General features: G+C 42.9%; 2 protein-coding genes across 6 annotated transcripts; both read right to left on the bottom strand.

Annotated features, from left to right (window-relative positions):
- Window positions 1–25,274: 25,274 nt before the first annotated feature.
- LOC147884692 (uncharacterized) lies at window positions 25,275–91,993 on the bottom strand. Of its 5 annotated transcripts, none has more exons than XR_015543560.1 (13): window positions 91,658–91,993; window positions 91,504–91,575; window positions 90,662–90,734; window positions 81,682–81,803; window positions 54,133–54,181; window positions 53,775–53,836; window positions 40,473–40,596; window positions 29,526–29,593; window positions 26,663–26,706; window positions 26,460–26,523; window positions 26,260–26,322; window positions 25,581–26,090; window positions 25,275–25,407 (listed from the first exon to the last, which is right to left on the bottom strand). XR_015543560.1 is itself a non-coding variant. In XM_087397607.1 (13 exons), the coding sequence occupies exons 1-12, from the start codon at window positions 91,925–91,927 to the stop codon at window positions 25,878–25,880; spliced, it is 1,224 nt and encodes a 407-aa protein (XP_087253733.1). In that variant the 5' UTR covers window positions 91,928–91,993; the 3' UTR covers window positions 25,501–25,750; window positions 25,853–25,877. The 5 variants fall into 5 exon arrangements, 4 of the variants coding, with proteins under 4 accessions (XP_087253733.1, XP_087253734.1, XP_087253736.1 ...); XM_087397607.1 differs by lacking the exon at window positions 25,275–25,407 and having other exon boundaries at window positions 25,501–25,750; window positions 25,853–26,090; XM_087397606.1 differs by lacking the exon at window positions 25,275–25,407 and having other exon boundaries at window positions 25,502–26,090.
- A 27,476-nt stretch (window positions 91,994–119,469) lies between these two features.
- Window positions 119,470–123,719, bottom strand: LOC147884691 (pentatricopeptide repeat-containing protein At2g33680-like). Its single transcript, XM_087397203.1, has 2 exons — window positions 122,905–123,719; window positions 119,470–122,797 (listed from the first exon to the last, which is right to left on the bottom strand). The coding sequence occupies exon 2, from the start codon at window positions 122,455–122,457 to the stop codon at window positions 119,470–119,472; it is 2,988 nt and encodes a 995-aa protein (XP_087253329.1). The 5' UTR covers window positions 122,458–122,797; window positions 122,905–123,719.
- Between the last annotated feature and the right edge of the window lie 20,460 nt (window positions 123,720–144,179).

The following is a 144,179-nucleotide window of genomic DNA, read 5'->3' as shown; positions in this document are numbered from 1 at the left end:
CGGATATGCTTTGCATTGTCGATCAAACATAAAACACCGTTTTTGCCTTAGTGTCATGCCTTATTGTGCCGCAGCCGCCAGGACGCCAGGGAGGGGAGGGAGGGGAGGGGTGGGGGGGGTCAAGGGAGGGAGGGGGGGATGGAGGGGGGGGAGGGGAGGGAGGGGCGGGGGGTGGGGTCCAGGGAGGGAGGGAGGGGGGTTCTGGCGGCCATGGCTGCCAGGACCCTAGGGAGGGGAGGGAGGGGCGGGGGGGGGGGGTCGAGGGAGGGAGGGGATGGAGGGGGGCAGGGGGGGTCGAGGGAGGGAGGGGATGGAGGGGGTGGGGGAATTCTAGTGGCCGCGGCCGCCAGGGAGGGGATGGAGGGGGGGATGGAGGGAGCGAGGGGATGGAGGGGGAGGGGATGGAGGGAGCAGGGGATGAAGGGGGTGGGGGGGTTCTGGCAGCCGTGGCTGCCAGGGAGGGGAGGGAGGGGAGGGGCGGGGGGGGGGTCGAGGGAGGGAGGGGAGGGGGGGGAGTCCTAGCAGCCGCGGCCGCCAGGGAGGGGATGGAGGGGGGGGGGGATGGAGAGAGCGAGGGGATGAGGGAGGGGGGGGGAGGGTCGAGGGAGGGAGGGGGGGGGGAGTCCTGGCGGCCGCGGTCGCCAGGACGCCAGGGAGGGGAGGCAGGGGAGGGAAGGGGAGGGAGGGAGGGGCGGGGGGGGTCGAGGGAGGGAGGGGATGGAGGGGGGGAGTCCTAGCGGCTGCGGCCGCCACGGAGGGGATGGAGGGGGGAGGATGGAGGGAGCGAGGGGATGGAGGGGGGAGGGGATGGAGGGAGCGAGGGAGGGAGAGCATGGAGGGGGGCGAGGGGGGTCCTGGCAGCCGCAGCGGCCAGGATGCCAGGGAGGGGAGGGAGGGGAGGGGAGGGAGAGGAGGGGCGGGGGGGGGGTTGAGGGAGGGAGGGGATGGAGGAGGGGGGGAGGGGGAGTCCTGGCGACCATGGCCACCAGGGAGAGGATGGAGGGGGGGGGATGGAGGGAGTGAGGGGATGGAGGGGGGGAGGGGGAGTCCTGGTGGCCACGGTCGCCAGGGAGGGGATGGAGGGGGGGGGATGGAGGGAGCGAGGGGATGAGGGAAGGGGTGGGGGGGTAGAGGGAGGGAGGGGATGGGGGGGGTCCTGGCGGCCATGACCGCCAGGACGGGAGGGAGGAGAGGGAGGGGATGGAGGGGGGGGATGGAGGGAGGGAGGGGATGGAGAGGGGGGGGGCATCCTGGCGATCGCGGCCGCCAGGACGGGAGGGAGGGGAGGCGAGGCAGAGAGAGAGGGGAGGGGAGGGAGAGAGAAAGGGAGAGGAGGGAGGGGAGAGGAGGGAGCGGAAGGAGAGAGAGGGGAGAGGAGAGAGGGGAGGGAGAGAGAGAGAGAGGGAGGGGAGAGGAGGGAGCAGAAGGAGAGAGAGAGGAGAGGAAGGAGGGGCGGGAGAGAGAGAGTGAGGGGAGGGAGAGAGAAAGCGAGAGAGAGAGTGAGGGGGGGAAGGTATGGGAGCAAGAGAGAGAGTGAGGGAGAGAGAAAGCGAGGGAGTAGAGGAAGAGAGGTCGAATTCTTACAAGAGCGACAAATAAGATTTGACTTAGGATAAGAATGAAAGGGACTTACGAGAAGAAAGTATCAAGAAGAATGTTGAACACAAATTTGAATTCTTACAACTAAGAGTAGAATTATCATTCAACACAAATTTGAATTCTTACAACTAAAAGTAGAACTATCACAAGCAAGAGCAACAAATAAGATTCTTGCTCAAATAAGATTTGACTTACTATCACGAGCAAGAGCGACAAATAAGATTTGACTTACTATCATGAGCAAGAGCGACAAATAAGATTTGACTTATGAGAAGAATGAAAGGGACTTACGAGAAGAAAGTATCAAGAAGAATGTTGAACACAAATTTGAATTCAAAAGGAACGTACGAGAAGAAAGTATAAGAAGAATGTTGAACACAAATTTGTATTCAAATTTATAATGAATTCAAATTTCCCCCTCTTTTTTAAAAATTCAAATTTATGCGTGGGAGGAGTGGGCTAGTTTTTCTTATATATACTCTTCTTTCCATTCATTCATTCTCATTCTCTCCTCATTTCATTGAAGCAACCAAGAGCGGAAGAGAAAGGATAAGCGGAGCCTTACTTTTTTCACTTTTTCCAGGTACTTGCATTCTTTTTCATTCATCTTGTAATTCTTTTTCTTTACTTACAATTCTTTTTCAATTAGTTTCTTGTTAAAGTTTTTGAGTTCTATTTCTTAAAATTCATCTTGTAATTCTTTTTCTTTACTTATAATTCTTTTTCAATTAGTTTATTGTTAAAGTTTTTGAGTTCTATTTGAATTAATTTCTTATTGAAATTTGTGTTCTAAATTTGAAAAGAGAGATAGAGAGAAAGAGAGAGCTAGAGAGAGAGAGGAGAGAGAGAGTGTGTGTGAGAGATAGCACTAGATTAAGAGAGAAAAGAAAGGACAGAAAGAAAGTAGGAGAGAGAGAGAGAGAAAGAGAGAGAGAGAGAGAGAGAGAGAGAGAGAGAGAGAGAAAGAGAGAAAGAGAGAGAGAGATTAAGAGAGAGAAGAGGGACGGAGGGAGAGAGAGAAAACTCTTGGCGGCCGTGGCAGCTAGAGGAGGGGGGTTTTTCAGAAGGCATTACAATTCTTTTTAAATTAGTTTCTTATTTGAGTTTTTGAGTTCTATTTTAATTAGTTTCTTATTTATATTTGAGTTTGTAAATTTGAGAAATGAGAGAGAATAGGGAGGGAGAGAAAGAGAGAGGAGAGAGGGAAAGAGAGAAATTAAGAGAGAGAAGAGGGGCTCTTGGCGGCCGTGGTCGCCAAAGAGAGAGAGAGAATAGAAATGAGAGAGAGAATGAGAAATGAGAGAGGAGTAGGGAGGGAGAGAAAGAGAGAGAGGAGAGAGAGAGAGAGATTCAGAGAGAGAAGAGGGGCTCCTTAAATGAGAGAGAAGAGTAGGGAGGGAAAGAAAAAGAGAGGAGAGAGGGGGAGAGAGATTAAGAGAGAGAAGAGGGTCTCCTGGCGGCCATGGCTGCTAGAGGGAGGGAGAGAGTAGGGAGAGAGAGGGAGAGAGAGAGAAAGAGAGAGAGGGAGAGAGAGAGAAAGAGAGAGAGGGAGAGAGAGGGAGAGAGAGAGAAAGAGAGAGAGGGAGAGAGAGGGAGAGAGAGCGAAGTTGAAGAGAATGAAACGTGACGAGAGGAGGGAGGGAAAGAGAGAAATTAAGAGAGAGAAGAGGGGCTCTTCGCGGCCGTGGCCACGAAGAGCCAGAGAGAGAATGAGAAATGAGAGAGAAGAGTAGGGAGGGAGAGAAAGAGAGAGAGGGAGAGAGATAAGAGATTAAGAGAGAGAAGAGGGGCTCCTTAAATGAGAGAGAAGAGTAGGGAGGGAAAGAAAGAGAGAGCTGAGAGAGGGAGAGAGAGATTAAGAGAGAGAAGAGAGTCTCCTGGCGGCCGTGGCTACTAGAGGGAGGGAGAGAGTAGGGAGGGAGAGGGAGAGAGAGAGAAGAGAGAAGGGAGACTTAGGGAGAGAGAAAGAGAGAGAGGGAGAGAGAGAGAGAGAGAGAGAGAGAGAGAGAGAGAGAGGGAGAGAGAGAGGGAATGAAACTTTTGTGCTAGAGGGAGGGAGAGTATAGGGAGGGAGAGGGAGAGAGAGAGAGAGAAGAGAGGAGGGAGACTTAGGGAGAGAGAAAGAGAGAGAGGGAGAGAGAGAGAGAGAGAGAGAGAGAGAGAGAGAGAGAGAGAGAGAGAGAGAGAGAAAGAGAGAGAGAGAGAGATGAGAGAGAAGAGAGGAGGGAGACTTAGGGAGAGAGAGATAAAGAGAGAGGGAGAGAGGATAAAACTTCTAGCGGCCGTGGCCACCAAGAGAGGCAGGTAGAGAGAGAGAGAGAGAGAGAGAGAGAGAGAGAGAGTTCTCGCGGCCATGGCCGCCAAGGGAGGGAGGGAGGGAGAGAGAGAGAGAATGAGAAATGAGAGAGAAGAGGGGAGGGAGAGAAAGAGAGATTAAGAGTGAGAAGAGGGACAGAGGAGAGAGAGAAAGGGAGAGAGGGAGGGAGGGAGGGAGGGAGGAAGGCTGAGAGAGATTAAGAGAGAGAATTCAGAGAGAGAGAGAGAGAGACATAGAGAGGGAAAGAATGACAAATCCTAGCGGCCAAGAGGATAGAGGTAGGGAGGTAGAGAGGCTAAGAGAGAGAGAGAGAGAGAGGGAGAGAGAGAGAAGAGGAGAGAGAGAGAGAGAGGAGAGAGATGGAGAGAGAGAGAGAAATAATTACAAATCCTAGGGAGAGAGAGAGAGAGATAAAGAGAGAGAATGATAAATCTTAGCCGCCATGGGAGGGAGAGAAAGAAAGACTTGAGATAAACTAAGAGAGAGAATTAGTGGGATGAGGACAGAGGGGGAAACACATAAGAGTTATCAGAGAGAGAGAGAGAGAGATTAAGAGAGAGAATGAGGTGTCTTGACTATGGCTACAGAGAGAATTAGGAGTCGAGAGAGAGAGAGAGAGAAAGTAAAGAGAGAGTTTTATATATTTACATGTTTTATATTATACTTTTAAAAAATTATAAAAGAGTGAATTTATGGTTTGTTTTGAAGGTGAGATAATATTTTTATATATATTCATCTTTTAAATTGAAAAATGTTAACTTTTCTTTAGATACTTGTTCTTCATTTGTCTCACATGCAGGTTTAGCCTCTACATCAAAACCCCTTCTTTTGCATATTTAAGCCTCTTAAACCCCAACACATTAAAATGAACACAGAAAAAGAAATTATTTATTGCTTTTCTTCGCTTCGATGGTTGGTTTAGCATAGTTTAGCATAGATTAGATTGCCTTAGAGGAGAGACAATTCTCCAAGTTGCCAATCGAAGCCATGCTCAAATTTTTCTAACTAGTTCCTAATCGTTGTCAGTCCCTTCGCTCACATGCGATTTAACACTCATAACATGCTATTAAATAAGACCTTTTACCATTTACCAAGAAGTTTATCAATGGGCAGATTGCATGAGCAGATATCAGTGGACAGATTACATGTCATGGGACATATTGCAGCTTGATGATTATTGGTTATTTTTATTACATTTGTATAAATATTTAAGCTCATTTATTGTCATAAAAAACCTTGTAAAGCCTTCTATGCTATTTTTTACATTTATTGTCATATGAAGCGCCTTGTAATAAACCCGACCATCCCGACCATTCACTATTTAACGAGTATCAGTGGGCTGCATAAGTGGATATCATGTGGGCTGCATAAGTGGATATCAATGGAACAATTTTTAGTGGGTAGATTGCATCAGTTGGGTATCAATGCACAGATATTAATGGATGGACAGATTACATGTCATCACAAAGATTGAAGCTTTATGACTAGAGGGCAAATCAATGGATGGACAGATTACATGTCTTCACGAAGATTGAAGCTTTGTCACTAGAGGACATTTTATTTCATTGTAAAGCTTTATTGGCTAATTTTTTTACATTTGTACAAATGTTTAAGCCTTGTAAAGCCTTCTAGGCTATTTCCCACATTTATTGCCATATGAAGCCTTGTAAAGCCTTTTGGGCTATTTCCCACATTTATTGTATCAAGCATTGTATATTGTACTTTACTTGTATGTATCTAAATTCTTCATTATCTTTTCTTGTAGTATTATGGAGCAATCAACTAATGTGGGGGCTATCCTAAATGACTTTGAGATCAGAGCATGGGTCTCTGATGTCACTTTGAATTTGAAAGGAAAGGAATATAGCCCCAATGGCTTTAGTAGGTGGACTCGATATCACATGGGTAGAAGAGCTTGGTTTCTTCATCAAAAGGAAAAGAGACTCTTTCTACTTATGTCAAAAAGGGAGTTCAATGATGTTGAAGATCCATGGGATGCTACTTTCTTAAAAAAAGATATGACTTCAAGCCTTGTAGTAGGCATAATGATAGAGCCAAAAGAGACTTTTATGGATATTTTTACAAAGAGTTTAGATCCTAAAGTTGGCAATCTTCATTTTGTTATGTCAAGGAGAGACTCAAAGACCTTTGTGATGCCTCCTCCTCAACCATCAAAGTTTCCAGAGCTGCAAAGTGCATTGGAGCTCTTGCATATACTTGGGAGCAATTTCCTAGTGTGGTGGCAAAAAGGATGCATGCAAAGATAATGTTTGAGTACTTTTAGGATGCACAATATGCTCCTCATATTCAAGGATCTTCACATGAAGGAGATAAAAAAGCTCAGACTTCGAGATGCAGGGACAAGAAGAACACGCACACTATCATAAACATGTAGAACATGAGCGCAAACTTCTAGAGCAAGAAATGGTGGATGTAACTAAGGATGATGAAACACAAGCCTTGAGTGCATGGGAATTAATAAAAATAAAGAAGATCAAGGTCGATCCACTGTAGTTATGCTAGAAGCTCTTACTAGCAAACCACGACGTGAAATGCAAAAGGCTAGTATTGCAAAAGAGCCACAGTTCCAAGCAGTAAAAAAAAGGCATCGTCCCACTGTAGAGAGAGATAATGTGGATGAAAAATGGTTAAAAGAAGAGAAAGATGAAGAAGACTCAGAACTCGATGCTGAAGATGATCAGGATGAACTCACATCAATCAAAAATCTTAATCTGTGTCTTAATGAAGCAGTCACAGATGATGATGTGGGATATATCTAGGGTCAAAGGATGTGGTTTGTGAATGCCAAAGATGTGGAAGCTATAGCTATCTTTACTAATAGCCGAAGCCTTGATATATCCTATGCACTACAAATATACAAGGCTTTGAGAGATGGTAAGAAACTTGTGGCAAGCAATGTGGTCCTACGCCCAATAATGTTTTGTCCAATCAAAAATAGTTTTCTGGATCAAATAACATTTACAGGGCCTAAAAATTTCGAGGAAACCTTCAGTTGATTCTTTAAAGACACTCTTAAAAATATTCCACATGAATAAGGCGAAGAGGCACAAGGTGAGAATATGCTAAAGGAAGCAAAGAAGGAATTCCTCCATTGCAGATTCCAGCCCATTGATGGTCAACATTGGGCTTATGCTTGTAATCAGATCTCAAAGGAAGCAAAGGAGGTCAAAAGACTCACTTCAGAACAATTTGCAAAGATAAGTTCATTCCATTATTATCCTGCAACAATCTGTATATTCAAGCATGAGATCAAGTATTTGATTGAGTCCAAAAGACTTAATCATTATGTCCATGGAAAGCATAAGATATCCTCAACATTAGAGGTCTTACAGAAGGCAAGGGTTATATGGACAACATTTGGTTCTCCAAATCTTGATTTGAAGCGAAAGGTCACAAAAGCAGATGCTGACACACTCACGAATTTCTATACTTCTTTGAGTGTAGTTGTGCCTAGGAGAACTCAAGAGCGAGAAGAAAATATGAAAAGCCTCAAGGTGGTGAGGGACAGATATGCCGACTACACTTCTATCATAGTTCGTCCTGTTGAAGTGTTCAATGAGATGCTTGAAACGTGCATTGCTTGTGAGCGTGGACAGTTGACCTATGAAGCTCCTTTGTTTATCTCCGAAAAGTCAAAGGTAATGGATAAGAAGGAGTTGACGGCAAGGATGTGGAGGCCTATAGAGTACTTACCTGACAAGTATGCATCCATGGTAGCACAAAAAATTTTAAACAAAGAATGGTTTTTTGGAAAAAAAGACAAAGACCACTGCATGGAAGAATGCATCAATGTACAGGTGAGGCGTGATGCAGTGCATAGTGCCATTAAGTATTTGCTGTCAGAGAAACAAATTCCACTTACTCATTGTAACATTGACTATAATGTGGTCAAGCATATAGCTTCTTTGTCAACACCCAAGGTAAAGCTATGGGCAAACATGTGGATTAAAAAGGATGAAGATGGGTCAGAAATAGTAACCTCTTACATGAGAAAAGAAATCCCACAACACGTGGTTGCATATGTGGAAAGATTAATCAGCGAGATAAGGATGCTGACAGATATGCACCAAAGCTTTCAATTCAATGTAGAGGTTACAGCAGAGTCTGGAAATCTTGTGAACTTCAGGGGAGTCTCAGAAGATGACTTCATCAAGAATGAGTCAGCATGGGATAAGCCACAACTATTCTTTATCAATGAAGTTTCTATCGATGATATCCATAACTTCATTGATAGAATAGTATATACCACCATTAGCAAAGTGGAAATTTGCAACATTGTCATTTTTGTTGATAAAAAAGACAAAGAAGCCATGCAGGTTACTCTAGAGCGAGCATATTCATCAGATTTGAAGATCTATAGTGGTGTTTATGCAGCAAAGAGAGGCAAGAGAGAATGTGGCATAGCGATTCAATCTCTTGAATCATTCTTTTTGTGTATGCAGAGTCCCAACCCTGATCACTCCTTACAAAAGAACATAAGAGGGAATTCAAATAATTTGGGATTGATGCTAGAAGAGCAAGATATTCCCAGGTCCATACATTATCAAAAAAACGAATATGGAAGTCCTGCAAGAAGTGGGAGTCTCTTGCTTACCATGATGGAGAATTTGCTACCGGCAGGTTGGGAGGTCACCTTGTCAGGATGGGATATTTATTTGAGGATCTCCTCAGAAAAGGCAACTCCACAAATATTATTGAAAACAAGCATTTCATGGCTTATTTTCAGCTTCAAGCAGATCTAACCACAGGCTATGAAAAAGAGATAGACCACAAGGACACTAATGACATGGATGATTACCTTGAAGATCATAATGTCCCAGTTGATGATGATGAAAAGATGGACTCACATGACCCATTCAGAGAGAGATTGGTGGATGAAGACAAACATGATGATGCCTTCTTTGATAATTATGGCTCGCAGGGTTATGAAAAAAGGCCACTACGACAATACTTAGCAGTATGAACTCTCTATTTCTCAACTAAATACAATTTTTTAAATAAAATTTAAATTTAAAGATAATGAATCTAATCTCTCATATTTGTTTATAGGCAATAGAGGGAGAAGAAATGGATGAAGTCAATATGGAGGCACTCCCTTCGACTTCAGCAATGCAACCACCTCTAAATTTGATTGAAGAATCCCATGAGCACAAGAGCTTTAAAGACACCATGGAAAAGCAGAATGACCACAAACATAGAATACAAGCTATGACAGAGACCCATTTTGCAAATTTAACTGCATTGGATAAAATGGAGAGCTCATTTGAAGTTAGGATCGTTTTGAAACGAGAACCTCAGTATTTGAGCTTTGGTAGAGAGGAGGTTTCAATCCTCTCCAATCCTTTAAAAGAGGTTAATGAAAATGTTATCCTAGCCATTCTCAGGTAACGTTTGTTTATTTGTTGCTACTGCAATGAGCTAACATTTGTTTATTTGTTTATAGTGTAGTTATATATCAGTTTCCTAGTGCAGAATGCAAATCAATTCTATGAGCTAACGTTTGTTTATTTCTTGGTGCAGTGTAGTTATTTCTCAGCTTCCTAGTGCAGTGCAGCATCGTGTCTACATGCTCGATGCTCTCCTTTCTTCTATTCTTAGCTCTCCTCAAAAGACTATAGAAGATGTTTGTACCTAGTTAAGCCCTTTGAATTTAGATGGGGTGCGAGTCATCTTTATGCCTTATCATGAGGAGTAAGTATAAACTCTAACCTTATTTTTACTGTTTCTTTGGCAAGTTTGTGTAAAACAATAATCATTTTTATTCTGGTCGTGTAGCTCACATTAGAGTCTGATCGCCTGGGACCTTGAACTCAACCGTTTGTGGTTTGTGAATTCAATAGAAGGCTATCATGCCAACTCACCAAGGTAATTATTCTCTTAATATTTTTGTTTCTTATTTTGTATCTTATGATCACGACATATTAATATATTTAATATGTCATGATGGACAGTGCTGCATATCGGCTAGTATCTACTGTCAGAACAACCACGGAGCAACAAGACTAAGTAGAATTCAAAAGACGTCTACCAGTGGAGCAAAAAGATGGGCACAGCTATGGGTGGAGAGTTTCCTACAACTGCATGTTGTTTCTTAGAGAGATTTTTGATTTGGAGTTACCAGTCAAAATGGAATCATATATAGAAGCCGATCTGCTAGCATTTCGAGCTGAGAGTATTCAGCGTCTAATTGCTACCATTGGAAAACAACATGAAAATATGACTACATTGTAGCATGTATAAAACCTTATCTTTATACTTGTATGCTTGTTCAAGCCTTTAATTGGGATGTGTAAATCTCATAACTTTTTTATATTTTCCTCCAAGAGGAGAAGAGACTGAGTCTAATGAAAGCATGCTATCTTTATACTTCTATGATTATTTAAACCTTTATTTTTATTTGGGATGTGTAAATCTCATAACTTTTTAATCCTCTAAGAGGAGAAGAGACTCACTCTAAAGAAAGCATGTATGAAACCTTACTTTTTAAATTTTTGCTCCAAGAGGAGGAGAGACTCGCTCTAATGAAAGCATGTATGAAACCTTATCTGCTTGTTTAAGCCTTTATTTGGGATGTGTACATCGCATAACTTTTTTATATTTTTTTAGCAGAAGGAGGATGTAGAAGACATAGCAAGTGAAGAAGAATACGATGTCGACTACTCTCTCAATAAGATGAGTCATGAAAATATGAATCTATTGGAGCAGATTGGAAGTTCATTCACCACTATGTTGTTAATTTGACAACAACCTCATTTTTTTGAATTTGGTGAAGAAGAGATTGCATATGCCTCACACCCAAATATACACAAATGAGAGTAAGAGGGCTTCTTGCCACTCCATGCCTCTTTAGGAATACCACCATCCAAACTCTTACTAGGTGATCTATTGATCACATGCACTGCAATCTTCATTGCCTCAGCCCAAAAACCACCAGAAAGACTTGCATTGGAAAGCATGCATTGCAACCTTTCTTGAATGGTATGGTTTATCTTTTCTGCAACTGGATTTTGCTTTGGAGTACGAGGGGATGTGAGCTCCCTCTTAATCCCACGTGTATCATAGAAATGCTGAAAGTCATGAGAGAGATACTCTCCACCATTGTCAGTCCGTAGGCATTTAAGCATTCTACCTGACTGATTCTCAACCAAGGCCAGCCATTTCTGAAATACCTGAAACACATCACTCTTCCGAGCTATAGCATAAGCCCACACTTTCCTAGTTGCATCATCAATGAATGTCACATAGTATTCAGCCCCACCTAATGACCGTGTGGGCATGGGACCACATACGTCTGAATGCACCAAATCAAGCTTTTCAAACTCTTTCTTTCCCCTTCTTTTATGGGCTAATTTAGTCTGCTTCCCATAGAGACAGTGCTCACAAAATTCAAAATCAGAGAAACTCAAATGCGGTACATAACCCAAACGGCATAATAGTTTCATTCCATTCTAGCTCATGTGCCCCAACTTGCAATGCCACAAATAAGTGCTTGGCTGCTCGATTATTGCAACAACATGATCAAATACCCCTGATACATGTAAGGGATACAAAGTCCCACACTTGGCACCCCTAGCCAAAAGCATAGAGCCCTTCTGAATTTTCTAACTCTGAAAGCCAAAAGTGGTGTGAAAACTAGCGTCATCTAGCTAACCCATTGAAATAAGACTCTTGGTCAACTTAGGCACATGTCTCACATGTTTCAAAATAAATGTAGACCCATTTGCAAAAGAAAACTTTATCACCTACTCCCACTATGTCACATGCATAGTCATTTCCAAGATGGACACAACCTGTCTTTCCACTGTCATAAGTGGAGAACCATTCCCTATGGGGAGTAACATGGAATGAAGCACCAGAATCCAAAATTCAATCCTGGAAATATGCATCATCTAAAGTGGTAAGCAACTCTGTAGATAAACTAGACATGAAGAGAACATCATTGTCACTATCATGTGTGACTGCATTGATCTCCTTGATCTTCACTTTTCCTTTGTCCTCCCTTGGACTCTCTTCCTTTTGATTTGCACCCCAATTTGCATTCTTTTTCTTATCCTTTTGCTCTCTTTTCAGCTTGTAGCAATCCTTTTTCATATGGCCCTTCTTGCCACACTAGTAACACTCAATGTTCTGTGCCTTGGATTTGCTACAAGACTTCCCTCTTTCTTGGGACTTCCCCCTGAACTGTGATCTGCCCCTTTGCACATTTAAGGCTGCATCCTGCTTGTTGCCATCCATAGACTTCCATCTAATATCCTTAGCCAACAAGCTACCCACAACATCATCAAATTTCAGTACTCCAGTAGGTGCAGAGTTACTGACAGCTACACGGAAGGTATTCCATGAGGATGGCAATGAACATAAGAGAAATATTGCCTTAGTCTCCGCATCAAAATTCATCTTTTGAGCCTGAAGCTGGCTGAAAATAATATTGAATTCATTCAAGTGAGAAGCAATGGAGACCCCTTCCTTCATCTGCAGCTCAAACAACCTCTTCATGAGGTAAACTTTATTAGAGGCAGTTTCCTTTTCATAAGTGGCATACCATTTCTTCCACAAATCTTCCGTAGTCTGCTTCTTTTGAATAAGCACATCCCTTATTTGTTCTTTCCACAAAGAAAAGTTTGTCCCATCAAACTTTTTAATGCTAAAAAACTCCTTTTCAGACATGGAAGAGGATGCCATGATGTAAATGAAGCAAAAATCTCAAATGCTAGTGCCTACAAGAGAGAATCACACCAAATACCAGGTGCACCCAAATGTGTATGCCACAATAGAGTGAAATATCACCAAAACTCATGTCTCAAAGCATCTGACTCATGTGCATATACTATGCATCCATATGAGCAAATCTAGCCCAAAAGAAAATGCCAACTTCTATGGCAATCCAAAATGCCAATAAGTGCCAAATGACTCAAGCATAAACACTGTCCACTGGCATATGCATTAATAATATCTCATCCAAGAGAGCATAGCACTATCAGTGCATCACCTACAATGTGTCAAAGCTGTCCCTCAGCATAAAATAGCATCCATGTGTAAAGCGTCCATAAAAATAGCATCCCACAAGGTAATTTGGGCCTATCAGTGCATCTAATAAGGACTGCAATGCATCCAAATGGCCTATAAATCATCCACTGCAACCCAATGCACACCACGAATGAAGCGCACACTGCTCAAACTACAATCAGAGTGATCTGCATAAGGTATGCTCAAGAAATCATAGTCCCACGGTAATGACCGCTACTTAAAATAGAACCTGAGATGCCTCAAAACATGGGTGCCATTGCATAATCGGACTTAGCAAAAAAATCTGCAAATATCTCTCTTCTACCGGAACTCCAAAATCCCAACCGATGAGTGAGAAATGGGAGTCAACACTTATCCACTGCCATGTTGCATAAATCTAAGGTTTCAAAACCTTAGAATGAAAAATGCATAACAGAGAGACGAAATCGAATACACAGAGATCTATAACTCTGAAAATCCTTCACCGAATCACGTAAGAACTGATAGATAGGGGTTTTTGGGCATCCAAAACGCAGTGGGACAGACGGCGGTTTTGGAAACCATGGTCTCAATCATTGGGTCCAACACATGGACTGAAAAACGTTTTTGGAAACAGAGGTGTTTGTAAACTCCATCGGAGTGCGAATGATGAGCAACATAGAAGTTTTAGGACCTCCTGAGTCCACCGAAACTGACAGATCTGCAAATGGTTGCTCCAAACTTGAGTTCCAACACCCAGGTAGAAAAACGTAGAAACTGACACAGTGAGTCAAAAATCCAATGAAATGGTCCCAGATTCAAGAATGAAGATGTTTCCAAGCTCCTGAAGTGAAGTGGACACCAAAAGCAAGCAATAGTTGCCTCTACAAGTCAATACGGAGTCTCTGTCATTGAACGGAACAGGGAAAAGCTCAAGAAATGACTTTTTCTTTGAAAACACTTAACAGGCTCTCAAAACCACTTCGCAAAACCAAAGTGACTTTTCCAAAGGTTCCTCCAAGGTCTCTACACACTCGGATGCAAGTAAATTCACCCACAAAGCTTCCCACAAAGCTTCTCCTTCCTCCCACAGAGCTACTGAGCTTCAAGCATTCATGCATGCTCAGCTAGATCACCCGAGCTCTGATACCAGTTGAGAGTGCTCTCAACGGAAGCAAGAATGGAAGAGAGAGAGAGAGAGAGATAGAGAGCCACACAAGTTTTGGTGGGTGCAGAACCACCCTAATCTTCTTTTTCATTCATTTATATATGTGTTTGAGTATTGTACATAACCGGGGTAAAGGCACAGTGACCTTTAACCCCCACAGATGATACTTGATGAACATCCAAGAGATTACTCTTCACATCTCTACTCATTGACTCGAAAAGTCAAATACACAACTAAGGTCAGTTGTTGTAATCTAAGCAAGAGGAATTTTACGGAATTGTATTTCCAATATTTCTTGCTATGGAAATTATTTTATTTTAGTCAAGTGTGACTATGGCAAAGTATTCCATAGGATCGCATTGGACACGGTGGTGGTCCTAGTGGATGCTTTGTGGGGTTAAGTTGGGGATGCCTAACTACTTGTGTTTTGCTAGGCTAGATGGTTAGTATTATGGGTGATTCCTTGTTAATACTATTGTCGCTAGTGTTACTGGTGCTATTGCAATTGGTCACAAGGTGTGTATTTTGATGTCTGTATATCAAGCGTACAACTGTGTTGGGATTAGTTGGTATGATGATTCATCAATTGATTATAACAACTAACATAATTGGCCGCTTGAGTACAGATGATGAGTTGGATAATGAGGAATAGAGATGGTGAAGGTGACTTGGATTGGTCAAAGTATCTAATGGCTATCAAAGGCCATGGGCCATATTGTAAAGTAATGAATTTTAAGCTTTGGACTAATTTATTTTATTAATTGTGGATGAGGGCATATTAAGCCTTATGATATTTTAAGCTCGTGGAGCTATGTTGAGCAATCCCTCTAATTGTGGATAAGGGATGCTTTTGGATGTACTATTATTGGCTCTTTGCTTTTTGGAATAACAATTATAAATACTCTAGATGGGAAGCAAGAGCCACCATCTAGGGAGGGGTAGATTGGACCCCATGCAGTGTCACTCTCTCTTTCTCTTCTCTTCCCCACTTGTTTCCTTGTTCTTGGTTTCTATGGTTTTGGTAAATCTTGAATTTGTAAGCATGCCTAAGTTCAGTTCTCGTAACACTTTCTTTGTTTGGATAGCCACAAATTTAAAGAAAGTGTCTCCTAGGATGCTGTGATATCTTGGTCTCGTGGAAGACACTATTTGTTCCTTTTTTGGTGTACGTGAGGCTCAACTTTTCATAGATTTGAACCTAGTATTAGGTGCAAGATGATGTTACACATGCCCTATGAAAGTGAAAAATTGAGCAAAGGGGCTTCTTGGAGGCTGCGATATTACAATCTCCAAGGAGCCCCCCCCCCTTCCCTCATATTTTTTGCCCCTTCAAAAAGCATTTATATGGGGCTAAAGAGGCATGGGAATTGGTATGGTCCTTCATTTGCTTTGTCCCTACAAAGGGAATGTGTGTAGGTATTCCCTCCGAATCCATGATTCTATTCCAGGTCAGATTGAAGGAATTATGTAGGATTTAGATAATCCCTTGGGAGGGGGAGGGAGCATGAGAAGTATAAGTGACATCGCCGTCTCTACGAGTCATTGGACTCCTGCCGCGGGTTTTGGTTCGAATACCAATATCTTGGAGACAAATCCGTGTGCATGAAGTAAATCAACGTATAGGCACTTGTAGCATGACAATAGGATTGATGCTCATGATGGATAATGGGATTTTCCTCTCTTTAGGCAGCTTTTGAAGGGCAAAAAAATTCTTGGAGAGGACTCCATGGAGGCTACAATATCGGGGGCTTCGTGAAGCCCCCTCTACTTATTTTCTTGATGGAATAAAATATATAAAATGCAACAAACTTAGGGTCTCTAATCTAGATGAGAAGAACTCAAAAATATCGAGTTGGGACAAGTATGATAAGCCCTCAGCAATCTGAGGCAAGAGATAGGAATTGGCAACCACTAGACCCTTTACAGATGTGTATGCAACTTGCGAACTGGCCATGGAAGAAGTCATGCACACACATCATCTATTGAGCTCCTCTATTGTCTTTTGAACTCCTCTCTTATGAGATCATGAGGATTACCAAAATTCAAGCAACTGCGTTCGAGCGAGGCGGTGGTTCAAGCAAGGACTTTTGTAAATTTTGGCATTCTAGTATAATGGTTTATGTTTAAAAGTAGCATGCACTGCTTACTTTTATGGGGTTGCCATACCCATGATGTTGTGAGTAATTGGTTATCTTACATTCAAACAACAATTTCAAAGAGTAAGGTTTGGCAATGCTTTTCCAAGACTCAAGGAAGGAGGAGTGGAAGAAAGGGCTCAAGGTATGTGCAAGACAAAATCTGACAAAATTTTCTTCTGCCCTTGCCATTTTCAAGGCAAAAAATATTAGGAGGAGGAGTCTCCTCGGAGGCTACAATAACACGGTGAGAGGCTCCTCCTACCAATCTTATTTTGGCCATAACTTGGGAGATAGGACTCGAATATGGTCATGTTTGTAGTCAAAGCGATTGGAATGATATGAATGGAGACATTTCTCATGTTGGAGTGTCAAATTTCTATAGCTTTTAGAAACTTTTGTACTTATATTTGTTTCATCAAAGCTAGATCTTATCAAACTCTATATTTTCTTATGACCATGGATTTTTCTTAGATAGAGTTTGTGGGTCCTTGGTTTCCTCCCTCTAGCCTAGAGGTGTATGGTCATATGAAGGTGATCCATAATTAGTTAGCATCATGGTCATAAGGTGATCAATAAGTAAAATTGATTCCTACTCGTTGTACAGTAGAACATCTAAATTCTTGCTACATCCCTTATAGGTATAGGGTCATTGCCCACTATTTGTTAAAGATAGGTTGACGTAATAGTAGTTTGTAGATACTACTATAAAAAGAAACCTCACAAAATAGGATAGGATAGTGTTTAGGACTCTTACACTCAAGAAAGATGACTCTCTCTCTCTCTCTCTCTCTCTCTCTCTCTCTCTCTCTCTCTCTCTGTGAGAGTAGGCAGAATAGGATAGGAGACTTGTAAAACAATATCTCTCATAAACAAAGGAGAATGCCAAAAGCAATACTTGAGAAACTCACTCAGAATGCTCACAAAGGAACGCTCACTCTCTCAAGAAGAACGCTCACACCCAAGAACACTCAATCAAAACTCTCATGATGAACTCATGAACTCTCTCACACTCCCAACAAGCATGTTGCCTCAGTGGAAGACACAAACAAGCTCAAATATCATGAACAAATATGAAGAGGCATAGGAAAGAGTGGAGATCATGAGAGAGTACATAGCTAAGGAGCACACCACCAATGACTAATTGCACACTATATTAGACTACAAGATTGAATACATACATACCCCTTTAGGGTTAGGGTTATGATTTCCAGACCTTATGCCTTTTTAGCACTCTTTTGTGTTAGTGCATAGCACAATATAAATATGAGGTTCCTCAACAGACCTACCTTGTCTTACCTTATGATAAGGCTACTTTGACACCAACTGTAAATTGCTGCTCATCTTATCTTGCAATAGGGATCCTTTGATGCCACTGTAAAATCCCCCTGTAGATCTTTCCCTAATACAATCAAACTTATACCTTCTTCCACTTCGAGACCAATTCTACCAATAGGTCAAACAAGGAGAAACTACATAATGGAAAATGTAGCCTCCAAAGTTTATTAACCTTATCATAGCATGATGATACCACTCAACTCAAGTCTATTAAACAAGAATTCACAACAACAGTGAATACTAAGCTCAACAAGTGTGATGCCTATGAGGAGGCAAAAGAGCAAGAAACTAGGGTTGGGAATACCTGGATTATATGCATAGGTGGACTACTCGCGAATCGGACTCTACAATGTGGAAGTATGACAACAAATCTGAACATCTCAAGAAGACAATTCCCTAGACGGCCGGGATCCAGAAGATATAAATTTTGCCCACCAAAAGGGAGCATAAGCAAGAATAATCTTTCAAGACAAGATAGCAAGGAACAAAGTCCTCAGATAACAAACCAAATAAGCTAAGAGGTACTAAAATATGGATTTCAGAGGAGCTCACACATTCAGAACCTAGTTGGAGCCAAGAGAGCTTCCAATGAAGCTCAGCTTCTATAGAGATCATTGCCTTCGCATCTCTGAGGAGGGCCTCATTGTCCCCCCAGAGTGCACTCGAATTCATTTACCACACATCACCAATCTCTATCAGGCGGTTTCGAGTATCACCACACGGACTCCGTATTGAGAGTGGACAAGCTAACGGGATACCCGGGGACATCTGCCTATGTACACTATGCAATCGACAGGAGGTTGAGTCAGAGGAGAACTTTGCAGTCAGATGCCTCATGTACTATGAGATCCGTGTTCAATATCATTGTCTCTTGAGAGATGGCTTTGGGCCCCTCTTTAGACTCCTTTCATACCCAGACCAGGGATGCCTCCTACTTTCATTCAGGAGGCAGTTCAACATAGAGAGCACTTACTCAGGATACAGAGATAGGGCTTAGATATACCACTCGGCTCTTCTCAGAGCAGGATCACGGAGCTCTTCTAGTCAGATCGTATGAAGCATACAGTCACAGTAGGGATCTGGAGCCTAAGGCATGACATACTCACAGTAGCGGACGTACATGCACATCACACTGGGTGACCTCCCATCCTTGTTTTGCCGACCTGGGACAAGACCCATGAGTGTTCAGTAGCCTTTGCTAAAAGTGGAGCCGTTGCCAAGAGATCGAGACGGACAATGCCCACATATAGTCATCAGCGCTCCATCATTGGCTATGCTTCAACATGGCCCCATCCCCTCACAAGCTCCCCTTAAGATTGACACCATATAAGGCTTCATTGTACTAGATAGGGCATGCTCTAGTGATGTGGATTGATCGAGGTGACAATGAGGATTGTGATTATGAGATGATGATGATGATGATGATGATGAGGTGATGATGATGCCACTATTGAAGATATGACTATGTACTACTTAGGACTTAGCATTCAGCATGGGTGATGATGCTCGTTTACTATGATGATGCCACTATTGATGATATGACTATGTAGTACTTAGGACTAGCATTCAGCATGGGTGATGACACTCATTTAGTAGCTCCACCCTTTCTACTTGTTGTATTAGGTTTTCTACCAGTCTCAAAGACCCATTGGTCTTCCTAGACTATAACAAACTTTCGTTCTTTCTTTCTTCAATCCGAATCAACTAGAATATGGAAGAAATTCCTCAAACAAACCAACAATCTCAGAGCTACTGGAATAGGGATTTCGAGTACCTCACCTCTCGGCTTAACTCGAGGCAAGAAATGTAGAATAATCCATCTCTCTCTCTCTCTCTCTCTCTCTCTCTCTCTCTCTCTCTCTCTCTCTCTCTCTCTCTCGTTTGATTTGGAAAAACGAGCTGGAATAGCACCTCATCCTCTCTACGAGACCTGTTTCCTCCATCACTTCTAAGAGGGTAAGGTATTCCTCACCCTCAATAGTGATTGGATCAATTGATGCAAGGTGTGGCTTGGTTGCTACCTCATCAAGACTATAAGTGGAGGATGGGTATGCACGATTCGGATAGGCTAATAGGATGACTTAGCTCTCAACTTGGTCTTTGGCCAGGTCTTTCACATGCTCCTCAAATTCTATGTCTAGGCTCTTACATCTCCATTCTTTGAGGACATATGGACAGATCAACATTCAATCAGTCAGATGAAGCCTTTCTTGCATTCCACCATCTACCAATTGATCAATGATCTACTCAAGAAAGTAATACAATGCAAGAATTATGAGAAGGTTCTCTTTTAGCCTCCCCCCCTGTTATAGCTATTTTCCACTGGCAAATGTTAAGGCAATCAAGGAGCATGACGGGAGTAGCATACAAAAGCCAAACTAAGGGCATTAGTACTACAAGAAGACAATTTGAAAATCGAAAACATCAAAAAACATGTAATGAAGTGGCAAGGTATTTTCGCCCAAAGACAACAAGTTTGGAAATTGCCCCCATGAAGGACATATTTAATTGCTACTTCTTCAGCCAGCAATGATAGCTTTGCAAGATAAGAAGGAAAACATTGAAACTTTTGTGAAGGAAGAAATCATTTCTCAAGGACAAAGAAATATCGGTTTGGTGAAGCAACCTAAGTGATCCGATGCGTTGTTTCTCAAAAGGTCCAGCATCATGGTGTCAATGAATGATGCAAATGGTAAGACTCTCGACCTCAACATTGTTGTAGCCTCTAAGATGTTAAACATTCACAAGAGAAATTTCTATGTTGTGAAAACAAGGCTCTCAAGTGCCAAAGATGGGTTGTTGCCCCTATCAACATGCCACCATAAGGCACACGACAGTCTAATTATAGGTGAAGTCAACGAATTAGTTTGTGTATTTTGGACTTATCGAACTAGAGTCTCTCCAAACAAAAAGGATGTTTGCAGAAAGCGGATATTTAGGAAATCAGATGTTCATTTTGGAAAGCTTATCCAAAAATGGCTGCTTTGTTGGGAATAAGCCTTGTGTCACTAAGGAGTCTGGTCTATGGCAATCTATGTGGAAGGGGTAGGAGAAGGTTAGACCCTTCTTAAGGTGGAAGTGCTTCTCAATAAAAATAGGTACTTTTACTTCCAAGGATTCAATATGGTTTTCAAGAGGGAGGTCTCTCTTCTGCAACTCACTTCGCTCACAAACAATCCAAGCATTGATCAAGCAGAGCCTTGTATACATGAGCCCTAGCTTTGGTTTTCTAATTCATTACTACTATCATTTCATGGTGGATAATATGGATTTGACACACCATGTTCCCAAATCTCAATTTTGCTCTATTTTCAAGCCCTCCCCAAGGAGCATTGTGTCACATTTCCTTCTGTCAGAGCATGTTTGGCATTGTGTTCCGTCCCCCATCCTAGAAACTTCCACACTCATTGACCATGGAGCTTTGAGGGTACACCTTATCGTGGATGACTATGAGACACGACCTCAAGGTGATGTTAGCTACTCTAACTGGAGGAATATTTTGCTAGAGAGAAGAGATCTCAGGCTTACCTCACTAGTGCCTACAAGGCAAGGACATGGGTCGAATCGCCAGCGGCTTGCTCGCAATTGAAAAGGAGACATCCCAAGGGAAATGGTGGTGGAGATCATCCCCTTTTTCCACCAAGAGGAAAGACCACATCCTTTAGCGAATGACTATCTTGAAACGCGCAGCTCGACTAAAGATCCTCCCCATCCTAATTGTCACCCTAGTAGAAGCAACATAGAGGCCCACAATGACTCTAGTAGATGGGGATGGGATCAAAGTGGGGTTAAATTGACATGGCGAGTATGCCACAAATGGAGTTTGGGGGCATTGCAAATATAGGAATCCATGGATCAACAAACACTCAAATATTGGTTATCAAAACTAATGGTTAAGAAAACTAGGAGCATGACGTTACTAGATAAGGAATTCGTTAAATCCTTTCCATTAAAGGTCTGGTGTAGGAGTCAACCCTTGCCTCTTAGGAGACCACTTTCATTGCCATTATGCCATAGCATATACATAAATGGAGTGAGCCACAACCTGAGTTCAAAACACCTACCCCCAAAATGCTCCTTCCATATCCCTTAACGATCCTCCTACAATCATCACCTTACCACCCATCTTGCAACCTCCCTGCCCCCTTACACCCTCCCTCACCCCTCTACCTTGCCTTCCCCCTTCTAGCCCCTCACTCGCTTTGAGGCTTGGCCCTACAAGGACTCCCTCATCAAATCCTGATGCCTTCTTTCACTTGCCACGTCGAAAACCCTCCTTAGAACAACAACTTCTTGAGGGTTTTGGCACGTGGGGCCTTGGAACTACACAAAGGTGCAAGCGATGGATTTCCTTGCCCTTCAGGTATGAATCCTAATTCTTTAGCTGCTTAAATGTAGCTACATAGGAGCCTTTGGGAGATCAACACACCCTAGCTACAAGTGAGCAGTAGGACCCCAGACCTCTTGACCTTCTTATGAAGGCATAGATGATGTAGATGCTATCAAATTGGTTGGGTGAGTAGGGCCAGCTTTATATATTAAGCATGGCCAAAGGAAAACCTATCAAGTTGCCTTTTGATAAACATACATAGATTTAGATGCTTAGTGTAATGTTCTGACTAGAGGTGTATTTCAATGCCAAGGTGGGTCCTATCATGCCCTTGTCACATCATCACCACACAAATTTGGATTACTCTCCCTCCACAACCCTACCTAGTTATATAGACTTTTTGTTAGTGAAAAGCCTATTTATTACTCAACAGTGATCTTTGTAAGCTTGATTGTAGTGAGCCAGAACATCACGACCTTCACAACCATACTAGGCAACAACTGCAATGCCTGATTCTTCACCAAGAGTTGCAAAGATCCTTCATTAAGGGTTTTATGGATATTCTCATGCTTCAAGAGTGTATGTACTCTCTAAAATAGTTGGAAGTGTGAGAACCTTCTCAGAGGCTCAAGTACATGGCCCTTGGCTATGGGATGGAGTGGCGCGATTTGCACCTCACTTAGCCCAACCTAGCACCAAACATATATTTGACCACGCTGAGTTGATTGTTATTAATCTATTTGGTTGGGACTAATGGTTGGGAATCTCAAGATTGAGATCCTAAATGTGTGCTACAACTTGTTAATAGCAAAGAGCTTTTATTGGGAGCAACTGACCAATTGCTTGCTGGATGTGGACTAGTGGGAGGAGATTTCAACAACCTATAGTTCGTGGAGGACAAGCTAGGCATGCTTCTTTCTCAAAGACCACATCAGCAAAGAAAGACACTTGGGAGAAGTCCAAACTTCCGAAGTATACCCGCAATATTCCTTTGCTACATGATGGTTTGTAAGAGAGGCTGGACCATTTCTACATAGACTCGCCATGCATAGAGGGTGTTATCGACATTTTGGCATCCATGTATGTCTGACCACTCTTCTTCATGCATTTGGAGTAGCCATGGAAGGGAATTCTTCATAAGGGGGTGAATATCCCGAATGGCCTTTACAATACAATCCTAAAGAAAAGAATATCTATGCGAATACATGTGCAAGTAGTACATGTGTATTAGTCGATACTATCAAAGTGCCAGTGTTTGTACTAGTTTGTATAAGAGAAGGCAAGGTGATTCTCTACTGCTTTGCTTGTGGATTCATGTTTCATTGGACCAATCGATCAACTTTCTCATAAGCACAAAGAACGCTCTTACATGGTAGGAACCTAGGGCAGAGATTGCAAGATACCTTAGGTGCCAACAACAATTGAAGCTCCACCAAACTTTCCCTTGCAAGGAGAGCTTTGCTAGTCAACCAAGTCCTCCTGGCCGTAGCTTGGTATATATTGTCGTATGGATGCTTTTATAGAGCTTGTTTGAGACACCTTAGGCAATTTGTGCACAACTTCTTGTGGACAACATTGGATGGTAGGCATGAACCCCAGGTAGAAGTTGCTTGTGAATATTTATCTCACCACATGTGAAAGGTGATCTAGGGATCATCGACCCAAAATTGAAGTGGAGACCCCCTGGGCAAGCGCATCATTCAAGGCCTCACTCCAAGCTCAAAGACTTGGAAGCTCCAATTTCAACATGGGCTTCTCAAGAACACCCCACGGACAAGTAGGCAGTGAGATACCCCACCGCATATGTGCACCTTGATAGATACACCCTTAGCTGAGAGGGGTTCTTCCTTAATGAGGAGCGTGACGAGGAAGTCTACACACTCATTGACAAGTCTAATTTGTGCCAACACCTAGTGCAATGAGGAGATAAAGCATCAATCCCTTATTTGGCAACTTGATAGATGCACCCTTAGCTGGGAGGGGTTCTTCCTTGAGGAGGAGCGTGCTAAGAAAGTCTCTACACTTATTGAAGTCTAATTTGCGCCCACCCCAAGTGCAATGAGGAGATAAAGCATCAATCCCTTATTTGGGAACCAAAAGGCATGTGACCAAGAAGGCTCTATTGCTTAGACATAGGACGCATATCAATGGGTAATATTGAACCCGCTAGATCTATGGGTTCACGGCACTATCTTCCACATCAACAAGAGGGGCAACTTACTAGCATTGGCATAAGAGAGACAAGACAGAAGATTGTAAAGGAGATTGGTATAGCCAACCTAGAGGCCTAGCAAGAGGGGGTGAGGGGACCTTATAGATGCCACAAAGACCTAGTGGTTAGTTCATCTCTCCGAAACATAAGTCTCTTTCATGACGTCTCACTTGAGGTTATGCAAGGATGTCATCTTTTGGAGTATGTCTTCTTTGGTATACTTCAACGTAGATGTGCGAGGGATTCTGTATTTTGAGTCAAAGGTTATTGACAATGATCCTACGAATGACAAGGTGCTAGCCTTTGTATCATGGCAAAGGATCAAGTCATGAGACGACGTGGAAAGAAATGGGCCATCGATCCACGATCAAACAAGGAATGGCTCTAGGAGGGTCACCTCTTCAAAGAACTATAGTGGAATCCAATAGAGTAGTTTTGACTATCATACGTCACGAGGACAATCAGAGACGATTGCGTGTATCTTCCTTCTACACCACCCACACTAGTCAATGATGTGCAACAAGCTGCCTCCCCCTTGAGCCCCTCGCATTAGTAACATTGGTTGGAGCAACAAGTGCGACACTAGTCCTTACCAATTTTTGGTCAATGATGATCACATATGGACCTCCAACCAAGGAAGGCTCATGAAGTCTTCCCATTGGTCCCTTATTGGAGCAAATGAGGTTTAGAGATGGTACATGCCATTGTTGTGTGGCAGGGGACCTAGGGACACTTGCCCATTGCCTATGGGCCTACTCGGGGCATAAAGGATTTGGCAGTATTCCTTCAAGACTGTAGCCAGGGCACGCCAAGTCTAAGGGTGGTTTTCACGTGGAGCATGGTACAAATAGGAGGCATGTCTTTCCATAAAGATAACCCCATGCTAGAAAAACAAAGATTCGATGCCTCACTCTTGACGGTGTCCGGAGAGCTCTGGGCGGAGAGCAACATTTGGGAAAGCATCACCGCCTGAAACATTTGGGTGGCACATTGTATCCTTGTCATGGGAGGGCAGCAGGTTCATCTGGCTGCTACCCTCATCAATATTGGCTTCATGTCATCTACAACTTGGGTGCCATTGAGCTAGGTACAAATGGTTCCAAGAAATCACTGAAAGGCGGTAGCATCTTTGCGAGGTGCGACCTCCAGGCATCCTTTACATTTTCATGTATCAAGGAATCCATTGGTTATATAATTCACCGCACTAGTTGGCAGCTGCTTCTAGGGTGCCCTATGTAGAGACCTGGGACCCTCTGAAGCAGGCTCTTTGGTTTGTCACAATTTAGTGGAAGGCACTTTTCTCTGAAAAAAGAAAAAATAGAGCTCAAATATGTACTTCATATGACTGAAATATCATTAGCTGAAATAGATTGCCTGCACCAGAATCTAAGACATCTTTTTCTATACCACTACAATGGCCAGAAACAGCGACATTTCATAGCCAAAAGAAAATGATGTAGGGGTTCCATTCTTACAATAATAGTTGCACAGCATGCTCAATTGAGGCTTTCTGAAGCGGCTGAGACCCCAAACAAATTTCAAAATTTCTGAAATTTGCATGCCGACAGTAAATGTGTCGCCATTGCTATGGTGAATAACATTTAATAGATGCAGGTAGACAACACATGTCTCTGTGCAGGATTTCCTGTCAAGAAGGCAAGCACAAGGTAATTTACTGCCTGTGTTACACACAAACATGGCCCGTGTTGTCAAATGTCAGAAACTACTACACAAATGATCTGATTACATGATTTTCAGGTATGGAATGCTTGCTAATCAGCAATTGGATTCAACGGCATGACTGCTTCTAACCAGCTTCTCCTTTTGGTCATCACAGTTCCAGAACCTGAAATAAGTACTCTGCAACTGTGATGTCCCATCCTCTGTCTCATTTGCATGTCTAGATCCCCAGCATACAAGGCGGGGAGTCCATAAGATTTTTTTGAGGGATCTTCAACGAGTTTCCCATTCCCAGTATGCTCCACCTACAACACCACCACCCCAAAAAGTACAAAAACGAGAACAAAACCAAACAGAAAGGGGGGGGGAAGAGTATTAGTATAGTTGAACGTGGCCACATGTGTTCTGCATAGTAAACTGTTTACAAAATGAACAAAAGTGATGTCATGAATTGAGATTTCAAAACCACTTTACATTTACGTTCTCCTGCGATGAGAGGTACAGAGTGACATCTCCTGCACCTGCATCAATCTTGACCTGAAGTATTGAACACACATGTCGATGCATAAATTTTCAGATATTTTTCATTCAGCAGGTGCACTTCCCTTTTGTTCACTCCAAGCCAAAATATGTTTCCAAATATTATGTCAATCCCGATTTAAGGGACATACAACCTCTTTAGCGTTTGTCAGCAATTGCAGCTGCATATTGCCTCCACCTGTAAAAATCTCCGCATTCCTAGATCAGAAACTCAATCAGCAGCTTAAAGAGTTGTTGAACAAAACCTTTGCTTATTTATATTACCACAAACCCTTCACATATAGAAAAGAATATGGGAAGCTCACTTTAAATTTCGAAAACAACGAAGGAGACTCACCCATCCAGCCCGTCAATTTTTACTGCCCCACCATCTGTTGAAACCTGATTCAGAAGCAAACACAGACCAAAGTTCAAGAATTTTATATACAGGAGGAGGGTATATGGATAATTAACCCAGTCATCTGCAAGCTCACAATTCAATAAAGTCGTAAAAGAACCTGGACAATTGCAACATAAAAGAGGTGTCCATTTTCATTGTTCTTTACCATGGCATGTAGTACAAGCATCCTTCAATGTAAAAAGACATTTTGCATTTTTTAGGATTTATCAACCTACACTTTGATTCAGGATACAAGTAAATTGCCACTTGGACATGCATTCCCTTGATCTAATGGTGCACTTTCATGTTTCATTATTTTACGAATCGTTTAGAATAAAGCTCATTCAAAACTTTATAGCATTTGAGCCAAACCAGGTAGGAGCCTGTAATCTATTTCTGTACTTTGTGAGGTTACCCATGACAGAATACGGAAGAATATGAATTTGGTAGAAGGGAGGAGTGAAACCAAGGGTTGTAATTAGCCCAAAAATCAAACATGCCATTTACTTATATGTGAACCTCTCATTGAAGGTGACTCGTGCGCATGCCAAACATAAGAAACTCACATGGAGAGGTATCCTGTGTCAGGGCAATACAAACATTTAGCAAGTTGGCCACTCTATGAGGCCCTAGACTACCCATGCCTCTGAATTGCCCACTTAATTTCTTCTACGCTAACATTCATATTTAATTCCATTTTATCAATGTGTTCATGAAAAAACAGGCCATTTTCCACTGGCTGTCCCATACACAACATATGTGCAGCATGGTTCCCATCAATTTCCCCTTCCATCAGGAGGTAAAGAAAATAACAGAACCTTGTAATTGAATGAGAAAATAGAGCTTACAAGGGACGCCAGCCGAGGGGATGCGAGAGGCTTCCAAGGAGGGGCAACTTATGAACCCCCAACAACCCATGTGCCACCAACTTTTGTCAACTATGGGGCTCCACAGGTTCCACCCTATCGCCCATTGCATGGAACCACCGTGCCCATGCCCCATGACCCACCCCCTCTTGGAGTATGACCGTTTCCATCCATACCTATTGCTCCAATGAATGCAGGCCTTAGCACATCCATTCCAATGCCGGTACCAGCAACTACATGGATACCACCACCAGGACCAGGCTTAAGGCCACCCCTGCATCTCGTTAGGCCCACAACGGCACTGCCCCCAGCAGCTACCCAAATAGTGTTAATTGACGAGGCAATGCGCATCTTGGTGAATGCCCTAAGAAGGGGGGCCACACCACCTCCATCTGCCCGAGTGTTTCCCTCAAGGATTCATAATCCCTGAAGGAGCTGACCCATAGCCATCTCCAAGTTAATGACCAAATTCCTTTGGGAAGGAGACCCGATCTCCCACGTGGAGCGATTTGAGAAAATTTGTGAAGCCTATGGGGCTCCCGGGGACCTAGAAATGGCCAATGCGTTTGGTTTTAGCATGGATGGCAAAGGAGGCCAATGGTATAGGGTTCTCACCCTGAAAGAGAAAGTCAACTGAGAGACACTGAGAAAGACCTTCATTGTGGGGTTCTCGCCCCCAGTGGACATAAATGGAGCCCAATTAACTAGTTGTATGAGATAAAGTAGAACGACAAGGAATCCCTTCGGGACTACATAGCCAGAATCAAGCCCCTCAATGCCCACTATGAACCATATGAGCAAATGAGCGATAAATGACTATTGCCCCACTTTCTCATTGGATTGGTAAACCCAAAGCTGCATGACCACTTAATGGTGATGAATCCTACCTCCTTCGATTCATGCAACAAGGTAGCTATCCGCATAAGTGACAATATGATGGACAAGGGTCATGCAGATAAAACCCCGATTCCATCAGAAGTAGCTCCATCAATGAGGTCTTCCAGTGTGGAAACGATCAAGAAGGAGACCAACGTGCCCAAGGGTGTGGACATGAGTGACCTGGCCTCCGATTAGCTAAATCAGCTAGGCCAATAGTGGAGGTCAGGAAACTCCAAGGAAGTGCCAAGCAACCCTCACTTGTTTCCATGGAGAGACAACGTCTTGTGTGGGGTATGCAATGGCAACCATCCCTCCAATGAGTGTCTGCGCATGAGGGCAAGGCCAGCACTTCACCTCTTGGGGCACATTGCCCTGCCTTCACTGCACGAGTTTTGGCTTACAGGGCTTACACAAACCAAGGAAGGAAAAGCCTATTGCCTGGGAATCAACAACTGTGAAACACAGCAACCAAAAGGCAGAAAGTTTCAGCAAGAGAATAACCAGGTAGGGGGTGAAAACATCCCATGCAGGCCTCCTAGCATCATGCAGCCTGCTTCGAAATCGGCCACTGACAAGCTCAACCATTCCCTAAGCTTCCCAATGGAGAAGTACCAACCTAGAACGTGGATCTATATCCACCTCTCACAATCCGGGTCAACAACAAAAAGAGGCAACCAGGTCCCTCCCCCTGCTCAGCCTACGAATTCTGCTTAAACCCTTTCACTCTTGGGATCCATTGGCAGTAAGCTAGATCATCAAGGAGAGCCCTCTTGTGCTAGAAATATTCATATTGATTAAGGTGGTGGTGGATGGTTTTGGCCTTAGAAGAGGCTTCAATGTCAGTCCAACCAAAGAGGTTCTTATGGGACCACCTCAATCCCACCATCTTTAGAGTATCGCTCTTCCCCAAGACAAATAACAGACACATATGCACTCTTTACAACTCCATACAAATGTTACAAAAATGAGCAGCTAAAGTGGCTACAAGAGCTAAAAACTTACAAAATCGTGGGAAGACACCAATTACAAAGATGGAAGAAACACCACATCCATTCTCTCACACAGTAAAGACTTACATAAGCCATTTGTTGTGCTTGAAGATGCTTGATTTCCACGTGACCTCCACCAGATAGGAGTCTGACATCTACAACAATACAAAATGTTACTCAACCACTTCTTTTAAGCATTCAGTCCTGGAGAAAGAAACTGATCACCTGTCACTCTGCAATTTTTCAAACACAAGCTTAAGGGATGCATTTGAGTGGAATGCCATACAAAAAATGTTGGAATGTTGCAATTGATCTACAAGCATGAGACACTTAACAGTTGGTCAAGCACTCCAATTGTGCAAGAGGCAACCCTATGACTTCCCGGATTTTAAAAATGAAAATGTTTTAAAAGAAAACCAAAGTGGTGCTGTTGGTAAGATTGGGAGACCAGCTGCAGCAAAAAAAATATTCATCAATGTAGTTGGACCAATGGATATAGTGTAGCCCTGCTATTTTACCATAGTTAAAGGCCGTCCATGCCTCAAGTGATCCTGATTTTAGATATGTGTGCTGTGAGTTTGTGTTGTTCTGCCCTATTCTGATACATTCTACTTTAATATCATGCTCTGCATCAAAACGCCCCGGTGCCTTGAGATTCCTTGCTTAAAGGTTCAAATTGCTTCAAAAGGTCTATTTAATGGAGCATAGTGCTCTTTTACAAAAGTGCACAAACTTTCTCCCAACTGATTTGTATGTTTTCCTTTTAAGGAAACCCTACAAGTCCCAGAAGATGCGCTCCAAGCAAATCTTTACAAGAAGGCCTACCATAGTCAAAGATTTGTTAAGACTTCGCCATTGCTTCTGTTGCATCCAAGGCGATTGGTGCACAGAACTAATAGTGTCTTTCTTTGCTTTCCCATACTTTGTTTTCATGAAATTTGCACACAACATGGATATTATTCCTAAATGCACTTGTTACATACACCCATTGTCCCTCCACAACCTCTTTGAAGATGGGGAAAATATAAACAAAGCCTGTCAAAACATGCCAGAACCCCATTGCTGGGGTAATCTGAGGTCATACATTTTGGCACCCTGCCCTACAAAGGCGCCTAGCCCCATGCCAGCATCTAACTGAGAATTCCCCAATGTGTAGTATTCCCAAACACATGCATCACTAGGCACCTTAGATTACTAAATCAGCCCAAGAGTGAACCAATGAACCACTCATTTTTCCAACACATGCTGTATGAGACTGAGATGCTTCACACATGCATAGGGTTTCTATATCCACTTGGTTTTTACACCCATGAGTTGATTTTCTAACACCTTCATACATGACCTTGGGAGTGATCCTTGGTATATTAGGCATGATGTTTTGGTTTAACGAGGTAAGAATGAAATTACTCAGTGTAAACCCATAAGGCCGGCATAATCTTCGAAAACAAATATCGTAAATGCTTCTCCAAGAATCTAAAGTACCACCCAGATCTAAAGTACTACATCAATCACTCACATAGCTCCGAGATAGAAACTTCAAAATCCACTCTTAATCAAAAGTTGAACAAATTTCGATTTTTCTAGCTTAAATTGTGAGCTTAGCAAGCATAGGCTAGTTTATGTGTTATAGGCCTAACGTATGACTAATTGTATGCATGGGTAGAGAAACCAAGGAGCAAAATTTTAAAGAGCTAATTAAATACAATCAGTTAATATTATTTTTATTTATAAATCCTATTTAGGTTAGGTTGACTACTTTATTATAAATATTAAGTTAATCAAATAATCCCTAATTAATAAATGAATTTCATATAATAAAAGCAATTTTAAAGCTTTTCACTTTCTTATTCTTTAAACTTCTCCTTTAGTCTAATTCTCCTCTTCATTTCATCATCGATTGGAGCTTCCTAGAGCCATCTTCTTGCTATCACTTTCTTCCACCTCACAAGCTCCCCTCAAGGTGGTGTTGTGTCAAGCTTCCTTCAACCTGAATTTCAAAATCAGCCGTAACTCTTTGTCCAAATGCCATCTCTTTCATTGTTTGCTATTAGCTTGACTATCAACTATCATCCTATATAAAAATTGCTACTTGTTTTCACCCTCCAAGATGAAATTTGAGGTCTTCTACTTGCTATTATGAGCAGATTCCGTCATCTGGACTCCGTTTCTGGATCCGTGTGAGCCAAAGTGTTCCTCATCAGTTTCGTCCAATTTCCCAAAATCACCCTGTTTTGCAGGTTTCCTGTTCATCTTTGCTAGTTCCACACCATAGCTTGCACCTCGCCATCACTAGAAAATAGATCTTGCTTTGGTTTGGCTTCCATACAAACCCACACATGATGATTTCTACAAACGATTTGCAGATTCCAAGCTCCAAGACACCTGTTAGGCCGACAATTTGCACCAGGATCATTCCTAGATCATAGATGGTTTGATCTAGACACTTATTCCAGAATTATCATTTGTTTCTTGAACTATTTTGGGTTGGATCTTGCTGCGTTTGGGGTTCCGCAGCATTTCTTGCTGATATTTATCCAGTTTCCTTAGTGTGGTGATTGATTTTGCTTCTACAACTGGTTTAAATTGATTCAAAGTAAACTTTATATAGCAACTTACTGGATACTAATGCTACTCACAAAGAGGTGCATGTGATAGACTCTACATGGAAGGATTTTTTGGAATTTTACTAGACTTCACCGAGGTTTTATTGGAGATTTGCCGTGACATTTTGTTATTGGACTCTTGATTTAAGGAGGAAAACACTGTAAACATTCATCTGTTATATGTTTAGGGCTTCTAGGTTTCTGTATTGTACAAAATTCTGACAATAACATTGTATTTACAACCGGAATAAAGAAATATACCAGAGTTTACCTCTAGTAGGCATTGTCCTCGTTCACACCCAATGTGGTATAATTATTTTGCTTTTTTCTAAACCATATTCCTTTGGTGTCACTAATTCTTTATGTCTTCTAAACCATATTCCTTTGGTGTCACTAATTCTTAATTTCTTCTAAACCCTATTCTTTATTTCACCCAATGGTCCTCGTTCACACCCAATGTGGTATATTATTATTTTGCTGTCTTATAAACCGTATTCCTTTGGTGTCACTTATTCTTTATTTCTTCTAAACCCTATTCCTTTATGTGAAAAGTTTGAACATATTGCCTTTAAAGTTTAAGTTATAATTCAGTTTGTGGCTGTTTAATTTTCTAAGCATTTCTTTGGAGTGTAATTTAAGTGAATCACTCGAACTGGTCAGAGGTTCAGTTAGTTGGTCTAACCAAGTCAGACTGGTTAGACAAACCAGGTTTGGCCAACTAACCTTGGCTGTAGTTAACCAGACCATAGTTGGTTAACTAGATTACAGTGGGTTGAATTCAGTTGGGAGCCAACTAACCAGACCAGAACCAGTCAGTCTAGTTAGAGTAACCAGCCAGTTACCCATCTGGTTACTGTTCACCCCAAAAAAAAAAAAAGACAGTTGCAGAGACTGTTTCTGCTAGCAGATTTCACCTGCCTGTCAGACTTTTGCTGTCAGAAAAGCAGCAGAAAAGCAGAGAAAACAGAGATTTGCAGAAAAAGAGTATGCATGCCTTTGAGCAGTGAAAAGAGGGAAAAACATATGCTTTTCGAAGCCATCTGCAGCAGCCAGAAAAGGGGCAATATAGTTGTTGATGCTTTGGCAACTATGTGGGTATATGCCTTGAATTGACAGCCAGTACTGGCATAGATTGTGAATGCAAGACACCTCTTGTTGAGGTAAATTTTCTCTTTGAAAAGCGAAGGCAGCGTGCATCAGTTGCATACACAATGTGTGTGAGAAATTTGCAGATCTCGGACGAGTTGTGAGAAAATGGCTCAATCACCTATCCAGTGGGATTCACAAGATAGGGATGCGCATCCAAATCAGAGAAGTGTGCAACAAACTCAGCAAGAATTTGAGCACATGGTACGCACTCATATACAAGAGATGGAAAATCTCAGAAAGGATCCAAGGGCTCAGCATTTGTTTCAAGCAGAAGCTATGCCTAATGCATTATATGACGTGCCAATGCCAGAGGCACACTCTCGTGTATAGCCAGAGAAAGAGAGATCTCATAGGGGACGGTCTCATAGCAGGAAGAGATCGAGGCATCATCACCGATCTCCTAGTCAATCACCGTCTACCTCGAGTTCGACTTCTGTATCTTCTTCTTCATCAGATAAACCATCAAGGAAAAGAAGGAAACATAAGAAGTCTAGGACGAGAAAGTCTTCCAAAGAGACCAAGGAATTTAAAGAGGGAGGTAATCCATCTACAGTACTATCCTTGCATGCAGGACGTGCTGAAAGAAAGAAAACTGATTTTTCAAAATCAGAAAAGAAAGAGTACCCCAAGGTTGAAAAGAAAGGGTTTCAGCCTCAGAAGCCGAGGGGTACTCCATAGATGGGAAATGCTTCAAGTGCGGCAAAGAGGGGCATGTGGCTGCCCAGTGCCCAGAAAAGCCTTCAACTTCGAAGGGAAAAGAGGCAGAGAAGCCACGAGGACCGCAAAAGCCAATGGCAGGAGGAATTCCTGACATACTCGGTCATGTTTCAAACCCAGAAGAATGAGAATTGCTGCTATCATGGGGCAAAGTCAGAGACCAGCAAGCGCTAATTTTATTTGATCCAGGGGCTACTGATAATTTCATATCAAAGGACTTAGCCCTGAGGCTGGAAATAAAGACGGAGGAGTTGGGCAGGGCTTTGGATGCCGATCACATGTTCTGTGGGAATCCTTTGCCAGTCACTCCCTTGATAGGGAAGCTCCGTCTTCATGTATAGAGTTATGTGGATCAGGAAGACTTCTTCATTTCTCCATTAAAACATCATGATGTAGTCTTGGGAATGCCTTGGTTTCATCGCAAGGCAGTGAAGTTGACTCTTTCTGAAAAAGTGCTGGAGTTTGTGGATAGGGGGAAAAATCAGCGTTTAGTTGCCAAGAATAGAGGGGAGACTATCCCCATTGTATCTGATGTTACATGTGGTAAAGCAATAAAGTCTGCAATTTCCGCGTACATGGTTTTTGTAAAAGAAAAAGAGAATGATATGCATGCAGAAATGAATGATGCAGACAAAGATAAGTTTCAGTTTCTTGTAAACTTTAAAGATTGCTTTTCCGATGCTTTGCCAGGGGAGTTACCCCCAGAGAGACCAGAAGATCATCAGAAAGAGTTAATGCCTGGTAGCGAGCCACCCAATAGGCCCCCATACACAGTTAGTGCAACTTAGAGAGAGGAGATTATGGCTCAGGTACAGGACTTGCTGTCCAAAGGGTTGATTCAGCCCAGCTCATCTCCTTTTTGTTCCTCTGTACTGCTAGTACAGAAGAAAGATGGTTCATTCCGTATGTGCGTCGATTATCGCGCACTGAACAAAATGACCATCAAGAATAGAATCCCTATTCCGCGCATTGATGATGTGCTGGATCAGTTAAATGGAGCTTCAGTTTTCAGCAAGATAGACTTAAAGAGTGGCTATCACCAAGTGAGGATACAGCCTCAGGATGTGCACAAGACAGCGTTCCGCACTACATTCGGTTGTATGAATACTTAGTGATGCCTTTTGGGTTGACAAATGCTCCAGCCACATTCAATAGAATGATGGATCGCATCTTCCGAAAATACAGGCATTTCATGGATACTTTCTTTGATGATATCCTAGTCTTTTCAAAGACAGAAGAAGAGCACAAGGAACATCTTGCTATAGTGTTTCAAGAGCTGAGAAATTATCAGCTCTATGCAAACAGCAAGAAAAGTGAATTCTTCTTGGAAGAAATCCATTATCTGGGGCATATAATATCCAAGAATGGGATACAGATGGATCCAGTAAAGATCCGTGCCATTCAAGAATGGCCAAAGCTGAAAATTGTGCATGAAGTTCGAAGTTTCCTAGGCCTGTGTTCTTACTACAGAAGGTTTATCAGGCATTTTGCTGATATCGCAGCTCCAAGAAAAATGCAGCCTTCACATGGGGAATATCACAGAAGAACGCATTCAATACACTCAAGGAGAAGTCGACTACAGAGCCTATTCTTGTAGTCCCGGGTCTTTATCAACCTTTTGAAGTTGATTGCGATGCTTGTGGAGAGTGTGTTGGGGCTGCATTACATCAGAATGGACATGTAGTAGCCTACAAGAGCCGAAGATTGCGTGATGCAAAATCTGAGATACTTTTTGACTCAGACCAAACTTTCCGAGAAGCATATGAAATGGGCAAACATGCTGTCAATGTATCATTTTCAGATTGTCCATACCCCAGGAATTCGGAACAGAGTGGCAGATGCCTTGTCCCGAAGACCCCAGGTCAATAATGTGACTATTGTTTATCATCAGGACCTAGAAGGCATGAGAGAGCAATATGCTAGTGATGCAGATTTTGGTAAGATTTTACAGCAAATGCAAGAGGGGCAATCCACCAATCACTATTCCCTGAAAGATGGGTATCTAATGAAAGATGATTGCCTATGCATCACCCAGGAGATGAGGAAAAAGATTTTGGAGGAATGCCATGCACCTCCCTATGCTGGACATAGAGGAATTACAGCAACAACTCTAGCACTAGAGAGGTATTTCTTTTGGCCAGGGATGCGGAAAGATATACATCAGTTTGTTACTAAATGCCTTACGTGTCAGAAAGTGAAGTATGATAGACGGAAGGCACCTGGCCTACTTATGCCTCTTCCCGTGCCTCAGGCACCATGGGAAAGTATTACAATGGACTTTATTTTTTATTTGCCAAGATCAAAGTCAGGGAATGATGGGATTTGGACTATCATTGATAGATTCAGCAAGCAAGCTCATTTCATTCCGGTTCACAAAACCATAAAGGCAGATCATATGGCTAAGCTTTTCATGGCACAGATCTTTAAGCATCATGGTATGCCTAAGTTCATTGTTAGTGATCGAGATCCCAGAATGACCAGTCTATTCTAGAGAGCTTTATTTGATAACATGGGGACGAATCTGAATTTTTCTTCTTCTTTCCATCCCCAGACAGATGGTCAAAGTGAAGTAGCAAATTCTACAGCATTAGATATGCTGAAATGCTACGTAGGTGACCAAGGTTCAGACTGGGAAAAGTACCTACCATTAGAGTTTGCTTACAATAATACAGTGCACAGCTCTACAGGGAAAGCCCCCTTTGAGGTCATTTATGGGAAGGTGATTTTGCCACCTATATTGAGGACCAAAGATGAAATATTTGCAGCTGATCAGTTTGTGAGAGACCTCCAGACAGCTTATAGCCAAGTCCGGACAGCAATCGAAAGGTCTCAAGAGAAACATAAAAGAGCTGCAGATAAGCATAGGAGACAGTTAGATCTCAAGGAAGGGGATTGGGTACTTTTGAAGTTTGAAAAAGCTAGGCTCCGCAAGTTTAGAGGGCAAACACAAAGTGTATGCAAAGTTATCTCCCAGATACTATGGCCCTTTCAAGGTTACAAAAAGAACAAATGAGGTCGCATACAGGTTAGCATTGCCAGAGCATTGGAGGATTCACAATGCATTCCATGTGAGTCTTCTAAAGAAATTCCAAGGACCAGAGCCTACAGAACCAGTATCAGAGGATCCACCAGAAGTGGATGAGCTGGAGGAGGTCTTCAACCAGAGCAACTTGTGTACCATACTGTACGCAAAGGCCCTCAGGGCAAGAAGTTTTACAGGTATCTTGTAAAATTCAAGAATTATATGGCATTAGATGCCAAGTGGATGGACGAAAACATGTTATCCGACCATCCACAGATTTTGGATGTTTACAAGGAAGCTTTTCAGTTGAGGTCAACCGAATAGAAGCCGAGGGGATGTCACCACGATGTAAATATCCTAAGTCAAAGTACAGTTGACCATTTATTTGATCATAATTAAAGAGTTTTATATGTGTTAATTATGGTCAAAGAGTTCTTTTAATGGTCAAAGGATTGACTACGGTCAAAGATACTTGACTCTAGTCAAGTAAACCTGACTTCGGACAGGGAGACTTGGTTTATTACCAAGAGGGTTAACTGCGGTTAATTAAAGAACTACAGAGCTGACTACGGTCAGAGAGTGTTGACTTCGGCCAACGAGACTTGGCATGCGCCAAGAGGGTTAACCACGGTTAACCAAGATGTGCCAACTTCGGTTGGAGAGTTGTGCCAACTTCGGTTGGAGAGACTTGGCTATAATTAAGGCGCCTCGACCCTTGGTCAAAGCTCCTTAATTATGATCAAGAGTGTTGACTCCGATCAACCAGAAAATAAATATATATTTTTATATTTGTTTAGGTGTGCACATGTATTTAGTGGGGACGCCCACCGTGACTAGAATTAGTCCACAGTGTGTTATTTGCATGCAAAGCGCTAACAATTAATGGGTGCCATGGTGGTGTGCTTTAATTAATTGTTGCAGGTACTAGGAAGAGTTATTTTTCCTAAGCGTTATGGGAGCCTAACAAGCATCTAGGAGGCGGTTCGCGTGACCAAGTGCTTTGAAGACTCTAGAATGGCCCTTAGTGGCATGTAATAGGACTTAGAAATAAAATACCTTCGGGGGGGTCCAGCCCGACATGTTGTCCTGGGCCCTAGCAGTGTGGAGAGAGAGAGAGAGAGAGAGAGAGAGAGAGAGAGAGAGAGAGAGAGAGCTCTTATGAGTATTTCTGTAGTAAATTCTGAGAGTGAGGATCTGTAGAGAGAGAGCTAGCGATTGCAAGCAACACCATTGGAGTTAAACATGGACGCACTCTATGCCTACTGTTTTTGGGCTTTCCAACTAGCCTCTTTTTGTTGTGGATCACAACTGGTAAAGATTTCATCCCCGTCTTGCTCCAAGCAAATGCCGTCGTTTTGATTTTAGAAACACCTATGAGACTACATATGGACTTGGTAGTTCTACAAGCCTTTTGTAAGAGCCTATACATAAAGGTCAACCTTGGCAAAACCAAGGACATGATCTTTAATACCAATGAGGCTGAACTTTAGCGCGAGCCATTCACTCTAGAAGGCGATCCACTTGAGATATCTAGGTCCTATGTATACTTAGTTGTGCATTTTCGTGGGTCCCTAGTCCACCATGAAAGTGGCAACGAGGGAGGGATAACAATGTTTCTAGGCACACTTTCAACACATTGACATGAAGCCTATAACCCTTTCTGTAGAAGGCTTTTTTGGACTCTCTCATCAAACTTGCAACTCTTTCTATAGGAGGCTTTTTTGGACAACAAACCTCAAAAAGGATGAATTGGGGGCTTCAAGACGTTACAAGTCATGATACTTTGATGCAAGATTTTGAGGAAGCGGTACACTCCACACAGCAGTATACTTCCAGAGTTCGCAATGAGACTTCCACATATATGCATCCTTTCAGATCATCACATACCTCAACCAAGCCAAACAATATGGCTTTATTGAGTGGGGCAAACAAAGGTCACAATGGAGGGACCTTTTATCAACCATGAAACCCATGGTTGAGGAAGATGAGCCGTATACCTCAACCAAGCCAAACAATATGGCTTTATTGAGTGGGGCAAACAAAGGTCACAATGGAGGGACCTTTTATCAACCATGAAACCCATGGTTGAGGAAGATGAGCCGTGTTGGAACGCATGTGTGACTAGACAATTTCACTCACATGGCATGCTTCCAAACGAGCTCCTTAGATACTCCTTTCTTGCACTTGACATCAAAACATCAAAGACAACCTATGGCAGCTTTACATTCAGCAAACATTGGTATACCCACCATAACCACATTCCACCAAAAAGACCCTCTAGAGAACCCTTCCTCTACCTAAGCGAGGGTAGTTTACACTGTGATGGCTATGAATCCACATCTCCCAAGAGGTACGGTTACCATAAGTCAAATTTCTCCACATGACTGAGAATGGCCTCATTCATGCACCAAGATAGCTATGAATCCACCTCTCCCAAGTAATCCGGATCACCATAGATCAACTTCAAAACCCATCTCATATGTTAAGATATGCTTTTTTTCCTAGTATTTGGACATGAACCAGGTCATTAACTACCCTAACCAAACATGCACTCTAGCATCACCAGACGCTCACAAGGCCTGATGCTGGACGTGAAACTCAATAATAATTGATCGTAGACTCCCTCGCGGGAGAACACGCTACATTGATTGAAGGTCACCATGCTTGAGATCCCAAGCCTAGCCTCTAGAGACAAGAGCCCCATGAGTTGTGATCCTATTTGTGGCACCCCTGTTGTCACATCAAGCAGCGTCACATTGGCCATGGGTGAAACCCCACAAGGAGTAGGGGATAACAAGAGTAAAACTCAAACATGTTTCAAGGCACCATGAATTCGATTGCTCATTTTAGGATTTCCGTTTTGAAGAAACTTCTTCCAAGTGAGGTGGTCCTAGTTTGAAAGCTCACACTACCAAGTCCTACAAGCGATAGATTGTTGGAATGACGTCAAAACATCGTCTCTTCAATGTCCTTTTACAGTATGCTAGTGTGCACATTGTTGTCATCTCTTCCTATCAAGCCATCGGATGCCCCTTAGAACTTTAGTGAGAATAACTATTTAGAGCTCAACCATTTCCAAGTGTTTGTATTGAGCTTGAGAATCAAAGGCATCCTAGGAGGGGATGCTATTAGCTCTGTTCACTAAGTGTTTTCCCTTTACAAGTGTGTCTCTTTGGTTTTTTCTCACAAATAATCAAGGGGTTATGACACTCAACAAATGTCATCGACAAACATAGACTATCACTAGCACACAAACTTCCATTAGCAATGCCTCGAGCATGATCATTGGTGGTTTCCCTTGTCATTTCATCATAAGACATCAACCAATCATTTGTGCAATACTTTCATTGAGATCTATGTAAGAGCTAGTATTCAATTCTTTGCTAGTTAGTCACTGGACTACAATCACATTTCCCTCTTAAACATCGAGAAAAAAATCCACTACTCCAAGTAGCTTTGCATCATGCAGCAATGAAATGTAAGGAGCCCCTACACAAAATTTCTTATGGCCAAAAGATAGTTGTGACTATGAAGTCATCTTACCTTCTCCATAGGCAAAACCAATATCCACATCACCTCCACCACTATCCATATGCATTGTCGTTCCTAAAGCTTTTTTCATTGAGAGGCCACCACCACCAGTTTTCACTGTAAGAATGGCTGACACCTATTTTAACAAAGAAAGGAGGAAAACTTCATGGATATACAGTAAGCGATTTAGCAATAATGTATACATTGTGAATTCATGTGTGGCCACAAGAAAAAGATCCTTTTTGCTATATATTCAATAAACTTAGCTTAAAAGTATCCAAGTACAAAATTCTTCTAGCATCTCTTAAAGACAATCTGATCCTATACAACTTACATTCCTCAGCTCTTACTAATAAGCTAACTCCATTAAAGTATTAGGAAGACAGTACACATACTACTTAGCTTGAAAAAGGGAGAAAATACTATATCCATAATTTAATAGAAATACATAATTTAGAGAGAACAAAGTAACTTTGTTGAAATAAACCTACACAAACACAATAAATGAAAGGGCAGGCTGATTTTTGAAGATATGAAATTCGCGTTGACTCATGCCCTTGCGTTGGTATGCCCTGATTTTTCATGGTCGTTTATTGTGGAGGCGGATGCCAATAGCAAACGATTGGGGGATTTTTTTAGGAAAAAGCATGGTGTGTAGGAATATAAAAGCAAGAGCTAGAAACTAGAAAACTAGAAGTAAAATAAGAACAAGATTGAAAGACAAAGAAGTACCTTGAGAGAATGAGTGTAGACAAGACACAAGCTAGATAGATTGCAATGATGTGACCCATGAATATATGGGCCAAAGTACAAGACATAGAGCAAGAGTGCTTATGGGATAATTGTAGAGGTGCCACATGGCACACACTCAAGACACAAAGACTAAACTGAGACTAGACAAATCTAGACTAGGGAAATAGTACACCTAGTGTGCACTTATCTCCAACACCCTCCTTAAGTGGACACTAGGAGGAAGACAGAAAGACAAGACTAGAAGATAGACATAAAGACCGATAGACTGAGAGACAAGATAGAAGACATGACAGACAAAAATCCTGAGACACCCCTCCTCAAGTGATATCCTCATATGGGTCCACAAGGGTAGGGACAAGATGGATCTAAAACAAAACACAGTCAGATTGATAGACAAATAGACAGACAGACAAGACTAGATAGACAGCAGACTGACTGTAGACAAACAGATAGACCTTGGAGACATTCCCTCCTCAGGTCCAAAAGCAGAATGAGTAAGACACTAGAACCCGTTGACCTACATCATCGGTGGTCAAAGTGGTAGACAAGAAATATGAAGTAATCAGAAAGCCCACTTCTCATCATATGAGGAAGGAACAGCAAGATCTGCTGATGGAGATGTTGCAGCAACATGGGCTGAGGTAGATGCAGGGGTTGATGTAGAGGGTTTGGAGTAGCAGTCCTTCTCCCAGTGATTATCACGGCCACAAATGGTGCATGGATGAGCCTTGAAACAGTCCTTCTCCATATGATTAGTTTTGCCACAATGGGTGCAAGGCTTTCTTACCTTAGAACTTCCTTTCTTTGCTAAAAATGCAGTGTCAGTTACCTTTCATTGTTGAGTTCTTTCTTCTTCTTGGAGAGCATTGATGATCACTTCAAGAGTAGGACTATTGTGATACTTGAAGGTAGTGACAAGAGTAGCATAGGTGTCACGTAAGCTTTTGAGAAGCACAGCAATAGCAATATCTTCGGAGATGGGGGACTTCACTGATGCAAGCTGAACCATAAGACTGCGAAGATAATTGACATGAGAGGCTATAGTAGCTCCTTCCTGCATATGTAGATCAAAGAATGAGATCATAAGTGCAATCTTAGAGTTTTTAGATCGGGGTCCAAAAAGGGTATCCAAAGTGATCCATGCTTGAGAAGCAGACTGTATGTCAGAGATGTGATGAATGTAATCATCTCCAAGACCGAGCAAGATGATAGCATAGGCTTTGTCGTTCTTCGTAGTGACAACTTGCTCAATGTTGGAATCTTCGGGAGCAGCACGGTGAACAACCTCCCAAAGACCTTCTTTCATAAGATGGCACTTGATTTTGATTTGCCAAGTATGAAAGTTGGACCCATTGAATTTGTCGATAGACATGAGAGAATGAGTAGAAGAGGCCATGTGGGAAGGTCTTACCTCTTGCTAAGATGCAAGGGCAGTGTCTATTCCCTTACAATACTGTAGAAATAAATGAAAGAAGAGATCCAAGAAGCCGGCTCGCTCACCACTTGTAGACTCTTCAGCTCCAAAGCAATGCCGTAGGGAAGACGTGGGCAGCTCTTCAGCATAAACAGGGACGGCAGCTCACAGGCGATCTCTGTGGTTCGCAGCAGCAAGACTTTGAGTTTGAGCATCAAGGGAGAAGATGGCGCAGATCACGAACAACAGCTGGAGAGGTGCGGCTTGTTGAAAGAGGTGAGCGTGCAGATCTGGCAGAGAGCGGAACTGCGCAGCAATGGCGCGCAGATCTGGCAGAGATGGCGCGCTGAGCGCAGCAATGGCGCGCAGATCTGGCAGAGAGATGGTGGGGCAGAAAGAAGCGGTGGCGCCAAGAGTGGCAGGGCAGACAGGAGCAGCCCGTTTCGGAGATGATGGCGACCAGCTGAGCGGGGCAGAAATCTGAGAAGAGGCGGCTCCTTCAGCTCACAAGATCGGGGTAGAAGCAGAGGATAGCTGGGAGAGGTGCAGCTATGGCTACAGCAGACTGAGGGGAGAGAAGAGGGATCTACATGGCTCTGATACCATGTAGGAATATAAAAGCAAGAGCCAGAAACTAGAAAACTAGAAGTAAAATAAGAACAAGATTGAAAGACAAAGAAGTACCTTGAGAGAATTAGTGTAGACAAGACACAAGCTAGATAGATTGCAATGATGTGACCCATGAATATATGGGCCAAAGTACAAGACATAGAGCAAGAGTGCTTATGGGATAATTGTAGAGGTGCCACATGGCACACACTCAAGACACAAAGACTAAACTGAGACTAGACAAATGTAGACTAGGGAAATAGTACACCTAGTGTGCACTTATCTCCAACATGGTGTGACTGCTTTTGAAAGCAAAAAGTTCGATGACAAAGAGCTCTATTACCATGTTTATGACCAAGAGATGCTGGCTATCCTACATGCTTTTAAAAAGTGGCATCACTACTTGGATGGTGGGAAGATCAAAGTCAAGACCGTCACATAAGACTTGAATACTTTCTTATGCATCCCAGCTGTCAGCAAGCAAAAGAGCTTGTTGTCTTCAATGCAGTCATATGACTTTGACACTGAATACAAGAAAGGAAAAGAAAATGTGGTTGCAAATGCCTTGTGTCCGTTGTCTCCACTATTTTACCAAGACTGGATACATGGCATTGAAGAGGAGAATATGCAGAATTCAAGGGCAGCAACCATATTTTAAGAATTGCAAGACCCCTCATGTCAAGATCATCCTGAATTTAAATTGCACAAATGGCTTTTTGTGGTTTTGGGACAGAACTTATTTGGTTCCAAAATTGCACTATCAAATGTCAATGTTGAGGGAGATTGTCTGAGGGGGGGGGGGGTGGTCTTACCACTTCTGGAAGTGTTACCGGAGGCCTAAGGCCACTAGTGCGAGGAACAAGTAGGATGTGTCAATGAAAGCATGGAACGAGACGATGGTGCGAGTGCTGGACGATGGCATTCAAGAGGAGAATATGCAGAATTCAAGGGCAGCAACTACATTTTCAGACTTGCAAGACCCTCATGTCAAGATCATCCTGATTTAAATTGCACAAATGGTTTGTTGTGGTTTTGGGACAGAACTTATTTGGTTCCAAAATCGCACTATCAAATGTCAGTGTTGAGGGAGATTGTCTAAGAGGGAGGAAGAGGGGGGGGGGGGGAGGGGGGGCAACCACTTCCGGAAGTGTTACCGGAGCCCTAAGGCCACTGGTGCGAGGAGCAAGTAGGATGTGTCAATGAAAGCATGGAACGAGCAAAGGACGATGGTGTCGCCGCTGATGGTGCGAGTGTTGGACGATGGTGTCACCAAAGGAACAAGCAGGGTTGATGGTGCGAGCGCGATACGAGTGCAAGAATGATGTGAAAGAGGAAGATGCTAAGCAGAGCGTAATCACAAGAGCCAACCTTCAACATGAATATAACAGAACTCAAGGACCTAGCATTGCAACCATAGATGGAAGGAAGCATAAAGCATAAGAGCTGAACAAAGAAAAATACACCAACAGGACACCACAATGATACACCAGGAGAGCTCGTGACTCAAGCCTTCCTCCCCCTCCCCTCTCAAACCCCATAAAATGAATGAATGAAAATTGCCCCCCATCATCCTCATCTCCCCTCTTCACCCTTGCCTTCCCCTCGCTAGAAATCTCTCTCCTCTCTCCTATTGGAGTACCTCTCTCCTCCTTAGCCATCCCCCCGCTCCATCTCTTCATGTCTTTTGCAACAGCCCGCTTCTGCCAAGTTGGTGTACTACAACTACTCCATGTGCACCACCTCTGTCTCTGACAAGGAGCTTGACCAGTGGCGGTCGCATGTGTTCTCTGATAACTCTTGCATGTGGAGGATAGTACGCATGTGCATACTGTGTGCAAATTCTCCATCTTGGCCATGGGAACCATGGTGGGTCGGGACTATCATGTACCACACCAAGTCCTAGTCATGTACCACACCAAATCCTAGTCACATACCACACCAAGTCCCAATCATGTAACATACCAAGTCCCGGTCATGTACCACACCAAGACCTAGTCATGTACCACACCAAGACCCAGTCAACAGAGATGTATATGTCCCCTATGGCAAGACATACAAGCATCACAAAGACCTATGAAGGATAAAGCACAATTTCTTTTTGGAGGGTCTGGTCTTTGGAGAGATGTTGTGCAATATGTTTTTAATTGTTTCCTATGGCAACAAAATAATGTGGTCAGCAAACTTCCAACTGGGTTATTGCAGCCATTACCTATTCAAATGTTTTTATTTCTTATTTTTGGTTAGATTTTATGTTTTGTTTCTTTTTATGAGTTGCACATCAATGCTTTTGCATCAACTTTGTTTATGCCACCTTAAACCTATACTTCATTTATGAGCAGACGTTTCGATTGTGGTTGTTGTAGGCAAATCTTAAAACCGTTTCATTTTTGCCATTTGAAAGACCGTTTCTCTGCCAAACTATAACCCTTCCAAGTAATATTGTTCGAGAAGAAGCTTGGCATATTTTAGATGCAATCTTAGACCTCAATCAAAAACTTAATCCAAAACGATGAAACAGAAATCATAGGTCTTAATAATAAGAGGTGAGATCTCTTGAAGAGGTCAACTCTCCAAAAGTTTGAGCACATAGAACCATTTGTCCCACCAGTGTTGTAATGACAAATTTTGAGAGCAAACTCCAAGTTTTGAAACAACAACAGCCCAAGAGGTACTACACACCCAATACATGTTGGAGAGCCAAGTTCAACTTCATAGATCTTGGAGCTCCATGTCATAACCCTACAAAGACTTTTCTTTGTTATTGCAATTAAAAGATGATCTTGAAAACTGAACCGCATTTTGAAGAGATCAAAAAGATATCTTAATTAAGGGGTAGGTTGCTTGAAGAAGGGACCTGTCAATGGTAAGTTGGGAAGGTAGAACAATTAGATGGATGCTTAATAGCTTGGCACCTAGACCTTCATAAAGAGTTCCTATTGGCAGCCTACTCAATCAAATAATGAGAAACAGTTCATGTGGGATTACCCATACAAAGGTGTATTGTGAGGTATTATGCCTGTATTGGTGCGGCGAGCAGGTCTCATCTGTCTAGACTTGGGTGATGAAGGTGGCCAATGTTGTTTCCGTCCTGACAGCGAGAGAAACACTGCAATCGAAGAGCGGATAGAAAAGAGCTGTAGGAATCCAATTCAGATGTCCTCGTGGGTAGTGCAAGTAGCACATGGTGCTCATCCTCAATTGACCCAGAGTCACAGCATGTGCAAGTGTCGATGGTTGAAGGAGGGCATCGTATGGTTTGCCAATGTCTTGCCACACTGCTGCATAAACTATGGGATCCAGTGCGAATGGAAGCAACTGTCCATCGAGTTGATTGAGGTATTGATTCTAGGAGGTAGGGTTGTGTACGATTTCTCCTAGCCACAATTAGAAGTGCAAGCAAAACTGATGGGTGTAGTGGAGAAATTTGGTGCATTGCTTTTCTTGCTCCCATGTATTGAAACGAACCTATTCTATATCTCTCTCCTTGGCTTCATCAATCACGGGCGATGGCATCACGTATGTCCACCCAGCCTTATTTTCGTGGATCGCATATTTCATCAGATACGTAATTTTTGTCTCTCATGCCTATCCACAAACCCACATCTCCCTAGATGGTTCCCTCTGCCACATGTCCTCATTTTAGATCTTTTTACTTGGTACACCAATTACCCCTCTCTTGGGGCACAATTTAGAACATTTGCCCCTTGGCATTATTACACATTTAGGTGCACCTAGGCCTTAGCACTCAGAACCACATAGTCAATGCCATTACACCCTCACCTAGGACCTTGGCAGTTACTTCTCTTGACCATTTTATTTACGCACATTAAATATTACAGAAGTCAGTCATCTAAGAGAAAATGCCCACCGATCTTTCCGAGGTCATGCTATCTCGGCTAGAGCATAACATTCCTTCCCTCTTCAAGCATCAGCGTCCTCGATGATGAAATCTGGGAATACTCTCCGCAACTGGTATACGGATTCCCAAGTAGCTTCGGATAGAGGCTGACCATGCCATGCAACCAACACCGTGGGTATCTTCCGATTTCGTATTTGCATTGTTCCTCGGTCTAGGATTCTTGTTGGTTTGCGCCTCGCATTATCCTCTATCTCCTGAAACAAAACCACACCTTCGATTAGTAAGTCACCAGTATACAAAAATTTCTTTAAACGAGAAACATGAAACACTGAGTGCACCTTACACCCCGGTGGTAATTCTAATTTATAGGCTACCTTGCCTATTCTTTTTAGAATTAGCCACGGCCCACAGTATCGAGGTGATAACTTAGCACACTCTCCTGAAGTCAACGACTTCGAGTGCAACGGAACTCTGAGAAAAACTTTTTCTCCTTCCTTAAATACTCTTATAGACCGGTTTTCATCCGCATACACCTTGGCTATCCATAGCCTAGCGGATATTAGCTCTCACAAGTGCTAGCATCTCCCGCATCTGAAACACAAAGTTCGCGGCACTAGGCACTTTCTGAGGTATTCCAACTATAGTTGGATTCGCTAGTCTATAACCATAGTTCAGCTCAAACGGACTGAACCCTGTAGAGGAATGTTTTCTATCATTGTAGGCAAACTCCAACAATGGCAACCACTTGTCCCATGTATGTTGCCTCAATGACACATATGCCCTCAGCATATCCTCTAAAGTCTGGTTGACTCTCTCCGTCTGACCATCCGTCTCAGGATGATCCCCACTACTCATTCCCAACTCAGTCCTTAGTGTCTCAAAAACCGCGATCCAAAAATGACCGGTAAATCTGGCATCTCTGTCTGACACTATGGATCTAGGCAATCCATGCAGACGAAATATACGTCTAATAAACAAATCCGCCACTTGCGGGGCACTAACAGACTCTCTAGTCAGAATGAAGTGAGCCATCTTGGTTAGACGATCAACCACCACAAGGATAGAATCATACCCTCCTTGTGTTGTAGGCAGCCCTACAATAAAGTCCATGGAAATGCTCTCCCACTTACTTAGTGGTATCTCCAAGGGCTGTAAAAGTCCGGGTGGCTTCACCTGCTCGGCCTTACTTACCTGACACGAGAAACACCGTGTCACATATTCATGAATATGCTTTTTCATCTTTGGCCAAAAGAAATCTCGCTTCACGAGATCATATGTCTTCTCGACCCCTGGATGTCCCGCACATGGGCTATCATGGCACTGTCGAATGACTCTCTGCCTGAGATCATTCTGACTAGGTACTACAACCTTGCCATTTCTTTTTAGCATACCATCCCTTATGGTATATCTTGCATAAGTTAGGCCTTTTCTGGATGCCAGGTCATCCTTTTCATTTTCCCCGGGTTTTAACACATGAGCCTTAGGCCATAAGCTCTGGACAAACTCGTCCACCTTTTGAGTTTCTCTGATCTCGATCATTAGAGCACTCTCTAATACCGTGAAACTCAGGTTGTGCATAATGTGAGACAACGCATCAGCAACTTTATTATCTTTTCCTTTTCGGTACCGAATCGTTAAATTAAACTCCTGCATGAGCTCTGCACACCTAGCTTGGCGGCCCCTCAAGTCAGGCTGTTTAGAAAAATGTTTCAGAGTATCATGATCCACATCCACATAAAACTCTGAACCATACAAATAATGCCTCCATGTTTTCAAAGCATGGATAACAGCATACAACTCCAATTCATGAGTTAGCGAATTCCTTTGAGAGGGAGAAAGCTTCTTGCTTTCAAAGGCTACTCGCCTTCCCTCTTGAAGGAGAACTGCTCCTACCGCAATGCCACTTGCATCGGTTTCCAAGAACAACGGTTTCTGGGGATCAACTATTTTTAACACCGGTCCTATGACCACAGCTTGTTTTATGGTGTTAAAACTTTCTTGTTGATTCTGTCCCCAAATAAAAGGTACTTTATCTGAGGTCAGATCAGTCAATGGCGATACTATTTCGGAATATCCTTTGATATGCCTTCTATAAAATTGGACAAATCCCAAGAATGATCGCAACGCGATCATACTCTGAGGGATTGGCCAGGTTAGTATCGCAGCCACTTTCTTCGGATCCATTTCTACCCCCTGTGGAGTAATTATGAATCCTAAATATTCAAGCCTAACCATACACAGTATAGTTTTCTTTTTATTTACATAAAGACTGGCTTTCCTCAAAGTACTGAACACTATTCTCAAGTGTTCACGATGCTCAGTAATACTTTTACTGAACACTAGAATATCGTCAATAAAATGTACTACAAACTTTCCGATATATGGACGTAGTAAATCGTTCATAAGCATGACGAATGTCGCTGGAGCATTGGTAAGTCCGAAGGGCATTACCAAAAACTCATAATGACCAAACCTGCTTCTGAAAGCGGTTTTATGCACATCCTCGGCTCTAATCCAGATCTGATGGTAGCCACACTTAAGATCTATCTTGCTGAAAATCACGGCTCCATGTAATGCATCTAGCAAATCATCAATCCGAGCCATCGGATACCTGTGCTTAACAGTGATATTATTCAATGCTCTGTAATCTATACAGAGGCGAAACGAATCATCCTTTTTCTTCTTTAATATCACTGGCGAAGCAAAAGGTGAGAAACTTGGTTGAATCTGCCTCGACTTGAGGTATTCTTCCAGTTGTCTACGCACCTCTGCCTCTTCAGTAAAGCTCATTCTATAGGGAGGTCTATTTACAGGTTCTGCCCCCGGGATCAGTTCAATCTTATGTTGAACTTTCCGCTCTGGAGGTAACCCATAAGGTAGTTCATCCCTAAAACATTCAGAGAACTTCCATGATATCTCTTTAGCCAACTCGGCCATTTTACCATCTCGGGTAGCCTCAGTGCTAGTCGATGCATCATCAATCGACTCTACCGATGCTATACACAGACACAGAAACTCTTTTGGAGTCTTCCGAATTTCCATGGCTGAAATCAATGGTCCTCGAGGTAAATCCCTTTCACCTCGCAAAACATATTCTACCCCGTTCATCTTGAACTGGTAAATATGCTTTTTCCAATCAATGGCTGGATTTTTCCAAAAATGCCAAGCCATGCTTAGGGCTATATCTGCGTGAGCAAGTCTAGTCAATTCAAAGTCCAGCTTCTCAACATAGTCCTGAATTCGAAGTTCCAACTGGGTAACCCTTTGGTCTCATACTTCAGTTGAACTTCCATCCGCCAACCTGACCGTATAAGCATAGTCAGACGGACTAGTTTTCAACTTGAGCCTCTTAATAAGCTTCGAGTTGATTACATTGTGTGTTGACGCTGAGTCAAACAACACAATCACATCATGACTGGCTACTTGCCCTTTCATTTTAATCAACTCGGGCTCATCGAAAACCGTATACCCCGTTGCTGCGGGCTTTGAAAGGATGTTATCAGGTGCACCGCTTACTAACTTAGTAACAGACACACTTAACAACACAGGAACTAACCTCTGAGAAGGTCCCGCCAATCGCATCTGCATATGTTCCGCATTGGGACTCTCCTACATTTCCGCGTCGCATTCAGATATTATCATATTGGCCGTGCGACGGTCTTTATTCAGTGGATAATCTTTCCACTGATGTCGCTAAAGGCAGCCGAAGCACAATCCTTCTTTTCTAGCTTTCTCTTTTTGTTCAAGGGTCAACGAGGACTTTGACCAAGCCCAGGCTGCCATTGGAGTTATTTTCCTTTTCACCCCAACGGTGGTACTTGTTTTTGCTGGTCCCTCAACCAGCTTCACCTGCTTGGTTTGGCCACTTGGCTCGGAGACACTTGTCTTTGAAGTCCATTTCCTCTGAAATCCCCCTTTTCTCGGGTACTCATACTGAAACCCTGCCTGCACAAATCCACTAGATTTGCCTCTGGCATCCTCATAGTTCAGGGCTACTGCAATAGATTCATCTAATGTAGTCACATATTTAGCCCGAACTTCCATTTTAATCTTGTCGTTCAGTCCATAGATAGTCTTTCAACTAAACCGACATAGGGAGAGGGTCTGTTATCTTCATAACACATTCCCTGAACTTGTCAGTGTACTCTGCCACCGACAGATTCCTCTGACAAAGGTTTCTATAAGCATCCCAAGCTCGAGACTCTTCGTCAGGTGGAAGAAAGTGTTTCTTAAATTCAGCTTTAAACCCTTCCCAGGTGGTAGGGGCAACCTGATCTTTCTGTTGCTTTATCCACCATCTATTCGCTGCCTCAATAAACACGTGAGTGGCCTCACGGATTTTCTTTAGATCAGATCTGATTTCACAAATGGCGAAGGCTTCTTCCCACTTGTGTAACCAAACCTCGATCACATCAGAACTGCGCTCGGTCATCCGACCAGCATACTCTCCGGTTTATAGTTGGCAATATTAGGCACCTTGACCTTCGCACGCTCTAATAAGTGTATACTGGGCTCTGGCTCTGCTGGATCTTTGCCCTTATCAATTCTAGATGGCCTAGCCGACAAGGCTTGCACCATCTCCCTAATCTCATTCTGACCAGCGTTCACTTGAAGCTGCTGGTTCATGATTTGCTGTAAAGCATCTTCTAATACCGAAATCCTACCCACCAGAGTAGGTGTTGTGTGATGGGACATTTGTTGTGTAGACCGTGCTCTAGATTCACTAGGATTCACCCTGGAATCTTGTCCTTTTGCCTCCATAGTTTCAAAAGGGAAAATAAATTTATTTTTTTTTCCAGATTCCCCTTTTGTTATACAGGAATAATAAACGGCAACCTCTGCTGTACAGGAATAAATCGCCTGCAACTAGAAACTAAAATCTAATATGGAAGAAAAGAAATTTTGCTCCCTGAAGTAATTCGTCGAAGACGGCGCTGAGACCCCGAAATCACTCGTCCTGTTGAACCTTGCTACGCTGGTTTCGGACCACAGGTACAAGTCACGGTGCTTCGAGGTCTTCCTACCTGTGTAAAACGGGAATGTCTATTTTTTATCTCGTCTGTTGTTACGCAGGTTATCATCCCGCTCCACTCCACACGGGCACACATCACCGCTCAGCATACCCGCACATTGTCGGGCCACCAGCTCGTTCACTTGGAGAATACCGTCAGCTTGCCCCGCTATTTCCCCCTCGTCAAACCTGCACTCCAAGCCTGTCGTCGCATATGACGTTAGCAGCTCCTCTGCATAATAGCATAAGCCAAACAAGGTGCATGCGTGCGTGTGTGTGTGTGTGTGCTCAGCCTTTTCTGCCGGTGCCAGCACTTGAGCTTCAGGATAGGCTTCAACATTGGACTCTTCACTCTCCAAGTTCATCAGTGTGTCCCTTGAGGCTATCCCACATTACGGTACCTTCCTTATATAAAATTTTGCAGCCCCCACCTTGGGTTTCTGATAAGGCAAATCAGCTTTGGCACATGATTCGTCCGGCAAAGTGGTGGCGTAACAAATTGCAGCAGCTTTGGAGTTCCAAAGTTCCTCTCTGACAGCAGGTTTTTTGTGGTGGGTGATGCTGGGGGTTCTTCTGTCTGGGCAGCTCTTGGCACAAAAACGTATTGCTCCAGCTGACTGTCACAGGTGTTTGGCTCACGGGAATCTGTGCCTCATCTCCTTTGGCATTGTCCACACACCCATGTTTTAGAGCTAGATTTCCTAATGCTACTTTTGGGAAGCATTTCTAGCTTTTTGGGATTCACCCACGTAGACAGGGCTGTGAATTGTTTTCTTTTGGGTTTGTTACTGAGCACTCTGGACTCTATGGAAGGATAGAAATCATAGATTCCTTGCTGATCCAACTTTGTCCAATTTCCCTTTTTCCCGACGCTCTCTGCAGCAATCTTTCTTTGATTTTCTGCAAACGCATTACATAGACTACAATGTATACTTGTCATATACTGAGATCCTGCTTATGTACTCTTGAGCTCCCCATTCGGGGGAAGCTATTGTGTAATACAAAGCATCAAAAATTTTCACCCAAAAAAAAAAAAGTGTGGAGAGAGAGAGGGGGGGGGGAGGGGGACACAAGGGGAGGCAGCCCTGATATGCTGCGCCCTATTCAATCGCTACCTCTACTCCAACATAACCCCCAAACATAATTTCATCCTCCAAAAGGATGTTATGTGCAGCCATCACCGTGTAATTCCTCTACCATTCTTGAGGAGCGGCCCAATGAATACTGCCGAATCAAGATATTGAAGATTCGAAAGATGGCACAGAAAGCTTGAGAGAAGGAGCAGAGAAACCTGAGAATAACTTTGGACATTGCATGCCCTTGACGAAGACCTATGCTTCGATCGTTGATTCTCAAGTTCTGGTTCATATACCTTGCAAATCGTTCAGACGTGTGTTGTGCTACCCCCACAATCCACCCAAAGATTAATTTGACCCTCCAATCTTAAATTCAGTCCATCCATAGACTCCCAAGGATTCTCAGCATTGAAATGCATAGAGTGTAACTATTACAAGGATGCTCATAATACCTCCCAAAACTCAGCTTTAATCTTTTGAAAGTGAATATGTAACAAAAGGAAATTACATTTCCTAAAAAAATACCAATCCGCGAATTGAATTTTGAATTGCATAATATGACATCAATTAACAGTTATGTAGAGCTCTTTACCAATCCAGCAGTGAAGCAGCCTCCATTAGAGTCAATGAAGGCCTCATTTCCCCGCAACTCGCCTAGAAAACAAAGCTCCTTTACATAGCCCTCCACAGTTTTCATTTCAGAACATTTGGTATGAAAATAAACCATGCTAGTGATACATTACGATATTCAAAAGATACAAGATCAATATTGAAAGCATGCATTGGTTTTGACTGTAACATCTGCACAATAGTGATAAATTAAAAGAGAAAGGCATACAACACTATCTTCATCACTTATCTCCAAAGTATTATTTGTTGCAAAGCTATTCAAAAAAAACACATTTCAGACTCAGAGCCAAGGTCTTGCATATATTCAAGTAAATGCTCACCAAGTTTCACATCGCCACCATTGGTCTTAACTGTAAGATTTGCTTCTCTCTGCCAAATGTGACCCCATCCCCCCCAAAAAAAAATCATAGTACACTATAAGTCACAGGACATGCTCAAACTCATCATGTTATAACAAAACATAAAGTGCAGTTTTAAATGCTGTAAGTCGCAATGTTGCAAAACCATCAACTCCAACATCAACAAGAACTAGCTACCATGACAATTGCAGTGATACGTCAATACAGATAAAGGATCTTTGTCATAGGAAAGGGCAGCCCATCCCAGTTAAGAACCATCAAAATAAAAACTTTTTTATTCACAAACAAATTATCAATGACCCGGCTGTCAAGTTTCTCTATTTTATCCTCTCCTCAATATGAAATGATTTATTCCACCCCACAAAAAACTTCCCTTGCTTCCTTGCCTAACTTGCATCCTCCTTACAGTTGAATAGGTTCTTTTGTGACTAGACATGCAAGGAATTATCTCCACCTCATGATCAAGGTGAGTGCTTGTTTCGTCTTACATGCAAAAGAGAAAAAGGAACGTTTTTCTCCTTCAAACATCATGGGAAGATGGACATAGAAACTGTTGTAGCTGTAGTAGCTCTGGCTTACATAAAATTGTGCCCATTTCCTTTTGGTAGTCATAAGTCTATTCTAGGATAGGGTTGCCTAATGTTTGAAAATTGCCGGCTGAGTACCTTGGCTGCAATATTCAATGAAAAATCCATCAAGATCTTGGACAATGTCTTAACTTTATTTACCAAAAAAAGTTAAGACATTTCATCGCATTTCGAAGCTTTTCAGCGTGAGCTATCGATTTTCATGTATGCTAAGTATTGAAAGCCATGTATATATATGTGTTAGGAAAATTATATTTATGCTATCAAAGTTACAGTGTTTCAAGTTGCATTTCTTGGTCTATGTTCATCCCACAGGTATACAGCTTGGTGGGCCTTACCAGTCTCTCTCCCTGGTCCCCCTAGCCTTGTTGCACCTTCTCTAGCTTACCCACTTCAGTTCTTCCCCTGCTCTCAGCAATTTTTGCATGTTCCTCAACTCCTCACGCAGCATTCAGCCTACTTCTCAGCCTGCACACTCACCTCGTGCCTCACCCACCTGCTCATCATCTTGCACTCAGACATATCACTCAGTATCTATCAGGCTACCTGCCTGTCACCTTGGCACTCGACCTGGTCATCGTTCTGTGTCTAACAAGAGCTACTGTGACCCCCGTCGGACGGGACCCGACTCCAAACAAGGAGGGGATGTCCCCAAGTGTGATATGTGTGTCAACACTCTGTCTGAGTTGTCGGGTCACGATCATGTCGAGGCCTCCTCCCGTGGGTGTCCATGTGATCTGGCTGGAAAAACTCCGTGATAGAGCTCGTGACAGAGCTTTGAGAGGGATCAACCAAGGAAAAAGTCTACTCCTGTCTCCGTGCTCGAAGTATCCTCTCGTGGTGTCTGAGTGCCTCATGAATGAAACCTGTCAAACATCGATGGTCTGGGTAGGAGATGAATCCGGCCAAAATCCCATAGCTGTCTCTAAAGAGGTAGTAGAAACGTCCGCGGATCTCATAGTAAACAGGACACCTGAAGATGAAGTGCTCCTCTATCTCAACCTCCTGCATGTCACACAAAGTGCATATGCACCTCTCCCTGGGTAGTCGCTCTGCTCTGCCGCTCTCGATACGAAGTCTATGTGAAGAGACCCGGAACTCTGCCCAAGAGAGATCCTCAGTTAGTGGGGTAAGTAAATCTGCATGTACCCTAGTGGATCAATGAAACCCTCCGCTGTGATATTTAAGAAGTGATCTCTGTAGAAGCCCAGCTTCACTGAAAGATCACTTGGGTCCAAGCAGGTCCGGAATGTGTGTAGCTGTAATAGATCCTCACGGATAACTTGGTTAACCTTGTGTGATAGGAGGGGAGAAAACGGAGCATCCATGCTATACTGGAAGGGAGGTAGTCCATCCATATGGAGCCCCAGTCCCTCAAACCATCTCTCTATGCGTGCATACCAACACCTCTGGTCCCCTCCAACTGCAAGTGCCATAGAAGAGGACAGTGCTAGCCATGGTAGCCTGCTACACCCAGAGGTGTAATCCCATACTCCTTGACTTGGTACAAATACGTGATGACCTGAAATGCAGCATCTAGCTATAATGGGGGTGACCCAAACTCCGCCTGAATGATCTGGTGAGGAACAGATGGCTTACCACGGATCATCCGTGATAACATGAGAACCTGTAGCCGCTCCATCTTGGCCCACTCTGTATCCAACAAGTCAGACCCCCACCATGGACTGCCATACATCCCCGCTAGACGGACCAGAGAGTCAAAAAGCAACCCTTTGGTCCGTGGATCCTGAAAGTGAGGGCGGAAGCACTACCTCTCTAGTCTGGCCAATAAAGCACATCTTCTACTCAAGCGTGCCTGCATCGCGGGTCTCATAGTGAAGATGGGTCCGAAAAAGACAACCCGAAGATAAGTGTATGATGAAACTACCTCAATAGATAACCCATCAAATGCGAACTACTCCTGGCATATGACGGCTCGAGATGTATTGAAGATCATAACCTTGGTTTTACCTAGGTTGACCTTCAAATCATGAGTCTCACAAAAGGACTGTAGTACGTCAAGGTGTCTCTGAAGTCCCTCTGCTAAGGAAGACAAGAGAGCCATGTCATCTGCATAAAGCAATATCCGGATCAGCGTGCCTATGCACGACCATGCGACATTGACTTTGAGGAGACCTTTGCTCTCGCTTCGCGCATTATGACCATTCGGTTTATCATTGCCATCGCATTACATAGGCATTGGGAGGTTCATCGGCTTGACATAAAGATAGCTTTCCTTCATGGTAATTTACTTCAGAGGTTATGTCAGCCAACCTCCTTGTAGGTTCTGAAAATAAGGTCTGTCCGCTCAACGAGGCCCTCTATGGATTGAAGCACAAACCCCAAGCATGGTATGCCAAAATACATTCACATTTGTTATGCCTTGGATTTCAAAACAGCCTCACAAAGGCCAATCTTTAGCTCTAGAAGAGTGAATGAGATTTTCTGATTGTAATTCTATATGTGGATGACATGCTTATTGTTGGAATGGTCACCTCCCCATTACATTGGTGCTTAACCATCGGAATAAGGCCCATGTGTAGTAGTGTTAGAATGTGCATTTTCCCTATTGGACAACACTTATTTACAGCTCACAGAGCATATATCACAACCATTAACCATTGCATGATCACCATTTGGCATTTACCCATTTGTTCACAAACAAAACCACTAAAAAAGGGATGGAGGCTAGATTGCCCCTGCTCAACAAACATAGACAAGTGCACCCGATTGGCCCCAAACACCGTGGCGCCCCTTTCGGTATTTCTTTATATTTCACAGTGAAATGATTACAAGTTGCATCTAGGAGACATTCCCTGCAACTGAGCACGTAGCCCCAATTCACTAAGCCTTCGCAAGGCTTTCAAGCATAGAACACCATTACATAAGTGCACTTAACCCATAGGCTCAATCCAAAGGCATTCTCTTTTCCGAGTGCAATTCCATTGGCTGTCCAGATGCAATCACATTGCACCCCAGCTACACTCTCTTTGAGTGGTTTCCAGATGGCATTCACAAAGCTTTTCAAAGCTCCAAAATAAAATCAGCAAAGTACCCCTCCAAAGAATGACTCATGTAGCACTGCTTGGGCACCTGTGAACCAAGAAAGAGGCGGCACACGAGGCCAACCAATAGCTTATGGCAAAAAGAAATCGCAACAGCAAAATCACAACTCACCAAGCCCTGAAAACTCGAACCAAGTCCTCAATCGCCAAGAGGACATAGTAGGCAATGCCCAATTGCATTCTCAGCCAAAGAGGAGTGTAAAGGCATGAAGAAAGAGCATTTACAAGAGCCGATCAGCAAGAATTCCATTGAGAAATGCGAAAAGAAACACTTTTGTCGCAAGGAAGTGGGAGTTCTTGGGCTCAAAAGAAGCGTGCTTCAGAGAGGAATGCATTGAGAAGGTTTTGGAGAAGTTTCATCGCCGGAAAGTCCTCCAAAACTGAGAAAAACCAGTCAACCAACGCATGGGACCACTCGAAATTCAACAGAAAGCTGTAGCTTTGCACGAGGAGAGGCCCAAGAGGCTGTAGAAGCACAGGTCCTGAAAAAGCCACTTTTGCAAACTCGACCAGCAAAAGAAGTACTCAGCTCTGCCCGTTCTACCAAACGCACGGAGAGAGAAGCATATCACTGCGAAAGGGAGGCAGAGGGGAAGCCATCGGGCCACAGCAAAAGAAGTGCTCAGCTCTACCCATTCTACTAAATGCACGGAGGGAAAATCATATCACTGTGAAGGGGAGGCAAAGAGGAAGCCATCGGGCCAAACGGAAGTCGAGGAATCTGAACGAGTGAGAAGTTATGAAGAAAAACGGAATTCAGCTGAAGGAGGCTGAAAAACTAGTCCAAAATCTCAACAAAGGGAGAAGATGAGAGAGAAAACCACACATATGAAGTTTAGAAGGCCCAGGAAGGTCCAGGAATGGCAAAGGAGCATGTAGAAGGCACTAGAGCCACTTGGAACTCTAGGGGGAGCCATTGAAGGTACATGGCCCTCTAGGAGGCCCATTAAAAATGCCACGTCATCATTTCCTAACAACCACTCTTTTAATTCCTTGGAATGCCTTTGGGCCTAGCGAATAATTACTCTTATATGCTAGGCACCATGCCACGTTTAATTACACATTATTAAGCCCACGCTTGGACTTTTAAAACCAAAGTTGTCACAGTCTTGTAGTACATTAAAGTACTTAGAATTTCACGCCCCCGTGACATACCCCTCTCTTGAAACAGCAAACCACAGTTTGCTGCCCCAAAACACAGGAGCGAGCATGAAATATACCATGAAAGAGTATACAAGAAAGCCGTAGCTATAGTATACAGAGACAGTGAAAATATGGCTAGGAGAGGCATGCATCCATCCATATACACTCCTCAAAATCTATGTGATCCTCGGCGATCAATAGTCAAGATGCATCAATATCATGAAGTCTCACAACAGAAATACTGTCAACTCAGTATCTCGGATGAAACATACGGTGTCATCAAGCGACCTCATGAAATCACGATAAGCCCGTCTGTACGGAGGGAGTGGAGGTGCTACCCCCCTCTCGAACACTAGGTAATGCTCTAGACACTCGCTCTGCTGAACTATCTGTAAGAGCTGCAGTTGACTCTAACTAAAAAGCATCAAGGTAAAGCTGTAATATCCCAGGTGAATCTGCCAGTTCACCTTCCTCCATACATTTCGAATCGAGTGATGGGTAATTTTGAAATTTTACCAAGTAGCAACGGATAACTTTACCCTTGAGCTCTGTGTGCCAGAATCTGCTCTGGGACCAGAAGTTCATCCTGTTCTTCCACTTCAGGCTGTACCTCATCAGGTAAATCCTCAGGAACATCTCCATGATATTGCTTTAACAAGCTCACATGAAAGGCATTATGTATCTTCCAATGCGGAGGCAACTTCAGCCTGTAAGCTACCTCGTTTATCTTTTCAGAAACCTGGAAAGGACCATAGTAACGCATGTTCAACTTTGTGTACAACCTTTTCTTGCCTTTCTTATTTTTCAGCCTTGCCTTCTGAAAACGCAGCAAAACCTAATCACCTTCTGTGAATATTATTCCCTGCGGTGCTTATCTGCTGCACTTTTCTACCTGTCTTGACTTCTTTGCAAGGCATATTTGATCTTCTTATAAGCCTCTTCAAGGCTTTCCACAGAACGATCAACTTCGAAGATTTTCTCTTTTGTATGCAAAATGGGAGGTATCTTCCTGACACCTTCCACTATTTCAAAAGGTGCTTACCTGTGGATGTGTGCACCATATTATTGTAAGCATATTCCAGCAAAGGCAAATAATGCTCCCATTTGCTTTTGTGGTCTGAAACATAGCATTTAAACATATCCAGGATGGTAGAGTTTCCCTCCTCCGATTGTCCATCAAACTGAGGGTGAAAAGATGACAAAAAATTCAGCATAGTGCCCATATTTTCAAACAGCCCTCTCCAAAAGAGGCTGGTCATCCTCGGATCTCTATCACTAATTATGGATTCAGGCATCCCATGATACTTGAAGACATGCTACAAAAACAATTTGGCCATTTGATCTGCTGTAATTTTCTTTCTTATTGGCACAAATGTAATTTTCTTTCTTATTGGCACAAAGTGGGCTTGTTTGCTAAACCTGCAAATTATTGTTCACAATCCATCATGTCCAGTAGGAGTACGTGGAAGATCAAACACAAAATCCATAGCTATGCTTTGCCATGGTCTATCCGGAATTGGCAAAGGGTGTAACAACCCAGGTGCCTTCTGCCTGTCAAACTTTGCTTTCTGACAAACCATGCATGTTCTCACATATTCTTCCACATTTCCTCAAAGATGGCCAATAAAAGTATTGCTCCACTGCTGTAATTCCCCTATGTCTTGCATATGGAGGAGCATGACTTTCCATTATGACTTTCTGTCGCATCTGATCAGTGACACAGAGTCATCCATGCATCAAAATGAAACCCTCTTTCAACATATAGTGATCATGCCTTTGACCATCAGAAAGCTGATCATAAATAGTTGAAAAATCAGCATCATTAACATACTGATCTTTCATCACATCTAACACATTGTTGTAAGCAATGCTCACTGCTGAAACACTAGGTTTCTTGGAGACTACTTCAGGCTGTGGTTTCCTGGAAAGTGCATCAGCCACGACATTTTTGTTACCCGACACCTGACACATGTACAATTTGAAAATGAAACATTGAGAGGAAATTAACCCATCTCATGTGCTTTTCAGATAATTTTCTCTATGTGAGAAAATATCTAAGTGACTGATGATCTGTCAGCACATAGAAATCAGCTCCAAGAAGGTAATGTTTCCATGTGGTCAAAGCATGTATCATTGCTAACATTTCCTTCTCGTATGTCTGTAAGTACAATTCAGCATCTTTGAGAACTCTACTCTCATATGCAACCACTCTGCCATCCTGCATCAAAGTGTCTCCTATGCTATTCCCACATTGCATCACAAGTTACATTGAGAGGAAGTTAACCCATCTCATGTGCTTTTCAGATAATTTTCTCTACGTGAGAAAATATCTAAGTGACTGATAATCTGTTTGCACATAAAAATCAGCTCCAAGAAGGTAATGTTTCCATGTGGTCAAAGCATGTATCACTGCTAACATTTCCTTCTCATATGTCTGTAAGTACAATTCAGCATCTTTGAGAACTCTACTCTCATACGCAACCACTCTGCCATCCTGCATCAAAGTGCCTCCTATGCTATTTCCACATTGCATCACAAGTTACAGCAAAGGGTTTTGCAAGATCTAGCAAGATAATAATGGGTTCAGAACACAACTTTTTCTTTAGTCCCCACCGAAACGGTACAGCTTTCTTTTGTAAAGCATACAAGGGAGAAGCAATTTCTGCAAAGTACTTCATAAACCTCCGATAGTATGAACACAACCCAAGGAAGCTTCTGACTTCATGCAGATTTTTCAGAATTGGCCAACTCCTTATGGCCTCAACTTTTGCAGGATCCATCTTGACTCCATCCTTTGACACTATATGACTGAGAAAATGAATCTCATGCATAAAGAACCTTTTCTTGGTGTTTATTAACAGCTTGTGTCTTTTCAACTCTTGAAACACAATAGTGAGGTGTTTCTTGTACTCCTGCTCGTTTTTAGAGAACACAATGATGTCATCGAAGAAAGTGCCCACAAACTTTCTGTACTCTCTAAAAATTATGTCCATCATTCTATTGAAAGTGACAGGTGCATTAGTCAAACCAAAAGGCATCACAAGGAACTCATATAAGCCAAATGAAGTGCAGAAGGCAGTCTTGTAGACATCTTCAGACCGTATCCTTATCTGATGGTATCCACTTTTAAGGTCAATACGACTGAACATTGAGGAACCTTCCAACCGATCCAATATATCATCAATGCGTGGAATTAGAAAACAGTTCTTAATTGTGACTTTATTTAAAGCCCTATAATCAATACACATTCTCCAACTGCCATCCTTCTTTTGCACAAGCAACACAAGGGAACAGTAAGGAGACTTACTTGGCTGTATTAATCCCTTTTCCAAGAGTTCCTTCACTTGTGATATTATCTCTTCCTGTTGTGCCTTATTGACACGAGAGGGAGGTATATTAGGCAGTGAGCTTCCTAGAATTATATCAATTTGATGACCCTCGGGCCTCTTGGGAGGTAATTCTTGAGGAAGTGCATCTAAGAAACAATCTTGAAAATCTGAAATAAAAGCAGCCCTTTCTCTATCTAAAGCAGAAAGAGTAGAGCCTTCCTGAATCCTCTTTGACAAAAATCAAGTACGCTGAAATATGACGCTTTATTACATTGGAAATACAAGAAGCTGAAACTATAGGGATGGACTCCCCTTTCAACTTTACATCAAGTACATGATTTTTGCCTCTATGAGTTAAAGAAATCTTCTTGTTTCTCATCTGCACATCAGCCCCCACCCTGTACATCCAAGGCATCCCAAGCAAAGCATCACACTCTGGCAAAGGCATAATGTAGAAGTCCTCTGCATCCTGATATCCCTGGATATGCATCCTCAACTTGCCAATGATAGGAGTGACAGGTGTGTTGAGTTCACGGTTGGCCATATCACACATGCCGGATGGCCCCATTTCCTCAGCTTGATGCCAAGCCTTCCTACCATATTGAAATTCGCCTTTGCCCCAAAATCAAAGAAAAACAAACAATTCTGATTTTTTATTTTTCCCCATGCTCTGCACATCTCAGTCTTTTTCGTTTCCTGTTCATCATGTGCACGTGGCAAACTCCCAATCACATCTAGAAGAAGTCCTGCGGAAGGTTTAGGCCTTTTGCCCTTCCAATTGGCCTGTTTATCATCATTCTTATCATCATCTGACCTGTCTCTTTTCTTGGATGGGCAATCATAAGAGCGGTGTTCCTCTCCTTTACATATAAAACATTTGTTTTGCTCCATGAGTGACTTTTTCTCTTCATCAGATAACTTGGTACGGGGCTGTTTATTAGGCTGTCCACGCCTTTGACCAGCTTTGAATTGGGCTTTTCCTCCCTTTTGAAATGGTCGTTTGTCATAATTTTTATTTTCAGATTTGATGTCCTTCTTATCCTAGTGTTTGGCAGCCAGTTTGCTGTCATCTTTCTTGCTGTCCAAAAAGCCCAAATTCTTCCCCTGCATCCATGCATATGCTGTCCTTGCATTCTCAATTAATTGAGTCATAGAACCCACCTTGGTTTTGATGCAATAATCACATAGCTCACTAGGCAATCCACAACAGTACCTCTCTATTTGCTCTTTCAAAGAAACATGCCTGTAAGAGCTCAATGGCAGCAAAACATCCCAACACCTCTGGGTGTAATCATCAAGATTCTTGCAAAGTTTGTATGACAAGTCATGCCAATGTGAAAGTACTTCAACTTCAAAAGTTGGAGTAAGCCAAGTAGAAGAGAACACTTGCTTAAATTCCAGCCAAGTAGCAGGTGCATCTCAATGAAGCACAAGGTTGGTGTACCACTTAAGTGCATTGCCTTTCAAAAATGTGGCAACCTTCCTCATCTTGGATGCTTCTATAAACAAACCCCCAAGAAATGCAGCATCAAACTGTTGAAGGAATGTGAGGGCTTTGTACTTGTCCTGTACTCCATCATATGTCTCAAACTTGACATGAGAACCACCATCCTTAAATTCTTTATATACATTTGATGTTGGCTGTCCCAAAGATGGCTGTATTTTTGCAGCATTCTGACACATCCCAGCACTCCTGAAACCCCTGATCTGCAGAATAACCACACACAACATCAGAACTGAGCAGGCTGCTCACCACCCAACCGTGACATCTACGGGATGTGATCCCGAATCAGAAGATGTCCCCCCGAGCCACGAGCTGAGCTACTGGCACGAACTCCCAATCATATCCCAACCAGCCTGGTGTCCCATACCACCAGGTGGCGCTGTGAAGCCCTGGATCTACCACTGGGCCTTGGGCTACGCTAAGATGCAGGCGCGCGTCCGCGACACAATCCAGGATCAGACCTAGCACCTGGGAACGAGACTTGCTCCCAACTGCACACTGAGAACTGAACCCCCTGGGCCCCTTTTATAGACTCGGGCCCCGAGCGCCAAAAATAGCGAAGACCTATAAATAGTCCGTACCCTTGCCACTCAACCCGAGAATCAAGCCTGCCTAGCTCTAAGCCTCCCCAGGCTAACCTGAGCTAGATCTGTGTAACTAGTACACGTCAGATACCAATCCGTGCACATGACATAGTCCCCCTCCTCTAAGAACTCACTCCTGAGTTCGCTAAGAAATCGGGAAATGTTCTGTGGAGGTTTTGTAATGTCTCCCATGTTGCATCCTCCTCAACACGATCCTTCCACTTAATCTTGTATTCCGTGCTAGTACGATTTCGAATCTGTCTTTCACGGAATTCAACAATAGATTCAGGTTCGTGAGGAATAAAAGTTAAATCTGTAACTTCTATAATCTCATGAGGAGAAACAATTTGATCATCAGCACCCAATACTTCTTTCAGTCTACTGACATGAAAGACTGGATGTACTTTAACATCAAGAGGCAATTCTAGTCGATATGCAACTGGTCCAATTCTTTTAATGACCTTGAATGGGCCACAGTATCTGGGGGATAATTTCGGAACCAAACCAGTACTTAGGCTCTTGGATTCCTTAGGAATTCTCAAATATACCATCGTTCCTTCAGAGAATTCTCTAGGTGAACGATGTCTATTAGCATAAAATCTGTCCCGATCTTGGGCACTTCTAATAGACTCCTTGGCAAACTGCAACATTTCCTGCATGTCTTGCAAGAAGTTCTTAGCAGCATCATTTTGAATCCCTTTTAATCCAACCATAACTGGTGACTTAGGTTGAAACCCGTACATAAGCATAAAAGGACTATAACCTGTACTAGAATGCTTTGCACTGTTGTAAGCAAATTCAATCATGGGTAGATAATCTTCCCACGAAGACTGTCTCTTAGATACATATGCCCGAAGCATGTCTTCAACCAACTGGTTGACCTTTTCTGTACTGCCATCAGATTGTGCATGATCTGAGGAACTCATACTTAGAGTAGTTTCCAACTTCTCAAATACAAGTGTCCAAAAGTTACTTGTAAACTTTGAGTCCCTGTCACTGACTATGTCAGATGGCAAACCATACAGCTTGAACAAGTGGTCCACAAACTCGTGAGCCAACTGAACAGCTGAAATAGTTGTTCTTGTAGGTAAGAATCTAGCCATTTTTGTCAAACGGTCGACTATGACCCAAATAGAGTCATGACCCTTGCGCGTTCGAGGTAAACCAGTAATAAAATCCATGGAAATACTTTCCCATTTATTACCTGGAATCTGTAATGGCTGTAATAAGCCCGCGCTTCTAAGGCGTTCAGCCTTAGTAACCTGACAAACTCGGCAACCTACCACATAGTTCTCTACGAATGCACGCATCTTAGGCCAATAAAAGGTATGCTTCACAAGAGACAGAGTCCTATGTATACCTGGATGCCCCGCACTAGGAGCATCATGACACTCCCAGAGAATCTTGGATTTTAGGTCCAGAACATCAGGCACACAAATCTTTTCATTCCGGAACAGCAAGCCGTTCCTAATCATCCACTGACCTCCCGCCGCCTATATCCTAGGTGGCACAATCCCTGAGTCCTGGTCAACCATGGAATTCCCATCCTGGATTTTCTGCCAATAAGAACTGAAATGACTATCAGTTGCGTATAGCCCTCTCAAGGATTGAAATAGGTCTGAGGATATTTCCGTAAATGACAAAGCATTTACAAACTTAACTCGACTTAAGGCATCCGCCACACTATTCAACGAACCCTTACGATAACGTATTTCGAAATCAAAATCCTGCATTAGCTCTGCCCATCTGGCTTTCCTTCCTCTCAATTCTGATCCATCACACACATACTTAATTGACTGGTGATCAGTCAATACAAGGAACTTTGAACCATACAAGTAATGTCTCCAAACCTTGAGAGCATACACTACTGCATAAAGTTCCTTCTCAAGTGTGGGCCAACGATACTGAGTGTCGTCTAGCTTCTTACTCTCAAAAGCTACAGGTCTGCCTTCTTGGAATAGAGCTGCCCCAATTGCATAATCACTCGCATCGGCCTCTAAAACATAAGGCCGCGTAGGATCGGGTAATGCAAGAACGGGTGCTTCCTTGATAGATAACTTCAAGGTTTTAAAAGCCTTGTTCATTGCATCATTCCAAGGGATCGGTTGAGTAGACCTGCGTCCACGACCTTTCAATATGTTGGTCAAGGGTACCGTGATTTGTGAATAATCACGGACTGACTTCCGAAGAAATACCGTAAATCCTAGGAAAGAGCGAAGTTGTTTCACAGTCTGAGGTATAGGCCAATCTAAAACCTTCTGGATACGATCCAGATCAATGCTAATACCTTCAGAAGAAATCTTGTGTCCTAAGTAAATGATCTCCTTCATAAAGAAGTCACATTTACTCATCTTGGCATAAAGCTTATGCTGTCTTAGAACAAGTAAGACAACCCGGAGGTGTCCTATATGATCCTCAAGCGTTTTACTATATACCAAAATGTCATCTAAGAACACTACAACAAATTTGCCCAGATAATCTCTGAACAAATCGTTCATCATCTGCTGAAAAGTAGCAGGAGCATTGGTCAAACCAAAAGGTAATACGAGGAACTCGTAATGACCATACCTAGTCCGGAATGCGGTCCTATCTATGTGTTTAGCATAGATACGGATTTGATGATAACCCGTACGCAAATCAATCTTAGTGAAATACTTCGCTCCGGCCAAACGGTCTATCAAATCATCAGAACGAGATAAAGGATAGCGGTTCTTAATTGTAACTTTATTTAGTCGTTTATAATCTATACACATCCTCCAGGAAGAATCCTTCTTCTTTCTTAAGAGGACAGGTGCACCCCAAGGAGATTTACTTGGGCGGATATAGCCCATATTCAGGTAATCCTGAAGCTGGATAGCTAACTCATCCTCCTCGACTTGGCTCATCCTATACGGTGGTACACTGATAGGTTGAGCCCCTGGGACTAAGTCTATGCGATGATCTACTGCCCTTTCTGGAGGTAAACCTTCCGGCAGTTGAGCTGGGAATACATCCTTAAAATTATCTAACAACATTCTCAATTCTCGGTGTTCAAACACACTTAATTCATTTTTGTTAATTACGGAAACAATAAATGAAGATAGTGGAATCAAAACACACTGATAGACATCATAATGAGAAGTGTTCAATATATTCCGAAGCTGCATCGCAGATACAATAGGCCCCTGAGAAGGGATAATCTTATCACACTGAATACAAAATTGGGTGCCTTTGTCTACAAAAGAAAGCGTATGCTCCGCCCATCCGATCTGGATATTGTGGGTTTTAAACCACTCTATCCCGATCAGCAAGTCTACATGCTCTAGATGCATAACATAACATGTGAGAGCTCCCGTGTAGGCTTGAATCCGGATGGGAAGCGCTTCAACCTTGCGATCCCAAAACTGCTTCCCGGCTGGAAGCTGCACCTCGTAGGTGTGGTCGCTAGGTACTGTGGACAGCCCCATCTTCTGCACAAATTTGTAATTAACAAAATTGTGAGAGCTGCCTGGATCAAAGAGAATGTGAACCTGTTGGTCCCTAACTTCTCCATAAACTCGGAAAAGATCATGGGAACCAAACAACGAAGTATTAAAGGTACAATTGCAAGAAAGGGGGCAGGTAATGACATTTACTGAAATACCTGTCATCGTAACCTGGTTGGCTCCCTTGGCTACGGTACGTGGACCTGCCTGGAGCTTCGGTCCTAGCACCAATTTCTGGTTCTTCCGCTTAGGACACTCATTCTTCGTGTGGCCCCGCTCCTCGCAATAAAAACACCGGCCCTCTTTCTTGAGCCTGAGAGTACGAAGGAAACGGGCCTTACCATTCTTCGCAGGAGTTAAGCTTTTCCTGGAGGCGTTGTCCGTAGACTTCGTCTCCCCAATACCAGTCGCATGCTGAAAGAACTTGCGTTGTTCTTTCCGCTGGTCTCGGTAACTGTGGTTGCCTTGGTTCCGGCCATGGTATCATCATATATGCGCGCATATGTCATGGCCTCCTGCAATGTTGTGCACTTGTTATTCTTAATCTGTAACTTATAGGAGTCTGGCAAACCATCCACGAAAAAACCTAACAAGGTTACAGGATCCATTTTGGTGGCCCTGGTTTGCAGATCCCTAAATCTCTAAAGATAAACTTCAAAAGTTAAATTCAATTTTGACATATCGAGGGCTTTGAGCTTGCCGACGATATCATAGTCATCTTCCTTCTTCAGGAACTCCTTCCTGAAGATACCCTCAAATTCTGTCCAAGTGTCAGGCTTAGGCTGAAGTTCTTTCCACCAAAGCAAGGCTTTACCTGACATAAACCCTGCTGTTAGCTGAATCTTTTTCTCATCTGGATAGGGGTGAAATTGGAAGTGTACTTGCCACTTGTGCAACCAAGTGTCAACCACCTCCTTTGTTCTTGATTTCTGGTCACCTGGAAAGGGATCCGGAGTGATATTCGGGCCTAACACGGAGGCCATGGCATCCACATGCGTGAGTGCCTGAACCGTGCTAGCCAGAAGAGTCAAAGTAGCTTGTATCCCTTGGAGTTGCTGTGTCAACCCCGATTGATTAGCGTTGACCTGCTCAAATTTACCATCAAGAGCAGTCGTGAACTCACTGAAGGCTTTCTTAGTGATCAGGTCGTCATAGAGACCCTGATCATCCTCTCCCACTGGAGTGTAATCTAATTCCTGCTCTCCCATAGTGAACTCGGGATTCGGAGCATCAGACATGGCTGAATATTGACTCGATTACAGGCTGAGAGAAATAGCTGGGAGAATCGAAGCTGGAAGGAGAAGAGTAGAGGAAAAAAACCGTCCCTCGAAGATGTGGCGAAATCAGAGAAGCTAGCTGGAAAAAAGATGTCGTGCACTGACGATCAGCTCGCGTAGGTGATGGTGTACTTCTGCAGGTCCGCTGCAGACCGTACAGTACGGAATATCTCCTGCTGTTGCAGCCGTTTCGTGAAGGCGAATCTCAGGCAGAGGCAGGTCGCAGAGCTGCTGCTATTGCAGCCGTAACTAGATGGCGGAACTCTGGTAGGGGCAGGCTGTTCTTGCGCTGTCAAGCTTGAGACTATGGCTGGACTTGAGGTCTCGCCAGTCTTTATAGAAGGTAGCACGGCTATTCTGGAGGCTGTGCTTTCTAGAAAAGCCTAGCCACGCTTTCCAGAAAAGCTTGCCTCCCAAAATTGGAGGCTTGAGGCTAAATTTAGCATGCACACCCTCCAATCTTGGAGGGTCGATGCTTTTTTCTGCCCCACCTTCCAAACTTGGAAGGTGGTGCTTTTTCGCACCTCAGCCACCCCTAGATGCTACTGGCCGCACCCTACTCAGCCTGACGCACCCCCTGCCTGGGCCGAATCCTGCACCAACAGATGGCGCACTCCTCAGCCTCACCTACCAGCGACACCTAGCTCTGTGCAGGCCTGACCAGCATCCCGATTCCATCTCCTACTTATCAGCCCTGTTTCGCCTCTCTTCCACACTCTCCTAGCTAAAACTTCACTCCCTCTCTCACTTAGACCCTTCAGCAATTTCGAAATCAGGTCTCTCCTTCTTCCTGCCTTTTCCAGATATCTCTTCACCCCTTCTACCCCAGGTAGACAGCAAAAACGCAGCAGGAAATCTCGAATTTTAGGGCATACCTGCAAGAGAAATCCGTCAAATTTCTCGCATCAGAAGTTCCTACCTCAGGAGTTGGCTCTGATACCAACTGACACATCCCAGCACTCCTAAAACCCCTGATCTGCAGAATAACCACACACAACATCAGAACTGAGCAGGCTGCTCACCACCCAACCGTGACATCTACGGGATGTGATCCCGAATCAGAAGATGTCCCCCCGAGCCACGAGCTGAGCTACTGGCACGAACTCCCAATCAGATCCCAACCAGCCTGGTGTCCCATACCACCAGGTGGCGCTGTGAAGCCCTGGATCTGCCACTGGGCCTTGGGCTACGCTAAGATGCAGGCGCGCGTCCGCGACACAATCCAGGATCAGACCTAGCACCTGGGAACGAGACTTGCTCCCAACTGCACACTGAGAACTGAACCCCCTGGGCCCCTTTTATAGACTCGGGCCCCGAGCGCCAAAAATAGCGAAGACCTATAAATAGTCCGTACCCTTGCCACTCAACCCGAGAATCAAGCCTGCCTAGCTCTAAGCCTCCCCAGGCTAACCTGAGCTAGATCTGTGTAACTAGTACACGTCAGATACCAATCCGTGCACATGACACATTCCGTTCACTAAGGAGAGCCATGCTTGGCTGAACATTAGGCATGGGAGCATGTGCTGTGGCTTGCATGCCTGGCTGCATTCCCACATTGTCATACATGGCTTTCTTTCTATGCCCAGTTGGCGGTGAAATCAACATAGCATCAAAGATAGAATCTGTACCAAAATATTCAAGTTGCTACCTCAAATATAGCTGAGGTGGCTGAGCCACATTTATGGACTGCACATTATTATTTTGAGGAGTAGAAGTACTCAAACCAAGGCCTTGTGCTGGCTGCTCATACTGTTACACTGGCTTTACTTTTTGTACCTCTTTCTCAAGTGCTCTTTTGGGGGATTCCTCTCTCTTGGAAGTCACTTTCTGAGTCATTTTTTATGGCTGTCCCTCATGGGAAACTGATGCATGAGTGTGTTGTCCGCCATGAGAAGCTGATGCATGTGTATACTCACTCTTTCCGTGCTTGTACTTTCTTGATTTCTTCTTCTTCTTGGCATTTGTTTGCACAATCTGAGCCAAGTTTTGAGTCAGCTGAGTCAAAGCCATCACTGCACTTGCAAGCTATGCATTCAACATAGTAGCATCATCTGACTCACTGCTAGAACTAGTATCACCATTGAGCTGAGTTATAGCTGTATGTGTAGCCTGCTCAAAAGGCATTTGTTGTGCTCCCTGCAGCTGTACACTAGCTAGATTAAGGCTTTCCTGCCTTCTCTTTTGAGGAGTTGTGGAGCTCTCTTGCTCATGGGTACTCACCATGTTTATGGCTGTAATATTCAGCTGTCAAAAAGTGCAGCAAAGATATCCTTCTACCAAACTACCGAGGCAGATATCCTTCTACCAAACTACCAAGGCCCACCTCTTGAGGAAGAGTGTGGTGTCCCGGCAACGGAACCAATGAAACCGGCCTCTAATCACTCAGAGGGCATAGGAACTAAACCTTTAATCACTTTAACACTTATTTACAGCTCACTGAGCATATATCACAACCATTAACCATTGCATGATCACCATTTGGCATTTACCCATTTGTTCACAAACAAAACCACTGAAAAAGGGATGGAGGCTTAGACAAGTGCACCCGATTGGCCCCAAACACCGTGGCGCCCCTTTCGGTATTTCTTTATATTTCACAGTGAAATGATTACAAGTTGCATCTGGGAGACCTTCCTGCAACTGAGCACGCAGCCCCAATTCACTGAGCCTTCGCAAGGCTTTCAAGCATAGAACACCATCACATAAGCGCACTTAACCCATAGGCTCAATCCAAAGGCATTCTCTTTTCCAAGTGCAATTCCATTGGCTGTCCAGATGCAATCACACTGCACCCAGCTGCACTCTCTTTGAGTGGTTTCCAAATGGCATTCACAAAGCTTTTTAAAGCTCCAAAATAAAATCAACAAAGTACCCGACCAATGAATGACTCATGTAGCACTGCCTGGGGACCTGTGAACCAAGAAAGAAGCAGCACACGAGGCCAACCAATAGCTTATGGCAAAAAGAAATTGCAGCAGCAAAATCACAACTCACCAAGCCCTGAAAACTCGAACCAAGTCCTCAATCACCAAGAGGACATAGTAGCCAATGCCCAATTGCATTCTCAGCCAAAGAGGAGTGCAAAGGCATGAAGAAAGAGCATTTACAAGAGCCGATCAGCAAGAATTCCACTGAAAAATGCGAAAAGAAGCACTTCTGTCGTGAGGAAGTGGGAGTTCTTGGGCTCAAAAGAAGTGTGCTTCAAAGAGGAATGCATTGAGAAGGTTTTGAAGAAGTTTCATCGCTAGAAAATCCTCCAAAACTGAGAAAAACCAGTCAACCAGTGCATGGGACCACTCAAAATTCAACAGAAAGCCGTAGCTTTGCAAGAGGAGAGGCCAAGGAGGCTGTAGAAGCAAAAAGGTCCTGAAAAAGCCACTTTTGCAAACTCGACCAACAAAAGAAGTGCTCAACTCTACCTGTTCTACCAAACGCACGGAGGGAAAAGCATATCACTGCGAAGGGGAGGTAGAGGGGAAGCCATCGGGCCAAACGGAAGTCGAGGAATCCAAACGGGTGAGGAGTTAGGAAGAAAAACGGAATCCAACTGAAAGAGGCTGAAAAACCAATCCAAAATCTCAACAAAGGGAGAAGATGAGAGATAAAACCACACATGTGAAGTTTAGAGAGCCTAGGAAGGTCCAAGAATGGCAATGAAGCATGTAGAAGGCACTAGAGCCACCTGGAACTCTAGGGGGGGCCACTGAAGGTACATGGCCCTCTAGGGGGGCCATTAAAAATGCCACGTCATCATTTTCCAACAACCACTCTTTTAATTCCTTAGAATGCCTTTGGGCCTAGGGATTAATTACGCTTATGTGCTAGGCACCATGCCACATTTAATTACACATTATTAAGCCCACGCTTGGACTTTTAAAACCACAGTTGTCCAATCTTGTAGTACATTAAAGCACTTAGAATTTCACGCCCCCATGACACGTAGACCTGGAAATATTGGGGCTACCACATGGGCAGCACATGAGCTGCCATGTGGGCAGCTGTCAAGACAAAGGGCAGGCCATGGACCTACAATAGGAGGCGCAGCATGGCGACCTGTTTGGGCAGGCTTGTGCGCAGGGTTAGTACATGCAGCAGGTCCTAAACAAGGCACGGACCTGTACGGCTGCATGGCGGGGGTCTATGTGCAGGCATAAGGCCTGCAAACAGGCCTGCATTAGGCACAGGAAGGGGCAAAGGCAACAGCCCAAAAGGGGCTGCCAAAGGCTCTTTTATAGGGCTGGTTGGACCAGCCAACCAAGTCGGTTTGTGATAGACCAGGTCGGCCAGTTTGGTCGGCCCAAACAGACCTCGGGGGCTGCCAAAGGCCCTTTTATAGGGCTGGTTGGACCAGCCAACCAAGTCGGTTAGTGACAGACCAGGTCGGCCAGTCTGGTTGGCCCAAACAGACCTCGGGGTCGGCCCTACCAAGTCAGTCCAGGTCGGTCCATTTCAGGGCCCCTTGGGCCTATATAAAGATGCCATTGGGCCTCATTCATTTATCACTTGGAGCAGCCCTCAGGACAGCAGACAGGAGCAGCTAAGGGGGAGCCTTAGGCCTACATTCAGGAGGACAAGGTGACCTAGGAGAAGCTTCAGACTGAGCTAGAGTGGCTGCCCACCTAGGCTGGCTTCCAGACAGCAAGGTGGAAGGGATCTAGACAGAGAGTCTACATATGCTAGAGGTGGAGCACGCGGGCTCAGAGATCTAGAAGTGCCAGGCTTGTAGTTGAAGAACCTTTTGGTATTGTATCCTGTCCTAGTTTCTGGAAGGAAATATAAAGTGTTGCTTCTATATTTGTCTCTGAGCATTGTCTATTTACTCGCTTGCACATCTATGCACATAAGTTAAAAAGTTTGTGATTCCACACCCCACATCACACTGTGTGAGCTCCTGGACATTACTATCAGTCTTCCACTGTGTGCACCCTCTGTTGGGTCATTTCTAACACTTATTACTGGGCCAGATACACAGCAAATTGCAGCTTTCAAAGCTGATTTGCAGAAATCATTTGCTATGATAGATATGGGCAGATTGCATTACTATCGGGCATTCAGTTTGCTAGTTTTGAGGGGGGTATAACGATGACCCAATCCAAGTACATTGGACAGCTCTTGGTGCTATCAGTTCTAAGCCGGTTTCTACACTATTAGAGCCTGGCTTCCATTTCTCGTCTAAGGATGGGATTGACCGAATTGATGCTGCCCTTTACCAACAAGCTGTGAGCTGCCTTATCTATTTACGTCATGCCAAGCCTAAGCTGCAGTATTCAGTCTCTCAGTTAAGCAGGTGCATGCACAAGCCTAGTACACAGCATTGACAAGCAGTGAAACGTGTCTTCTCATACTTGAAAGGCACGCAGCTTTGGGACTATTATATGATAAGTCTTCACTAGTTTATCTTTCACGGACAATGACTGAGCGGGTTGTTACGACTCCCAATGTCTCACAATGGCAACTGATTCATGCTTGGCTGCTCATGCATTTCTTGGTTCAGCAAGAAGCAACCCATACTTGCTACTTCCAGTTGTGAAGATGAGTGCAGGGCAGCCTTCATAGCCACTGTAGAGTGTGTTTGGCTTTACAAGTTACTTGCACATCTTAATGTCAGCCAGCCATCTTCTACCATGATCTACACTAACAGCTAGAGTGCTTTGGCCATTGCTCGTAAACTTGTCTTTCATGCGGCTATCAAGCACATTGAGGTGGACTATCATTATGTTTGAGAGCGACTATCAGCTAGAGATATACAGTTGTCCCACGTTTCCATGGAGGATAAGTTAGCAGATCTCTTCACGAAGGCTATACCATTACCCAAGGTTGAAGCTTTTCGGCAAGCTTTACACTTGGTGCCATTTGTTACATAATTATCCTTCCTTGTACTATCATAGGTTGCTATATCCATCACAAACAAATATGTGCAACCATGATATAACTTCCAGGTATATCTTAGATGTATCCAAGATACTTCAGCCATATATGGAGGGGGGTTTGTTGACACTGTTGGAATGGTCACCTCCCCATCTGTAAGCCCCCCTATGAGGAGAGCGTGGGGGAGGGAGACCTAGGGCAAAAGATGCCCAGAGAAGAGAGAGGGAGGGGGCTGCCAGCTTTTCTTCAGACCCTATATAAGGGCCCTAGCCAGGCCCTTTTTGGGCTACTGCTAGGCTGCCCTTTCGTTGCTGCTGGAGATGCTCTTGCAAGCTTCATACCTGCCCACAAACCCCCGCCATGCAGCCGTACAGGTCGGCGCACCCTGCTGATGTCATCACGCCTCCAAGGATCTTCACAGTCCCGCACAGCCACGCGTCATCACCCATACTTAGAGATGCTGCTGTCCCGTGCTGTTCCTTTAGGGATCCTCCTCTATTGGCTGTGAGGTGCTGCCCATGCCCAACCAAGTCGGTTTTACAAACTAGGGGGGGGCAGACTGGTCGGCCCAAACAGACCAGCCAATCGGCACATTTAGGGCTGGCTGGTCAGTTGGTTCAAGGGGGGCTTAAGCCCTATAAAAGGAGAGGCCCTGAGCCTCATTTTACATCCAACATTCAGCAAGAAAAGGAGCAGACAGGAGCAGCCAAAAGCCACTCCCTTGGGCCTCACACTAGGGGTGAAGGAGAGTGGAAGGTGTGTTGCAGACTGAGTTCCCTAGAGGCTGGACCTTGGCTGTCTTCTAGGGCAGCAAGGTCTTGTGATCATCATATCATCTGGAGCAGCAGAGCCTCAACAGACTGGAGCGGCAGATCAGTACCTATAGGGCGTACATCTAAGAGGTGTATAGGAGGCTGAAGAGCTGCAGACAAGCTGAGTTAGGGCTGCACACCTAGGCTGACATCCAGGGAAGCAAGGTGTAGAGATCAAGTCTAGACAGAAAATCTACAGACGCTCGACAAGGAGCACACGGGCTCGAGTCTAGAAATAGCCAGCAGATAGGAGAAGTACCTTGTGGTAAGATCAGAGGACCACACTGTCACCACAATGTAAATATCCTAAGTCAAAGTACAGTTGACCATTTATTTGATCATAGTTAAAGAGTTTTATATGTGTTAATTACGGTCAAAGAGTTATTTTAATGGTCGAAGTATTGACTATGGTCAAAGATACTTGACTCCAGTCAAGTAAATCTGACTGCGGTCAGAGAGTGTTGACTTCGGTCAACAAGACTTGGCATGCGCCAAGAGGGTTAACCCCGGTTAACCAAGATGTGCCAACTCCGGTTGGAGAGACTTGGCTATAATTAAGGCGCCTTGACCCTTGGTCAAAGCTCTTTAAATATAATCAAGAGTGTTGACTCCGGTCAACCAGAGAAAAATATATATACCTTTGTAAGACTAGAATAAGTCCAATCATACAAATTTAGAATTTTTTGTTGTTCTAAAGATCAAAAATCTACAAAGAAAATAAAAGAGAAAATGAAAGAGAAGAAAAAAGAGGTAAACAAAAACTTTTATGAAAAGCAAAAGGAAGACATACTTAGCAAGCAAAGCAACACTTATGTCGTCATCAATGCCCAAGCATAAGCAGCTATACTGGGTTTCTAAAGACCCGCGCAGTCTCTTGGGCAAACCCAGTGCTTGCTAAAATACGTCAAATAAACAAAAGAGAATGAAAACAAGAAATAAAGAAGAAACGAAGCAGGTGACTTAAGCAAAAATAAACAAGCAAGTCGAGAAACAAAAACTTCCAAAAATATATTTATTTATTTGTATATATATATTTGTTTAGATGTGCACATGTGTTCAGTGGGGACGCCCACCGTGACTAGGATTAGTCCACAGTGTGTTATTTGCATGCAAAGCGCTAACAATTAATGGGTACCATGGTGGTGCGCTTTAATTAATTGTTGCAGGTACTAGCAAGAATTAATTTTCCTAAGCGAAATGGGAGCCTGACAAGCATCTAGGAAGCGGTTCGTGTGACCGAGAGCTTTGAAGACTCCAGAATGGCCCTTAGAGGCTTGTAATAGGATTTAGTCTAGATTTTAGACAAGTGGCATGTTGCCAATTTGAATAGAGCTTGAAGCTCTTGTAAAAGAAGGATTTTTCACGCTTTGTTAAAGGAGAGAGACTTACGAGACAGCTCTAAGCTGAAGCTGAACTTCTGTAACAGAATTTCTGAAATGAATAAAGACCTTCGGGGGGGTCCAGCCCGACAATTTGTCCTGGGCCCTAGTGTATGTTCAGAGAGAGGGAGTGAGGGAGAGCTTTGGAGAGTTAAATTCCGTCGTTGAAGCGAAGCCATAGCTGTTTTACACCCTCCAGTTTGGTTTTATCACACCATTGGTGGGACTCTGGATCTCTCTCTTTTGTATTGTGTCCATAGTTTTGGACGGAAATATATTATTTTGGTGGTTTCTCTATCTAGCTGGTTCATTGTCTATTGATGAGTCTGCACATCTATTTTATGCACATAAGTTAAGAAGTTTGTGATTCCACATCCCACACCACACAGTGTCAGTTTCTATTCCGTTGCACCGTGTAATTTAACATGGTATCAGAGCCCAAGCGGCTCTAAGGATCGAAGAGCAAAAGAGAGGCGAGGGCTTCAATAGCATACGGAGGGATGGCAACAGGAAGCAGCTCGAGTTCAACAGCTGCAGCTGCATCAACAATCCAGGCATTGAGGATTCGCCCACCACGCTTCACTGAAAGCAAGCTAGATGGTACGAACTACACTCTATGGAAGTTTAGAATTACTGCTATTCTGGATTCATATGAGCTTTTGGAGACGGTACTTGGGACTAAGAACCACAAGGAACCCCTGACCCAGCAAATCTAGGGAGTACGATACCTCCTAATGCCGACCTTCTACAAGCTTGGAAACGCAAGAACACATCTGCTCTGTGTGCCCTGGTTACAAGTACTACTAATAGTGTTTTGACCTTGATTCAGCATACATCTAAGGCAGCTGTGGCCTGGAACATATTGAAGAGTCAGTATGAGACGCGGAATCAAACAAGGATTCAGAACCTAGGTTTAATGAAGAAGAGACAGCGGAGGCATTCATAACCCGAATCAAAAACCTGCGTGACCAGATGGCTGGTGCTCGGATACAAAAGACTAGCGAAGAGCTAGCTCGGCAGTGTCTCCGGATATGTCCACCAAGGTTTGATGGACTGGCAACAGCGCTTAACACTCAGGTGAGACCCCAACCATTGTCATTTGAGAAGTTCTGTGCTTTACTTATGGAGAAGGAATTGAGGCTTAAAGCTCGAGATGGAGGCGGCAATGGGGATGCTGCATCAAAGGTGAGTCCTCTACTAGTAGTGACAAAGGGAAGAAGGGCGGCAAGAAGAAGTTTCAGGGAGAATGCTTCTACTGCAAGAAGAAGGACCATGTGATTGCAAATTGTCGGGTCAAGAAAGCAGATGAAAAGAATGGTACCCTGAAGAGGACAGATAAGGGGAAAGAGTCAGCTAACACAGCGGAAGCAGAGTTGAATCTATTTCTAGCCATTGAGGAAGAGTGTTCCTCAGTTCAAGAAGCTTCAACCACTGTGTTGGATAGTGGTGCCTCCCGTCACATGACCTGCAAGAAGGGTCTATATTGTTCCATGCAACCTCTACAGGAACCCATCACCGTGACGGTTGATAATAATGCAAAATGCCCTATTGAGAATACAAGTACGGTTTCATTTGTTTCTGTAAATGGAGATGTTAAGAAACTATCTAATGTGCTGTATGTTCCACAAATAAGAGAAATTTGCTATCAGTTGCTTCCATAACTGACCTTGACTATGAGGTGAGGTCCAACAAGGCACGAGCAAAAATTCTGGATAGTGCAAGCAATCTTGTTGGCATAGGAGTAAGAAGGAACAACCTGTATGAGCTAAGTGCTCTTACAGCCACCGCTGGAGTGGGCACAAGCAAACTTTGGCATGAAAGATTCGGCCACATCGGATTTGCAATGCTGAAGGAGATGCAGAAGCAAGGTATGGTTGCTCACTTACCTGCAGTAGCAGAAATCAAAGAACCGTGTGAAGCTTGCATGATGCGCAAGCATCAGAGAAAGGCATTCCCACAAGAAAGCAAGAATACAGCAAACGCTCCTCTAGAGTTGGTGCATGTTGACTTGTGCGGTAAGATGCCTACATGGGCCTTGGGGGGATCTTCCAAGCTGCGGTTTACATCCTTAATCGCAACTATATAAAGGCACTCAAAGGTAAAACACCACATGAGGCTTACAGCGGTAAGAAGCCATCTGTCTCCCACTTCAAAACGTTTGGGTGTGAATGCTATGCGCATGTAGCAGACAAAGAGAGAAACAAGCTACAACCAAAAAGCACCAAATGTATCTTCTTAGGCTATTGTGATAAGAAGAAAGCCTATAAGTTGTGTGACCGAGAGGCAAAGAAGATCAAAGTGAGCCGCGATGTGGTGTTCAGGAAGCAGACACATGCAGTGGAGGCACAGAGGAGCTCTTCCACTTTATCATCAAGCGAAGAGGTAATTCACTATGGACCTATCCCAAGAGCTATAAAGGAGGAGGAAATATCAGATGATGAAGGCATAAGTCACCAACCTGTTGTTACACCACCAGAAAAGCCATTGCCGCGATGGGTAAGGCAGCTCTACGACCATGATAACCAGATGCCTATTTCTGTTGAGCAGCATGCAGATGGACAAAGGTGGTCTCAAAGAATCGAGGAGCAAAGGAGGGCTTCTGCTCACATAGTCAATATGGCCTTGATGGCTGAGATTATTGCAGAAGTATAGGAGCTTGCGAGTTTGGAGAAAGCACTTGCAGACCGAGATTGGAAAAACGCTATGCAAGTAGAATATGACAGCATCATGAAGAATGAAACTTGGGAGCTGGTAGATCGACCACCTAACAGGAAGGTTATTGACACCAAGTGGGTTTGGAAGGTAAAGTATAAGGCCGATGGGACTTTGGAAAAGTACAAAGCCAGATTGGTTGCACAAGGATCTTTGCAGGTTGAAGGGTTTGATTTTCAAGAATCTTTCGCTCCGACTACCAAAATGACTACTATTCGCACAGTACTATCGGTGGATGCTCATAAAAAGTGGCCAGTTTATCAAATGGATGTTAAATCAGCATTCTTGAATAGCGACCTCAAGGAGGAGGTGTACGTGGCTCAGCCACCAAGGTTTGAGGCCCCCCATTCTGAGAACAAGGTATGCAAACTGAAGAAGGCTCTGTACGGGCTGAAACAGGCCCCAAGAGCATGGTACCAACGGATAGACAAATTCTTTCATAAATTAAACTTCAAAAGATGTACCTCAGATGCTAACTTATATGTGTACAGGAAAGGTGAAAAATATGCTATTATTGTTCTATATGTGGATGATCTCCTTATTACAGGTGACTATGAAGACATGATCCAGCAAACTAGAAAGGCGTTGGGCACGGCACGGAGTTTGAGATGACAGACTTAGGCTTAATGCACTACTGTTTGGGGATTGAAGTCTGGCAACAACCAGGCAAGATCTTCATCTCTCAGCAGAAATATGCAAGGGAGATCTTGAAGGCATTTGGTATGTCCGAGTGCAAGGAGATAGCTACACCTATGGAGGTAAATGCGAGGCTATCTATGGAGGATGCCTCACCACCAACAGACATCGGGAGGTACAGGAAGTTGGTCAACAATCTCATCTATCTGTGTAACACCAGACCAGACATCAATTTTGCTGCTGTTGTTTTGAGCAGGTTCTCCAATAAGCCCCGAGAGAATCATTGGAATGCAGGGATGCGGGTGCTCAGGTATGTTAAGGGCACTCTTGATTATGGCATCACCTATGGTACGGGCACTTTCTTGGCTGGTCATTGTGACTCAGATTGGGCTAGAGATGTTGATTCCAAGAAATCGGTTTCTGGATATTGTTTCTCTTTAGGTTTAGGTATCTTCTCTTGAATCTTTAGGCGACGATATAGCGAATATTCCCTAAATATTCCATGGACAACTAGTCGGTTCCACCGACTAGGTTGAATAGTCAGCTCCACCAACTAGGTTGTCTGGTCGGTTCCATCGACTACGTTGATCCGACTACCACCCTCATAGCTATAAAGAGGCGACCTCCCCACTCCATTGTATCATATCAGTTCAGATCAGATCAGATCTTCCAGCTAGTAGCTCTTCACCTAGCTCTTCCAACTGTCTAGATCGCCATCTAAGCTCCACTGTGGGAGCGCACAGGTGGACGGAGCCATCATCTGTACTACATCAGTATTGAAGGAAAATTTTATTCATCTCTAGTTTGCTGTGTACTCTCTATTCTTTGTTCAATTTCTGTTCCGCTGCGCCATGTAACTTAACACCCCTCACTACTCTCTCTAGTGCTCTAGAATGCTGCATAATGGCCCCCAATGGGACCTTTTATCGGGGCTGAAATGCCCTATAAAACCGAGCAGGCCTACACCTATTTGCTCAATTGAGCCCCCGCCTTGAAATATAACCATAGTATTAAATTGGAGATAACGCTACCAAAAAAAATAAGTCAATAAAAAATTCATTCTTCACTTCGAGGCTCTTATAACAAACTTGAAAGTGCCACACGATAGTTTTCTACTGCATCTAAAAAAGCCTTAGGTTTACAAACAAACCAAGTTTTGGATTTCTACACAACGCTTGCCAGCCTCAAGCATAAGACTGCACCATCTGCCAGGCATAATAGCTCCCAGTTTCAACAAAAGAGGGCTTGCTTCATTATGTTGCATGTTTAGACCTGTTACCAAAGACAGTGTGAAAAGTCATGAAAAGCGCCCTTGTTTTATGAGAACAATACAAAATGATTTGACAGTTTATATCACGTAAGACACAATGCAAAGCATATAAATTTTAACCTTTTACAGTTATGAAAAAGATCTTGACAACTGAATGAAAGTCTTGGCTCAAAATAAGTAGAATGACTTGAGCTTCGGCCCCTCCCTCCAGCCTTCCCTTGACTCCTAAAACACCTCTCTCTCTCTCTCTCTCTCTCTCTCTCTCTCTCTCTCTCTCCCTGCCGACCCCGCCCAGCCCTCCATGTTGGGTGCAAGAAGCAATGGACCATGTTGGGTGCAAGAAGCAATGGAACATGAGTGGAGCACGAGAAGCAAACAACAAGCTGGAGCAAAACGTAGTACTGCTCAAATGGATAAGAGGAAAATACAAAGGGTGGCCTATATGGCCCCCAAGTCAACCATATAGTTGACCAAAGAAGTCAACTCATAGAGTTGACCTCAACTACAAGGCTCATACCAAGGCTAAGTGCTAACAAACCCCCCTCCATGGTATGGCTGAAGTATCTTCGAATATCTCAGGAATACCTGGAAACTGCATCATGATTGCACATATTCGTCCAAGAGGGATATAGCAACCTATGATATGTACAAAGTGATCCCTCACGTAACAAAAGGAGCCAAGTGTAAAGTGTGTCGAAATGGCTCAAACTTGGGACGCGGTAAAGCTTTCATGAAAAGATCTGCCAAGTTGTCCTCGGTGGGAACATAGGACAACTGGATGTCTCCACCAAACAATCGCTCTCGAACATAGTGATAGTGGACTTCAATATGCTTTGTGCGCGCATGAAACATTGGGTTTCTAGCAACCGCCAAAGCACTCTGCCTGTCAGTGTAGATCGTAGTAGAGTCGGGCTGAATGATATCAAGATCTGCAAGTAACTTGCGAAGCCAAGCGCACTCTATTGTAGCTATGAAAGCTGCTTTGTACTCAGCCGCACAACTGCTGCTTTGTACTCAGCCGCACAACTGGATGTGGCAACTGTAGGCTGCTTCTTGCTGAACCAAGAGATGCATGAAGCTCCAAGCATAAAACAGTTGCCGCTGTGTGACACCCTAGTGTCGTAACATCCAGCCCAGTCGCTGTCCGTGAATGCATGCAAAACAAGTGGGGCCTCTCAACCATAGAGTAAACCCAAATGTTGTGTGGCCTTCAAGTATCGAAAGACCCGCTTCACTACTTGCCAATGCTGCGTACTAGGCTTGTGCATGTACATGCTGAGCTGGGAAATGGCATACTAAAGATCAGGCCGGGTAGGACAAAGGTATATGAGGCAACCAACAGCCTGCTGATAAAGGGATGCATCAAATGGTAGACTTCCATCCTCGAAGGAGAAACGAAAGCCAGGCTCCAAGGGAGTAGAAACTAGCTTGCAATCCTTGAACTGGAAACGATCAAGGCTTTCCGACTTAGAGCATCGGCAACGGGGTTGCTTTGCCAGGGACGTAATCAATCATTCCCCCAAACTCCTGCAATATTGGCTCCACCCTTGCTGCCGATCACTCATTGTGAACTAGGCATTGTCTAAAGCCACTTAAGGGCCTAGTGATCTGTCTTGACCATGAAAGTCCGTCCGTAGAGGAAAGGCTTCCAATGTTTTAATGCCTAGATGACACTAAGGAGCTCTCTATCATAAATTGAATAGGTCTTTTCAGCATCTTGAGCTTTCTAATGTAATATGCCATGGGCCTATCCTCTTGCTGTAAAACTGCCCCGATGGCGACATTACTAGCGTCTATGATTACCAAAAATGAATCATCCCAAGAGGCGATCTTCATAACTGGTGTTGTTGTGGCCAACTATTGTAAGTCATGGAAGGCCTGCAAAGCTTTGCTTGTAACTTGAATTTTCTGTCTGCGTGTCTTTACCCCCTTGAACAAATCTATAAGAGAGGCTGCGTGTATTGAGAATCCATCCATGTGCGAGTTGTAGGCTTGACACAATCCCACAAAGGACCGGATCTCTTGAGCCATTGTGGGGACAACCCAACTGGTGATAGCTTTAATCTTCTCTGGATCTAACGAATCCCTTGAGCACTAATGATGTATCCCAGATATCGGATCCCATATAGTTGGTTATCGCGCAATAACTATAGGACATCGCACATCCCTAATATGCTACTCTACTGTAGCGGAAAAGATAAGGATGAACAAGCACTTCCCAATATAATCAACAAATACCCGAGACATCATCTTGTTGAACGTCAGTGATGCATTCTTCATACCAAATGGCATGACGACAAACTCGTAATGAGCTCGCTCTGTCCGGAAAGCCGTCTTTGGGATGTCAACTTCAAAAATCCGAACTTGGTGGTAGCGACTCTTGAGGTCAATTTTTGAGAAAAATTTTGCACAATTGAGTCTTTCCAAGATATACTCGATGTGGGGCATAGGGAACTTGTCACTTAATGTAAGCTTGTTGAGTGCTCTGTAGTATGTACATAATCGTGCAAACTTATCCTTCCTTTCCACAAAAAGAATAGGCGCAGCGAATGGCAAAGATGACAGTCTAATAAACCCTGCGCGCAGTAATTGAGAAAGCTGCTACTCTAACTCCCCCTCCATAAACTTGGAAAGTCAGTATGAAACTTACTTGGAGGTGAGGAGTCCAGAATCAAATCAATGCGATGGTCTGTTTGGAGGTAGCTAGGGTGACAGATCATCCCGAAGCATGATGTCTTGGAACTTTTGGAGTAGATCCACCATGGCTTGCCCCATCGGAGGAGTGGCTTGAACTGCAATGATATGGCACTGGACTACACAAGTGTACACATGGCACCCTAGCGGATAGCACGACCTGCTTAGATATGAGATATTAACCGAATTCCTAGTATGCTCCAATCACCTTATATCACGGCGGGATCAAGTAAGCCTTCCACAATAGTGAAGGTGTCCTGCCCCTAATCAGGCGTCGGTACATGCTCACGGAACCACTGAAACCCAAGGATCATGCCGCACCCCATCAAAGGTGTCAATATAAAATCCCGCGTAAAAATGGCCTTCCGAACTGAAAAAGTAAAATGGATGGCCTTATGCGTAATGTGTGTGCACAAGCCGGGTGAGACCCCTCCACTACAAGCTCGTGAGACACCAAAGTGCACCCCACTGTCTTGGCACGCTAAGGGGAGATGGCATCTTCTGAACTCCCCATATCGAATAGGACAATGAACTATGCCCATTAGCTGTGCCATGCGCTCGAATGAGCGCCTTCTTTTGGTATGAGAGATCGCCCTCCTTCTTACCTTGAAAGACCACCGTGGGGACGACGTTCAAAGCTAGGAAGACGGCATTCATAGCTAAGGATGGTGGCGGGGCTGGAAGAGCCAATACATTGGCAAGGAACGAAGTAGGCGCTTTCGTAGCCTTTTCGGCAAGCCACTTTGGACAATCCTTCTTGTCGTGCCCAGCGATGTGGTGGCAATGAAAGCAACGATGTTCTTGGTGGTACCGCTTCTACTCGTCGGGCTATAGATAGCCTCCCGTAATGCTACTTTAGCCTTCTCATCCGGAGTCATCTTTGACGTGGACGACTCCTTTTGACCAAAGCTTGGCCATCTTTCTTTTGCAACTGGGTTGTCCTTCTTATGATCCTTACCCGCTGTGTTGCTTGACTACTGCAGGGCTTTGGAATCCTTCTGGACCTGCTTGGGCTTTCCCTTGTTCAGCATCATCTCTTAATTCTGGGCGAGAGTCGACGCCCGCTCGTAATCGGGCGAGTCAAAGTTCCGGACGGTAAAACAGATGTCAATGTCCGATCCTCGAATGAATTGCTTCATCTTATCGCTCTCAGACACGCCCAACTGTTGCGCCAGAGTGATGATCTTGTTACTGTAAGTCAACACAGGCAAACCATTTTGGGAGAGAGAAGAGAACTCATCCTCAAGGTTAAGCATATACTACGGCGGTAGAAAACGGGCTTTGAGATTGGTAACAAAAGTTGCCCAAACGAAATTCGTCTTAAACATTGTTGGGTTTGTATGCTTACTAGCCCAATGTTGCCACCAGGTAGCCGCCTCACTGGAAAGATGAGGGGCTACTAGGTGGACTTTGTATTGCTCATCTTGAATCTACACTAACGGAAAATGAGCTATGAACTGATTAATGAATTGAAGAATAGCTGAATGGTCTAACAAAATTTAGAAGTGACTGAGTGTAGTGGTGTTACCTGTGTCAATGACAAAGCTCTGGCGGTGACTGCTGCCACGCTAAAACTTGCTTGCATAGTAGCCAACATCTGTTTGTGTTGAAGAAGCATCGCCTCTCGGTCAGCTTTTGTTGCCTCTCTGCCTGGGCAAGCTCTGCGTGTTGCAGTGCCTCCTCATTCCTGCGTTCCTCACGTGTCACTAAGAGCAGTTTTTTAAAATCTGTGGTTTCTCTTTCTTACAACAGCATTTCTGCTGCTGCTTCCTCCAAACATTGCTTTATCTGGTCCAGCTGTCTTCTACTTTCTTCTAGCTAGGATGAATGTTCTTCAAATTGCTGTAGGAGGACCCAGTTCTGCTCCAGAACATCCGCCATCACTTCTTGAGCACTAGGCGGAAGTGTATCGTTCTAGTTGTCTTTCTCCTCTTCATAGTTTTCAAGTCTGATGTCTTCCCCCGAACTTTCAATGGCACTTCATTGTGTGTCCTTTCCGGATCTCAACACAACCATACACTCGCAGTAGTCAAGTTGGACACAGACCGAAGCTCCAATACCAATGTAACATGCAACGGTAATCTGATCATGTAACACAGCAAGACCTTTAAGCCTTTAGCGAGGAACTAGCATTATGCACCATAGAGAAAGGAGATAAGGGTACAGAGGGAATAGAGTCGACAACCGATTGGGTCCATGTACCCACTGAGGGCCCCTTCCCCCAATCAGGGGAGAATTTGCTTTGTACTTGGAGAAATTAGAAATACAAATAACACTCTTTGAGAGAGCACGGAAATGCGCTTCTGAAGTGTACCTGTGCACACGTATTGTAGACCCAAAGACCTACGAGGCAACGCCAACCGATACCGAGACCTTCATGCTGTCCACACTGACATGTTAGAGGTCATCTCCTGCTGTCACCATGTACAGAGAGAGGGCCTTGCTTTTGAGTGTGCCCACCTAGTGAGAGGCTAGCGTAGATGAGCGAGGGCCTGAGCTGTGAGTGTGCCCACTCCCCGTGAGGATAGGTGTTCACCCGGTGCTGGCCTGTACTCATGCCATAGAGGCTGGCTGTGGAGGCGCCCTTTTGTGCCAGTGGAGGTGTCCTTGTAGGCAGCTCTGTGGGCAATTGTGTAGGCCCCAGCAGATGCTGCTCTTGTTGTGATGGTCCGACCTGCTAGTCGGCCACTTGGCATGTGCTTGGGCAGTGGGCTTGAGCCCTATGTATAGGGCTGTGTGCAGCCCTGCTGGTAGGTCAGCCCACCTGGCCAGGTCGGCCTGTCTGCAGCAGGGTCTCAGCCCTGATATAGGGCCTTGAGGAGCCCTTTTGTAGGGCTGGAGAGTCGGCCATGTAGGCCTGTTGGGTTGGCCACTAGGCAGGCTGGTCAGCCCTGCCCTATGCCAGCCAACTAGGAGTGGCTGGGGGGGCTATATATATAGGCCCCCCCTCAGCCTTCTTTGTAGCATCCAGTGGAGTAGGATAGCCAGCTCAGTTGAGCAGTTCTGGAGCAGCTGTGCAATGCCAGGGTAAGATCATTCATATATTTCTTAACTGTACTCCTCAAGTGATTAATCACGTGAAGCACAGGACAATGGCCAAAAGTATATGGGAGCATTTGGCGTCCATGTATGACCAAACCTCCCATGAAGAGGGTCTCACTGGAGGTCCAAATGAGGTTGTTGGATCCCAAGAAATCTTCATTGATGCAGGAACACATCAACAAGTTACAGGAACTTCAGCAAGAGATCCTCCAGGCAGGGAAGCAGATTTCATTAGCCGACATGGCCATAACTCTCCTATCCAAGTTATCCTCTCCGTACGGGGCCTTCTATTCATCCTTGATCACCAATGGTAGGGTGAATGAGTTGATCTGTGAGGAATTGGTCCCCATGGTGCTTGACCAAGAGGAGTGCTTCGTCGATTGTACCTACGACAGTCAGCTTGAGGCTTTGACAGCTGATCAGAAAGGTAGACAGCAGTTGACAGCTGAGGAACAAGAAGCTCTCAAGGCATCCCGCACATGTAACCAATGTGGCCAGAAAGGTCATTATTGGTGTCAGTGTCCCTAAAGGAACACAGAGGGGTCCAGTAACCCATTGGCCGATAGTGTAACTGGTGCGACCACGATTACTCCAGCCTTATAGTAGCACTTGGCAGGAGCTCCTAGCAAGCTTGGATCCAAATGGAGGATTGCTTGCTTGTGTGTGGCAGCTGGACCTACCGATCAGGTGCACCGAGTAGGGAGTCATTTATCAAGGTAGGCTTTCAGGCGAACCTCGAGCCATGAGGAGTTGTTACCGCTGACTTAGGTGGCAGTATGTTTCCAGTTTGTATTTTGTGTGGACGTTATGACCTGGCAGATCCAGAGGGGGTCTCCTATTGTTCTGCTGCAACGATTGTCTAATGCTGCTGGAGATCCGGATGGGTCATTAGATTGCCAATGCCGGAACCCAGATACAGCTAATTGATCTAGAGGCACTGTACTAGTTTGGACTTTTTTCCAAGGTCCTCTGTTGGAGTCATGTACCAATACCAGCAGTTGGATTGTTGTACCAGATGACCCAATGTACCATTACCAGACCAGAAGAGTGTACCTTGCACCTACAGCCTGGGAGCAACAGTTCCAGGTTTCCAGTGGTCGTGCGGAGGCTGTTTGTGCCACGAGGGGGCTTCTTCAACAATTCCTGTGGCGGTCTTCAGCGGTGGAGCATCACACGATGGATTCCTTCAGTTGTTCTAGCGGCACACCTAGCTCCCTAGCATTTCTGTTCCATCTAGGAGCTGAGAGGGGTGTTAGAGGTCATCTCCTGATGTCACCATGTAGAGAGAGAGGACCTTGCGTGTGGGTGTGCACGCCCAGTGAGAGGCTAGCGTAGATGAGCGAGGGCCTGAGCTGTGGTTGTGCCCACCCCCGTGAGGATAGGTGTTCACCCAGCGCTGGCCCGTACTCATGCCATAGAGGCTGGCTGCGGAGGCACCCTTTTGTCCCAGTGGAGGTGGCCTTGTAGGCAGCTCTGTGGGCAGTTGTGTAGACCCCAGCAAATGCTACACTTGTTGTGGTGGTCCAACCTGCTGGTCGGCCACTTGGCATGTGCTTGGGCAGTCAGCTTGAGCCCTATGTATAGGGCTGTGTGCAGCCCTGCTGGTGGGTCAGCCCACCTAGCCAGGTCGGCCTGTCTGCAGCAGGGTCTCAGCCCTGATATACGGCCCTAAGGAGCCCTTTTGTAGGGCTGGAGAGTCGGCCATGTAGGCCTGTTGGGTCAGCCACTAGGCAGGCTGGTCTGCCCTGCCCTATGCCAGCCGACTAGGAGTGGCTGGGGGGCTATATATAAGGCCCCCCTCAGCCTTCTTTGTAGCATCCAATGGAGCAGCATAGCCAGCTCAGTTGAGCAGTTCTGGAGCAGCTGTGCCTGCCCTGTAGAGGAGTCCTAGGGCGGAGGTGTGGTGCAGTTCGTGTGTTGTGGTTGTTGAGCTGTTTGTCAAAGCTCTCGAGCAGCCTGTTGGTTCCGAGGTTTTCCCCCAGTTGTAGCTGGGTTTTCTCCAGAGATCACTTGCAGTTCTCCTATGCCTCTCTCTCCTTTCTCTCCTTCTCAGTGTGTGTGTGTGTGTGTGAGGTGTGCTATCTCTCTCTCTCTCTCTTCCGTTCATTTCTGCTGCACTTCCCACATGACAATGTAAGGCACTCCTGCAAGGCAAGGAAGAGGCTTGTGCTGTCCACCGGGATGCAGGGTTACTGCATTGAGTGAGAGAGTTAAAAGCTAGGAGTAACAGATTCTAAAGAGAGCTGGGAGATGACTGAAATATAGAGCTGAGAAGTGAGCTGTGTAAACATGTAAAGAAAGCTATACAAAGCTGCTGATACAGTACCCTAACCTTACTCCGTTTGCTGGTCCAAATCCTCGACTCATGTGCTGCGTAGACACCTTCCAGGACGGCTGAACTGAGGCCAAGAGCTGAGGCTGGTCAGAGGCCAACTTCTGGAAGTGTCAGGTGCTCAAGAGGGGCTGGAGGGAAGCTGTAGGAGTGCTCAAGGCTTGGGGAGCTGAGTGAATAATGAAGGCCAGGGGAGCCCGTTTATATAGGGCTGGAAATGAGCCAACCAGCCCCAAAATTGGCCAACTTATGGGTCAGCTGTTTTGGGCTGCTGGTTGGGCTCATTGCCCCATAAAAGGCAGCCCTAGGCCCCATAAAAGGTGGCCTAGGGAGGAGTTCAGGGTAGCCTGTAAAGGCAGCCCTTCCCCTGCTCCTTCACTTGTTCCAGCCCTGAGGGGGCCGGGTCTAAAAGGGCTCCTATCCTAGGCTGGACCTAAACCTATCTCTAAACCTAAGACGGAAACACTACCCTACTGTTCTCCAATGGGTACCAGTAAACAAGGATTGATATGTCTAACTTGACCTAAGGCTGAGAGACTGACTTACGTAGCTTGTGCCTGACTGTCCCTGAACCAGGGCTCACAAAGAGGTCACAGCATACGACAAAATCTCCTACCCAAAGAAATTAGGCTCATGAGAACGTCTGTAAGGGTTGGTGCATAACCCCCCAAGTATTACCATAAGCATTACACTTGTCAATTGCATGGTGTCTCCATAACGCTTGTGAAAGTAGTATTCAGTCTTAGGAAAAGACGCTTGTGGAAGTACTATTCAGTCTCAGGATAAACTTACTTATAATGTTTGTATTGCTAGTTATCTCAAAGGCATCTTCATTGGCCACCTCAAGGCTTTGTTTCCACCAAGCCTACAAAAACAACAAACCAGAGGAAAATATTCAAAGTCGGAGAAGAAAGTAGAACAAAGAACGAAGCCATGTTATGCCATTTCCTAATCTTTAATAAGGTGACAAAATAAGAGAAATCATAACCTGCAGCCTCTAACATTAGCTATGGCACGCCAAAAAGAATTTTAATTAACGGATCACCAATTTGTACGTTACTGCAATACAAGGCCCTCCATATTACAAGCGCCACCTCGTAAAGTTAGATTCTCAACGTATTGTCAAAACGCTTTGGTGCTCTCATAACAATCTGACTGCTTTATATGAAGTAACAAACAGCAGCAAGAATGCCCACCAACAATACAGAAATTCCCGGAGAAAGAAGACCAAATAAGACATGCCTCATTTTAAGGACATTGTAACTAGGTCAGTATACAGTGATGATCAAGAGAGATTATCTTTTTTAGCCAGCATGAAACCTGCTATGGAAATTACAAGACATACTAAGTACAAGATATGGCACATTTATTAGCACCAGCTTTCTAGAGGGTAATGTAGTTTTCTGCTCGTTTGGGAAATATTAAGCTACAGCTGTCTTGGTCTATTTTTCAAATGCCCTTTTTTAGTTGGAGCCTCTCCCTCGCTGCTTCTATTAGTACAAGCCTTCATGCTCTCTTGTTATAAAATATAACTTGTTTGAAATTCCTTCGATTCATGATGAATGAATTGAGCGTTTTGAAATTGTACGGTTCGATTTCAGAAGGCAATTCCGAAGGGACCTTTTCGAAGTTACCTCAAGCTGGATCTCTTCCAAATTTTCTCCGGTACGCACATCCACTTCAGCATCGACGTCTGACAAGTTTATCTGAAACGGATAATGGTTCAGCGAAGCTCCCACACAGCATAAGGAAGCGAGTAGTAGGCTGGGCGAATGAAGGTGACATCACCTTTAAGGTTCCGCCCACTTGAACACTCATTTTGCTGAAGGTAGTGTGAGTCGTGGGTCTAGGCTCAATGATCGTGCAAATGCGGCGACTCTTAGGAGTAACGAAACCAGAAAGGCGCTCATTTTTGGGGAGCATTAACTGATTCGAAGAGCCAAAAATCCTCAGGATGAAATTTTCAACGCCACAAATCTGATGAAGGAAATGGGGATGCGAGATGCACCCACGAAGCCAGGGTTGGACGGCTTTCAAGGGCGATAAACGAGGAGGCATTGCAAAGCAAGCATGTGAGCTATTCAGCAGAGAGGAATCTTTAAATGTTTTGGCTTCACCAGCTTGCTTCTTTTCTTTCTTTCTTTTTTCCATGAAAATATTAAGTTTGACAAGGTGGAAATCCCACTAAGGCCCTTCCTTTGGAATGTTATTATAGGTGTAGGTTTTAGAGTGCATCATGCATACATCTATGTAATGCAACCCTCTCTCCATTATGCAAATGAGTAAGTTGTTGGTTCTTTGAATTCTAACTTGAAGCGAACGTACTCCATCATGGTTTGTAGATTTGTTGATTATGGTGTTTCTTGAGATGTATTTATGCTACTACAACCTTGCTTTCAACAGGGTGGCACAATCATTAAGTCCCCATTCAGGGGAAATGTAAAGTAGTGCGGATAAATATTACAATAAAATTTTCCAATAACTTATAAAAGGAAAACTAAAGGTGTATGAAATGGAAAGAGAAAAATGCAAGTAAAGGTGAATGAATATGGCAAACACATAGATGAATGAAAACAGAGGAGAGAAAAGAGATGAAAAAGGGGATAGGCCATTAAATATGAGTGGGGATGTGGCCATTCTGGCAAGATTTCACATGATTTTAATAAAGGTGGTGTCATAGAAGCTAAATGACAAAATAATTCACTACCTCTCATGTGAGGTCAATACCTTAATCCACACAAAGTGACAAAGTCATTTGGGACCCTCACAAAAAGACAAAAGCCTAAACCTAAAACTCATTACAATGGCCTAAACTACCACTAATCCTAACACTAAACACCCATTATCATGTGACCAAATGAACTAACTCCTAAACAATGAACCTGATTAGCAATAAATTTCTCCATCCCCCCTCCATAGACCCTTAGCAAGGCCAAAAAAACCCGCGTGAGCAAGCTCAAAGCGAAAATACATCATGCTACGCATGAGGAAACCCCTTAAAATTGGGAACAGAAAACTCAGAATGAGCTGGAAAGAAACCAAGATTGAGGTTGAAAGTGCCACCTCAACCCTACTGTAGTCTCTAAGAAAAAGGGAGAACCCTTCCATTCCCTAAGGAATATAACTAAGGTTGCTCGAGAGAAATCTTGCATGCTCACCCAACTGGCCATCAGTGTGTGAACGATGTCATGTGCGAGGGATGGACCTGAGATCCTCTGTCCAAATATGCCAAGCAATGATGCTAGCTAGTATCTCCCAAGATGTATCCCCATCAACATGTACTGGTCTATAGTGGGAGATAGGCACATCCTCAAGAGAGCAAGTCTCGACTAGGTGACATCGAATCGATATGGCCCAAGAAGCATCCTGCCACTCATAGAAGATCTGAGGCCCTGATACTGATCCCCACGTCATGAAGAAATGAGGAGGAGCAAAAGTATTGAGGACCCTGGCAATTCCCATCCACATGGCTCTCGCATGCCTGCAGTCCCATAGACAATGATTAATCGACTCATTAGCAAACGAGCACCTAAGACAAGTGGGGTCTACCCCAAATCTAGACCTCCACCTATTCACTGCAATCCCTCCATGAATAGAAAGCCAAAAAAATAGAGTGACCTTTCTATTTCTTCGGGATCTCCAAAGCCTCCACCAGAAGACCCTCTGCAAATTAGCAGAAACCTAATAACTCTCCCAATGAGGGGCCCTGGAAGGTCTCCAACCTCTACAACTAATTTGGAACCTCCTGGCATTACAGACCATGTAAGCAAAAAAATGAAGACTCGTCTCTTAGTTCCCTGCAACAATCCATTCCCACTCTCTTGGGTCCCACTGAAGAAACTTTATCAGCACTTCTCCAAAGAGCCACAACCTCCAAGAACTCGAAAGAGAAAGGCATGGTCTCGGATCAATATGCCATGTAGAGTCCTTGCCCTGGTCCAATAAGCCTATGATCCTAACAGGCTGAAAAGGCAAGCCCAAAAGAATATCCTCTGAAGAAATAACCAACCTGCCACCTACCTATACATCAAAAACTAAGGCATCCTTGTGTGCTCCCAAAAAAGCTATAACCTGGAGAGGAATGCCTATCCTGGAGAAAGCCCCCATCCACACGAAGCAAATAAAGGGCCTGTCACATGTATCCACCCAGTCAAGGGGAAAGGCTGCATCAATATCCTCCCTGCACGTCCTTTGAGGTGACTAACCGTCAAGGGCCTGTTATTTGTATCCACCTAGTCAAGGGGAAGGGGTGCATCTGTGGGGGTTAAAGGTCACTGTGCCTTAACCCCGGTTATGTACAATACTCAAACACATATAGAAATGAATGAAAAAGAAGATTAGGGTGGTTCTGCACCCACCAAAACTTGTGTGGCTCTCTGTCTCTCTCTCTCGCTCTCTCTCCCCCTTCCGTTCTTGCTTCCGTTGAGAGCACTCTCAACTGGTATCAGAGCCCGGGTGATCTAGCTGAGCGTGTGTGAATGCTTGGAAGCCAGCAGCTCTATGGGAGGAAGGAGAAGCTCTGTGGGAAGCTTTGTGGGTGACTTTACTTGCATCCGAGTGTGCAGAGACCTTGGAGAAACCTTTGGAAAAGTCACTTTGGCTTTGCGAAGTGGTTTTGAGAGCCTCTTAAGTGGTTTGAAAGAAAAAGTCGTTTTTTGATCTTTTCCTTGTTCCGTTCGATGACAGAGACTCCGTATTGACTTGTAGAGGCAACTATTGCTTGCTTTTGGTGTCCACATTACTTCAGGAGCCTGGAAACACCTTTATTCTTGAATCCGGGATCATTTCATTGGATTTCTGACTCACTGTGTCAGTTTCTGCGTTTTTTGCCCGGGTGTTGGAACCCAAGTTTGGAGCAACCATTTGCAGATCTGTCAGTTCCGGTGGACTCAGGAGGTCCTAAAACTTCTATGTTGCTCATCATTCACACTCCGGTGGAGTTTACAGATAGCTCTGTTTCCAAAAACGTTTTTCAGTCCGTGTGTTGGACCCAGTGATTGAGACCACGGTTTCCAAAACCGTTTGTCCCATTGCGTTCCGGACGCCCAAAAACCCCTACCTATCAGTTCTTGCGTGATTCGGTGGAGGATTTTCAGAGTTATAAATCTCTGTGTATTCGATTTCGTCTCTCTGTTATGCATTTTTCATACTAAGGTTTTGAAACCTTAGATTTATGCCACATGGCAGTGGATAAGTGTTGACTCCCATTTCTCACTCATCGGTTGGGATTTTGGAGTTCTGGCAAAAGAGAGATATTTGCAGATTTTCTTGCTAGGTCCGATTATGCAATGGTGCCCATGTTTTGAAGCATCTCAGGTTCTATTTTCAGTAGTGCTCATTACCGTGGGACTATGATTTCTTGAGCATGCCTTATGCAGATCACTCTGGTTGCAGTTTGAGCAGTGTGCGCTCATTCGTGGTATGCATTGGGTTGCAATGGATGATTTATAGGCCATTTGGATGCATTGCGATCCTTGTTGGATGCGCTGATAGGCCCAAATTGCCTTGTGGGATGCTATTTTTTATGGACGCTTTGCACATGGATGCTATTTTATGCTGAGGGACAGCTTTGAAACATTGCAGGTGATGCACTGATAATTTGGCACTTATTGGCATTTTCTTTTGGGCCAGATTTGCTCATATGGATGCATAGTATATGCACATGAGTCAGATGCTTTGAGCTTTGAGTTTTGGTGATATTTCACTCTATTGTGGCATACACATTTGGGTGCACCTGGTATTTGGTGTGATTCTCTCTTGCAGGGACTAGCATTTGGGATTTTGTTTCATTTGCATCATGGCATCCTCTTCCATGCCTGAAAAGGAGTTTTTCAGCATTAAAAAGTTTGATGGGACAAACTTTTCTTTGTGGAAAGAACAAATAAGGGATGTGCTTATTCAAAAGAAGCAGATTAAACCCTTGGCAGGGATTGAAGCTAAGCCTGCAAATATGTCTAAGGATGATTGGAATGAGTTGGATGCATTAGCAAAGTCTACTATTAGACTTCATCTTGCAGAGTCAGTTTATTTCACAGTAGTAAATGAGCAGACTACAAAAGATTTGTGGAAGAAACTGTGTGACACTTATGAGAAGGAAACTGCCTCTAATAAAGTTTACCTCATGAAGAGGTTGTTTGAGCTGCAGATGAAGGAAGGGGTCTCCATTGCTTCACTTGAATGAATTCAATATTATTTTCAGCCAGCTTCAGGCTCAGAAAATGAATTTTGATGTGGAGACTAAGGCAATATTTCTCTTATGTTCATTGCCATCCTCATGGGATACCTTCCATACAGCTGTCAATAACTCTGCACCTGGTGGAGTACTGAAATTTGATGATGTTGTGGGTAGCTTGTTGGCCGAGGAGATTAGACGGAAGTCTATGGATGGCAACAAGCAAGATGCAGCCTTAAATGTGCAAAGGGGCAGATCACAGTTCAGGGGGAAGTCCCAAGAAAGAGAGAAGTCTCGTAGCAAATCCAGGGCACGGAACATTGAGTGTTACCATTGTGGCAAGAAGGGCCATATGAAAAAGGATTGCTACAAGCTAAAAAGAGAGCAAAAGGATAAGAAAAAGAATGCAAATTGGGGTGCAAATCAAAAGGAAGAGAGTCCAAGGGAGGACAAAGGAAAAGTGAAGATCAAGGAGATCAATGCAGTCACACATGATAGTGACAATGATGTTCTCTTCATGTCTACTTTATCTGCAGAGTTGCTTACCACTTCAGATGATGCATATTCCCAGGATTGGATTTTGGATTCTGGTGCTTCATTCCATGTTACTCCCCATAGGGAATGGTTCTCCACTTATGATAGTGGAAAGACAGGTTGTGTGCATCTTGGAAATGACTATGCATGTGACAGTGGGAGCAGGTGACATAAAGTTTTCTTTTGCAAATGGGTCTACATTTGTTTTGAAACATGTGAGACATGTTCCTAAGCTGACCAAGAGTCTTATTTCAGTGGGTCAGCTAGATGACGTTGGTTTTCACACCACTTTTGGCTTTCAAAGTTGGAAAATTCAAAAGGGCTCTATGCTTTTGGCCAGGGGTGCCAAGTGTGGGACTTTGTATCCCTTACATGTATCAGGGGTATTTGATCATGTTGTTGCAATAACCGAGCAGCCAAGCACTTCTTTGTGGCATTGCAGGTTGGGGCACATGAGCCAAAATGGAATGAAACTCTTATGCCGTTTGGGTTATGTACCGCATTTGAGTTTCTCTGATTTTGAATTTTGTGAGCATTGTCTCTATGGGAAGCAGACTAAATCAGCCCATAAAAGAAGGGGAAAGAAAGAGTTTGAAAAGCTTGATTTGGTGCATTCAGACGTATGCGGTCCCATGCCTACACGGTCATTAGGTGGGGCTGATTACTATGTGACATTCATTGATGATGCAACTAGGAAAGTGTGGGCTTATGCTATAGCTCGAAAGAGTGATGTGCTCCATGTATTTCAGAAATGGCTGGCCTTGGTTGAGAATCAGTCAGGTAGAATGCTTAAATGCCTACGGACTGACAATGGTAGAGAGTATCTCTCTCATGACTTTCAGCATTTCTGTGATACACGTGGGATTAAGAGGGAGCTCACATCCCCTCATACTCCAGAGCAAAATCCAGTTGCAGAGAAAAGATGAATCGTACCATTCAAGAAAGGTTGCAAAGCATGCTTTCCAATGCAAGTCTTTCTGGTGGTTTTTGGGCTGAGGCAATGAAGACTGCAGTGCATGTGATCAATAGATCACCTAGCAAGAGTTTGGATGGTGGTATTCCTGAAGAGGCATGGAGTGGCAAGAAGCCCTCTTACTCTCATTTGCATATATTTGGGTGTGAGGCATATGCACATGTGCCAAAAGAGCTTCGAAAGAAGCTAGATCCTAAGTCTAGGAAATGCATCTTTCTGGGTTATGGTGAAAGTGGAGAGATGGGCTATCGTCTCTGGGATCCAGAAGCAAAGAAGATCATACGCAGCCATGATGTGGTCTTCAATGAGAAGAAGATGCATAAGGCACCCACGAGGGATGTGGAAATGAGAAAAATAACTTTCCAGGATGTGAATCCACCTACACATGTTGATAGACAGCAAGCTGTCCATGCACCAAATGTGCAAGAAATGGTACCACCAAGTACTCCCACAGGTATACAATCAAGGGTAGATGATGGATCATCTATTGGTGGAAATGATAAGCCAAATGTGGCTGATATGCAAGTGAGACAGCAAGCTAAAATGCCCTTGAGAAGATCATCTAGAGTGTCTAGACGGCCTGATAGGTTTGTTCCAGGGGTAGACTATGTGATGCTTACTGATTGCGGGGAGCCTTCTTGCTACAAAGAGGCTATGATGCGTGAGGATCAACGCAAGTGGGAGTATGCTATGCAATCAGAGATGAGTTCACTTATGAAGAATAAGACTTGGGACTTGGTTTCTTTGCCACATGGAAAGAAAGCATTGCCATGTAAACGGGTCTACAAAATGAAGGTCACAGGTGATGATGTGCCTAGGTATAAGGCCCGTTTGGTTGTGCTAAGAGAAGGGTGTGGACTTTGATGAGATATTCTCTCCGGTTGTGAAGATGACCACACTTAGATGCATGCTTGGACTAGTGGCATCAGAGGATATGGAGCTTATGCAGATGGATGTCAAGACAGCTTTCTTGCATGGGGATTTGCATGAGGAAATTTACATGGTGCAGCCGGAAGGCTTTGAAGAAAAGGGCAAAGAGCATTTAGTTTGCAAGCTGAAGAAGAGTCTCTATGGTCTTAAGCAAGCGCCTAGAGAATGGTATCAGAAGTTTGATGCTTTCATTCGGTCCCAGGATTTTAGGAGGATTGAAATTGATCACTACCTCTACACTAAAAGGGCTAAGGATAATAGCCTGATAATCTTGGCACTATATGTGGATGATATGCTATTGGCTAGCAAGAATACTTATGAGCTAGATGCATTAAAGGCCAAGTTGCATGAGGCCTTTGATATGAAGGATTTGGGATTTGCAGGTCATATTCTTGGTATGCGCATCACGCGTGATCGGAGTAGGAAACTCCTTTGGCTTTCACAAAAAGAGTATGTTACAAAAGTATTGCAGCGTTTCAATATGGAGGGGGGGAAGGCAGTGAGTACTCCATTGCCTCCATATGTGAAACTGAGTCATACAGATAGTCCCAAATCAGATGAGGAGAGGGCCATGATGGCCAAGGTTCCTTATGCATCAGCGGTTGGGAGTCTTATGTATGCTATGATAGCTACTAGACCAGACATTGCATTTGCAGTGGGCATTGTTAGCCGGTATATGGCTAATCCAAGAAAGAGGCATTGGGAGGCAGTTAAGTGCATCATGAGGTACATGAAGGGTACCAAGGAGATGTGCATTTGCTTTGGTAAAGGAGACATGCGTGTACTTGGGTACACAGATTCAGACTATGCAGGGCATGTGGATAGTAGGAGATCCACTTCTGGTTATGTGTTCACCTTTGCAGGTGGTGCAGTGTCGTGGATGTCTCGTGCACAGAAGTGCATTGCTTTGTCTACCACAGAGGCTGAGTATGTTGCAGCCACAGAGGGTTGCAAGGAGGCTATATGGCTTGATCGGCTAGTGGGAGATTTGGGGATTCATACAGGTGTACCAACATTGCATAGTGATTCCATGAGTGCTATTCAGCTAGCATGGAATCCGGTCTTTCATGCAAAGACCAAACACATTGAGGTCAGGTACCATTTCATCAGGGAGGTACTTGAGGACAAGCGCATAGAGCTTGTCAAGGTTCATACAGATGATAACCCTGCAGATATGCTGACGAAGAGTCTACCTAGTCAGCGGTTTGAGTATTGTCGTGTATTGATGGGCATTGGATAGTATGCTCACTGGTTGTTCTCCCTTAAAGGCACATTGTCCTTTAAGTGGGAGGTTGTGGGGGTTAAAGGTCACTGTGCCTTAACCCCGGTTATGTACAATACTCAAACACATATATAAATGAATGAAAAAGAAGATTAGGGTGGTTCTGCACCCACCAAAACTTGTGTGGCTCTCTGTCTCTCTCTCTCGCTCTCTCTCCCCCTTCCGTTCTTGCTTCCGTTGAGAGCACTCTCAGCATCTGTATCCACCCAGTCAAGGGGAAGGGCTGCATCAATATCCTCCCTACACATCCTCTGAGGTGACTAATCGTTTGCTGTTGGCGAAGCCTCTTGAAAGCTTTCCAAGAACCTATGGAGGTGGTAGGGCCTCACTCCCACCTAGACCACTGCATATAGTGGGACAAACTAAGCTACCTACCATGCTCATCAAGTATACTATCATTCCACATAATCAGTTGCCTGTCAATCTCTTCGATAGAGGAGGGAGGGACTCTTCGAAGGGTACTTTTAAAGCTGTGGCCCAAGCCTTCAGAATCGCAACCATAAGTACAGAGGATGGAGACCTGAGGCGGGCCGAGGTGAAGATCCACTTGGTGCAGTCCATCCAATCTCCCCCTGGGGAGGGGCTGCAAGCTCTAATACTGTGAATCAAGAAGCTTTTCCAAGGGTCATCCCCAAGCATAAGTCCTCTAACCACAAACTTGCAAATCAAGGCCCTGCATTGCAAGTCTGGATCTATGATGTTTGGACCCCCCCTGTGTGGGAATGATCAAGGTATCCGAAGCTACTCTAGTAATAGTGTCTATTGTGCCATCTAGCCTACTCCATTAAAAAATCCTGATAGGTCTTGTGAGCTGAGTGATACAATCTTTGGAATTGCACCAACACGAGCACACATACCAAGCTGTGGCCAGCAAAACCTAGTTCACAACCACCACTCTGGATGCAAGGTCTAGTCTAGCTGAACTCCAAAGAAGGAGTTTCCTCCTAATGCTCTCCGATGAAGGGTGCCCTCCAAGAATTCCCAATCTACACTATCATATGCTTTTTCAAAGTCAAGGAGTAGAATTGCGAGCTTTTGACCTCTCTGCATGGCCCACTGAGAAGCCTCCCAAAAGGAGAATATATTATTAAAAATGCTTTTGCCATGAACAAACTCTGTTTGTGTATGATGAATAAGATCAGGGAGTAAGGGATGCACAACCGCAAGCAGATTGCTTTTGCCAAGCTTTTATAACAAGTGCCCAAAAGAGTGATGGGTCTCCACTGCGATACTACATTTTTGCAACCCCTTTTTGGGATTAAATATATGAGACCGTTCGTAAGTGAGCCAAGCATCTCACCAGAGTCCCAAACACCGTGTAGGGTTGAGGTGATGTGATCCCCAATCATATCCCAAAAGCTTGAGTAAAAGGAGGGTGTAAGCCCATCTGAACCTGCCACCAACTTGCTTTGATAGAGGAGCAGCCACCAAGTGGCCACTCTTGACAAAGGAGAAACTCAAGTGATCTTCTCAAGGGAATCAAACACACGTAGCCAACTCTAAAAAGGAGCAAGTGATCTTCCCAATGGAATCAAAGGCATGTAGCCAACTCAACTTCCACTCACCAACATGCTTTGACAAACACATCTTATCAAGTGGCCACTCTTGACAAGGAGCAATTGAATCAAACGTAAGTGATCTTCCCGAGGGAATCGAACACACTTGGCCAAAGTGGCCTACTTTGACAAGGAGCAAGTGATCTTCTCGAGGGAATCAAAGGCATGCAACCAACTCAGCTTCCACTCACCAACACGCTTTGACAATTGCATCTTATCATTCCCCCCCTCCCCTCTCTCTCTCTCTCTCTCTCTCTCTCTCTCTCTCTCTCTCTCCCCCCCCCCCCAAGAGAATTGAACGCAAGTAGCTAACTCGGCCAGGTGAACACCCACATTGCTTGAGCTGCGACTCACCAACATGCTTTGACAAACGCATCTGGGAATCCAATGCAGGCAGATGCCACCCACCAACATGCTTTGACAAACGCATCTTATTAGTCCTCTCTCTCTCTCTCATCTCTCTCTTGTGGCCAACTACAAGATGTCAAACACATGTTGACAGAGAACAAGTGATCTTCCCTAGGAAATCGAATGCAAGCAACCAGCTTAGGTGAGCAAACACCCAAACTACTTGACCTGCCATTGATTTGCCTCATTCCTCGTTAAGGATTTTAATGAAATTTCATTTTTGATTGCCATTCAAGGGTCCACTTTAATTGTCCTTTTCCTCGTGTTAGAATTTTTAACTCTTTATTAAAGATGATTTCAAATTTTAACATCTGAGAAATAGGTGAAGCTAATTTGAAACTTGGAAAAGAGGGGATTAACTTAACGATGGACAATGGGAATGCTCCTCTAACTAGGGTTTTAGTATTTTTTAGGGTCAAGAACAAATCTGAACTCCTTGAAACGAAGATACTGTTGTGATTATAAGCCTAGAGTGGATATGTAATTGTCTTTATTAAAGTTAACTTTAATGTAATAAAAGTAGTTATGTTAAGTTTTACTAGCATAAATTAACGGTATGCCTAATCTAACTAATCCTTGTTTACAATTGATATCAGTTGATAATAAGAGTTGTTCATGATCTCGATTTTCTCTAAATGATTGATGACAATAATCACGTCAACATTCTATACTAAGATGCTTAAATCTTATACTGAAGCCTATTGTCCATTATTGACTTCATTTTAGATTCGTTAACCTTCAAGGCTTAGGAATGCTCATTTTTTCGAGTTGACGCATCAAATGTCAGAGGACATGATTCATTAAATGTGTGATAAGAGGTTCTAGTCGCCCATATGTCCCTCCCTCCTTTTCATGCATCTCCTCCTTGATCATAGCTCTCTTGTCCACCCTCTCCTTTCCTCCCTTCTCACACCTCTCCTCTCCTCCCTTTTCACCTTAACTCCCTTTTGTTCCCCCTCATCTAGTCCCATTTCACCCCTCATCTCTTTCCCTTTCACTAATTATATGGAGATTTTATTTTGAGATACTTGATTTCAATTAATAGGGTATAATGGCAACTTGTTGCATTAATATTGAAGTGAAAATCTTTTGGATTGTTCAAGGCTTTATGCAAACCTTTAAGAAATGACGGTCATCAAAACCTTAAAAAGCTTATAATTAAGAGAGGCCATGAGAGAAACTCCCCCAATTTGAATCTACCTTTTTTTCTTGAACCTTAACATTTATTGTAATGAATCACAATGAGAAAACCAAACCCATGAGCGAAACTCCCCCAACCTGAATCTACATTTTTTATTCAACCTTCATGTTTATGTAATGAATCACAATGGGAAAACCACATTAAAAAAACAATAAATTATGATGCATAAATACAAGAGCAGCATTTATGAAACTAAAAATCATAGACAATTTTTACATAAATGTGTTTCATTTCCAAAGTAATTTTGAGACTTTTAGGGCTTAGCTTTGAATAAAATATGGAAGCATCATTGCTTTTATGAAAAAGAGTAATAAAATTTTGACTTTCAATCCTATCCAAAACAAAAGAAGGGTAAACTAACCAAAGGCTAAGTCCCTACTATGACCTAGTTTTGGACAACTCAACATTAGCCTAGCACCTAGTAATCATGTCTCTCACCATTTGTTGAAAATTTCTCTCATCCACCTCTATTCCACCTCTATTGTAGACCCATGTGACACTACTCTATTGAACCTTGGATGCTCCATATAGCTAATATGGTTGCTTTGACACAATAACCACAAAAGTTCCATCATGTCCAAAAATCCCTTGTCCAGAGCTAAAAGCCCACTTCCATTTGTAATTGATCTTAAACTCTAACTTGAGTTTTGCACTCACCATCTACTACTGTATTGTTTTCAACAAAGTTATGGCTACCTCTCACTCCCAAAACAAATAAGTTTAGATTATATCATTGCCTTACATGGCACAACCCTTGTGCTTATATCTATCGATTCACAAAGTGTTCTCTTGACCTAAATCCATCCATGTTATACCTTTATGTAGAGGATCTTATCATCTAAACTTCTCCATTTACATACATTCATACCCTCTCACTACTAGCACCCCTCATGCCATGGTTTTGAGACTGTGATCCCTGTAGTTCTCACTTACCTTTTTTGATTACAACTATTAATGAATTTAATGAAGTTTCACTTTCTACCCATTTTCATCCCATAAGACTTTCCAAAGGTCCTTCAAAGTAAGCCAGTATAACTAACTAACCAAAGGCTAAGTCCCTGCTCTGACCTAGTTTTGGACAACTCAACATTAGCCTAGCACCTAGTAATCATGTCTCTCACCATTAGTTGAAAATTTATCTCATCCACCTCTATTGTAGACCCATGTGACACTACTCTATTGAACCTTGGTTGCTCCATATAGCTAATATGGTTGCTTTGACACAATAACCACAAAAGTTCCATCATGTGCAAAAATCCCTTGTCCAAGCTAAAAGCCCACTTCCATTTGTAATTGATCTTAAACTCTAACTAGAGTTTTGCACTCACCATCTACTACTGTATTGTTCTCAACAAAGTTATGGCTACCTCTCACTCCCAAAACAAACAAGTATAGATTATATCATTGCCTTACATGGCACAAACCTTGTGCTTATATCTATCCATTCACAAAGTGTTCTCTTGACCTAAATCCATCCATGGTATACCTTTATGTAGAGGATCTTATCATCTAAACCTCTCCATTTACCTACATTCATACCCTCTCTCTATACCACAAATTTCTTTACTAGCACATCTAAGGCCATGGTTTTGAGACTGTGATCCCCCTAGTTCTCATTTACCATTTGAGATTACAACTATCAATGAATTTAATGAAGTTTCACTTTGTACCCATTCTCATCCCATAAAACTTTCCAAAGGTCCTTCAAAGTAAGCCAATGACTAACTAACCAAAGGCTAAGTCCCTACTCTGACCTAGTTTTGAACAACTCAACATTAGCCTAGCACCTAGTAATCATATCTCTCACCATTAGTTGAAAATTTCTCTCATCCACCTCTACTGTAGACCCATGTGACACTACTCTATTGAACCTTGGATGCTCCATATAGCTAATATGGTTGCTTTGACACAATAACCACAAGAGTTCCATCATGTGCAAAAATCCCTTGTCCATAGCTAAAAGCCCACTTCCATTTGTAATTGATCTTAAACTCTAACTTGATCTTTTCACTCACCATGTACTACTGTATTGTTCTCAAAAAAGTTATGGCCCCCTAAAGCATTTATGTAATGTTTCTATTATTCTCCACTATGCACTAGAGAGCCTAAGTGCCCAGGCTTGTTGGCAAACCGTTGTTTGCAAAATAATGGTATATAGAAACTTTGTCATTTTCTAGTTTCATAAGTGTGACTCCTTGCATTTATTTTGTAAGCTATGTACAACTTTCAATCCTCCCAAAATTCTCTTTTCCACACATGCATTCCCCTTGTAATTATCTTCAAATTCCAACCCTAGGTATTTGTATGTGGTGACTGTGTCCAAAGGCTCCTCTTTGAATGTGAAGTACTTATTTTAATTCCTGATTGCCATTACTTTGGTGTTGGCTATGTTGACGTGCATACTAGATTTTGCCTATTGCATTCAAGTGTGCTTGCATGTCCACTCTTGTCTTTTGGAAAAAAGACCATGTCCACCCTTCTCTTTTGGAAAAAAGACTACATGTCCACCACTCTTGTCTTCTTATGCATAAATGAGTAATAATAGGGCATATCTTGCAACCTGGACTCCTTCTCTACTATTTATTCTCATCCAATCTTCTAGTTTCAATGAAAAAACTAGAAAGAGTCAATGATAGGGGCAGCCTTGCTTGACCCCATATCGCTACTTATGATGACCTTTCTCCTAGAGCATGATCCATCTAATAGAGGCTGCAGTCACTCAGGCAACACTACCTCGTATAGTTTAGTATGTTGCCTTTTTGAATTCTTGGGGGACTTGGAGCCTTTTCAATCTCTCCCATAGCTTTTTACATCATGGAACTATGTCAAAGGCTTTCTTGAAGTTTACAAAACAACAGTACATAGCCCCTTTCCTATTCTTGGCTCCCTCCATTTTTGCTCATGTCCACTATGAGTGCATGGGAAAAAACCCTACTTGGGATGGTGCTAGCCTCATTGGTAACCATAGGCTTAAAGATAGTGGCAGATCGATTGTCCTACCACCTCAATATGAAGTTGCTTGGAGGGTTCATCAGCACGTACAACACAAATACACATGCATATATACTTCAAGATGTGGCAAGAACCCCCCAATTCTAGCATCTCAATGTGGATGTAGTCGATCTGCCTTTGGTTTACTGGTGGTCAGGGACAAATATACGCACAAAAAGAAGCTAGACGAGTCCCTCAACAAGATCTACAACTATGACAGAAAGAAAAGCAAAGGCAAGATCAACTTCTTCCAGCTCACATTCCCTGAGCTAGAGAAATTCGCACGAGTGCTTTAGTTGCTAACACAAGTAAAGCATACAGACCACCACCAGGCAATAGTGCAAAATATCCTTGCCAAGCTACAGAACCTTAGATCACAAACTAGGTAGATTATTTCTTCACATAGATTAGGGAGGACTTAAAAACCCATGGAGATGTCTTGGGCAACCCAATGCTCTATATGTCGGTCATCTACCATATGCCAGAATAGTAGCCCCACCAGTAAGATTTGGACTAGCTAAAAGGAACCCATAGGGGAGATCCATGCAGAAGAAGAGATAGTGGTGTCCGATACCAAGAGACTCAAGCTTAGCACAGTCGTGGCACTACCCTGACCAACAACCCCAAACAAGGGAACAATACAAAGACCGCCAATTGCGGGATTGTTTGAATAGACAAAGATGTCTCAAGGCCTCCAACCGCCAATAAAAAGGCAAGGAGACTATCCATGTCCCCATTGATGTAGACATTTTCCAAGGGGTAGATACAATTGATATTGGTCTTCACCCCAGGGGAGAATCAGCTTCTCCCACCATGTCCACCCCCCAAACTATAGCCACCACTCCCACTCATGCCCAAGAGCCATCTTCCTTCACCATCGGCACCTCTTCCTCTGCCAGGGTAGGGCTAACAAAGGCCCTATAGTTTTTGAGCACTTGGCAGATATAACATGATGACTGCAAAACAATTGTCGAGAGCAGACAATATGGAATGATAGCTACTTGAAGCCATGGCTTAGCTCCCTCAGGTACTTCGTACCATTTTGCAACGAAGGCAGCAGGAGCAAGCCACCTAGCTATCCTCCTCTCTACTACAGACTTAGGTCCAGGAACAAGAGAGCCACATGTGCATGATTGACGCACAAGCCACTAGGCAAATTGCCCTAGATAGAGCAGAAGAATACAAGGCCGAATTGGAGGACTTGGAGGTAGCCGTCACGAAGCTCAAGGATGACCTCTTCACAGGCAAGTCCTTGGTCCCAACCATGATGGACCAGTTGGACAAAGCTGAATCTAGCCTTGGAATAGCAAAGGAGTCTTTGGAATAAGCCGAAGAAAACTATGCAAGGAACTAGGGTGGTTGTAACCTACAAATCTAGATGCTTCAGGACCTCCTCTCATAGGAGTGAGCTTTCACCATCACCTTGCATAACAAGAATGAATAGCTTCGTGCCTATGGCCAACCAGAAGAGTCAACATTAGAAGACAAGAGCAATAGGAGTTCACCATTTATTGGGAGGTCTCTGCACAACTTGCCACTTACACCCTCTCCCCACGCACAATCCTCCAAAACCCTCCAAATGCATTCAATGCACTTCGTGCACAAAATCTCATTTTTCACATTGACCTCACTATCCTCCTCTTGCCCAACACACTCTCTCAATATCTATACCGTCCCATACCAATATGATATTGAGAAATAATAACAAATACAAAGCATAATTCTTTTAACTTTTGATGTGAGTAGCCATACGTGACATATACCATTCTATGATTAGTAGAAGGGTATATGTGCGTGATTGTTTAATCACATGTCAAAGTTTGTGATTTAGGTTGGTAGCTAGTAATGATCTAATATGTATTTTCTTCAATTGCTAGAAAATACATAGAAGATATTATCTAACATACCAACTGTTTTTCATTATCTATAAAAGCAATTCCATAAAGAGACTACTAGAGCAAAAAGCTTGCCACCACTGACAATCATGCCTTCCCTCTTGCTTAGCAAAAATGTCATATGCTTTTTCTTCTCTTTAATTTTCTTCGATTCAATTCACATTAGTAGAACACTTTATTGAAGCATACCATATGTATCGTGCAATAATAGTTTTGTTATCTATAATTTAGCTAGGAATTGCATCTACTCAAGCAAGCTATGAGGATACAAGACATCTAAGTAATTGGATTTCTTATTTCATACATACCACAAGATATACATTTTCTTATCCTTATTAATGCACATAATCATGCTTATTTAATCATAACAACTCTTAGCTCACATAATCATGCTTATTTAATCATAACAAACTCTTAGCTCACCTAGATTATCCTAGATCTTAAATAGGCTATCATATTTTATTCTCTTTTTCATGCTATTTTAATATGATTTATCACTCTTCTTCAAATTCAATTATTCCCTTTCATCGCCATACCATTCTTTCTTGTCTCTATATGAGTATTTCTATGAGAGTAAGAAAAATGAAATATACGAAAACAAAAATATGGGAATAGATACATATCTCCTTTGTCCTTCCAAATCTTTGCTTGCTTGGTTGAGCCCCAATCAACTTTATTTTGCTTCTTGTTCAATCATCGGTCTGATAACTTTGTGGTTCAAAAGAGATTCCTTGCAGAGCCTCTCTTTCATAGTGACCTCATCATATGCAACTTAAGAAAAGCAATTAAGTAAAGCAAAGAAGAAAGATAAAAGATGTATCTAGAGATACCTTGGCTATCTCGTCACAAGGCTTGTATGCTTGATTGTGTCTACTAAGCTAACAAGAGAAATTATCAATTGTTATCGAAGCAATAACATGCATATAGTGCATCTATTTGTCCTTGTTTCATCTGCAGCTCTCGATTCTTAATTTACTCCTATTGCTTTCTTCCAAAATAAATAGCCATGGAGGGATGTTTACAGAAATTATATTTCTGGTATATCTTGCTTTGGACATTATTATTTTAGTCGTGTGACTATGGCAAAGTACTCCATAGGAGCGCATCGGATGCAGCGGGGGTCCTAGTGGATACTCTGTGTGGTTAGTTGGGGATGCCTGACTAGCTTGTGTTTTGCCATGCTAGATGGTTGATATTGTGGGTGATTCCATGTTAATACTGATGTCGCTAGTGTTATTGGTGTTGTGCTTGATTATTGTGCTTTGAGCGTGGTTATGTTGGGATTAGCAGTTGATTCAGTGATTCATTCAATTGATTGTTAATAACTAATGTAATTGGCGGCTTGAGTACAGGTGATGGAACTCATAGCGAGGATTGGAGTTAGTGCGAGGGAGCCGATCGATGTGTCACACATTGCATTAAATATGGCCATGGGTCAATTTTGTATTTGCTTTATTATTGCAAGTTTGAGTAATATATTTTGTAGTGGACATAATTCATTTTTGGGCCCTAATATGGCTATATAAAGCAAATCCCTTATTTTGGAAGAGGGGGATAATTTTGGCTCCTTGGTGCTTTTATGAAAAATCATAAATACTCTAGATGAGGAAGCATGAGCTACTCATCTGGGGGGGGAGAACTTACTAACTAGTTACAAAGTAGTAAACTTAGACTAGCTGCTGCTACTAAGAACTAACTACTACTATTGACTAGCTAAATGCTACTAACTATTTCTAACTATTCTTTAAAAACTACTATGAGGAGGAGCAACAATTGAACTACTGTGAGACGGCGGGCTGGAGGTAATTATTAAATACTAAACAAAGACTAGCTTTGTACTTAAGACTAATTAATAAACTTGTGACTTGAAACTCACTAACTAGTTACTAACTAGTAAACTACTACTATTGACTAGCTAGATGCTACTACATACTTTTAACTATTCTACAATTACCACCTCTAACTTGCAAACAATGACATACAATTACAAGTGATGTGAATTAGAGTATATTAATAATTACTGGGGCTAGACTTTACTAATTACCAAAGTGAACTAGACTTTAAGCTTTTTCATGAAGATCTTCTATGATCTTTAGTGGTTGACTAGCAATCAAAAGGACCACTTATGGCATAGTTGATCCATGGCTCATAGTCATAGCTACCCCATGGGCAAACAATTGTGATCCCTTCCTACCTTATCAACAGGAGTAAAGAGTGCCCATCCCCATCCACTAAGTAATTCTGAAAGAAATACAATCATAAAAAGAAATCGCAACACAATCTTTTACAACACATTCAATGCATTATGTGGCTCATATTATGCCTCTCTATCAAAGCCTTGTAGAGGCCCCACTATCTATTCTTAGAAGTGTGCAATGAAGGGTTGTAAAAAACATCAATGCACAATGAAGAGGCTGTAGGAAAGTTGAAGACCAAGATTCAATGCATTTGACCATCCTCACACATGCACAGAAGATACAATGACGTACATGGTTGGTTCTATCAAGTTTGGCTTATATGATCTTACAAGTTTTAGTCTTGTTCAAAAGCATTAATTATGTTTATGGATATCATAGTATAGAGTTAAGTGGGTTTTTTAGGCTAAATAGGGACTTAGCATCATAATGTATTTGTGGCAGTGTCTTAATGTGTTTTAGCTAGCTTGACTGGTATCTCTTTAAAGGCCTCAAATGCCATCGATTTTAGCTGATGGTATTCAATTGAGCTTAGGTTACTATGATAAAAAGTATTAAGTCTTCAATGATATTTGTATAGAGCTTGAATCAAAGAATCTACTATTGAGGTTACTAAGGTGCAAAAGAGGACCTATATCAATTCCCATTGTAGGCATTATGTTTTGACATTGAATTTCCATATCCTAAGCCATGCTGAAACATGGATTGTGTCAATGCATATGAAGGATTTGGAGGACATGAAAGAGCCAAAAAATGGAGAAATGGGACTTCTAGGAGATCTATTTTCCCATTTCTTTGTCCATTCCAAGGCCTTTCAGGGGCCTGATGTTGAGTTCCATAGGGTAGAAGAGGACTTATTTGTCTTTTTCTGTGTGTATAATGGTGGATCTATAAAGGGGTCCATAATTACTAAGAAAATGGTAGAGGAGGCTTCATTAAAAAACATTTTAAGTTTTGGTCTTGGTTTGTAAGCAGTAATTGCATTCATAGGATAGGACCAATAAAATGCATAAAGTTAATTTTTTTCCATTTGAAGAGGAATGTGTGAAGCTCTTTGGGGGAATTCAAGGTTGGTAAAAGAGGAAATAGAAGGCTTTTCTGTAAAATAAACACATTTTGCTAGATGCATGTACGTTTTATCTGAGGATGAAGTGGGTTCAAGGTTGAGTTGACATCCCTTTTGCGTTGGCATTAATTTTAAATCATGTCTTTAATTTGTGGTTCTATTGGATTATCTTTATGTCAATTATCAAGGAGTCATGGAAAAGATTATCATGCCAATCCATGCCAGAGATGAGCACAGAAAGTCAATTCTTCTTAATGATTGAGTAGAACGTTCACATTGTTAATAAATTAATGTTCACAGTTTGGCTAGAATTAGCTTATTTTCGGTGAAGATTTTGCTTAATATGTGCAGGTTGTAGCTTTCATGAGCAAACACTTGAATGAGTCTATTATTAGCCCCATGAAACTTATGCAAAACAATTGTTGGTTGCCATACATGCATTGAAAGTTTGGAGGCATTAATTATTGGGTGTTGAATTTTTAGTATGTACAGATGATCACAGTGTACATCACTTTTTAAGACAAGCAATGGCAAAGGAGAAGCACATGCAATGGGAAAAAAATTTCTGCACTATTAATTTTTGATTCAACATGTTAGATAAAAAGACAATGTAGTGGCAAAAATTCTTTTAGATGGCCACATGTGAATACTCACTATTTATCACAATGATGTAGAAAAGAAAGATATAGATAATCAATGATGGTGAAAGTTACAAATATTATTGCATCTAAGATGGTTTGTAGGTCATCTGGTATGTCTCCTATTGTGGCTCAGCTTGAGAGATTTGTTTATAATCCTTTTGAAAGGATGTGTATGTATATGTGTTAGACCAAAGGATGCTCAACACAAGGTGAGGAGGACACAAATATCGTTAGTGCCAAATTTAGATTTTGTGGCATAAGGACACCATCGTAAAAAAGGGATGTACTATATGTAAGGGACACCATGGTGAAAGTTACAAATATTATTGCATCTAAGATGGTTTATAGGTCATTTGGTATATCTCCTATTGTGGCTCAGCTTGAGAGATTTGTTTATAATCCTTTTGAAAGGATGTGTATGTATATGTATTAGACCAAAGGATGCTCAACACAAGGTGAGGAGGACACAAATATCGTTAGTGCCAACTTTAGATTTTGTGGCATAAGGACACCATCGTAAAAAAGGGATGTACTATATGTAAGTACATTCTTAAGTTTAAACATTCGATTTTATGGGATAAGGATACCCGTCGGTAAAAAGGGATGTACCATGTGTAAGGGCACCGTCACTCATGGCCCAAAGTTCATGAATCAGGTGACACTGGGAAGTATCACTCCTCCTCAATAGGAAGGCCTCTTTTTAAGAACCAGCTTCTTGATGTACTAAATACTTGTGCAGTCATCAATAGGATGGCCTCTCTAGGCTTTAGAGCTCCTTTAAGCATATAAATGCTCCTACAACCAGTCAATGAGAGAAATCTCTTGCCCACAACCCAAGGTGGAGCAAACTTTTTGTGTAAACATGATAGCAAAGCAATTCAGCAAGGCAAGGGCCATGCATTGACCGTGCTCTAAGTACCATGTATAAGTACATTCTTTAGTTTAAGCATTACCCCACTACAGATGGAAAATGGCTTGCATTACAAAAATTTTGGACTCAAAAAGGGGCCCTTTGGAGAATTACTAAAATAATAGAGACTTGGATAAGGGAATATGGTATCCATGAAGGAGATTATGCCATGTGGACTTCTCTGTAACAAAGGCTCCCCAAATCTAGGGGAAATTTTAGATTTTTTTCAAAATACCCCAAAAAACGTCATTGGTGGTTCACAATAAAAAACTATCTTTGACAGGCTTGCCCTGATCATGTCAAGCCTCCTTGTTTTCCTCCCAGGGCAAACTATCCCCTGGCTAAAACCTAAGTAGAAAAATTCGAATTCGTGATTCGAAAAAATCGAGAAAATCACTCGAATGATTCGAATGGAAGAAAAAATCGATTAAAAAAACGGTGACACATCACGTTTTTTATATAAATCGCCACATCATTACCACATATTTGTATGAATAACTTTTATTCGTATGAATAAGTATTTGTACGAATAAAGTATTCACATGAATAAACTTGTATTAGGATGAATACATTCCTTCGATTTTGCATATAATCTCATTGTTTGTCAAATTTTCTTATCTCACGCTTGGTTCCTCAACCGAGCATAAGAGATCTAAAAAGGAAAAGAAGGAGAACGATCTTTAAGGTTATGAAAGCAATCTAGAAGGTCTGAAATAAGATAGATTTTTGTTAGGGAGCTTTAGGATCTCATTCTAAGTTCGTGAGATCTCTTGTTTGGATTTTAGTTTTGGTCTTTTCTTTTGTTTGGTTGAGTTCTAGGTTCTCTTTATTGAGTAGCTTTGATCTCTTGTGATAAAAATATTTTAGATATTTATGTGTTTGAAATCTGTTTGTGGGAGTTATAGGTTCTCTTTATTGAGTTCCTTCAATCTCTTGTGATAAAAAAAATTTAGATATTTATGTGTTGAAATTTGTTTGTGGGAGTTCTAGGATCTCCTTATTGAGTTCCTTAGATCTCTTGTGAGATAAATTTTTTTGTGAGAGTAGAGGATCTCCTTGTTGAATTCCTTAGATCTCTTGTGAGAAATATGTTTGTTTTTGTGTTTATGAAAATTTTTTGTGGGAGTTCTACGATCTCCTTGTTGAGTTTCTTAGATCTCATGTGAATAGATTTTTGTACATGGGAGTTGTAGGATCTCTTTGGTGAGTTCCTTAGATCTCTTGTGATAAATGAGCTTGTTTTTGTGTCTATGAAATTTATTTGTGGGAGTTCTAAGATCTCCTTGTTGAGTTTCTTAGATCTCATGTGAATAGATTTTTGTACGTGGGAGTTCTAGGATCTCTTTAGTGAGTTTCTTAGATCTCTTGTGATAAATGGGCTTGTTTTTGTGTCTATGAAATTTGTTTGTGGGAGTTCTAAGATCTCCTTGTTGAGTTTCTTTCTCATGTGAATAGATTTTGTATGTGGGAGTTCTAGGATCTCTTTGGTGAGTTCCTGAGATCTCTTGTGATAAATGGGCTTGTTTTTGTGTCTATGAAATTTGTTTGTGAGAGTTATAGGATCTCCTTGTTGAGTTTCTTAGATCTCATGTGAATAGATTTTTGTATGTGGGAGTTTAGGATCTTCTTGTTGAGTTCCTTAGATCTCTTGTGAGAAATGGGCTTGTTTTCATGTCTATGAAATTATTAAATTAGTTTGTGGATGCTCTAAGATCTCCTTGTTGAGTTCCTTAGGTCTCTTGTGGGAATTTTTGTATGTGGGAGTTTTAGGATCTTCTCATTGAGTTCCCTAGACCTCATGTGAGAAATATGATTTTATTGTGTTTGTATTCTCACACTTTCTTTGAATGAATATGTAATATTCTTTCAATAGAATGTGAAAGAATACAGAGTTTTAAAGTGTACGAATTGAAACTTTTAAAAGTTATTAGAAGAGTTGTCTCACTCTTACACTTTCTTTTGAATGAATATTTAATATTCTTTCAATAGAATGTGGATTATTTTAAAAGAGTGTGATTGAATGACAATTAATATATTGCATGCTTGAACATGTTTTTCAAAGCATGTGTTGTTTTTTATAAAATGTGTTGCAATATATTTCTATTGTATACTCAAATTAGTTTTTTTTGCATTTTATTTTTAGCAACTTCAAAAGCATGGTGCGCGGCAAGATTTGGTCATACGTGACGGAGATACGAAAAGTACATGCCTCGGTCTCTTTCTTGCAGTGTAAATATCATGGACACAAATTCACAGGTGGTTCTACTCGCATCAAGTAACATTTTCTCGGAATAGGCAGTGACGTTGGAGCTTGCACATGCACTTCGACTGATGTTCTTCCGTTATGCAAATCGTATTTAGAGAAAGTGAAGAAAGTGGTTAATCCGATCCTAATAAGAAATTGTGCAAATTAACAAGATGTGAGCACTGAGGTTGATGAAATGATTGAAGGAGAAGCACCAATAAATGTGAGGAGTGTATCCATACATGAGGGTGATGTAGATATGCTAGCAAGTAGGTCGCAGGTGAGTTTTGATGCGACTAATGTCTGCCATGTAAAGAAGAGAAAAAAGGGAGAACAATCTTCTATGGAGGATGGATTTCTTCGACAACAAGTGCATGAAGAGCACTTAAGATGGATAGAAGCATTTGTTAAAAATGGTATACCATTCAATGTCATGAGAGATGACACGTTTCGTAATGCCTTGAAATCATGTGCTAGACCAAGATTTATTTTGCTAGATTATAATAAAATGCATACCGATGATCTTGATAGAGTCAAACAAATTGTGGCGGATCGCTTGAAAAAAAAGATATTGGACTTTATTCCTATATATGGGTGCACTCTTGCGTTTGATGGATGGACTAACAAGCAGCCTAGACCCTTGATAAATGTAATGTGCATTACTCCCAAGGGAACTATGTTTTTGGAGAGTATTGATCCGTCTCTAAAAGAAAAAACTTCGGCATATATTATAAAAATATACGAAAGAGCAATCTGCAAAGTTGGTGGCAATGAGAATGTTACTGCATTAGTAACAGATAATGCATCGAATTACAAGACTGCAGGTGAGATGGTCATGGCAAAGTATCCCACTCTGACATGGGTGACATGTGGCGCTCATACTCTCAACTTATTGTTGAAGGATATTGGACAATTACCATTTGTGCAACCAGTACTACAAGATGCTAACCTCATAGTGAGTTTTATAAAGAGTCATCAAGACGATATTGTATCTGTGTTGAATGCAATAATATAGAGTGATAGAAGTATATGATAGGTGATAGAAGCGGTGGATGAAGCTCTAATTATATCGGATATAATGTTATATGCGAGGGGATGGATGGGAGAATATGTTAAGCGATGGGAGAGCGCATATGCGAGGGGATGGATGGGAGAATATGTTAAGCGATGGGAGAGCACATATGCTCGTATCCATCTCGTCTCCTTTTGTATTGAAATCTAGAACCTTGTGGGCTACAAGCGATGTTGTGTTGTAATTATTGAGATTGTGGATGATTTTGGTATACATAATAGTTAGAGACAACCTTGTGACTTGCAAATACTTTCAAGGCAATATCGAAGGGAACATCAGAAAGTTGGAAAGAATAATCGAATATGAGCGCTCATAGTTTACAGTTTTAAGTCTCAAGGGTAATCTAGCTATTATGTGTACTAATTCACGTCGATATATTTTAATATTTCTGCATTAACTTTACAAGTCCACCTAATCCATTGAAAACCACGTAAATCACTTATACCACTTAGTTCACTTAAATCACTTAGTCCACTTAAATCACTTAGTCTACTTAAATCACTTATACCACTTAATTCACTTAGATCACTTAAATCCATAGAAAATTACTTAAATCAATTATACCACTTAGTTCACTTAGATCACTTTAATCGCTTAAATCACTTAAATCACCTAGTCCACTTAGATTACTTATACCACTTAAATCACTTAGTCCACTTAAATCACTTATACCATTTAATTCACTTAGATCACTTAAATCATTTAGTCTACTTAAATCACTTGAGCCTCGGCGTGATTTAGCTGGTCTGCTAAATCAGCCTCTTGAGGCACAAAAGCACCTTGTGAGCCCTCTTGGACTGGAGGTTGCTTTGGTTGGGGAGGATCTTGTGGGAGAATGTTCTCTAAGTTATCTCCCTCCATGATCATACTTAGCCTAAAAAATGACAACAAGATAAAATTAATTTGTAACCACAAATAATATTAAATATTTAAATAATATTAAATATTTAAATAATATTAAATAATTAAATAATATTAAACCTATACAAATAATATTTAAATATTTATTATCGCATCATTTATCATATTTTAAAATTGGACCATCATTTTTATTGCAACATTCAGTTATACAAATAATATTTAAACATTAATTATTGCATCATTTATCATATTTGACAATTGGATCATCATTTTTATCGCATCATTTACTTATACAAACAATATTTAAACATTACTTATCGCATCATTTATCATGTCACTATAAATATACAAGCTGTTTGAACAATGGAGTGGATCCAAACTTGGATGATATATAAAACTAAAAATGTTACAAGTTCCATGATTGGTCACTCATGTTACATCTTGGCGTCCAAGAAAGGCTTAGTTATTAGCTCGTTTAAGTCCTTGGTTTGGACTGAGCTATATACCACATCTTGGAGCAATGTCAAAAATCCCATAAAAATCTACAGTACTTGGACGTCTATTCGGTTCGGTTGACTTTCCCTAAACCGCAAACCATCGTAAACGCCTGATTAGAGCTTCTGCGGGCCCCGTACTTGGCGATGGTGCACAAATGTCCAAGATTTTCAGGATGTGATGAGACATGGCGTACACATCCTGTGCAACATCGAAAGGTGGGAGATTGGTGCAAAGGCACTCTGGAGCAATGTGACGAAACCTAGCAATGGAGCTTCGCACAATGTTGGGGCTGTCACTGAGTAATGCGGGATAGTGCTTTCTAGTGCTACATGGGGTCATCATTCCCCAATCACAAATGCCCATATACACCTCCTCGGATGACTCCGAGAAATGTAGCATAATGTTTTGCGCATGCAAATCATTATGTAGGACATTGTGTTGGTGCATGTAATGAATAGTGCGAACTAGTACACTTAAAATATCAAATACATGCTGACGGACTCATGGAGCTCTAGCATGCATTTTCGCATTATCTCTGTGAAACACCGAAGATGGTCGCTTTCCGTCATGTCCGAGGTAGGTTAGCCATCTTTCCAAATGATTTCCATTCCAGAACGGAAATAGTATCATTGGGTTATCGTCATGGACTAGACCTATTGCCCGGATGATGCCCGGATGTACGACATCACCCAAGCATGTGGCTTCTTCCAATGCGCTGGCCTTCAATGCATCAACGGACACAGAAATCCTCAGTACCTTACATGCATAAATCTTGTTGCTTTCAAAGGGAGTGACAAGAATATTGCACATGTTGACTGCTCCTTTCGTGCATGGTGCATGAAAGGAACAGTCAACATGGTACATGGTGCTTGTGCAGGCGAGAATGAAGGAGATGGGAATGTATCTGCTTGTGCAGATACATTGTGCATTTGTGGTGCAGGTGAAAATACGGGAGATGAAAACTAGTTTGCGCGTGCGATAGGAGGCACAAAAGATGTGGTGAAATGTAATCGTGCATGTGGTGGGAGATGTGAAAAAGGAGGAGGAGATATTCTCCTTCTGGTGCTGTCACCATCCGTAAAGGAAAGACCTGCAGAGCCTATTGAACTTCTCCAAACCAGTTCGGAAGGACACCAAAATGACACAGAAAATATGGCCATACGGTAAATGCAGTGATTCAGCACCTTCCTTCTCCCTATCAGATTTGCATGAAATGCTCTCCACTTTTTAAACTTCCCCTTGAATCAGAAACGACTCCCACCATCTTTCATTGACACATTAAAACCCATTGGAATTCCCAACAGTCTAAAAACAGTGCCCTTGGGGATCCTATGACAAACCATTTTATTTAAGATCTCTTGGTCCTTCAGAGTAGAATATCCTGTTTTTGCATGATTTATCACAGATCTAGAGGCCTTGCAAAAAAGGTTCAAGCACTCACTCCCTCGACATCCGGAGTGGTTAACGTTAGCCTTGCTTATTATAGCATAGACAAGACTGATAGCCCTAAAAATTGTGTACATGGGAGGGGTGAGTCTTAGTGGTATGGGCCGCCAAGGCCTTCTATGAATACTCTACCCTTGTGAGAACGTAGACTTCCCTGCTCGAGGGTCAGCTTGGATTGGCTGCATCGTTGGGTGGTCAGATGTTTGGGATCCATTATGTGGGTTTCCTCTAGGAAGCTTCACTCTTGGAGGTAGTTATCAATGTGATAACAGGACGAGGGTCTACTTAATTTGGGCTGATAAACACTAAAATGGCCACTAGTAGGTGAGAAGAAATAAAAGAGCAATTGGGTCTCTATTTATACCACCAGTCTTTCCCAGATTGTATGCATTAACAATCACCACTCATCATCAGCCTTCCCCTGGTCTCAGGCAGTCCAAACATGTTCTAAGTTAGCCAATATTTTCTCCCATAAGATGCATGATTTAGGCTGGAGATACTATCAGCTAACTCACGGAGTGGCTTCCAGACAGACACCTACAGATATCGTCAATAGTCCACACAAGAACAGTTGTAGTCCTTGGAGTTAGGACTGCACGTCTTAATTCTCTGTAAACAATAGTAACTTTGGTATAAGAGCACTGGACCCACAAATTGTTTACCATTTTATTGGGATCCCCTTAAATGGACAATTAATTTATGGAGTGCAAGCGACAGCAGCTTCTTACTGTGCCCATTCAGCATCTTCCATTTCATTATCAAAGTATATATTTACCAAACTGTCTATATCAGGCATATATCCCTGCTCCTCCAATCTGAAAGAAAGAACTCTCAGCTTTGCACATGTGTCTTTACCGTGAGGATGTCTTCTATCACCAACTACAGATGTATGGACCATTCCCCACAGGTCAGTCCACCAGCTTTGTCCTGGCATCGTCCATGCTTGAGCATTATTTCTCATTTTCTGGATCATAAGACAGTCCTTTTGCATGTTATTGTCCGCATATATGTTTGCCATCAAAATATATGGTGCATAAATTTTTTTATCTAGTCTCACTGCATTTTCAAAGGCATGCCTTCCAACCTCTACATTCTTCCACTGTCGACAAGCACCCAATACTGTCGACCATACCACAAGATCAGGTTGGAAAGGCATCTTCTCCACCATTGTCAATGCCTCCTCAATTTGGCCTGCACGGCCAAGTAGATCAACCATGCAAGTATAGTGCTCAATAGTTGGGACAATGCCGTGCTGTTTAATCATAGCCTGAAAATAGTTCTGGCCCTTGTTCACAAGGCCCACATGACTGCATACATTGAGAACGCTAAGAAATGTGATCCAATCTGGCTGGATGCCTTGATACCTCATTGTCTCAAACAACTGGAAGACGGGTTCACTCCTTCCCAGCCGTGCATATCCTGCAATCAACACACTCCATGGTACGAGGTCCCTTGTGGGCAATAAATCAAACAATTGTTGAGCATCTCCCATGTTCCCACATTTAGCGTACATGTCAATAAGACTAGTTGCCACGATCGCAATAGTATCAAAACCAACTCTACAAACATGAGAATGGAGTTCCTTTCCGATTTCCAGAGCAGCTGTGTTGCTACATGCTTGCAGGATGGCAACAAAGGTACTGCTACTGGATGACAACCCTTGCTCTTGCATACGTACATACAGGCTAAAAGCTTCATCACTTTCTTCTTGACCAGCATACCCTGAGATCATGGTATTCCATGCAACCACATTACGATAAGGCAATGCATTAAACACATTCCTTGCATCCTGTATGCTCCCACATTTTACATACATGTTCACCAAGGTTGTTCCCACAAACTCATCTGACTCAAACCTAGTTTTCAGTACTTCGGAGTGAATTGCTCGACCTTTTACCAAATACCCTTTCTTGGTAGACTTCATATCAACTTGCTTCCCCTCTTCCAGTGCTACCTGGCTACTGCAAGCCTTCAATGAGCCAACAAAAGTTCGACCATTGGGTTTGACGCCTTCCTGATGCATCTGTGCATACAATTCTAAAGCGAGCGCACTCTGTTCTTGCTCAGCATACTCCAAGATCATGGTACTCCAAGTGACAACATTACGATGAGGCAATGCGTTGAAGATACATTGTGCATCATCAATGCTCCCACATTTCGCATACATATTTACCAAAGCATTCCCCACAAATACATTTGACTCAAAGCCTTTGGTTACAAGCTGGAAGTGAATGGCTTTTCCATTCTCCAAGCATCCTAATATCAGTAATTCCCCCTCACCTTGTTTTCCTATTTCGTGTACTACCAAACTACTGCAAGCCTTCAATGCGCCAACAAAGGTTCGATCATTTGGTTGGACACCTTCCACATGCATCCGTACATACACTTCCAGAGCCAGTGCACCATTATCTCGGTCAGCATACCCCGAGATCAAACTATTCCATGTAACCACATCACGACTATGCAAATCCTCAAAGACACACCATGCATCCTCCATGCTCCCACATTTGGCATACATATTCACCAAGGACGTTCCCACGAATACATCTGACTCAAAGCCACTCCTCAATACTTGTGAGTGGATGGTTCTTCCCTTTTCCAGATGTTCTAATTGTGTAAATTCCCCATCAACCTGCCTCTCATCTTCGTGTGCTGCAAGGCTACCGCAAGCCTTCAACGCAACAACAAAGGTTCGATCATTCGGTTGGACACCTTCCTTATACATCCGTCCAAACAGTTCTAAAGCCAGCGCACAATCATCTTGCTCATTGTACCCCAGGATCATAATGGTCCACCTGACCACATCATGATGAGGCAGTTGGTCAAATATGTGCCGTGCATCCTCCATGCTCCCACATTTTACATACATATTCACCAAGTTGTTTCCCACGAAATCATCTGGCTCAAAGCCATTCTTTACTACCTGGGAGTGTATGGCTCTACCTTTTGCCAAGCATTCTACTTTCACAAATTTGGCGTCGGCTTGCTTTTTATCTACCAGGCTACAGCAAGCTTTTAACGCACCAACAAGGGTTATATCATTAGGTTGTATATTTTCTTGGTGCATCCGTGCAAACAATTCGAAAGCCAGCTCACTGTTTTCGTGCTCAGCAGAAGCCAAGATCATTGAATTCCAAGTGACTACATCACAATCAGGCAATCCATCAAAGACTCGTAGTGCATCCTCCATGCTCCCACATTTGGCGTATGCGTTCAGCAAGGTGTTTCCCACAAATATATCGGACTCAAAACCACTCTTTACTATTTCAAAATGGATGGCTCGACATTTGGCCAAATACTCCATTTTAGGGACTCGCTTCCACCCTTCCTGTACTACAAGGCTACTACAAGCCTTCAATGCGCCAACAAACGTTCTATCACTCGGTTGGACACCTTGCCGGTGCATCCATGCGAACAAGTCTAAAGCTCTCGCACCCTCTTCCTGTTTGGCGTACCCAAGGATCATAATATTCCATGACACCACATCGCGCTTTGGCATGGTGTCAAACACATGCCGAGCGTCCATCATGTTCCCACGCTTCATGTACATGTGCATCAGATTGTTTGCCTTGGACACTGGAAGTTCATTTAAAGGTTCCTCTATATGGCCATAACCTTCCTGAACTTCCTTCAGCTGAGGCAATCTCTTGTGGACTGCTCTCCCCATATCAAAGGTCTGAGTGCGGAGAGGCGGCCTAATCTGTGTGCCCATAACAACGCAGAGAAACGACAAGGTTTTGTAAGCCAACGGAGCGCATCACACTAGACAAGAGGAGCGGAGTACGAAGGGAGAGAGGTCACTGCTTGGGAGAAGGCTGATGTATAGATGATGGGCATGGGCTCAGAGTTTGTACTCAGTGGGCGTCTATTAGACAGATCGATAGACTCTTGCACCGCAAAGAAGCTCAATTGATCGATCCAAGAAACGTGATCCAGAAGTGTAAGGAGACGGGATCGGCAGCAGAATCTTTTGGGCTGTCGAGGGGAATGCAATAGCGCTGGATTTGATGAGCTTCCTCCCCAAAACGCACACGGCTGGGAGATCGCTCCTCCTGCGAGCTATGCAAATGGATTCATACCTCAGAGCCTACCTTTGCAAGGATCACGTTCGATTGCAGAGATGCAAATGGATTCATACCACCTTTGCAGGATCACATACCTCAGAGCAACAAGAACAAGGTCCTCGGATTGTTAAATGTCCCATGTGAGATGGATGGCCATCGAGCTTCACGTTGGGTGGACCGTGGAGGCCGAAGTGGGCCAAGCACCAAGGCCCCTCTTGAATCTACGTTCTTTGGACACCGACAGAGTGGCCTTTCGAGGAATAAGACTGCTGTCCTGAAAGCTTATCTCAAGTCAGCTGGGTCCAGAGACAGATGTCGTAACTTATGCCTATGCTCTTGAGGCGTCGCACCAGTGCCAATGCCCTGTCTGAGGAGAACGTGTGCACGAACACATGACGAGTCATGGGTATGCTGACAACACATTTCTGAGTAACCTTCTTATCCAAATGTGCAGCAAATGTGGGAACGTAGAGTGTGAACGTGCTGTGTTTGACAAAATTGTCTATCGAAATTTATGCTCTTGGACTATTATGATCATTGCGTGTGCCCAGAACAGGCAGGGCATGGAGGCTCTATAACTGCTCGGTCAAATGCAAGCTGAAGGCTTTGAGGCAGACAAGATCACCCTCATCTGCGTTTTGAATGTGTGCGCCCGTGTGGCAGCCCTAAGGCGAGGGTCGAAATATCCAACGCTATTGGCAGTGGCAATGGGTTGGAGTTTGATGTTGTTGTGGGCAATGTCCTTGTCAATACGTAAGGCAATTGCAGGAGCTTAGATGATTCTAGCGCGGTGTTTACACAGATGCCACGGAGGGATGTGATCAGCTGGAGTGCCATGACTGCAGCATGTTCCCAGAATGGCCATGGCAGGAGGCTTTACAACTGTGTGGTCAAATCCAGGCTGAGGGCATCAAACCAAACAAGATCACTTACATCTGTGTTTTGGAAGCATGTGCCAGTGTGGAAACCCTAGAAGACAGTCGAGAGATAAAGATACATATCACTGTTGTAAGCAATGGATGGGAGTCGGATGTTGGAGTGGGAAATGCCCTTGTCAATATATATGGCAAGTGTGAGCCTACATGATTCCAAGGCTATGTTTGCAGAGATGCCACTGTGAAATGTGATCTCTTGGAGTGTCATTAATGCAGCATGTACCCAAAATGGGCATGCCAAGGAAGCCCTAGACAAGGTCGCCTTCATTTCTGTTTGGATGCATGTGCTGCTGTGGCAGGACTAGAACAGGGTCGAGAGCTGCATGCTATCATGTTTGGCAACTGGATGGTAGTCAGATGTTGTTGTGGGGAATGCCCTGTATAGCCAGTGTGGGACCTTGGAAGATGCAAGGGTTGTGTTTGCAAAGATGCCACAACGGAAGATGGTCTCTGATTGCCGCATGTGCCCAAAATGGTCACAGCAAGGAGGCTCTACAGCTGTTTGGTCAATTGCAGGCTGAAGGCATCAAGCCAACCTGGATCACCTTCATCTGTATTCTTAGTGCATGCAGTCATACAGCTCTGGTTGATGAGGGGAGGCATTACTTTTCCTCTATGAAGAGAGGCTATGATGTAACCGCCTCCCTGGAGTATAATGTGTGCATGATTGATCGTTTGGGGTGAGGTGGATTATTGTAAGGGACAGAGGACCTCATCATAAGCAATGTCAATTCCCTTCCCAAAACACATATCCACTTGGTTGGTAATTATTTATTGCATATCTTTATTTTCAGTAATTTCTAAGTCCTTTAAATTAGGATGTTTGCCAAAAGGATGCATATGTTTTCCTCCTGTTCAATTATGTACTAGTGGCTGGAGTGGCTGGAGTCTAGCATTTGTAAGGGTTATGGCATTAGTGTTCCACAAGTCAAAAAATATCTGTGTATGAGAAACGTAGCTAGCCTATCTTTTGACACACTGGTAATATACATAGACTTATGACTCAGCCTTCATTTCAAGTCTTGTACATAGTTCATGCACCCTAATCACCAAATGAACATGCTCAGTACTCAATGTGATGCTGTTGAACATCTCCTTACAAACACTTTTTGTCCAACTACTTACATATGACAACAGCAGATAGAACACATCCAGAGGCTCTTTGTTCTAGAATTAGGGTGCCTAGGTTGCTAAAAGCCATCATCACCACATTGCCGGACTCAAAAAACATGCCTTCTTTCCTTGCTTCACCATATCATGAAGCACTCGGATTTGTGTCAGGCACAAATCCAGTCATGCACCTACTCAACCAATGGAACTTTGCATGCAGTAGGAGTGATGTGTCCCTAACAAATTCATGCACCACATATATAACTAAATATGACCACAACCTTGCATTTTCTTCACATAATTATACACATAGCTGGGATGCTGGGTGATGTGTACCTGCAGTGCTGGCCAAAAGCAATGGCGAGCTATCATTTGACTAGCAATGCATGCCTTCCCTCAATGCATGCCTTCCCTCGCTTTTTCCTCCACAACATGAAACACTTGCAGTTATGTCCAGCACAGATCCTGCCTGCTGCTTGCGCCTACTCCACTATGCATTGTCTTCACATGATTATCAAGTATTTACACCTAGCCTGGGATGCTGGGATCAATCTTAGTACTGGCCAAAGGCAATTGCAAGCTCTCATTTGACTAGCAACGCATGCCTTCTCTTTTTCCTCCACAGCATGAAACACTTGCAGTTGTGCCAGCACAAATGCTGCCTGCTGATTGCATTCACTCAACCTATGCGGCTCAGGATGTAGATTCTCTCATAAGGATGTGATGTGTCTAAAACAAATTCCTGCACCACATTGTTATCTCAAAATGATTGTGACCTTGCATTTTCTTCACATGATTGTCAAATCTTCACATATGTATCAGGTGTTGCATTCACCCACCTAACTTAGCGTGAATGCTTCCTGGAAACTATTACAAAGTCTTTGTTTCATTGTTATAAATCTCTATAAGGTTTCCAACTCTATCGACCCACTTGTGATTCACAAAGACCTTTGACTGCCTCCACTCTACGTGTTTCTGTGCAACTGTTGAATTGTCAAGGATCTGCCTTCTTTTCTTTGTGCCATATTGTACACAAGTTTAACTTTTGATGATGCAACTTTTACCTGGATTTGCAACCTTTGAAGTATACCTCTAAAGAACCATTGAAATACTTCTTTGAGACTATTTGCCTTATGTGCTCCTCCAAAATGCTGTGTATGTTAAAAAAAAGGCCATGTACATAGATTTTGAGCAGATCGAGCAGCGTGCTATTAGTAATTTTGCTTTGGCCATCACTTGGAGGATGAAATGTCGAAGCAAGACTCAGAACAATTCTAAGGTTTTCAAACAATGTTTGCCAAAAATTACTAGTAAATTAAATATTTTATCAGAAGCTATAGAATGTAAGATATACGTAACGAATAGGTGTGTAGCTCCAAGAGCGTTTGATTGATTTTAACATGGAATGAAATGAGCTTGTTTACTAAACCTATCCACTATAGTCCAAATCTTGCCATCTCTTGATCAGTCCTGGTAATTCTAGCAATGAAGTCCATGTTTCTAGAATAGGAAAATATTGTAATAGTCCTTTGGGTTTTCCTTGATCATACTTTGCCCTTTTTTTCTCCCATATTTTGTCTTTTGACATGATATACATGATGAAATGTAAGCAAGAGTGTCTTTCTTCATGTCTGGCTAATACAAGAGTCTATATAGAATTGTAACTGTAGCCACAATGCATCTATGACCAACCTAGGGTGGATTATGGTTTCCTAATACAAGAGTCTATCTAGAGTTGCAAATGTAGCGACAATGCCTCTATGACCAACCTGGGGTGGATTATGGTTTCCTAAAAAACCTTTGGTTGGAGTTCCTTTGCAAAATACGTAGTTTCTCTTGCATGTACAAGTAGCCATCATTGATGTAGTAAGCATGGTGAGTGTCTCTAGTCATCAAATGTGTCCATAGTGCATCGTCTACATACATGTCCTTAAGAGTTGTCAACTCATCGTGTATTTGAGATACGACGAATTCTCGGCCTACGAGAGAACACATCTACCGCTACATTTTCTTTTCTAGGAGCGTACTGGATTTGGAAATGAAAAGGTTGTAGGAAAGTAGACCATCTCATGCGCCTCTCTCTCAAGAGAGATATTGTAGTCTTTGGTGACCATAAATAAATATTATATTCCATTCAAAATGGTGAAAAGGCAAATTGCAGCAGAGGTGGGAGAGTAATGCCCATCCCACAACCTTTGCAAAGAAGCTAGAAAATGGGCATAGTGTTAGAAATGACCCAATAGAGGGCGTAGCGGGGGAGGAGGAAGGGAGAGCGGGGTTGAAGAGGCTGTAGAGGTCGACATCTCTGCTATTATACCACACAGCAAAGTCAACCAAACTCAAATTTCAATAGACTAGAACTCTAAACACACCTGACTGAACCTGAGTCACCCTCCTCGCAAGGGTACAATCCTCTAGTCGTGGAAGTAGATTCCCAAGAGTGTCTGAATCAGGGTCGTTCTTCCGCAAGGTTCCTGCCTTCAGGCTCCCACACTTGTGAGCCTCCTACTTGGGCTCTGATACCATGTTAGAAATGATGCAACAGAGGGTACACAAAGCAGAAGACTGATAGAATAGCCCAAGAGCTCACATAGTATGGTGTGGGGTGTGGAATCACAAACTTCTTAACTAATGTGTGCAGACCTTCCGTACACTGCCCTACAGCAGCTTGTACTGATCCGTACAGTGGTTGTACCCTTTCTCTAGGCATACCTTGCCATAGGTCTCCCTCCCCCATGCTGTCTTCATTTGGGGGCTTACAGATGGGGAGGTGACCTTTCCAACACATAGGCAGGAAAAACAATTAATCCCTAGCCTATCAAGAACAACAAAAACCCCTCCAACTTGTAGAAGAAGCTGGAGCATGCCTCAAATAATTGAACCTACCTATCCCTTTCCAATGTGTTGATGGGAGAGGCAAAGGTCAAACGCATGGATATTAGAAAGCATAGTAGCCCAAGAGGTGAATTCCATAGTTAGCTTGCAAGCAGGTTGATTTGTTGTGTTGTCATCAAAATTTAGAGCAGTGTTGAAATAGGATTGAAATATCTACAAAAAAAGCATTTCCAAGCCATGGATACACTACATATTATGACCATAATCTTGTTTTATGAGAAGAGTTTTGCAAGGCATAAACTAAAACAAACCCATATATTTCTCCATGTACTAGGCAGTGAATTATTAACAATCTTCCATTAGAATTATTCAAAGCAAGACAGGGGTTGAGATCATGTTTACAATTCTGTAGGTGAAATTGGATCTCGATATTGTAAAGAAAACTCCTTAGTTAGACCATCCCAACCTGGTCTTTTCAACTTCTCAGATGCTTTGATGGCATCTTAAATTCTCGGAGCTCTCTCCTTAAAAGGAAGTTCAAGTTGCATAGCCTGATGAGGAGACAAAATTGGATTGACATGTTGAAGCTCCTCCATGCATCACTTCCCTGTGGAGTACACGTCTATTCTACACTCCATTGGAGGAGCCTTGGCATGGTGTTGGAGCTTCCTCCACAGACGGCCACTTTAGTGGTTGTAGGTGATGGGGTCCTCAAGCTCAAGTTGATTGTGGAGTGTCTTGAGACCCCCCAGGGGTGGTGGTAAGTTCAAACAATGGATATAGGTTTTTGTCTTGACATGGTAGTGTTTAAGGTGCAAACAAATGGCATATCCATCATAACCAACATAAAATATATCATAACTTGCAAAATGCCCATGCTTTCCAACAAGCAAGTGTTGATTATGTTTGTGCAAACACACTATATGCAACTATATTTTATGTACATCATGCCAAAAATCCTCCTTTTGTTTGGATGATGAATGTCCTATACATTATAAGACAAAAATCCTCCTTTTGTTTGGATGATGAATGCCCTATACATTATAAGACAAAAATCCTCCTTTTGTTTGTATGAAAATTCAAAAAAGCAAAAATGCAAACTAGCAAGCATCATGTGCCATGACATTAATGCCATCAACCATCATATCATCGCAACCAACATAAAATATATCATAACCTACAAAATGCCCATGCTTTCCAACAAGCATGTGTTGATTATGTTTCTGCAAACAAACTATACGCAACTATATTTTATGTACATAATGCCAAAAAGCCTCCATTTTTTTGGATGACAAATGCCCTATACATTATAAGCTTCTGAGGTATATGCAGAGAGAAAAGTTTATTTGTATGAAAATAAATAAAGAAAAAATGAAAACTAGCAAGCATCATGTGCCATTACTTTAATGCTATCAACAATCATATCACGTCCAGGATGAATAGTGCCAAGCATACTTGTTTCCCTTTGACAATTTTAGTCCTTCATAGGACACCAATTATAGCAACATCACGGGGTGTAGCATTGGAATCCGATGCAACTTTACACTCATCCCATGCTATTGGTATTGGAGTCCACATAGCTACTATCAAGGATTCCTTTTTAGGACTATACTGCACATTTGGCTGCACTTTTTCCTTTCCCTTTCCTTCTCTATTTTCTTTGACATTGTGCGTTTTTTGGTGCTGTAGCCAAAGGGGAGATGCAATATCTATTTTGCCTTTTCCCTTCTCATTCGACACCTTAGTAGCACTTTGTTGGGTGGGGGAAAATCAGAGTGCAACACTACCATTGGGGGAGTTTGATGCAACAAAAGAGGGCATTTTATAGACACATGGCCAAACTTGTGACATCTGTAAGATGCTTTGGCAAATACACCCCATTTAAGCTCAAAATATTTAGCACCCATATTCATATTTTTAGCCTCTACTATAATAGATGGGATAGCTGGCTTATTTGTGTCCCAAAAAATGAAAGATCTATTTTGACTACCTACTAGATGAGAGGAAACAATGAAACGGAGATCTTTCTACGTGTATTTATGAGGAGGTTAACCACTTCTAAGCCACATCAATCATCTATGTTGTATAAGACCCTAATATTTTTGGTAGGAGACCATGGTAACAATAGAATATATGTCCTCAACCACATATCCCTGGAAATCCCTTTTGCAACATCATGCACTTGCATCTTCCCTAGAACAAATATGATAACTACATCTTGTGCATTCTTTCAAACAAGAAAGACAACAAAGGGCAAAGAAACCTTGTAGGTGGAGCCATTACCTTTCTCTATTCTTAGAGCTCTGGCATTGGTCTAAACAACTTTGTGTAAGATGAGCCAAAGTAGTGTGAATACCTTTTATGGGATTTCCTTATTCCGAATTTTATGGAATCTTCCCTTCTAGCACTCTTGGCTATCATCAAGGTTTTATATGATGTTTAAGGTCCTATATACATTCTCTATGTCATAAAAGGGAGTAGGGATAAGAAGAAAATGGGAAGAGCTCACCCAAATGCATTCTTTGTCATATATCAGGACCGTACATTGTTTCCACTATATGTTCCCTTCCCATAAGGTCAGGGATGCCCTTATCAAATATGCAAATTGATTTTAGAGACCAAATTCCTTTCTTATCTCAATCCATGTTTTCCATCTTCTTTAATCCCTTTGCCACAACTACTGGCTCTAGCTCTGTAGTCCTTTTTTAAAGAGACAATAAGATGAGAGCTTGATGTCTACAACACCTAAGCCTTTGTCTTGGTGCAAAATTCCCATTTAACCTTAGATATTCTGCTACTACCTCGCCGAAGGAAGGCTCTATATTTTTATATTAATTGATTGGGACCCTTGCTACAAGGATTTCAATAAGACATATAAAATATGGTGATGGGATATAACAGTGGTTAAGAACCATCCTCCTACCATCCAAGTTGGGTTGAAAACCCTTCCATTTCTCTAGTTTGGCCTTAAATCTATCAAGCACCCAGTCCCATCTATCCTTCATTGGTAATCCCAAAACCCATGGGATTCCTAGAAGTCTGAAAACCTTGCCAAGAGAGGTAGGATGTGATGTCCATGAGGGTCAAGTAAGGGTTGACGTTGGCCACTCAAAGTAGCATACCCTATTCAGTTATGATTGACAAGGGACCCTGAAGCTATGCTAGAAATGTCCAAACAATCCATGACTTCCTTGATATCCTATAGTGTGTTCTTGGGAGTCAAATAAGTGTCATCAACAAATTGTTGGCTAACCAATTGCTTCCCTAATGGTAGCTCAATGCCCTTAATGGACCCTTGTTAAATCCTATCAGTAAGGAGCCACCCTAAAGAATTAGCAACCATTGCAAACAAGAATTTAGCAATAGGGAAACCTTGTCGAATGGATCTTCTCAAGGGAAAAGCAAGAGACATAACTCCATTCACAAACACCCTAGCAAAGGTAGAGAGAAAGAGTTTACTGTATGAGATGTAGTCTAGACCAGCCCCATGTCCAGGAGTGATTAAATTAGAAAATACCAATTAAGCTTGTTGAATGCTTTATCAAAGTCAGACTTGATAAAGCAAAAATCTTATTTGGTGTCATGAGCATACTCACAACCTTCCCATAAATTGATAATGGCTTCCAAGAAATGTCAGTCCTTAATAGAACCTTTCTGTTCTTGGGGAATACAGTCCATTTTAGACTATAGGAGTCTTAAGGCTAAAGCCTTGTCCAGAACCTTGTAGCTACAATTCAACATCATTATTAAAGTCTCCAGTTCTTGAGGATGTTCTTCTTGTCCCCTTTAGGGATAATCTTAATGACCCCAACAAGAAGCTTAGGATTTACAACTTCCCAAAAGGATTTATAGAAATCTATGGGCATACCATCTTCACCAAGGTTCTTGCCATCCATCATTGTGTTTATAGCCTCTTTGAGCTCTCTTAAAGAGGGGAGCTTCAAGGCTTGATCAAAGGGTTGAAATAAAGACTTCCTGTCCCTCCTACACTTTTCTCTAGTGTTTGGCATGGTTGGTATGGCACGTGTAGCTGTCACGAAGCTTGATGGTGAATTTTGCACTAAGGAAGGTTCTTGTGTAGATTCCAAAGTAGATTCCATTATTTCCCTTGGCAGGTTCTTGGGTTACTGTCTTTTTTTTGGAGACAGGTTCTTGTATAACTGCCATTTTCCGTGAAGATGATGCAATGAATTTAAAGGCATTTTGGTAGATTGGTGGTTGAGTAGGTGCTTGTGCTATTGTCTCTTTTTTTGAGATAGCTTCTTGTGTAACTACTCATTGATAGGAGGTAGAGGATGATCTTTGTGTATGATCTCTTGTAGTGGTGCTTTTCCCTTGTCCTTGTGAGCAGGTTCTTGTGGCTCTACCTTTTTCAAGGTCTAGGTTCTTGTGGTTCTGCTCTCCAATCTTTGCCTTCGCTTTTCATAATCAATAGGCCCAAAGATGTTGTTTTCCTCTCATTTGTTGAGGATGAAGATTTTAGAGGCTTGGGCCTATTGAGAGTTGTGGTGCCATGAGCACATGTAGAGCAAAGGTATGAGTAAAGGGCAAGCTGCCACATGGCATGGAGGAGATATCCCACATGTGAGCAAGCATATGGATGTAAGTACCCTCACCTATAAAAGGGAGGTTCATTTGAAGTAATATCAATCAAGTACTTTGCACTATCTCAAGATTCTCTTTATGAGTCCAAGCTAATCTATCTTGGAACCTAATTGACTTGAGGTACATGACATGAGCACTCTCTTCATCATGTTTGCACTTAGGTTGCATCCTCCTTAGATTAGTGTTGTATTAGGATGTTGTCTCATGACTAGGAGAGCTCGATCCCTCGATTTTTCATGGTATCAGAGCCTAGGTCTAGTCTCCTAGATTAGTTGTAGGCATGTCTTAGGAGCTCATGTTTTTCTCCTAGGTTAGTTTTAGTTTTAGATTGAGAACAAATTTTCATCCCTTGAGAGAGAAATTTTTCGTCCATCCATCTCATGAGAGATTCATTGTGAGCTTGAGTGTTCCTTATTGTGTGAGAGCGAGAGAGTCCCTTGAGTATTTTCTTTGAGAGATATATTGCAAGAGTTGTTCTGCCATTTGGAAACTCCATCACTTGGAGGCATTTCATGGGCCGAGGCTTTGATAGTCATTGAGGCCTCTCTTCTTGTGAAGCCAAAATTACTACATCTACGTTCGAGTTTGCTCAATTCTCATGGACTGCTAAGCAAAATTGTGGCAAATCTACAGAATTTCTTCATAGAAATCGAGGGGGGAGGAGAAGAGCATGGTCGTTGAAGCATCTTCTTCTACATCAGGCTGCAGTCCTAATGAAAGGTGGCCTCTCCAATAAAACCAATGCTTCACAACTAAGTCTCAAAGTTGCAATCTTTCGCTCCATAAACTCCTTCTGCCTTAGGTCCAAATGCCTCACAAGCGGCTCATAGACTGTAGGCAAGGCCATCGACAACCTTGGTTGCACGTAGCTCTAAGGCGACCCCAACAGAGCGACTTGCCAGACGATCATCTACGACAGTAGTAAAACTTGAAGGTGGCCTTCTCCAGCAATTCTCCTACAAGGCCAACAGCAACAATGAAATGACCTCATGCAATACTGTAAACCTCAGGTAGTGAAGCACCTCTTGCAATAGTAGCATCGATGAGAAATCCTCCCCGTAGAGCCACTCTGTGTTGCAAGAAGCTCCATAGCATCTATTGAAGATGCCCCATCCCAGGTATCGGGTTGCGATATGAGGCATCTAGTTGGGAGAGCGTAGGCAATAGTGATGACCTCTTTAGCAGACGTGAAGGTTAGGAAGTAGTCTAAAGCATCACAACAATGTAGCTCCAGCCATCGACCATCTCTACGAACAGTGGTGCTCCCGGCTCTATGGCTGTGCAACAAATCTACAATCTCCATCCCGCATGAAGGACCTCTGCAATAGCTCCAAATGGCCAATAAACCTCTCTATAGCCCATACAAGCAATCCGATTGAGCTTCAGTGATGTGCCTTGCTCCACATCTCAATTGTTGTCACCTGTGTGCATTTTCCTCTTTTGAAAGGCTCTGTATAATTGATTGACATGTGGCAGGATAAAAAATAACCATGGTTTAGTTTCTAAACCTTGGTTGAGTACGTCTGGTTAAGATAACTCACTGTCAAAGTCTTGCCACGTGGCAGATAAGACTTAACTTTGGTCAAGTTAACCAAAGTAGCCATGGTTAGTTACCTATGCCACCTAAACCAACTAAGCACACAACCCCTTCATAAGCACACTTTGCATGCAGCATGTGAATTCCTATGCCACATCATCAGACCACCTCTTCTTCATAAATCTTCAACAAGCCATAACTTCCAAATGCAGGAAGAATTTGTGCATGCTCCAAAAAGGAAAAGTGATCATCTTTTTGAGCTCTACGTGCTTGTCAAGTTAGAATTATTGTTAGCAATTAGACACTACCATTGAAGCAAAATGAAGCTCATGGTAAGACCTTTACAACAAATGGAAAACCAATGCATGCCAAAAGCACAAGTGCATGAGATGACCATAGCACATAACATGGCACCCAAACATAAAGCATTAAGGCACATGGTAGAACAAAGCATCATGCATGAAGCTACACAAGGAAGAAGATTGCAGATTGAAGAACCAACAGGTCAACTACATAGAGTCATAATCAAGCTATGAGCAGAATGACAAGAAGAACATGTACTGAGAAGCAAAAGCCTTTCCACCTTTAGCCTATATTCTTGTAATCAAACCGGACCACCTGAGAGTAGCCATGTAGGCACCCAGGGGAGGATTTGATCTTGTAACTCACATCTGACCACCTTGCAGTAGCCAAAGGATCATGGCACCAAGGGGAGGTGTTGAGAGTTGTGGTGCCATGAGCACATGTAGAGCAAAGGTATGAGTAAAGGGCAAGCTGCCACATGGCATGGAGGAGATATCCCACATGTGAGCAAGCATATGGATGTAAGTACCCTCACCTATAAAAGGGAGGTTCATTTGAAGTAATATCAATCAAGCCCTTTGCACTATCTCAAGATTCTCTTTATGAGTCCAAGCTAATCTATCTTGGAACCTAATTGACTTGAGGTACATGTCATGAGCACTCTCTTCATCATGTTTGCACTTAGGTTGCATCCTCCTTAGATTAGTGTTGTATTAGCATGTTGTCTCATGACTAGGAGAGCTCGATCCCCCAATTTCTCAGGGCCTTCATTCATTCTTTTGCTCTTTATTTACCACATTGTCACGCTACTGCTAGAAGATGATGGAGGTGCTCTTGTTACACCTAGTACCTTGGGTATCCAAATATAAGTGTTTCCAAGGTAATATCCTTGAGCCTCTAATAGTCTTCTGATAACCCAATGGTATTGTACCCTCCTTTTTGGATGGCATCATTTGGTTCTTCGATATCAGGGTTTGGTGTTTACATAATGGGGTGGCTTTTGGTGTTGAGGTTTTGTTGGAACCCAAATGGATGATTCACCTTCAAAGTACCCTTGGGTTTGTAGTAGATCCTTTTAGACCCACACTTGCTTGGTTGCTCTTCTTCTTCAATTTCTTTGTTGATGAGGTGCTTGCCAAGGTTGAGAAGTGGAAGTGGATGTTGATGCTTGAATGTTGGGCCGGTTGGTAGCTGTTAGCACATCTTGTTGGGTTGACCATAACCAAATAACCCTTTGTAAGTGTCTTGCATCTAGCTTTTATCAAGAATGGTGGCTTCTGTTAAGGTACTTGAAGGAGTTACAAAAAACTTGTAAGGCACAACGTAATTGTCCATGGAAACATTCAGCATTAAAGAACTAATAACCTTAATTGAGGTATCTCCTATTGATTGAATTACAGAATCACACACTTGAAGGCGTACCTGGCCAAGATGTTTTAATGTTTCCTAAGAGATGAGGTTATTGTTTGCTCACCAATGTGCCATGGCTTGTATTTAGCATGTTGCACGTGCTGATGTCAGCTCTACCCAAAGTTGAGATGGAGTCATATCTATATCGTTAGGATCAATAACATTATCAATTGCAGGTTCAACTTGATTAGATAGTGCCGCACTTATGGTGTAAAAAGGTGTAATGGTAGTAGGTTTATCATTGTGAAGGTGTATAAATTGAGTTCCCTTCATACTTGGTAGATATATTGAGGCCAGTGTATGCATCTAATTTAATGAGTCTTCTAACTCAGGTATAGGAGCACACCAAGAGTCTTCAAGACCAAAGTATTGGCCCAGTTTGTTCATTGGCACACTTGGAAGTCTTGAGCTTGATTGGGTAATTCAACATGCTTAGAATTAGTGGATTGGGTGTCACTATTTGACCATTCATCCAATCCAATGGGTCTCTCCATAGAGTAGGATTAGACTGTAATACTGTCACGATGGGCATCTTGATATCAGTGGACATGAATGAGGCTAATACTATGATGTCTCTTGGCCCCATGGTTGGCTCCAATCCAATTGATTTTGGCTCCTAGAAACCATATAAGGACCTATCATCACCCTCTTTTAAGTGTTGTAGGGTGGGGTCTTCTTCAAAAATCCACTGCATTACAGTGGATCCCTTTGTTGAAGGGAATGACACACCTTCTTCATCTACCCTTTTAGGTATTTGCAAGGCTTTTGAGGTTCGAGTGATTATCTCATGTCTTGGATGAATTGTATTAGCACGCTTGCTTGACTTGGGCCTCTTTTCACATTCCTTTTGGAGTCATCTTGGCACTTGCGTACCAATTTCTACACCTCAATGAGACATTGTTTCCTCACCCATGGGTTTGGATATTCATTGTGACCTTAGGTGTTGTGGCTTGGCCATGGGCTGAGGCCCTTATCACTACCTCATTTGCCTCATGCAGGTGTTTGTTGCTGTTGGGTCATTATTTGCTTGGGTGTAGCCATTTTTGGTGAGGTTCAAGGACTTTTCTGTATATGGGTATTTTGCATGACCCATAACTTATGTATTGCTCAATGGAATTCGGCAAACTTTGTCTTCAAGTTGTAGTACACATTCCAAACTTAAATATGAGAGCAAAAAATTATGGAATAAGGATTGGAATGAGACCATTAAAGCATTACAAGTGCTATGTTGCATGTGAAGCATGCATCCTAAAGATTATAGGATATAGCATTTATTCAAAAACATCAAAATTTTGTTCTATACATACATGCAACCAAGTAATCATTCTAAAGTACACTATGTGAGCTTCTTCTCAACCCAAGGACACACCTAAATGAGATCATCATGCATGGGTTAATGGGCCTCCAATGTTGTGCTAAAGTGATGCATACCCATTTGAGGGCACACTCCATAACTTTCTTTTGATTTGTTGAAAACCAAAACGAATTGAAAATTTGGAATCCAAACTATTGGGACTAGTGCATGGTGGTCTTAAAACATTGATAGTTGTTGGTATTGGTATCTAGATTCACCCTAAAATGGAAGAAGTTGAAAATTTGCAATTTGTGCACGTGCAAAGATATTTTAATAAATCCAACACTATTTACAATTTTGAATTATTTCTTTTTCCGTGCACTTGCTTGCTATATGGCTCATAAGCATGCCAAAGGTCATTGCATTTAATAATACACAACATCAAACCCGATAGCGTGCCCTTTGGCCTATTTGTGTTTTGAACCATTTTAGGCCACATTGCACTTGTTTGGGATATCCAATTCTACTGACGTGTATCGTCGGAGGGGGAAAAAACCGACAGCTGAAATTTTGCTATTCCCGCAAATTTCAAATTTTCACACCTCCCGCCCATCAAATCTTGAAAGATTTAAGTACTTGCAACGTACCCCTGCCCTGTAAATGCCCTACAACCCATACACACCTCGACGTGACCTTGCGCATACTTTGGTTTGCTTATCTTCTTTCGGGTAAGTTGTCTTCTATTCTTTGCTTTCCTCACTAGCTAGCTTCTCTAGGTGTATTCTGGACTGATTGTGGCCATGGCATCAATGGCAACATGCAGCTCGCCATGGCTTACAAGAGAAGTAGACAGAGACTACGAGATAAGAAAGCTAAAAAGCCAGGTCAAGGCACAAGGAATAGAGTGCGGGTTGAGGAAAGCGCTGGTACGTATCGAATCGGCAACAAAAGACACTTTTGCAACATCTGTGAAGGGAGAAATAATGAGAACAAAGCAGACTCATTATAGAGCAACAGCAAGAAGCAGTTGCAGATGCACACATTCGATCATTGCAATCGGAGCAAAGAACGCGAGTTGTGGTGTCACAGTTGGTGGGAGCATTCAAGGCAACAACATCAGGCCATTCAGGTGATTACCAATCTCGAGTCTTCACAAGCTTTAGCCTGCACCCTAAAGTTCCTAGAGTAACAAACCTACCAACACCTCAGGAGATGAATGCCCAAGAGGCGATGCTCTCTAACCTGAGAAATGGCCTACAGAAAGTGAAAGGGGTGCATAGCTTAGATCAACTAGCTATAAAGAGGGCGACATTAGCTATGTTGGTGTCCCCTGAAACAAAGGAGAAATGGCTTGGGTGCACAATTCACCCAGAATTGCATCACATCGCGGCCCCAAAATGGTCCCAAAAATAGTTTCGCTATTAGCTACACCCAAGATAATGTTGAACCTACTACCATTTGAACAAGTACCACTAGAAGAAGATGATGGTGCTAGGGAGGCCATGTCTTCATCTGACCCATCTTGTATGATGACCTTATCATGTCCTTTCCCAATCTTCATTGCACCCTTAGTACTTACTTGTGTGGATTTAACTGCCTCCTTAGGCTATGATGTGCTAGCTTTATTCGTTTTGGCTTGTTTGTGAAGCTCTTTATTAAGGGCTCTAGCTTGCAACCTCATGATTACATTCAAGGATACTAATGACACTTGGCCTCTCTCAATGCTTAGCAAGTTAAGGCTTGTAGACATAGATGGCCTTCTCATCGGGGCAATTCTTAAAAAGATGGTCCACATCACACCCAGTGCACAATGGTGGTGGTGTATTAGGCACTGGTGCACATTTGATCAGCTAATTAGATTGCCCCTTATATGGACACTCATTGGTTGGGTGTGGCCCTTGACACATATGGCATTTTTAAATGGGTTTTGTCTTGGTCAAGTTGTTCCTATCTCCCATTGTTTGAGAAATCGATAGACCAAAATGTGTTGGTCATCTTGTATAATGCAATGACTTATAATGTTGGACCGATTTGCATTGCCACCATATTGGGGATAGTTGTTTCCACTAAAGGTAGGTTTTGGGTCTCCCCAATCACTAGGTAGGTATTCCACCAATACTTATTTCAGGGGAGTAATTTGAGGTGGTGGTGGTTGAGGTCCCATTATTGGTAGGGGTGGTGGTTGAGGTCCCATTATTGGTAGGGGTGATGGAATATTGGTAGGTTTTGGGTCTCCCCAATCACTAGGTAGGTATTCCACCAATACTTGTTTCAGGGGAGTAATTTGAGGTGGTGGTGGTTGAGGTCCCATTATTGGTAGGGGTGATGGAATATTTGAGGTGGTGGTGGTTGAGGTCCCATTATTGGTAGGGGTAATGGAATATTGGTGGTGGTTGAGGTCCCATTATTGGTAGGGGTGATGTGGTTCCTTGTATTGCCAATTGTGCTTGATTGGATGGATTGGGTAGTGCAGGCAATGTTAGATGCATCCTTAGATGATACATGGGTTGCAAAATCACACTAGGATAATGACACTATGATGTGTCATGATTTTCCCAACGAACACAATGGGCACAATAGAGTGCCAGGCTTGCTCTAAGATAAGGGCACTCGTTAGTGGGATGAGTTCCATTGCATACCCCACACCATATGTTATCTCTTCGTGGAAATGGATGGGGGTTGCTAGGAGCCTCTTTTGATGCTCCTGTCTTCCATTGCTGGCCCAACTTGTTTAATAGATCGGTGGCTAACTCTTCCATGTTTAGTACCTAGGGCATCATGCTTACATCCTTAGTTACCTCTGAGGCTGAAGCCTTTGCTGTTTGGGACATATCAAATGAAGCTAAAGCTTTATCCTTTTGGGGCTTCTCCCTCATGTTATCCCCTAGACGTATCGTTGTCTTGCTACATAGCTCGAACGATGTGGGATTCATAGCAAACAGATGATCATGTAGCTTAGCATCCCCTAGTCCTATGAGGAAGCATGACAGAAGCTCCACATCATTCACCATCTTGTGGGGTTCACATCGTGAGTTCAGATGTCTAATCCTGGTGATATAGTCTCTTAAGGACTCATTCTCATTTTGCTTCACCTCATAAATTTGGTTAATTGGGCTCCACTTTGGGACCACTAGGGGTAAACCCCACAATGAAAAAATTATACATTGTGTCCCAATTTATTTTCTCCTCAAGGTTGATGGCTTTGAATCAAATGTTGTCCATCCTTGCCATCAAGACTCAAGAATTAACCTTGTCTAGATCCCCGATATCACCAAAGGTCTCACAGATTTGTTCAAATCTCTCAACATGGGAGACTAGTTCTCCTTCCCCAACAAACTTGGTGATTATCTTGGAGATTATGATAGACTTGCTCCTTGAGGGGTCCCTTCTTAGAAACATTGGTGGTGGAGCAATGGTCCCCTTCCTAGTGCTTGCACTAGGATTCTCATAGCTTCATCTATAAGGATCGTTTATGATACAAGAGGAGGTTGTGGAATGGTGGGCCCTGTCCCATACATTAGTGGTCCTAATGAAGGGTTCCATGGATTTGATGGCACAAGGTTGGGAGGGGAGGATCCAGGCCCACTAGGCATTTGCATTATGACTTGGGCCTAACAAGATGGACTGAAGGTCCTCTAGGGAGTGGTATGTTTCTTGCAGGCATAGGCCTATAAGGGGAAGTTATTGGGTAGGGAATATCTCCCATGTTTTGTTGTTGGGTAGGGGTAATATCTCCCATGTTTTGTTGTTGGGTAGGGAATTTCCTAGAAAGTTAATGGGTAGGGAATATCTCCCATGTTTTGTTGCCAAGGAGGAAGCATAGGGGCTTTCAAAGTGAAGGGTCTTAATTGTGGGCCTTCGAGTTTACTTCTCTGCCCCCTTTGTTCTAAGCTTTGAGACCCTTGTGAGAATCTAGGTTCAAATCCATTCCCATAGGATTGTCTATCATCAAAGAATTCATACGATGGGGGTTGATTGCTAGTAGGTATTGTGGGACTTGGTTCCCTTAGTATTGTTTGTGATATCAATGGTTGGGCCGACATTTGAGGCTCTATCATTTCCCTAGTTTGCCCAACAAATGGGTTTAGCGATTCTGTTGGGTCTATCAATCCAAACATTCCCATGATATTGAAAAAAGGTTTCCCTTAATCTAGTTGATGCTATAGATGGGGCAGGAGAGTGGAGATTATTGGGGATGTAGTTCAAAGCCATTGAGGTTCTAACATCAGAGGGTTCACCCATGTATCCGTCTTGACTCATGGACTCTACAAAGCTGGATAATTCACCTACCATTGGTTCTTACAAGGAGTGAGAACCAAAATTTGAGCTTGGTGACCCTAAGGATACCAAGCTCGGTATGGAGGTCGACAAGATGGTATTAGAGGCACTATGTTCAGGCTAAAGGTGCCCTTCAATAATTATACTTATGTAAAAAATTATGAAAATTTACTATTTAAGAACCCAGCTTTCTATTGAGCCCCATGCTCAACCCATGTGCTATATCTACATATGATGAGGAAACCTACCCAGGACATTTCATGCATTCCAATGGAGAGATACTGTAGCATGACGAAGATGAAGATCCAAAAGATTGAGTGTGGGGTATCAAGATAGAAGTTAAGGTAAAAATCAAGGATGTCTTCATGCATGTTATGGACTTAACATCTTGAACATGGAAAAAATTTGAGTTGCAATATTACAATCTAGAAGAAACTATATAAGTTGTGGCATCCTATTTCTACATGGTAGCTCTCGACTCAACATCTTGACCATGTATATATTAGAAGATTTAGTTATGCTTTCATTACCGTATCATGTTCACACACTTGTTTATAGCCTTGCAAAGTGTTTGAAAAAAATCATCCAATGCAAACTGAGAAGGAGTTGATTGGGCTAGAAGATTTGTGTGCCATTTCTAGTCATTATAGCTCTACATAATGTCACAAAAGGTACGATGCCATCACATATGATAGAATGCCTTTGTATTATGCTTTAAATAACTAGAAAATAAACTTATACAATTAACTTTTCCAAATAGAGTGATTGCTTACTTCAAAAATATTTTTTTAAAATTTAGAAGAATGTAGAATATGCTTGGGTTGGCAAGGGTATAAGAAATCCCTTTTAAAAATAGAGCTATCTAGTACAAATATTGGTTTTGGAGATTAAATAATGCTCAAGAAAATGAAGGGGTAAGTATGCTTTTCCCCAACTGACAATTTGCTATCCAGTCAACCAAAGTAAACCCAGCCTCATTAGCTCTTATTGGACTTGATAAATGAGTGACTATGTAGTGGTTAATGGCATGGTTTGAAGGGCTGGCATGCTTCGTGTGACGAGGCGTGCTCTCCTCTTCATGAGGCATCTTGTAGCTGCATGATGGCGTTGCATCCATCTTTTGCTATCTCCCATCACTTTATTGGACTTTATGTCTCCAACATTCTGTGTAGGGAACAAATCTTTTTATTTAAAAAACACTTCTTAATATTTAAAAGGGCAACAATTCTTAGCAAATAGTCCCTTTGCAGGCCTCATTGCTCACATAAACGACAAGAGCCTATAATTCAGCTTGCGAATTCCAAGTAAATCTAGGAATAATCAAGGTAAGATAGTCCTCTTTCTAATGATGTTTTATTCGTTACCACATCCCCTTGCATCAAATGAGTTCAAAGGGAAGAGTTTTAAGTAATCCTTAGATTCCCTATGCATGTACTATGTATATTCCCTATGTATGTATATTTTCTGTAACTTCACAAAAAATTAACACCCTTTCTCTCGAACTCTTGAACTAGAATAGTTCAAGTGCTATCTTACATATTGCTAATTAGTGAACTCCAAAACTATTTTAAGTATCCCTTAAAATAAAAAACAGTTTGTTGAACTACTTGTTATCAGATTCTTACAAAGCGGCGTTCAATGGGAAATGCTTACTCCTTGGCAACTCATGGTTCTGTGTTGAATTGCCTGGGCTAGCCTCTCCTCACTTTCAGAAGATTTCTCCATGGTTCCTCCCATCATCGCCCATCTCCTGCCATCATCCCCTTCGCCTGCACTCAACAGGCTCCCAGGAATGGATCGGCTCCATCTACGTTGCTCCTCTCGAAACTGCTCGTTGTCTATGCATAACTGGTTTATGGCCGACCAGCAAAGCTGTCACCCAAAAAGCTGAAGTCGATTGCACGAGCTGGTCCGTGATCAATACATACATATCATGGAGAGTATTCCTACATAAGTCTCACGTCTTCTCTACTATGCACAATAGTCGTGAGCAAAACGAAGATAATCAACGCAGCGGTACGTCGTTCTATAACTGAGTTCGTATTTTAGTCAAGTGGAGATCTACCTCTATCTCGGTTTCCACTCTCTGCAGGCGTTTCTGCACCTCCTCTCCCACTTTCTGCAGCGAATGGCCACCGTCAACTATACATTAATCAGATAGTAACAGCAACCATTGCCTAAAAAATTGCTCACAAGAAATGGTTGGCACCCTTTACCGGATCCGAGGTGCAGTGGTCGTTGGGGAAGTCCGAAGAGGTGGCAAGCTCTTCTGCAAGATCTTCTAAAGGTTCCACGTACGGAAGAACCGAATCACTGGCTCTGTTAAGATAGAACGGTGCTCTTTCAATTAAAAAAAAAAAAAAACATAGAACGCTGCCACATGTTATGAACGTTTCAGTAGTTTGAGTTTCGCAGCCAATAAGATGATTTGGTATTCAAATAAATCTGACGTGCTCGAGTTTCTAGTCATCTCGCTACACCTTCTTCTATGGAGGTGTCTTCTCGGCCTCTCAGGATGTTTGGTTTCCGGAAGACGCTTGGTGGCGGAGCTTCGGCGCTTGAGCAGAGGATCCAGCTTACGGCTATGACTCTGTATTCATGAGGACAGCATAAGATAATCAAGCTCATTCGATCAGCTTCACCGAATTCAATGCTTCGTAACGAACCTCGCCAGAAACAGACAAGCGAAAAGAACTCTGTGTGTGTGTGTGTGTGAGAGAGAGAGAGAGAGAGAGGAGGAGTTAGGTCACCTGTTTCAAGCTTCTATGCTTTCTGTCGGTTTTCTGTTCCAGTCGTTCAAGGCGCGTCAAAACCTCCTGTGCTAAATCTGTGACCTGAAACATACTTTGCGTATCCTGATTTGCATAGCTTTTCTCCGGCAGGTTATGTGATCCTGGACACCTGTCCATCCAGCTATCACCCGCGGTTCTATCCCATGGGATCTTCATGTCTGCCTGATGAACGTTTTGGAAGCAAGGAGCGGGTATATCGAAATACCTAGTGTTGCAACTTAGCTTGTTCTGAAGTCGCAAATCCGCATTTGCCCCGTCAAAACAAACGTCC

Source organism: Dipteris shenzhenensis, chromosome 26 (genome assembly GCF_047967505.1).
Source record: "Dipteris shenzhenensis isolate YYH24624 ecotype China chromosome 26, Dip_SZ_1.0, whole genome shotgun sequence".
NCBI classification, from domain to species: Eukaryota; Viridiplantae; Streptophyta; class Polypodiopsida; order Gleicheniales; family Dipteridaceae; genus Dipteris; species Dipteris shenzhenensis.
The sequence above is the reverse complement of the archived record's forward strand: the minus strand, read 5'-3'. Positions and strand labels throughout refer to the sequence as shown.

Bases quoted from the DNA above. Each gene is read 5' to 3' on its own strand.
- LOC147884692 (XM_087397607.1), bottom strand. From the start codon at position 91,927: ATGCCTCCTCGTTTATCGCCCTTGAAAGCCGTCCAACCCTGGCTTCGT. The intron at 81,804-90,661 runs GTAAGTTTATCC...CTTTGGTAACAG, and splicing joins TAGCAATACAAACATTATAA to GTCTAAACATGCAACATAAT. The intron at 53,837-54,132 runs GTGAGCATTTAC...TTTGTTTTCTAG, and splicing joins TGGTGGCGATGTGAAACTTG to GCGAGTTGCGGGGAAATGAG.
- LOC147884691 (XM_087397203.1), bottom strand. From the start codon at position 122,457: ATGGGCACACAGATTAGGCCGCCTCTCCGCACTCAGACCTTTGATATG.